General features: G+C 38.9%; 2 non-coding genes and 152 pseudogenes across 2 annotated transcripts; all 154 read left to right on the forward strand.

Annotated features, from left to right (window-relative positions):
- Positions 1-24572: 24572 nt before the first annotated feature.
- LOC149649754 (5S ribosomal RNA) lies at positions 24573-24691 on the forward strand. Its single transcript, XR_016371631.1, has one exon. It is a non-coding gene; the product is annotated as a 5S ribosomal RNA (ribosomal RNA).
- A 137-nt stretch (positions 24692-24828) lies between these two features.
- LOC149649755 (5S ribosomal RNA) lies at positions 24829-24931 on the forward strand (annotated as a pseudogene).
- Positions 24932-25053: 122 nt separating this feature from the next.
- Positions 25054-25172, forward strand: LOC149649756 (5S ribosomal RNA). Its single transcript, XR_016371619.1, has one exon. It is a non-coding gene; the product is annotated as a 5S ribosomal RNA (ribosomal RNA).
- A 137-nt stretch (positions 25173-25309) lies between these two features.
- Positions 25310-25428, forward strand: LOC149649757 (5S ribosomal RNA; annotated as a pseudogene).
- A 137-nt stretch (positions 25429-25565) lies between these two features.
- Positions 25566-25684, forward strand: LOC149649758 (5S ribosomal RNA; annotated as a pseudogene).
- Positions 25685-26267: 583 nt separating this feature from the next.
- Positions 26268-26386, forward strand: LOC149649759 (5S ribosomal RNA; annotated as a pseudogene).
- A 135-nt stretch (positions 26387-26521) lies between these two features.
- Positions 26522-26640, forward strand: LOC149649760 (5S ribosomal RNA; annotated as a pseudogene).
- A 3486-nt stretch (positions 26641-30126) lies between these two features.
- LOC149649761 (5S ribosomal RNA) lies at positions 30127-30245 on the forward strand (annotated as a pseudogene).
- Positions 30246-30368: 123 nt separating this feature from the next.
- LOC149649762 (5S ribosomal RNA) lies at positions 30369-30487 on the forward strand (annotated as a pseudogene).
- A 359-nt stretch (positions 30488-30846) lies between these two features.
- Positions 30847-30949, forward strand: LOC149649763 (5S ribosomal RNA; annotated as a pseudogene).
- A 122-nt stretch (positions 30950-31071) lies between these two features.
- Positions 31072-31190, forward strand: LOC149649764 (5S ribosomal RNA; annotated as a pseudogene).
- Positions 31191-31549: 359 nt separating this feature from the next.
- Positions 31550-31652, forward strand: LOC149649765 (5S ribosomal RNA; annotated as a pseudogene).
- Positions 31653-31774: 122 nt separating this feature from the next.
- Positions 31775-31893, forward strand: LOC149649766 (5S ribosomal RNA; annotated as a pseudogene).
- A 137-nt stretch (positions 31894-32030) lies between these two features.
- Positions 32031-32149, forward strand: LOC149649767 (5S ribosomal RNA; annotated as a pseudogene).
- A 597-nt stretch (positions 32150-32746) lies between these two features.
- LOC149649768 (5S ribosomal RNA) lies at positions 32747-32865 on the forward strand (annotated as a pseudogene).
- A 359-nt stretch (positions 32866-33224) lies between these two features.
- On the forward strand, positions 33225-33327 carry LOC149649769 (5S ribosomal RNA; annotated as a pseudogene).
- Positions 33328-33449: 122 nt separating this feature from the next.
- Positions 33450-33568, forward strand: LOC149649770 (5S ribosomal RNA; annotated as a pseudogene).
- Positions 33569-33705: 137 nt separating this feature from the next.
- LOC149649771 (5S ribosomal RNA) lies at positions 33706-33824 on the forward strand (annotated as a pseudogene).
- A 612-nt stretch (positions 33825-34436) lies between these two features.
- LOC149649772 (5S ribosomal RNA) lies at positions 34437-34539 on the forward strand (annotated as a pseudogene).
- Positions 34540-34661: 122 nt separating this feature from the next.
- Positions 34662-34780, forward strand: LOC149649773 (5S ribosomal RNA; annotated as a pseudogene).
- Positions 34781-39038: 4258 nt separating this feature from the next.
- LOC149649774 (5S ribosomal RNA) lies at positions 39039-39157 on the forward strand (annotated as a pseudogene).
- A 132-nt stretch (positions 39158-39289) lies between these two features.
- Positions 39290-39408, forward strand: LOC149649775 (5S ribosomal RNA; annotated as a pseudogene).
- A 135-nt stretch (positions 39409-39543) lies between these two features.
- On the forward strand, positions 39544-39646 carry LOC149649776 (5S ribosomal RNA; annotated as a pseudogene).
- Positions 39647-39768: 122 nt separating this feature from the next.
- Positions 39769-39887, forward strand: LOC149649777 (5S ribosomal RNA; annotated as a pseudogene).
- Positions 39888-40484: 597 nt separating this feature from the next.
- On the forward strand, positions 40485-40603 carry LOC149649778 (5S ribosomal RNA; annotated as a pseudogene).
- Positions 40604-40965: 362 nt separating this feature from the next.
- On the forward strand, positions 40966-41084 carry LOC149649779 (5S ribosomal RNA; annotated as a pseudogene).
- Positions 41085-41456: 372 nt separating this feature from the next.
- Positions 41457-41559, forward strand: LOC149649780 (5S ribosomal RNA; annotated as a pseudogene).
- A 121-nt stretch (positions 41560-41680) lies between these two features.
- LOC149649781 (5S ribosomal RNA) lies at positions 41681-41799 on the forward strand (annotated as a pseudogene).
- Positions 41800-41934: 135 nt separating this feature from the next.
- On the forward strand, positions 41935-42037 carry LOC149649782 (5S ribosomal RNA; annotated as a pseudogene).
- A 122-nt stretch (positions 42038-42159) lies between these two features.
- On the forward strand, positions 42160-42278 carry LOC149649783 (5S ribosomal RNA; annotated as a pseudogene).
- A 596-nt stretch (positions 42279-42874) lies between these two features.
- LOC149649784 (5S ribosomal RNA) lies at positions 42875-42993 on the forward strand (annotated as a pseudogene).
- A 137-nt stretch (positions 42994-43130) lies between these two features.
- On the forward strand, positions 43131-43233 carry LOC149649785 (5S ribosomal RNA; annotated as a pseudogene).
- Positions 43234-43355: 122 nt separating this feature from the next.
- Positions 43356-43474, forward strand: LOC149649786 (5S ribosomal RNA; annotated as a pseudogene).
- A 135-nt stretch (positions 43475-43609) lies between these two features.
- LOC149649787 (5S ribosomal RNA) lies at positions 43610-43728 on the forward strand (annotated as a pseudogene).
- A 368-nt stretch (positions 43729-44096) lies between these two features.
- Positions 44097-44199, forward strand: LOC149649788 (5S ribosomal RNA; annotated as a pseudogene).
- A 120-nt stretch (positions 44200-44319) lies between these two features.
- Positions 44320-44438, forward strand: LOC149649789 (5S ribosomal RNA; annotated as a pseudogene).
- A 361-nt stretch (positions 44439-44799) lies between these two features.
- Positions 44800-44918, forward strand: LOC149649790 (5S ribosomal RNA; annotated as a pseudogene).
- Positions 44919-45281: 363 nt separating this feature from the next.
- Positions 45282-45400, forward strand: LOC149649791 (5S ribosomal RNA; annotated as a pseudogene).
- A 362-nt stretch (positions 45401-45762) lies between these two features.
- LOC149649792 (5S ribosomal RNA) lies at positions 45763-45877 on the forward strand (annotated as a pseudogene).
- Positions 45878-46494: 617 nt separating this feature from the next.
- LOC149649793 (5S ribosomal RNA) lies at positions 46495-46613 on the forward strand (annotated as a pseudogene).
- Positions 46614-47819: 1206 nt separating this feature from the next.
- LOC149649794 (5S ribosomal RNA) lies at positions 47820-47922 on the forward strand (annotated as a pseudogene).
- Positions 47923-48045: 123 nt separating this feature from the next.
- Positions 48046-48164, forward strand: LOC149649795 (5S ribosomal RNA; annotated as a pseudogene).
- Positions 48165-48301: 137 nt separating this feature from the next.
- On the forward strand, positions 48302-48404 carry LOC149649796 (5S ribosomal RNA; annotated as a pseudogene).
- Positions 48405-48541: 137 nt separating this feature from the next.
- Positions 48542-48660, forward strand: LOC149649797 (5S ribosomal RNA; annotated as a pseudogene).
- Positions 48661-49257: 597 nt separating this feature from the next.
- LOC149649798 (5S ribosomal RNA) lies at positions 49258-49376 on the forward strand (annotated as a pseudogene).
- A 362-nt stretch (positions 49377-49738) lies between these two features.
- Positions 49739-49857, forward strand: LOC149649799 (5S ribosomal RNA; annotated as a pseudogene).
- Positions 49858-49994: 137 nt separating this feature from the next.
- On the forward strand, positions 49995-50097 carry LOC149649800 (5S ribosomal RNA; annotated as a pseudogene).
- A 137-nt stretch (positions 50098-50234) lies between these two features.
- On the forward strand, positions 50235-50353 carry LOC149649801 (5S ribosomal RNA; annotated as a pseudogene).
- Positions 50354-50951: 598 nt separating this feature from the next.
- Positions 50952-51070, forward strand: LOC149649802 (5S ribosomal RNA; annotated as a pseudogene).
- Positions 51071-51432: 362 nt separating this feature from the next.
- Positions 51433-51551, forward strand: LOC149649803 (5S ribosomal RNA; annotated as a pseudogene).
- A 359-nt stretch (positions 51552-51910) lies between these two features.
- LOC149649804 (5S ribosomal RNA) lies at positions 51911-52029 on the forward strand (annotated as a pseudogene).
- Positions 52030-52164: 135 nt separating this feature from the next.
- On the forward strand, positions 52165-52283 carry LOC149649805 (5S ribosomal RNA; annotated as a pseudogene).
- Positions 52284-52651: 368 nt separating this feature from the next.
- On the forward strand, positions 52652-52754 carry LOC149649806 (5S ribosomal RNA; annotated as a pseudogene).
- A 121-nt stretch (positions 52755-52875) lies between these two features.
- On the forward strand, positions 52876-52994 carry LOC149649807 (5S ribosomal RNA; annotated as a pseudogene).
- A 135-nt stretch (positions 52995-53129) lies between these two features.
- LOC149649808 (5S ribosomal RNA) lies at positions 53130-53232 on the forward strand (annotated as a pseudogene).
- A 122-nt stretch (positions 53233-53354) lies between these two features.
- On the forward strand, positions 53355-53473 carry LOC149649809 (5S ribosomal RNA; annotated as a pseudogene).
- Positions 53474-54070: 597 nt separating this feature from the next.
- On the forward strand, positions 54071-54189 carry LOC149649810 (5S ribosomal RNA; annotated as a pseudogene).
- Positions 54190-54324: 135 nt separating this feature from the next.
- On the forward strand, positions 54325-54427 carry LOC149649811 (5S ribosomal RNA; annotated as a pseudogene).
- Positions 54428-54549: 122 nt separating this feature from the next.
- LOC149649812 (5S ribosomal RNA) lies at positions 54550-54668 on the forward strand (annotated as a pseudogene).
- A 134-nt stretch (positions 54669-54802) lies between these two features.
- LOC149649813 (5S ribosomal RNA) lies at positions 54803-54921 on the forward strand (annotated as a pseudogene).
- A 368-nt stretch (positions 54922-55289) lies between these two features.
- Positions 55290-55392, forward strand: LOC149649814 (5S ribosomal RNA; annotated as a pseudogene).
- A 121-nt stretch (positions 55393-55513) lies between these two features.
- LOC149649815 (5S ribosomal RNA) lies at positions 55514-55632 on the forward strand (annotated as a pseudogene).
- Positions 55633-55990: 358 nt separating this feature from the next.
- On the forward strand, positions 55991-56109 carry LOC149649816 (5S ribosomal RNA; annotated as a pseudogene).
- A 135-nt stretch (positions 56110-56244) lies between these two features.
- Positions 56245-56347, forward strand: LOC149649817 (5S ribosomal RNA; annotated as a pseudogene).
- A 122-nt stretch (positions 56348-56469) lies between these two features.
- On the forward strand, positions 56470-56588 carry LOC149649818 (5S ribosomal RNA; annotated as a pseudogene).
- A 137-nt stretch (positions 56589-56725) lies between these two features.
- Positions 56726-56828, forward strand: LOC149649819 (5S ribosomal RNA; annotated as a pseudogene).
- A 137-nt stretch (positions 56829-56965) lies between these two features.
- On the forward strand, positions 56966-57084 carry LOC149649820 (5S ribosomal RNA; annotated as a pseudogene).
- Positions 57085-57682: 598 nt separating this feature from the next.
- LOC149649821 (5S ribosomal RNA) lies at positions 57683-57801 on the forward strand (annotated as a pseudogene).
- Positions 57802-58163: 362 nt separating this feature from the next.
- On the forward strand, positions 58164-58282 carry LOC149649822 (5S ribosomal RNA; annotated as a pseudogene).
- A 359-nt stretch (positions 58283-58641) lies between these two features.
- LOC149649823 (5S ribosomal RNA) lies at positions 58642-58760 on the forward strand (annotated as a pseudogene).
- A 135-nt stretch (positions 58761-58895) lies between these two features.
- LOC149649824 (5S ribosomal RNA) lies at positions 58896-59014 on the forward strand (annotated as a pseudogene).
- A 368-nt stretch (positions 59015-59382) lies between these two features.
- On the forward strand, positions 59383-59485 carry LOC149649825 (5S ribosomal RNA; annotated as a pseudogene).
- A 121-nt stretch (positions 59486-59606) lies between these two features.
- On the forward strand, positions 59607-59725 carry LOC149649826 (5S ribosomal RNA; annotated as a pseudogene).
- A 135-nt stretch (positions 59726-59860) lies between these two features.
- Positions 59861-59963, forward strand: LOC149649827 (5S ribosomal RNA; annotated as a pseudogene).
- A 122-nt stretch (positions 59964-60085) lies between these two features.
- On the forward strand, positions 60086-60204 carry LOC149649828 (5S ribosomal RNA; annotated as a pseudogene).
- Positions 60205-60801: 597 nt separating this feature from the next.
- LOC149649829 (5S ribosomal RNA) lies at positions 60802-60920 on the forward strand (annotated as a pseudogene).
- Positions 60921-61055: 135 nt separating this feature from the next.
- On the forward strand, positions 61056-61158 carry LOC149649830 (5S ribosomal RNA; annotated as a pseudogene).
- Positions 61159-61280: 122 nt separating this feature from the next.
- On the forward strand, positions 61281-61399 carry LOC149649831 (5S ribosomal RNA; annotated as a pseudogene).
- A 134-nt stretch (positions 61400-61533) lies between these two features.
- On the forward strand, positions 61534-61652 carry LOC149649832 (5S ribosomal RNA; annotated as a pseudogene).
- Positions 61653-62244: 592 nt separating this feature from the next.
- LOC149649833 (5S ribosomal RNA) lies at positions 62245-62363 on the forward strand (annotated as a pseudogene).
- Positions 62364-62721: 358 nt separating this feature from the next.
- LOC149649834 (5S ribosomal RNA) lies at positions 62722-62840 on the forward strand (annotated as a pseudogene).
- Positions 62841-62975: 135 nt separating this feature from the next.
- Positions 62976-63078, forward strand: LOC149649835 (5S ribosomal RNA; annotated as a pseudogene).
- Positions 63079-63200: 122 nt separating this feature from the next.
- LOC149649836 (5S ribosomal RNA) lies at positions 63201-63319 on the forward strand (annotated as a pseudogene).
- A 597-nt stretch (positions 63320-63916) lies between these two features.
- LOC149649837 (5S ribosomal RNA) lies at positions 63917-64019 on the forward strand (annotated as a pseudogene).
- Positions 64020-64141: 122 nt separating this feature from the next.
- LOC149649838 (5S ribosomal RNA) lies at positions 64142-64260 on the forward strand (annotated as a pseudogene).
- Positions 64261-64857: 597 nt separating this feature from the next.
- On the forward strand, positions 64858-64976 carry LOC149649839 (5S ribosomal RNA; annotated as a pseudogene).
- A 135-nt stretch (positions 64977-65111) lies between these two features.
- LOC149649840 (5S ribosomal RNA) lies at positions 65112-65230 on the forward strand (annotated as a pseudogene).
- A 368-nt stretch (positions 65231-65598) lies between these two features.
- On the forward strand, positions 65599-65701 carry LOC149649841 (5S ribosomal RNA; annotated as a pseudogene).
- Positions 65702-65821: 120 nt separating this feature from the next.
- LOC149649842 (5S ribosomal RNA) lies at positions 65822-65940 on the forward strand (annotated as a pseudogene).
- A 362-nt stretch (positions 65941-66302) lies between these two features.
- Positions 66303-66421, forward strand: LOC149649843 (5S ribosomal RNA; annotated as a pseudogene).
- Positions 66422-66782: 361 nt separating this feature from the next.
- LOC149649844 (5S ribosomal RNA) lies at positions 66783-66901 on the forward strand (annotated as a pseudogene).
- A 363-nt stretch (positions 66902-67264) lies between these two features.
- On the forward strand, positions 67265-67383 carry LOC149649845 (5S ribosomal RNA; annotated as a pseudogene).
- A 137-nt stretch (positions 67384-67520) lies between these two features.
- LOC149649846 (5S ribosomal RNA) lies at positions 67521-67639 on the forward strand (annotated as a pseudogene).
- Positions 67640-68000: 361 nt separating this feature from the next.
- On the forward strand, positions 68001-68119 carry LOC149649847 (5S ribosomal RNA; annotated as a pseudogene).
- A 136-nt stretch (positions 68120-68255) lies between these two features.
- LOC149649848 (5S ribosomal RNA) lies at positions 68256-68358 on the forward strand (annotated as a pseudogene).
- Positions 68359-68479: 121 nt separating this feature from the next.
- On the forward strand, positions 68480-68598 carry LOC149649849 (5S ribosomal RNA; annotated as a pseudogene).
- A 358-nt stretch (positions 68599-68956) lies between these two features.
- Positions 68957-69075, forward strand: LOC149649850 (5S ribosomal RNA; annotated as a pseudogene).
- Positions 69076-69210: 135 nt separating this feature from the next.
- Positions 69211-69313, forward strand: LOC149649851 (5S ribosomal RNA; annotated as a pseudogene).
- Positions 69314-69435: 122 nt separating this feature from the next.
- On the forward strand, positions 69436-69554 carry LOC149649852 (5S ribosomal RNA; annotated as a pseudogene).
- Positions 69555-70151: 597 nt separating this feature from the next.
- Positions 70152-70254, forward strand: LOC149649853 (5S ribosomal RNA; annotated as a pseudogene).
- Positions 70255-70376: 122 nt separating this feature from the next.
- On the forward strand, positions 70377-70495 carry LOC149649854 (5S ribosomal RNA; annotated as a pseudogene).
- Positions 70496-71092: 597 nt separating this feature from the next.
- Positions 71093-71211, forward strand: LOC149649855 (5S ribosomal RNA; annotated as a pseudogene).
- Positions 71212-71346: 135 nt separating this feature from the next.
- LOC149649856 (5S ribosomal RNA) lies at positions 71347-71465 on the forward strand (annotated as a pseudogene).
- Positions 71466-71833: 368 nt separating this feature from the next.
- On the forward strand, positions 71834-71936 carry LOC149649857 (5S ribosomal RNA; annotated as a pseudogene).
- A 120-nt stretch (positions 71937-72056) lies between these two features.
- On the forward strand, positions 72057-72175 carry LOC149649858 (5S ribosomal RNA; annotated as a pseudogene).
- A 362-nt stretch (positions 72176-72537) lies between these two features.
- Positions 72538-72656, forward strand: LOC149649859 (5S ribosomal RNA; annotated as a pseudogene).
- Positions 72657-73017: 361 nt separating this feature from the next.
- LOC149649860 (5S ribosomal RNA) lies at positions 73018-73136 on the forward strand (annotated as a pseudogene).
- A 363-nt stretch (positions 73137-73499) lies between these two features.
- On the forward strand, positions 73500-73618 carry LOC149649861 (5S ribosomal RNA; annotated as a pseudogene).
- A 137-nt stretch (positions 73619-73755) lies between these two features.
- On the forward strand, positions 73756-73874 carry LOC149649862 (5S ribosomal RNA; annotated as a pseudogene).
- Positions 73875-74235: 361 nt separating this feature from the next.
- LOC149649863 (5S ribosomal RNA) lies at positions 74236-74354 on the forward strand (annotated as a pseudogene).
- A 362-nt stretch (positions 74355-74716) lies between these two features.
- LOC149649864 (5S ribosomal RNA) lies at positions 74717-74835 on the forward strand (annotated as a pseudogene).
- Positions 74836-75196: 361 nt separating this feature from the next.
- LOC149649865 (5S ribosomal RNA) lies at positions 75197-75315 on the forward strand (annotated as a pseudogene).
- A 137-nt stretch (positions 75316-75452) lies between these two features.
- On the forward strand, positions 75453-75555 carry LOC149649866 (5S ribosomal RNA; annotated as a pseudogene).
- A 123-nt stretch (positions 75556-75678) lies between these two features.
- On the forward strand, positions 75679-75797 carry LOC149649867 (5S ribosomal RNA; annotated as a pseudogene).
- A 137-nt stretch (positions 75798-75934) lies between these two features.
- On the forward strand, positions 75935-76037 carry LOC149649868 (5S ribosomal RNA; annotated as a pseudogene).
- A 3977-nt stretch (positions 76038-80014) lies between these two features.
- On the forward strand, positions 80015-80133 carry LOC149649869 (5S ribosomal RNA; annotated as a pseudogene).
- Positions 80134-80495: 362 nt separating this feature from the next.
- LOC149649870 (5S ribosomal RNA) lies at positions 80496-80614 on the forward strand (annotated as a pseudogene).
- A 361-nt stretch (positions 80615-80975) lies between these two features.
- LOC149649871 (5S ribosomal RNA) lies at positions 80976-81094 on the forward strand (annotated as a pseudogene).
- Positions 81095-81455: 361 nt separating this feature from the next.
- Positions 81456-81558, forward strand: LOC149649872 (5S ribosomal RNA; annotated as a pseudogene).
- A 603-nt stretch (positions 81559-82161) lies between these two features.
- LOC149649873 (5S ribosomal RNA) lies at positions 82162-82280 on the forward strand (annotated as a pseudogene).
- Positions 82281-82641: 361 nt separating this feature from the next.
- LOC149649874 (5S ribosomal RNA) lies at positions 82642-82760 on the forward strand (annotated as a pseudogene).
- A 362-nt stretch (positions 82761-83122) lies between these two features.
- LOC149649875 (5S ribosomal RNA) lies at positions 83123-83241 on the forward strand (annotated as a pseudogene).
- Positions 83242-83378: 137 nt separating this feature from the next.
- On the forward strand, positions 83379-83481 carry LOC149649876 (5S ribosomal RNA; annotated as a pseudogene).
- A 123-nt stretch (positions 83482-83604) lies between these two features.
- LOC149649877 (5S ribosomal RNA) lies at positions 83605-83723 on the forward strand (annotated as a pseudogene).
- A 363-nt stretch (positions 83724-84086) lies between these two features.
- LOC149649878 (5S ribosomal RNA) lies at positions 84087-84205 on the forward strand (annotated as a pseudogene).
- A 586-nt stretch (positions 84206-84791) lies between these two features.
- LOC149649879 (5S ribosomal RNA) lies at positions 84792-84910 on the forward strand (annotated as a pseudogene).
- Positions 84911-85047: 137 nt separating this feature from the next.
- On the forward strand, positions 85048-85150 carry LOC149649880 (5S ribosomal RNA; annotated as a pseudogene).
- A 123-nt stretch (positions 85151-85273) lies between these two features.
- LOC149649881 (5S ribosomal RNA) lies at positions 85274-85392 on the forward strand (annotated as a pseudogene).
- Positions 85393-85755: 363 nt separating this feature from the next.
- On the forward strand, positions 85756-85874 carry LOC149649882 (5S ribosomal RNA; annotated as a pseudogene).
- A 586-nt stretch (positions 85875-86460) lies between these two features.
- Positions 86461-86579, forward strand: LOC149649883 (5S ribosomal RNA; annotated as a pseudogene).
- A 137-nt stretch (positions 86580-86716) lies between these two features.
- On the forward strand, positions 86717-86819 carry LOC149649884 (5S ribosomal RNA; annotated as a pseudogene).
- Positions 86820-86942: 123 nt separating this feature from the next.
- LOC149649885 (5S ribosomal RNA) lies at positions 86943-87061 on the forward strand (annotated as a pseudogene).
- A 361-nt stretch (positions 87062-87422) lies between these two features.
- LOC149649886 (5S ribosomal RNA) lies at positions 87423-87541 on the forward strand (annotated as a pseudogene).
- A 362-nt stretch (positions 87542-87903) lies between these two features.
- LOC149649887 (5S ribosomal RNA) lies at positions 87904-88022 on the forward strand (annotated as a pseudogene).
- Positions 88023-88383: 361 nt separating this feature from the next.
- Positions 88384-88502, forward strand: LOC149649888 (5S ribosomal RNA; annotated as a pseudogene).
- A 361-nt stretch (positions 88503-88863) lies between these two features.
- LOC149649889 (5S ribosomal RNA) lies at positions 88864-88982 on the forward strand (annotated as a pseudogene).
- Positions 88983-89119: 137 nt separating this feature from the next.
- Positions 89120-89237, forward strand: LOC149649890 (5S ribosomal RNA; annotated as a pseudogene).
- A 362-nt stretch (positions 89238-89599) lies between these two features.
- LOC149649891 (5S ribosomal RNA) lies at positions 89600-89718 on the forward strand (annotated as a pseudogene).
- Positions 89719-90079: 361 nt separating this feature from the next.
- Positions 90080-90198, forward strand: LOC149649892 (5S ribosomal RNA; annotated as a pseudogene).
- A 361-nt stretch (positions 90199-90559) lies between these two features.
- Positions 90560-90678, forward strand: LOC149649893 (5S ribosomal RNA; annotated as a pseudogene).
- Positions 90679-92825: 2147 nt separating this feature from the next.
- On the forward strand, positions 92826-92944 carry LOC149649894 (5S ribosomal RNA; annotated as a pseudogene).
- A 137-nt stretch (positions 92945-93081) lies between these two features.
- Positions 93082-93200, forward strand: LOC149649895 (5S ribosomal RNA; annotated as a pseudogene).
- A 136-nt stretch (positions 93201-93336) lies between these two features.
- LOC149649896 (5S ribosomal RNA) lies at positions 93337-93439 on the forward strand (annotated as a pseudogene).
- Positions 93440-93562: 123 nt separating this feature from the next.
- LOC149649897 (5S ribosomal RNA) lies at positions 93563-93681 on the forward strand (annotated as a pseudogene).
- Positions 93682-94042: 361 nt separating this feature from the next.
- Positions 94043-94161, forward strand: LOC149649898 (5S ribosomal RNA; annotated as a pseudogene).
- A 361-nt stretch (positions 94162-94522) lies between these two features.
- LOC149649899 (5S ribosomal RNA) lies at positions 94523-94641 on the forward strand (annotated as a pseudogene).
- A 362-nt stretch (positions 94642-95003) lies between these two features.
- On the forward strand, positions 95004-95122 carry LOC149649900 (5S ribosomal RNA; annotated as a pseudogene).
- A 362-nt stretch (positions 95123-95484) lies between these two features.
- Positions 95485-95603, forward strand: LOC149649901 (5S ribosomal RNA; annotated as a pseudogene).
- Positions 95604-95965: 362 nt separating this feature from the next.
- LOC149649902 (5S ribosomal RNA) lies at positions 95966-96084 on the forward strand (annotated as a pseudogene).
- A 362-nt stretch (positions 96085-96446) lies between these two features.
- LOC149649903 (5S ribosomal RNA) lies at positions 96447-96565 on the forward strand (annotated as a pseudogene).
- Positions 96566-96926: 361 nt separating this feature from the next.
- Positions 96927-97045, forward strand: LOC149649904 (5S ribosomal RNA; annotated as a pseudogene).
- A 137-nt stretch (positions 97046-97182) lies between these two features.
- Positions 97183-97285, forward strand: LOC149649905 (5S ribosomal RNA; annotated as a pseudogene).
- Positions 97286-97407: 122 nt separating this feature from the next.
- Positions 97408-97526, forward strand: LOC149649906 (5S ribosomal RNA; annotated as a pseudogene).
- A 362-nt stretch (positions 97527-97888) lies between these two features.
- Positions 97889-98007, forward strand: LOC149649907 (5S ribosomal RNA; annotated as a pseudogene).
- Positions 98008-136047: the final 38040 nt, after the last annotated feature.

Genomic DNA, 136047 nt, shown 5'->3' on the forward strand with positions numbered 1-136047 from the left:
CCCAAAAATTAAATGCTCGTCAGGTATTGTGTTAAAACCTTGACATTTTACGTCACATCTGAGACCTCACAACACCGCTCCCGGATGGACTCGAACCACCAACCTAATGGTTAACAGCCGAACGCGCTAACCATTGCGCCACGGAAGCCCAAAAGTTAAATGCTCGTCAGGTATTGTGTAAAAACCTTGACTTTTTACGTCACATCTGAGACCTCACAACACCTTTCCCGGATGGGCTCGAACCACCAACCTATTGGTAAACAGCCGAACGCGCTAACCATTGCGCCACGGAAGCCCAAAAATTAAATGGTCGTCAGGTATTGTGGAAAACTTTGGCTTTCTACGTTACATTCGAGATCCCACAACATCGCTCCCGGGTGGGCTTGAACTACCAACCTTTCGGTTAACAGCCGAACGCGCTAAATATTGCGCCACGGAAGCCCAAAGATTAAATGGTCGTCAGGTATTGTGGAAAAACTTTGGCTTTCTACGTTACATTTGAGATCCCACAACACCGCTCCCGGGTGGGCTCGAACCACCAACCTATTGGTTAACAGCCGAACGCGCTAACCATTGAGCCACGGAAGCTCAGAAATTAAATGGTTGTCAGGTATTGTGTAAAATCCTTGACTTTTTACGTCACATCTGAGACCTCACAACACCGCTCCCGGATGGGCTCGAACCACCAACCTATTGGTTAACAGCCGAACGCGCTAACCATTGCGCCACGGAAGCCCAAAAGTTAAATGCTCGTCAGGTATTGTGTAAAAACCTTGACTTTTTACGTCACATCTGAGACCTCACAACACCGCTCCCGGATGGGCTCGAACCACCAACCTATTGGTTAACAGCTGAACGCGCTAACCATTGCGCCACGGAAGCCCAAAAATTAAATGCTCGTCAGGTATTGTGTTAAAACCTTGACTTTTTACGTCACATCTGAGACCTCACAACACCGCTCCCGGATGGACTCGAACCACCAACCTATTGGTTAACAGCCGAACGCGCTAACCATTGCGCCACGGAAGCCCAAAAGTTAAATGCTCGTCAGGTATTGTGTAAAAACCTTGACTTTTTACGTCACATCTGAGACCTCACAACACCGCTCCCAGATGGGCTCGAACCACCAACCTATTGGTTAACAGCTGAACGCGCTAACCATTGCGCCACGGAAGCCCAAAAGTTAAATGCTCGTCAGGTATTGTGTAAAAACCTTGACTTTTTACGTCACATCTGAGACCTCACAACACCGCTCCCGGATGGACTCGAACCACCAACCTAATGGTTAACAGCCGAACGCGCTAACCATTGCGCCACGGAAGCCCAAAAGTTAAATGCTCGTCAGGTATTGTGTAAAAACCTTGACTTTTTACGTCACATCTGAGACCTCACAACACCTTTCCCGGATGGGCTCGAACCAACAACCTATTGGTAAACAGCCGAACGCGCTAACCATTGCGCCACAGAAGCCCAAAAATTAAATGGTCGTCAGGTATTGTGGAAAACTTTGGCTTTCTACGTTACATTCGAGATCCCACAACACCGCTCCCGGGTGGGCTTGAACTACCAACCTTTCGGTTAACAGCCGAACGCGCTAAATATTGCGCCACGGAAGCCCAAAGATTAAATGGTCGTCAGGTATTGTGGAAAAACTTTGGCTTTCTACGTTACATTTGAGATCCCACAACACCGCTCCCGGGTGGGCTCGAACCACCAACCTATTGGTTAACAGCCGAACGCGCTAACCATTGAGCCACGGAAGCTCAGAAATTAAATGGTTGTCAGGTATTGTGTAAAAACCTTGACTTTTTACGTCACATCTGAGACCTCACAACACCGCTCCCGGATGGGCTCGAACCACCAACCTATTGGTTAACAGCCGAACGCGCTAACCATTGCGCCACGGAAGCCCAAAAGTTAAATGCTCGTCAGGTATTGTGTAAAAACCTTGACTTTTTACGTCACATCTGAGACCTCACAACACCGCTCCCGGATGGGCTCGAACCACCAACCTATTGGTTAACAGCCGAACGCGCTAACCAATGCGCCACGGAAGCCCAAAAGCTAAATGCTCGTCAGGTATTGTGCAAAAACCATGACTTTTTACGTCACATCTGAGACCTCACAACACCGCTCCCGGATGGGCTCGAACCACCAACCTATTGGTTAACAGCCGAACGCGCTAACCATTGCGCCACGGAAGCCCAAAAGTTAAATGCTCGTCAGGTATTGTGTAAAAACCTTGACTTTTTACGTCTCATCTGAGACCTCACAACACCGCTCCCGGATGGGCTCGAACCACCAACCTATTGGTTAACAGCCGAACGCGCTTACCATTGCGCCACGGAAGCCCAAAAGTTAAATGCTCGTCAGGAATTGTGTAAAAACCTTGACTTTTTACGTCACATCTGAGACCTCACAACACCGCTCCCGGATGGGGTCGAACCACCAACCTACTGGTTAACAGCCGAACGCGCTAACCATTGCGCCACGGAAGCCCAAAAATTAAATGGTCGTCATTTATTGTGCAAAAACTTTGGCTTTCTACGTTACATTTGAGATCCCACAACACCGCTCCCGGATGGGCTCGAACCACCAACCTATTGGTTAACAGCCGAACGCGCTAACCATTGCGCCACGGAAGCCCAAAAGTTAAATGCTCGTCAGGTATTGTGTAAAAACCTTGACTTTTTACGTCACATCTGAGACCTCACAACACCGCTCCCGGATGGGCTCGAACCACCAACCTATTGGTTAACAGCCGAACGCGCTAATCATTGCGCCACGGAAGCCCAAAAGCTAAATGCTCGTCAGGTATTGTGCAAAAAACTTGACTTTTTACGTCACATCTGAGAACTCACAACACCGCTCCCGGATGGGCTCGAACCACCAACCTATTGGTTAACAGCCGAACGCGCTAACCATTGCGCCACGGAAGCCCAAAAGTTAAATACTCGTCAGGTATTGTGTAAAAACCTTGACTTCTTACGTCACATCTGAGACCTCACAACACCGCTCCCGGATGGGCTCGAACCACCAACCTATTGGTTAACAGCCGAACGCGCTAACCATTGCGCCACGGAAGCCCAAAAGTTAAATACTCGTCAGGTATTGTGTAAAAACCTTGACTTCTTACGTCACATCTGAGACCTCACAACACCTTTCCCGGATGGGCTCGAACCACCAACCTATTGGTAAACAGCCGAACGCGCTAACCATTGCGCCACAGAAGCCCAAAAATTAAATGGTCGTCAGGTATTGTGGAAAACTTTGGCTTTCTACGTTACATTCGAGATCCCACAACACCGCTCCCGGGTGGGCTTGAACTACCAACCTTTCGGTTAACAGCCGAACGCGCTAAATATTGCGCCACGGAAGCCCAAAGATTAAATGGTCGTCAGGTATTGTGGAAAAACTTTGGCTTTCTACGTTACATTTGAGATCCCACAACACCGCTCCCGGGTGGGCTCGAACCACCAACCTATTGGTTAACAGCCGAACGCGCTAACCATTGAGCCACGGAAGCTCAGAAATTAAATGGTTGTCAGGTATTGTGTAAAAACCTTGACTTTTTACGTCACATCTGAGACCTCACAACACCGCTCCCGGATGGGCTCGAACCACCAACCTATTGGTTAACAGCCGAACGCGCTAACCATTGCGCCACGGAAGCCCAAAAGTTAAATGCTCGTCAGGTATTGTGTAAAAACCTTGACTTTTTACGTCACATCTGAGACCTCACAATACCGCTCCCGGATGGGCTCGAACCACCAACCTATTGGTTAACAGCCGAACGCGCTAACCAATGCGCCACGGAAGCCCAAAAGCTAAATGCTCGTCAGGTATTGTGCAAAAACCATGACTTTTTACGTCACATCTGAGACCTCACAACACCGCTCCCGGATGGGCTCGAACCACCAACCTATTGGTTAACAGCCGAACGCGCTAACCATTGCGCCACGGAAGCCCAAAAGTTAAATGCTCGTCAGGTATTGTGTAAAAACCTTGACTTTTTACGTCTCATCTGAGACCTCACAACACCGCTCCCGAATGGGCTCGAACCACCAACCTATTGGTTAACAGCCGAACGCGCTTACCATTGCGCCACGGAAGCCCAAAAGTTAAATGCTCGTCAGGAATTGTGTAAAAACCTTGACTTTTTACGTCACATCTGAGACCTCACAACACCGCTCCCGGATGGGGTCGAACCACCAACCTACTGGTTAACAGCCGAACGCGCTAACCATTGCGCCACGGAAGCCCAAAAGTTAAATGCTCGTCAGGTATTGTGTAAAAACCTTGACTTTTTACGTCACATCTGAGACCTCACAACACCGCTCCCGGATGGGCTCGAACCACCAACCTATTGGTTAACAGCCGAGCGCGCTAACCATTGCGCCACGGAAGCCCAAAAGCTAAATGCTCGTCAGGTATTGTGCAAAAAACTTGACTTTTGACGTCACATCTCAGAACTCACAACACCGCTCCCGGATGGGCTCGAACCACCAACCTATTGGTTAACAGCCGAACGCGCTAACCATTGCGCCACGGAAGCCCAAAAGTTAAATACTCGTCAGGTATTGTGTAAAAACCTTGACTTCTTACGTCACATCTGAGACCTCACAACACCGCTCCCGGATGGGCTCGAACCACCAACCTATTGGTTAACAGCCGAACGCGCTAACCATTGCGCCACGGAAGCCCAAAAGTTAAATGCTCGTCAGGTATTGTGTAAAAACCTTGACTTCTTACGTCACATCTGAGACCTCACAACACCTTTCCCGGATGGGCTCGAACCACCAACCTATTGGTAAACAGCCGAACGCGCTAACCATTGCGCCACAGAAGCCCAAAAATTAAATGGTCGTCAGGTATTGTGGAAAACTTTGGCTTTCTACGTTACATTCGAGATCCCACAACACCGCTCCCGGGGGGGCTTGAACTACCAACCTTTCGGTTAACAGCCGAACGCGCTAAATAATGCGCCACGGAAGCCCAAAGATTAAATGGTCGTCAGGTATTGTGGAAAAACTTTGGCTTTCTACGTTACATTTGAGATCCCACAACACCGCTCCCGGGTGGGCTCGAACCACCAACCTATTGGTTAACAGCCGAACGCGCTAACCATTGAGCCACGGAAGCTCAGAAATTAAATGGTTGTCAGGTATTGTGTAAAAACCTTGACTTTTTACGTCACATCTGAGACCTCACAACACCGCTCCCGGATGGGCTCGAACCACCAACCTATTGGTTAACAGCCGAACGCGCTAACCATTGCGCCACGGAAGCCCAAAAGTTAAATGCTCGTCAGGTATTGTGTAAAAACCTTGACTTTTTACGTCACATCTGAGACCTCACAACACCGCTCCCGGATGGGCTCGAACCACCAACCTATTGGTTAACAGCCGAACGCGCTAACCAATGCGCCACGGAAGCCCAAAAGCTAAATGCTCGTCAGGTATTGTGCAAAAACCATGACTTTTTACGTCACATCTGAGACCTCACAACACCGCTCCCGGATGGGCTCGAACCACCAACCTATTGGTTAACAGCCGAACGCGCTAACCATTGCGCCACGGAAGCCCAAAAGTTAAATGCTCGTCAGGTATTGTGTAAAAACCTTGACTTTTTACGTCTCATCTGAGACCTCACAACACCGCTCCCGGATGGGCTCGAACCACCAACCTATTGGTTAACAGCCGAACGCGCTTACCATTGCGCCACGGAAGCCCAAAAGTTAAATGCTCGTCAGGAATTGTGTAAAAACCTTGACTTTTTACGTCACATCTGAGACCTCACAACACCGCTCCCGGATGGGGTCGAACCACCAACCTACTGGTTAACAGCCGAACGCGCTAACCATGGCGCCACGGAAGCCCAAAAATTAAATGGTCGTCATTTATTGTGCAAAAACTTTGGCTTTCTACGTTACATTTGAGATCCCACAACACCGCTCCCGGATGGGCTCGAACCACCAACCTATTGGTTAACAGCCGAACGCGCTAACCATTGTGCCACGGAAGCCCAAAAGTTAAATGCTCGTCAGGTATTGTGTAAAAACCTTGACTTTTTACGTCACATCTGAGACCTCACAACACCGCTCCCGGATGGGCTCGAACCACCAACCTATTGGTTAACAGCCGAACGCGCTAACCATTGCGCCACGGAAGCCCAAAATCTAAATGCTCGTCAGGTATTGTGCAAAAAACTTGAATTTTACGTCACATCTGAGAACTCACAACACCGCTCCCGGATGGGCTCGAACCACCAACCTATTGGTTAACAGCCGAACGCGCTAACCATTGCGCCACGGAAGCCCAAAAATTAAATGGTCGTCAGGTATTGTGGAAAAACTTTGGCTTTCTACGTTACATTTGAGATCACACAACACCGCTCCCGGGTGGGCTCGAACCACCAACCTATTGGTTAACAGCTGAACGCGCTAACCATTGAGCCACGGAAGATCAGAAATTAAATGGTTGTCACGTATTGTGGAAAAGTTTTGACTTTTAACGCTACATCTGAGACCCCACAACACCTCTTCCGTGTGGGCTCGAACCACCAACCTTTCGATTAAGAGCTGGACGCGCTAATTACTGCGCCACGGAAGCCCAAAAACTAGATGTTCGTCAGGTATTGTGGAAAAACTCTGACATTTTACGTAACATCTGAGACGTCACAACACCGCTCCCGGATGGGCTCGAACCACCAACCTTTCGGTTAACAGCCGAACGCGCTAGCCATTGCGCCAAGGACGCCCAAAAATTAAATGGTTGTCAGGTATTGTTGAAAAGTTACGACTTTTCACGCTACATCTGAGACCCCACAAATCCTCTCTCGTTTGGGCTCGAACCACCAACCTTTCGGTTAACAGCTGAACGCACTAACCATTGCGCCACGGAAGCCCAAAAATTAAATGGTCGTCAGGTATTGTAGAAAAACTCCGACATTTTACGTTACATCTGAGACGTCACAACACTTCTCCCGGATGGGCTCGAACCACCAACCTATTGGTTAATAGCCGAACGCGCTAACCATTGCGCCACTGAAGCGAAAAAATTAAATATTCGTCAGGTATTGAGGTAAAACTTTGACTTTTTAGTTCACATCTGAGGCCTCACAACACCGCTCCCGGATGGGCTCGAACCACCAACCTTTCGGTTAACAGCCGAACGCGCTAACCATTGCGCCACGGACGCCCAAAAAAAATGGTCGTCAGGTATTGCGGAAAAACTTTGGCTATTTACGTTACATTTGAGATCCAAAAACATCGCTCCCGGGTGGGCTCGAACCACCAAGCTATTGGTTAACAGCCGAACGCGCTAACCATTGAGCCACGAAAGCTCAGAAATTAAATGGTTGTCAGGTATTGTTGAAAAGTTACGACTTTTCACGCTACATCTGAGACCCCACAAAACCTCTCTCGTTTGGGCTCGAACCACCAACCTTTCGGTTAACAGCTGAACGCGCTGACCATTGCGCCACTGAAGCCCAAAAATTAAATGTTCGTCAGGTATTGTGGAAAAACTCTGACATTTTACGTTACATCTGAGACGTCACAACGCTTCTCCCGGATGGGCTCGAACCACCAACCTATGGGTTAATAGCCGAACGCGCTAACCATTGAGCCACAGAAGCTCAGAACTTAAATGGTTGTTAGGTTTTGTGGATAAGTTATGACTTTTTACGTTACATCTGAGACCCTACAACACCTCTCCCAGGTGGGCTCGAACCACCACCCTTTCGGTTAACAGCCGAACGCGCTAACCATTGCGCCAAGGAAGCCCAAAAATTAAATGGTAGTCAGGTATTGTGGAAAAACTTTGGTTTTCTACGTTACATTTGAGATCCCACAACACCGCTCCCGGGTGGGCTCGAACCACCAACCTTTCGATTAACAGCTGGACGCGCTAATTATTGCGCCACGGAAGCCCAAAAATTAAATGTTCGTCAGGTATTGTGGAAAAACTCTGACATTTTACGTAACATCTGAGACGTCACAACACCGCTCCCGGATGGGCTCGAACCACCAACCTTTCGGTTAACAGCCGAACGCGCTAACCATTGTGCCACGGACGCCCAAAAAAAAATGGTCGTCAGGTATTGTGGAAAATCTTTGGCTTTTTACGTTACATTAGAGATCCCACAACACCGCTCCCGGGTGGGCTCGAACCACCAACCTTTCGGTTAACAGCCGAACGCGCTAACCATTGCGCAACGGAAGCCCAAATATTAAATGGTCGTCAGGTATTGAGGTAAAACTTTGACTTTTTACTTCACATCTGAGACCTCACAACACCGCTCCCGGCTGGGCCAGAACCACCAACCTTTCGGTTAACAGCCGAACGCGCTAACCATTGCGCAACGGACGCCCAAAAATTAAATGGTCGTCAGGTATTATGGAAAAAGTTTGACTTTTCACGCTACATCTGAGACCACACAACACCGCTCCCGGATGGGCTCGAACCACCAACCTTTCGATTAACAGCCGAACGCGCTAACATTGAGCCACGGAAGCCCAAAAATTAAATGTTCGTCAGGACAATAAATAAAAATGTACCTCGATTTTTAATAACATTTTCAAAATCGACGTTTCACGGCCAAAAAAGCATATTTTGAGTATTTCTTCACTATTTACAAATATATTCACTGAAACCATTATTTTTATACTTTTTGCTTTAATTCAAGCAAATGTAACGATATTCAATCAAAAAACTGTTAAAATTAAATTTTTCAATAAGAAATCGTTGTCACGGATTTTGTATCTTGAAGAAGAAAAACATGCGATTTTTTCGGTACTTTTTTGAATGAATTTTTTTCTGGAGAAATTTTTGACCGAATTCTGCTTAATTCCCTATAAAACACTCATTAAAAGTGATTTCATCTCGATTGAACAATAAATAAAAATGTACCTCGATTTTTAATAACATTTTCAAAATCGACGTAACTCGGCCTAAGAAAAACATTTTGAGTATTTGTTCACTGTTTTCAAATATAACCACTGAAACCATTATTTTTGTAATTTTTGCGTTAATTCAAGCAAATGTAACGATATTCATCCAACAAACTGTTAAAATTCAATTTTAAACAAGAAATCGTTGTCAAGGATTTTGTATCTTGAAGAAAAAAAACATGCGATTTTTTCGGTACACTTTTGAATGCATTTTTTTCTGGAGAAATGTTTGACCAAATTCAGCTTAATTCCCTATAAAACACTCATTGAAAGGGATTTCATCTCGATTGAACAATAATTAAAAATTTACCTCGATTTTTAATAACATTTTCAAAATCGACGTTTCACGGCCAAAGAAGCATACTTTGAGTATTTCTTCACTATTTTCAAATATGTTCACTGAAAGCATTATTTTTATACTTTTTGCTTTAATTCAAGCAAATGTAACGATATTCAATCAAAAAACTGTTAAAATTAAATTTTTCAATAAGAAATCGTTGTCACGGATTTTTTATCTTGAAGAAGAAAAACATGCGATTTTTTCGGAACTTTTTTGAATGCATTTTTTTTCTGGAGAAATTTTTGACCGAATTCAGCTTAATTCCCTATAAAACACTCATTAAAAGTGATTTCATCTCGATTGAACAATAAATAAAAATGTACCTCGATTTTTAATAACATTTTCAAATCGACGTTTCACGGCCAAAGAAGCATACTTTGAGTATTTCTTCACAATTTTGAAATATTTTCATTGAAACCATTATTTTTATACTTTTTGCTTTAATTCAAGCAATGTAACGATATTCATTCAAAAAACTGTTAAAATTCAATTTTCAATAAGAAATCGTATTCACGGATTTTGTGTCTTGAAGAAGAAAAACCTGCTATTTTTTCGGTACTTTTTTGAATGCATTTTTTCTGGAGAAATTTTTGACCGAATTCAGCTTAATTCCCTATAAAACACTCATTAAAAGTGATTTCATCTCGATTGAACAATAAATAAAAATGTACCTCGATTTTTAATAACATTTTCAAAATCGACGTAACTCGGCCTAAGAAAAACATTTTGAGTATTTGTTCACTGTTTTCAAATATAACCACTGAAACCATTATTTTTGTAATTTTTGCGTTAATTCAAGCAAATGTAACGATATTCATTCAACAAACTGTTAAAATTCAATTTTAAACAAGAAATCGTTGTCAAGGATTTTGTATCTTGAAGAAAAAAAACATGCGATTTTTTCGGTACACTTTTGAATGCATTTTTTTCTGGAGAAATGTTTGACCGAATTCAGCTTAATTCCCTATAAAACACTCATTAAAAGTGATTTCATCTCGATTGAACAATAATTAAAAATGTACCTCGATTTTTAATAACATTTTAAAAATCGACGTTTCACCGCCAACGAAGGACATTTTGAGTATTTCTTCACTATTTACAAATATATTCACTGAAACCATTATTTTTATACTTTTTGCTTTAATTCAAGCAAATGTAACGATATTCAATCAAAAAACTGTTAAAATTAAATTTTTCAATAAGAAATCGTTGTCACGGATTTAAAATGTTATTAAAAATCGAGGTACATTTTTATTTATTGTTCAATCGAGATGAAATCACTTTTAATGAGTGTTTTATAGGGAATTAAGCTGAATTCGGTCAAAAATTTCTCCAGAAAAAAAAGCATTCAAAAAAGTACCGAAAAAGTCGCAGGTTTTTCTTCTTCAAGACACAAAATCCGTGAATACGATTTCTTATTGAAAATTGAATTTTAACAGTTTTTTGAATGAATATCGTTACATTGCTTGAATTAAAGCAAAAAGTATAAAAATAATGGTTTCAGTGGTAATATTTGAAAATAGTGAAGAAATACTCAAAATATGCTTCTTTGGCCGTGAAACGTCGATTTTGAAAATGTTATTAAAAATCGATGTACATTTTTATTTATTGTCCTGACGAACATTTTATTTTTGGGCTTCCGTGGCTCAATGTTAGCGCGTTCGGCTGTTAATCGAAAGGTTGGTGGTTCGAGCCCATCCGGGAGCGGTGTTGTGAGGTCTCAGATGTAGCGTGAAAAGTCAAACTTTTTCCATAATACCTGACGACCATCTAATTTTTGGGCGTCCGTGGCGCAATGGTTAGCGCGTTCGGCTTTTAACCGAAAGGTTGGTGGTTCGAGCCCAGCCGGGAGCGGTGTTGTGAGGTCTCAGATGTGAAGTAAAAAGTAAAGTTTTACCTCAATACCTGACGACCATTTAATATTTGGGCTTCCGTTGCGCAATGGTTAGCGCGTTCGGCTGTTAACCGAAAGGTTGGTGGTTCGAGCCCACCCGGGAGCGGTGTTGTGGGATCTCTAATGTAACGTAAAAAGCCAAAGATTTTCCACAATACCTGACGACCATTTTTTTTGGGCGTCCGTGGCGCAATGGTTAGCGCGTTCGGCTGTTAACCGAAAGGTTGGTGGTTCGAGCCCATCCGGGAGCGGTGTTGTGACGTCTCAGATGTTACGTAAAATGTCAGAGTTTTTCCACAATACCTGACGAACATTTAATTTTTGGGCTTCCGTGGCGCAATAATTAGCGCGTCCAGCTGTTAATCGAAAGGTTGGTGGTTCGAGCCCACCCGGGAGCGGTGTTGTAGGATCTCAAATGTAACGTAGAAAACCAAAGTTTTTCCACAATACCTGACTACCATTTAATTTTTGGGCTTCCTTGGCGCAATGGTTAGCGCGTTCGGCTGTTAACCGAAAGGGTGGTGGTTCGAGCCCACCTGGGAAAGGTGTTGTAGGGTCTCAGATGTAACGTAAAAAGTCATAACTTATCCACAAAACCTAACAACCATTTAATTTCTGAGCTTCTGTGGCTCAATGGTTAGCGCGTTCGGCTATTAACCCATAGGTTGGTGGTTCGAGCCTATCCGGGAGAAGCGTTGTGACGTCTCAGATGTAACGTAAAATGTCAGAGTTTTTCCACAATACCTGACGAACATTTAATTTTTGGGCTTCAGTGGCGCAATGGTCAGCGCGTTCAGCTGTTAACCGAAAGGTTGGTGTTTCGAGCCCAAACGAGAGAGGTTTTGTGGGGTCTCAGATGTAGCGTGAAAAGTCGTAACTTTTCAACAATACCTGACAACCATTTAATTTCTGAGCTTCCGTGGCTCAATGGTTAGCGCGTTCGGCTGTTAACCAATAGGTTGGTGGTTCGAGCCCACCCGGGAGCGGCGTTTTTGGATCTCAAATGTAACGTAAATAGCCAAAGTTTTTCCACAATACCTGACGACTATTTAATTTTTGGGCGTCCGTGGCACAATGGTTAGCGCGTTCGGCTGTTAACCGAAAGGTTGGTGGTTCGAGCCCAGCCGGGAGCGGTGTTGTGAGTTCTCAGATGTGAAGTAAAAAGTAAAGTTTTACCTCAATACCTGACGACCATTTAATATTTGGGCTTCCGTTGCGCAATGGTTAGCGCGTTCGGCTGTTAACCGAAAGGTTGGTGGTTCGAGCCCACCCGGGAGCGGTGTTGTGGGATCTCTAATGTAACGTAAAAAGCCAAAGATTTTCCACAATACCTGACGACCATTTAATTTTTGGGCTTCCGTGGCGCAATGGTTAGCGCGTTCGGCTGTTAACCGAAAGGTTGGTTGTTCGAGCCCACCCGGAAGAGGTGATGTGGGGTCTCAGATGTAGCGTAAAAAGTCAAAACTTTTCCACAATACGTGACAACCATTTAATTTCTGAGCTTCAGTGGCGCAATGGTCAGCGCGTTCAGCTGTTAACCGAAAGGTTGGTGGTTCGAGCCCTCCCAGGAGCGGTGTTGTGACGTCTCAGATGTAACGTAAAATGTCAGAGTTTTTCCACAATACCTGACGAGCATTTAATTTTTGGGCTTCCGTGGCGCAATGGTTAGCGCGTTCAGCTGTTAATCGAAAGGTTGGTGGTTCGAGCCCACCCGGGAGAGGTGTTGTGAGGTCTCAGATGTAGCGTGAAAAGTCAAACTTTTTCCATAATACGTGATAACCATTTATTTTCTGATCTTTCGTGGCTCAATGGTTAGCGCGTTCGGCTGTTAACCAATAGGTTGGTGGTTCTAGCCCATCCGGGAGCGGTGTTGTGATGTCTCAGATGTAACGTAAAATGTCAGAGTTTTTCCGCAATACCTGACGAACACTTAATTTTTGGGCTTCCGTGGCGCAATGGTTAGCGCGTTCAGCTGTTAATCGAAAGGTTGGTGGTTTGAGCCCACCCGGAAGAGGTGATGTGGGGTCTCAGATGTAGCGTAAAAAGTCAAAACTTTTCCACAATACGTGACAACCATTGAATTTCTGAGCTTCAGTGGCGCAATGGTCAGCGCGTTCAGCTGTTAACCGAAAGGTTGGTGGTTCGAGCCCTCCCAGGAGCGGTGTTGTGACGTCTCAGATGTAACGTAAAATGTCAGAGTTTTTCCACAATACCTGACGAGCATTTAATTTTTGGGCTTCCGTGGCGCAATGGTTAGCGCGTTCAGCTGTTAATCGAAAGGTTGGTGGTTCGAGCCCACCCGGGAGAGGTGTTGTGAGGTCTCAGATGTAGCGTGAAAAGTCAAACTTTTTCCATAATACGTGATAACCATTTATTTTCTGATCTTTCGTGGCTCAATGGTTAGCGCGTTCGGCTGTAAACCAATAGCTTGGTGGTTCGAGCCCACCCAGGAGCGGTGTTTTTGGATCTCAAATGTAACGGAAATAGCCAAAGTTTTTCCGCAATACCTGACGACCATTTTTTTTTGGGCGTCCGTGGCGCAATGGTTAGCGCGATCGGCAGTTAACCGAAAGGTTGGTGGTTCGAGCCCATCCGGGAGCGGTGTTGTGAGGCCTCAGATGTGAAGTAAAAAGTCAAAGTTTTACCTCAATACCTGACGAAAATTTAATTTTTGGGCTTCAGTGGCGCAATGGTTAGCGCGTTCGGCTATTAACCAATAGGTTGGTGGTTCGAGCCCATCCGGGAGAAGTGTTGTGACGTCTCAGATGTAACGTAAAATGTCGGAGTTTTTCCACAATACCTGACGAACATTTAATTTTTGGGCTTCAGTGGCGCAATGGTCAGCGCGTTCAGCTGTTAACCGAAAGGTTGGTGGTTCGAGCCCAAACGAGAGAGGTTTTGTGGGGTCTCAGATGTAGCGTGAAAAGTCGTAACTTTTCAACAATACCTGACAACCATTTAATTTCTGAGCTTCCGTGGCTCAATGGTTAGCGCGTTCGGCTGTTAACCAGTAGGTTGGAGGTTATAGCCCATCCGGGAGCGGTGTTGTGATGTCTCAGATGTAACGTAAAATGTCAGAGTTTTTCCACAATACCTGACGAACATTTAATTTTTGGGCTTCCGTGGCGCAATGGTTAGCGCGTTCAGCTGTTAATCGAAAGGTTGGTGGTTCAAGCCCACCCGGGAGAGGTGTTGTGAGGTCTCAGATGTAGCGAGAAAAGTCAAACTTTTTCCAAAATACGTGATAACCATTTATTTTCTGATCTTTCGTGGCTCAATGGTTAGCGCGTTCGGCTGTTAACCAATAGGTTGGTGGTTCTAGCCCATCCGGGAGCGGTGTTGTGATGTCTCAGATGTAACGTAAAATGTCAGAGTTTTTCCACAATACCTGACGAACACTTAATTTTTGGGCTTCCGTGGCGCAATGGTTAGCGCGTTCAGCTGTTAATCGAAAGGTTGGTGGTTTGAGCCCACCCGGAAGAGGTGATGTGGGGTCTCAGATGTAGCGTAAAAAGTCAAAACTTTTCCACAATACGTGACAACTATTTAATTTCTGAGCTTCAGTGGCGCAATGGTCAGCGCGTTCAGCAGTTAACCGAAAGGTTGATGGTTCGAGCCCTCCCGGGAGCGGTGTTGTGACGTCTCAGATGTAACGTAAAATGTCAGAGTTTTTCCACAATACCTGACGAGCATTTAATTTTTGCGCTTCCGTGGCGCAATGGTTAGCGCGTTCAGCTGTTAATCGAAAGGTTGGTGGTTCGAGCCCACCCGGGAGAGGTGTTGTGAGGTCTCAGATGTAGCGTGAAAAGTCAAACTTTTTCCATAATACGTGATAACCATTAATTTTCTGATCTTTCGTGGCTCAATGGTTAGCGCGTTCGGCTGTTAACCAATAGCTTGGTGGTTCGAGCCCACCCGGAGCGGTGTTTTTGGATCTCAAATGTAACGTAAATAGCCAAAGTTTTTCTACAATACCTGACGACCATTTAATTTTTGGGCTTCCGTGGCGCAATGGTTAGTGCGTTCAGCTGTTAACCGAAAGGTTGGTGGTTCGAGCCCAAACGAGAGAGGATTTGGGGGGTCTCAGATGTAGCGTGAAAAGTCGTAACTTTTCAGCAATACCTGACAACCATTTAATTTTTGGGCGTCCGTGGCGCAATGGCTAGCGCGTTCGGCTGTTAACCGAAAGGTTGGTGGTTCGAGCCCATCCGGGAGCGGTGTTGTGACGTCTCAGATGTTACGTAAAATGTCAGAGTTTTTCCACAATACCTGACGAACATTTAATTTTTGGGCTTCCGTGGCGCAGTAATTAGCGCGTGCAGCTCTTAATCGAAAGGTTGGTGGTTCGAGCCCACACGGAAGAGGTGTTGTGGTGTCTCAGATGTAGCGTTAAAAGTCAAAACTTTTCCACAATACGTGACAACCATTTAATTTCTGATCTTCCGTGGCTCAATGGTTAGCGCGTTCGGCTGTTAACCAGTAGGTTGGTGGTTCGAGCCCACCCGGGAGCGGTGTTTTTGGATCTCAATTGTAACGTAAATAGCCAAAGTTTTTCCAAAATACCTGACGACCATTTAATTTTTGGGCGTCCGTGGCGAATGGTATTGTGCAAAAAACTTGACTTTTTACGTCACATCTGAGACCTCACAACACCGCTCCCGGATGGGCTCGAACCACCAACCTTTCGATTAACAGCTGAACGCGCTAACCATTGCGCCACGGAAGCCCAAAAGTTAAATGTTCGTCAGGTGTTGTGGAAAAACTCTGACATTTTACGTTACATCTGAGACGTCACAACACCGCTCCCGGGAGGGCTCGAACCACCAACCTTTCGGTTAACAGCTGAACGCGCTGACCATTGCGCCACTGAAGCCCAAAAATTAAATTTTCGTCAGGTATTGAGGTAAAACCTTGACTTTTTACTTCATATCTGAGACCTCACAACACCGCTCCCGGATGGGCTCGAACCACCAACCTTTCGGCTAACAGCCGAACGCGCTAACCATTTGCCATGGACGCCCAAAAATTAAATGGTAGTCAGGTATTGTGGAAAAACTTTGGTTTTCTACGTTACATTTGAGATCCCACAACACCGCTCCCGGGTGGGCTCGAACCACCAACCTTTCGATTAACAGCTGGACGCGCTAATTATTGCGCCACGGAAGCCCAAAAATTAAATGTTCGTCAGGTATTGTGGAAAAACTCTGACATTTTACGTAACATCTGAGACGTCACAACACCGCTCCCGGATGGGCTCGAACCACCAACCTTTCGGTTAACAGCCGAACGCCCTAACCATTGCGCCACGGACGCCCAAAAAAAAATGGTCGTCAGGTATTGAGGTAAAACTTTGACTTTTTACTTCACATCTGAGACCTCACAACACCGCTCCCGGCTGGGCTCGAACCACCAACCTTTCGGTTAACAGCCGAACGCGCTAACCATTGCGCCACGGACGCCCAAAAATTAAATGGTCGTCAGGTATTATGGAAAAAGTTTGACTTTTCACGCTACATCTGAGACCTCACAACACCGCTCCCGGATGGGCTCGAACCACCAACCTTTCGATTAACAGCCGAACGCGCTAACATTGAGCCACGGAAGCCCAAAAATTAAATGTTCGTCAGGACAATAAATAAAAATGTACCTCGATTTTTAATAACATTTTCAAAATCGACGTTTCACGGCCAAAGAAGCATATTTTGAGTATTTCTTCACTATTTTCAAATATAACCACTGAAACCATTATTTTTATACTTTTTGCTTTAATTCAAGCAATGTAACGATATTCATTCAAAAAACTGTTAAAATTCAATTTTCAATAAGAAATCGTATTCACGGATTTTGTGTCTTGAAGAAGAAAAACCTGCGATTTTTTCGGTACTTTTTTGAATGCATTTTTTTCTGGAGAAATTTTTGACCGAATTCAGCTTAATTCCCTATAAAACACTCATTAAAAGTGATTTCATCTCGATTGAACAATAATTAAAAATGTACCTCGATTTTTAATAACATTTTAAAAATCGACGTTTCACCGCCAACGAAGCATATTTTGAGTATTTCTTCACTATTTACAAATATATTCACTGAAACCATTATTTTTATACTTTTTGCTTTAATTCAAGCAAATGTAACTATATTCAATCAAAAAACTGTTAAAATTAAATTTTTCAATAAGAAATCGTTGTCACGGATTTAAAATGTTATTAAAAATCGAGGTACATTTTTATTTATTGTTCAATCGAGATGAAATCACTTTTAATGAGTGTTTTATAGGGAATTAAGCTGAATTCGGTCAAAAATTTCTCCAGAAAAAAATGCATTCAAAAAAGTACCGAAAAATCGCAGGTTTTTCTTCTTTAAGACACAAAATCCGCGAATACGATTTCTTATTGAAAATTGAATTTTAACAGTTTTTTGAATGAATATCGTTACATTGCTTGAATTAAAGCAAAAAGTATAAAAATAATGGTTTCAGTGGTTATATTTGAAAATAGTGAACAAATACTCAAAATATGCTTCTTTGGACGTGAAACGTCGATTTTGAAAATGTTATTAAAAATCGAGGTACATTTTTATTTATTGTTCAATCGAGATGAAATCACTTTTAATGAGTGTTTTATAGGGAATTAAGCTGAATTCGGTCAAAACTTTCTCCTGAACAAAATGCATTCAAAAAAGTACCGAAAAAATCGCATGTTTTTCTTCTTCAAGATACAAAATCCGTGACAACGATTTCTTATTGAAAAATTTAATTTTAACAGTTTTTTGATTGAATATCGTTACATTTGCTTGAATTAAAGCAAAAAGTATAAAAATAATGCTTTCAGTGAACATATTTGAAAATAGTGAAGAAATACTCAAAGTATGCTTCTTTGGCCGTGAAACATCGATTTTGAAAATGTTATTAAAAATCGAGGTAAATTTTTAATTATTGTTCAATCGAGATGAAATCCCTTTCAATGAGTGTTTTATAGGAAATTAAGCTGAATTCGGTCAAACATTTCTCCAGAAAAAAATGCATTCAAAAGTGTACCGAAAAAATCGCATGTTTTTTTCTTCAAGATACAAAATCCGTGACAACGATTTCTTATTTAAAATTGAATTTTAACACTTTGTTGAATGAATATCGTTACATTTGCTTGAATTAACGCAAAAATTACAAAAATAATGGTTTCAGTGGTTATATTTGAAAACAGTGAACAAATACTCAAAATGTTTTTCTTAGGCCGAGTTACGTCGATTTTGAAAATGTTATTAAAAATCGAGGTACATTTTTATTTATTGTTCAATCGAGATGAAATCACTTTTAATGACTGTTTTATAGGGAATTAAGCAGAATTCGGTCAAAAATTTCTCCAGAAAAAAATTCATTCAAAAAAGTACCGAAAAAATCGCAGGTTTTTCTTCTTCAAGACACAAAATCCGTGAATACGATTTCTTATTGAAAATTGAATTTTAACAGTTTTTTGAATGAATATCGTTACATTGCTTGAATTAAAGCAAAAAGTATAAAATTAATGGTTTCAATGAATATATTTGAAAATAGTGAAGAAATACTCAAAGTATGCTTCTTTGGCCGTGAAACGTCGATTTTGAAAATGTTATTAAAAATCGTGGTAAATTTTTAATTATTGTTCAATCGAGATGAAATCACTTTCAGTGAGTGTTTTATAAGAAATTAAGCTGAATTCGGTCAAAAATTTCTCCAGAAAAAAATGCATTCAAAAAAGTACCGAAAAAATCGCATGTTTTTCTTCTTCAAGATACAAAATCCGTGACAACGATTTCTTATTTAAAATTGAATTTTAACAGTTTGTTGAATGAATATCGTTACATTTGCTTGAATTAACGCAAAAATTACAAAAATAATGGTTTCAGTGGTTATATTTGAAAACAGTGAACAAATACTCAAAATGTTTTTCTTAGGCCGAGTTACGTCGATTTTGAAAATGTTATTAAAAATCGAGGTACATTTTTATTTATTGTTCAATCGAGATGAAATCACTTTTAATGAGTGTTTTATAGGGAATTAAGCTGAATTCGGTCAAAAATTTCTCCAGAAAAAAATTCATTCAAAAAAGTACCGAAAAAATCGCAGGTTTTTCTTCTTCAAGACACAAAATCCGTGAATACGATTTCTTTTTGAAAATTGAATTTTAACAGTTTTTTGAATGAATATCGTTACATTGCTTGAATTAAAGCAAAAAGTATAAAAATAATGGTTTCAATGAATATATTTCAAAATAGTGAAGAAATACTCAAAGTATGCTTCTTTGGCCGTGAAACGTCGATTTTGAAAATGTTATTAAAAATCGAGGTAAATTTTTAATTATTGTTCAATCGAGATGAAATCACTTTCAATGAGTGTTGTATAGGGAATTAAGCTGAATTCGGTCAAACATTTCTCCAGAAAAAATGCATTCAAAAGTGTACCGAAAAATCGCATGTTTTTCTTCTTCAAGATACAAAATCCGTGAAAACGATTTTTTATTGAAAAATTGAATTTTAACAGTTTTTTGAATGAATATCGTTACATTTGCTTGAATTAAAGAAAAAAGTATAAAAATAATGGTTTCAGTGGTTATATTTGAAAATAGTGAAGAAATACTCAAAATATGCTTCTTTGGCCGTGAAACGTCGATTTTGAAAATGTTATTAAAAATCGAGGTACATTTTTATTTATTGTTCAATCGAGATGAAATCACTTTTAATGAGTGTTTTATAGGGAATTAAGCTGAATTCGGTCAAACATTTCTCCAGAAAAAATGCATTCAAAAGTGTACCGAAAAATCGCATGTTTTTCTTCTTCAAGATACAAAATCCGTGAAAACGAATTCTTATTGAAAAATTGAATTTTAACAGTTTTTTGAATGAATATCGTTACATTTGCTTGAATTAACGCAAAAATTACAAAAATAATGGTTTCAGTGGTTATATTTGAAAACAGTGAACAAATACTCAAAATGTTTTTCTTAGGCCGAGTTACGTCGATTTTGAAAATGTTATTAAAAATCGAGGTACATTTTTATTTATTGTTCAATCGAGATGAAATCACTTTTAATGACTGTTTTATAGGGAATTAAGCAGAATTCGGTCAAAAATTTCTCCAGAAAAAAATTCATTCAAAAAAGTACCGAAAAAATCGCAGGTTTTTCTTCTTCAAGACACAAAATCCGTGAATACGATTTCTTATTGAAAATTGAATTTTAACAGTTTTTTGAATGAATATCGTTACATTGCTTGAATTAAAGCAAAAAGTATAAAATTAATGGTTTCAATGAATATATTTGAAAATAGTGAAGAAATACTCAAAGTATGCTTCTTTGGCCGTGAAACGTCGATTTTGAAAATGTTATTAAAAATCGTGGTAAATTTTTAATTATTGTTCAATCGAGATGAAATCACTTTCAGTGAGTGTTTTATAAGAAATTAAGCTGAATTCGGTCAAAAGTTTCTCCAGAAAAAAATGCATTCAAAAGTGTACCGAAAAAATCGCATGTTTTTTTCTTCAAGATACAAAATCCGTGACAACGATTTCTTATTTAAAATTGAATTTTAACACTTTGTTGAATGAATATCGTTACATTTGCTTGAATTAACGCAAAAATTACAAAAATAATGGTTTCAGTGGTTATATTTGAAAACAGTGAACAAATACTCAAAATGTTTTTCTTAGGCCGAGTTACGTCGATTTTGAAAATGTTATTAAAAATCGAGGTACATTTTTATTTATTGTTCAATCGAGATGAAATCACTTTTAATGACTGTTTTATAGGGAATTAAGCAGAATTCGGTCAAAAATTTCTCCAGAAAAAAATTCATTCAAAAAAGTACCGAAAAAATCGCAGGTTTTTCTTCTTCAAGACACAAAATCCGTGAATACGATTTCTTATTGAAAATTGAATTTTAACAGTTTTTTGAATGAATATCGTTACATTGCTTGAATTAAAGCAAAAAGTATAAAATTAATGGTTTCAATGAATATATTTGAAAATAGTGAAGAAATACTCAAAGTATGCTTCTTTGGCCGTGAAACGTCGATTTTGAAAATGTTATTAAAAATCGAGGTAAATTTTTAATTATTGTTCAATCGAGATGAAATCACTTTCAATGAGTGTTTTATAGGGAATTAAGCTGAATTCGGTCAAACATTTCTCCAGAAAAAATGCATTCAAAAGTGTACCGAAAAAATCGCATGTTTTTCTTCTTCAAGATACAAAATCCGTGACCACGATTTCTTATTGAAAAATTGAATTTTAACAGTTTTTTGAATGAATATCGTTACATTTGCTTGAATTAAAGAAAAAAGTATAAAAATAATGGTTTCAGTGGTTATATTTGAAAATAGTGAAGAAATACTCAAAATATGCTTCTTTGGCCGTGAAACGTCGATTTTGAAAATGTTATTAAAAATCGAGGTACATTTTTATTTATTGTTCAATCGAGATGAAATCACTTTTAATGAGTGTTTTATAGGGAAATAAGCTGAGTTCGGTCAAAAATTTCTCCAGAAAAAATGCATTCAAAAGTGTACCGAAAAAATCGCATGTTTTTCTTCTTCAAGATAAAAAATCCGTGACAACGATTTCTTATTGAAAAATTTAATTTTAACAGTTTTTTGATTGAATATCGTTACATTTGCTTGAATTAAAGCAAAAAGTATAAAAATAATGGTTTCAGTGAATATATTTGTAAATTGTCAAGAAATACTCAAAATATGCATCGTTGGCGGTGAAACGTCGATTTTTAAAATGTTATTAAAAATCGAGGTAAATTTTTAATTATTGTTCAATCGAGATGAAATCACTTTCAATGAGTGTTTTATAGGAAATTTAGCTGAATTCTGTCAAACATTTCTCCAGAAAAAAATGCATTCAAAAGTGTACCGAAAAAATCGCATGTTTTTCTTCAAGATACAAAATCCGTGACAACGATTTCTTATTTAAAATTGAATTTTAACACTTTGTTGAATGAATATCGTTACATTTGCTTGAATTAACGCAAAAATTACAAAAATAATGGTTTCAGTGGTTATATTTGAAAACAGTGAACAAATACTCAAAATGTTTTTCTTAGGCCGAGTTACGTCGATTTTGAAAATGTTATTAAAAATCGAGGTACATTTTTATTTATTGTTCAATCGAGATGAAATCACTTTTAATGAGTGTTTTATAGGGAATTAAGCTGAATTCGGTCAAAAATTTCTCCAGAAAAAAATTCATTCAAAAAAGTACCGAAAAAATCGCAGGTTTTTCTTCTTCAAGACACAAAATCCGTGAATTCGATTTCTTATTGAAAATTGAAATTTAACAGTTTTTTGAATGAATATCGTTACATTGCTTGAATTAAAGCAAAAAGTATAAAAATAATGGTTTCAATGAATATATTTCAAAATAGTGAAGAAATACTCAAAGTATGCTTCTTTGGCCGTGAAACGTCGATTTTGAAAATGTTATTAAAAATCGAGGTAAATTTTTAATTATTGTTCAATCGAGATGAAATCACTTTCAATGAGTGTTTTATAGGGAATTAAGCTGAATTCGGTCAAACATTTCTCCAGAAAAAATGCATTCAAAAGTGTACCGAAAAAATCGCATGTTTTTCTTCTTCAAGATACAAAATCCGTGACCACGATTTCTTATTGAAAAATTGAATTTTAACACTTTGTTGAATGAATATCGTTACATTTGCTTGAATTAAAGAAAAAAGTATAAAAATATTGGTTTCAGTGGTTATATTTGAAAATAGTGAAAAAATTCTCAAAATGTGCTTCTCTGGCCGAGAAACGTCGATTTTGAAAATGTTATTAAAACTCGAGGTACATTTTTATTTATTGTTCAATCGAGATGAAATCACTTTTAATTAGTGTTTCATAGGGAATTAAGCTGAATTCGATCAAAAATTTGTCCAGAAAAAAATTCATTAAAAAGTGTACCGAAAAAATCGCATGTTTTTTTTCTTCAAGATACAAAATCCGTGACAACGATTTCTTATTGGAAATTGAATTTTAACAGTTTTTGTATGAATATCGTTATATTTTCTTGAATTAAAGCAAAAAGTACAAAAATAATGGTTTCAATGGTTATATTTTAAAATAGTGAAAAAATTCTCAAAATGTTTTTCTCTGGCCGAGAAACGTCGATTTTGAAAATGTTATTAAAAATCGAGGTACATTTTTATTTATTGATCAATCGAAATGAAATCACTTTTAATAAGTATTTTATAGGTAATTTATTTGAATTCGGTCAAACATTTGTCCAGAAAAAAATGCATTAAAAAGTGTACCGAAAAAATCGCATGTTTTTTTTCTTCAAGATACAAAATCCGTGACAACTATTTCTTATTGGAAATTGAATTTTAACAGTTTTTTGAATGAATATCGTTATATTTGCTTGAATTAAAGCAAAAAGTACAAAAATAATGGTTTCAATGGTTATATTTTAAAATAGTGAAAAAATTCTCAAAATGTTTTTCTCTGGTCGAGAAACGTCGATTTTGAAAATGTTATTAAAAATCGAGGTTCATTTTTATTTATTGATCAATCGAAATGAAATCACTTTTAATGAGTATTTTATTGGTAATTAATTTGACTTCCGTCAAACATTTGTCCAGAAAAAAATGCATTAAAAAGTGTACCGAAAAAATCGCATGTTTTTTTTCTTCAAGATACAAAATCCGTGACAACGATTTCTTATTGAAAATTGAATTTGAACAGTTTTTTGAATGAATATCGTTACATTTGCTTGAATTAAAGCAAAAAGTACAAAAATAGTGGTTTCAGTGGTTATATTTTAAAAAAGTGAAAAAATTCTCAAAATGTGCTTCTCTGGCCGAGAAACGTCGATTTTGAAAATGTTATTAAAAATCGAGGTTCATTTTTATTTATTGATCAATCCAGATGAAATCACTTTTAATGAGTATTTTATAGGTAATAAAGCTGAATTCGGTCAAAAATTTGTCCAGGAAAAAATTCCTTAAATAGTGTACTGAAAAAATCGCATGTTTTTTTCTTCAAGATACAAAATCCGTGACAACGATTTCTTATTGGAAATTGAATTTTAACAGTTTTTTGGATGAGTATCGTTATATTTGCTTGAATTAAAGCAAAAAGTACAAAAAAAATGGTTTCAGTGGTTATATTTGAAAATAGTGAAAAAATTCTCAAAATGTGCTTCTCTGGCCGAGAAACGTCGATTTTGAAAATTTTATTAAAAATCGAGGTTCATTTTTATTTATTGATCAATCGAGATGAAATCACTTTTAATGAGTATTGTTATGGATGGATATGAAAAAAGCAAACATGTTTTCTTTTTGTTATTGTTTTAGAAAGATGGTTAATTTGTCTCACTTAATTTAAATTCGAATTATTAACTAGCACTTTCGGCAACGGCCATATCACGCTGAAAACACCGGTTCTAGTCCGATCACCGAAGTTAAGCAGCGTCGAGCGCAGTCAGTACTTGGGAGGGAGACCACTTAGGAACACTGCGTGCCGTTGGCTTTTTCACTTTTTTTTCCTCTTTTAAATTTTAATAGATATGTAAAAAGCAAACAGGTTTTCTTTTTGTTATTGTTTTAAAATGATGAAGGTTAATTTGTCTCACTTAATGTAAATTCGAATTATTAACTAGCACTCTCGGCAACGGCCATATCACGCTGAAAACACCGGTTCACGTCCGATCACCGAAGATAAGCAGCGTCGAGCGCATACAGTACTTGGGAATACTGCGTGCCGTTGGCTTTTTCACTTTTGTTTCCTCTTTTAAATTCCAATAGATATGAAAAAAGCAAACATATCTTCTTTTTGTTATTGTTTTATAAAGATGAAGGTTAATTAAATTCAAATTATTAAATAGCACTCTCGGCAACGGCCATATCACGCTGAAAACACCGGTTCTCGTCCGATCACCGAAGTTAAGCAGCGTCGAGCGCAGTCAGTACTTGGGAGGCAGACCACTTGGGAACAGTGCGTGCCGTTGGCTTTTTCACTTTTTTTTCCTCTTTTAAATTCCAATAGATATGAAAAAAGCAAACTTATTTTCTTTTTGTTACTGTTTTAAAAAGATGAAGGTTAATTTGTCTCACTTAATTTAAATTCGAATTATTAACTAGCATTCTCGGCAACGGCCATATCGCGCTGAAAACACCGGTTCTAGTCCTATCACCGAAGTTAAGAAGCGTCGAGCGCAGTCAGTACTTGGGAGGGAGACCACTTAGGAACACTGCGTGCCGTTGGCTTTTTCACTTTTTTTTCCTCTTTTAAATTCCAATAGATATGAAAAAAGCAAACTTATTTTCTTTTTGTTATTGTTTTAAAAAGATGAAGGTTAATTTGTCTCACTTAATTTAAATTCGAATTATTAACTAGCACTCTCGCCAACGGCCATATCGCGCTGAAAACACCGGTTCTACTCCTATCACCGAAGTTAAGAACCGTCGAGCGCAGTCAGTACTTGGGAGGGAGACCACTTAGGAACACTGCGTGCCGTTGGTTTTTCACTTTTTTTCCACTTTTAAATTCCAATAGATATGAAAAAAGCAAACATATCTTCTTTTTGTTATTGTTTTATAAAGATGAAGGTTAATTAAATTCGAATTATTATCTAGCACTCTCGGCAACGGCCATATCACGCTGAGAACACCGGTTCTCGTCCGATCGCCAACGTTAGCAGCGTCGAGCGCAGTCAGTACTTGGGAATGCTGCGTGCCGTTGGCTTTTTCACTTTTGTTTCCTCTTTTAAATTCCACCCGATATGAAAAAAGCAAACATATCTTCTTTTTGTTATTGTTTTATAAAGATGAAGGTTAATTTGTCTCACTTAATTTAAATTCGAATTTTTTAACTAGCACTCTCGGCAACGGCCATATCACGCTGAGAACACCGGTTCTCGTCCGATCGCCGACGTTAGCAGCGTCGAGCGCAGTCAGTACTTGGGAATACTGCGTGCCGTTGGTTTTTTACTTTTGTTTCCTCTTTTAAATTCCACCCGATATGAAAAAAGCAAACATATCTTCTTTTTGTTACTGTTTTATAAAGATGAAAGTTGATTTAATTCAAATTATTAACTAGCACTCTCGGCAACGGCCATAACACGCTGAGTACACCGGTTCTCGTCCGATCACCGAAGTTAAGCAGCGTCGAGCGCAGTCAGTACTTGGGAGGGAGACCACTTAGGAACACTGCGTGCCGTTGGGTTTTTCACTTTTTTTTCCTCTTTTAAATTTTAAAAGATATGAAAAAAGCAAACATGTTTTTTTTGTTATTGTTTTAAAATTATGAAGGTTAATTTGTCTCACTTAATTTAAATTCGAATTATTAACTAGCACTCTCGGCAACGGCCATATCACGCTGAAAACACCGGTTTTCGTCCTATTACCGAAGTTCAGCAGCGTCGAGTGCAGTCAGTACTTGGGAGGGAGACCACTTAGGAACACTGCGTGCCGTTGGCTTTTTCACTTTTTTTCCTCTTTTAAATTTTAATAGATATAAAAAAAAGCAAACATGTTTCATGTTATTGTTTTAAAATGATGAAGGTTAATTTGTCTCACTTAATTTAAATTCGAATTATTAACTAGCACTCTCCGCAACGACCATATCACGCTGAAAACACCAGTTTTCGTCCGATCACCGAAGTTAAGCAGCGTCGAGCGCATACAGTACTTGGGAATACTGCGTTCCGTTGGTTTTTCACTTTTGTTTCCTCTTTTAAATTCCACCCGATATGAAAGAAGCAAACATATCTTCTTTTTGTTATTGTTTTATAAAGATGAAAGTTAATTAAATTCAAATTATTAACTACCCAGGTAGCAAATTAACGTTGATTTAAAGTAGATTTTTGGTGCCAATGTTTTGAAAACGTTTCACGTGTACTTCACACGTAAGAAAAACGTTTATTTTTGGTACATAAGTTACCTCAAGATGTTTAGAATTTTCTTAACGTCAATAACACGTTTTTACAAAGTGATAATTAAAGCGTTTATTTCAGGTCTACATGTTGCGTTTGCAACGCGTTTGGGAATGGTGTTCAATTGGCCGTTAGTTTAGCGTTATTACTGTATGTTTCGGAAACGTTGTTATCACGTTTATAGAAAGTGATAACTAAAGCGTTTATTTCAAGTCTATATGTTTCGTTTGCAACACGTTTGGGAATGGTTTTCAATTGGCCGTTAGTTTAGCGTTATTACTGTATGTTTCGGAACCGTTGTTATCACGTTCATAGAAAGTGATAACTAAAGCGTTTATTTCAGGTCTACATGTTACGTTTGCAACACGTTTGAGAATAGTGTTCAATTGGCTGTTAGTTTAGCGTGATTACTGTTTTATGTTTCGGCAACGTTGTTATCACGTTTATAGAAAGTGATAACTAAAGCGTTTATTTCAAGTCTACATGTTTCGTTTGCAACACGTTTGGGAATGGTGTTCAATTGACCGTTAGTTTAGCGTTATTACTGTATGTTTTGGCAACGGTGTTTAAACGTTTATACAAGAGCGTTTATTTCAGGACTATATATTACGTTCGTAACACGTTTGAGAATAGTGTTCAATTGACCGTTAGTTTAGCGTTATTACTGTATATTTGGGCAACGTTGTTAAAACGATTATACAAAGTGATAACTAATACGTTTATTTTAGGTTAAAATCACGTTTCGAAATGGTGATAAGTGGACTGTTAGTTTTGCGTTTTGATTTAAGTTTCGAGAAAGTTGTAAATACATTTATACAAAACCTTTATATTCAAGTCTTTATAAGAAGTTCGTTCACAACACGTGTGAAAATGGTTTTAAATGACCCTTAATTTTGCATTATTACTGTACGTTTCGGAAACGTTGATATTTCGTACATGTCTTGCGTCACAAAAATCTATAATCAATCGTTATCACCTCTCCGAGTTTCGATGACGTCACGGAGGTATTTTGCTGGACGTGTAAAATACCACATACACATCAGTCAGTTCTTATTGGCTTCAAACACCACCTTGAGCTGGTCTTTCGTCTATACCGCATAGACACCAATCTGCAACATTAGCTTGTCGTTAGGGTTAAAATGTACGAGGCGAGCGTCTATGGTTACGAGAAACGTCTAGCCCCCGATGGCAGGGCTTTCGCCAGAGGTTCACGCAATTGCATTTTTTCTTATCAGCCTATCTAGGAATCAATCTCCTTATATACCCTAAATTTACAAAAATTCTTAAAAAGGTGTTCACTAGAAGTCTAACATTAAAAATAGCTATGTTTAAAATGATTTTGGGAATAAAGTTTCTTAAATCGACTTAACTATAATTAAGGTAAAATAGTGACAATTAAAATAATTTATATTATTCATATAACCCTAATTATTTAAGAAAAACCTCTTTCATTAGAAAGACATCCATCAAATATATATAGAACGAGTAATGAAGTTGGAACTGTACGCATTTCATAGTTAATATGAAGCGAGTAATTAAGACGTTTTCCCATTGAAATACTAATCATGGGAACTCTATTCAAAGTTAGTAAGGGACTTATGACATTGTTGAGAAGTCGATTTAGGATAGAGACGGTTGGTTTTTCATAATCAACAACAAAAGCCCTAGTAGGAATTAGAGCTTATTTAAAAAACTGTTGACATGTAATGCATAGGCCTGAGCTATAAAGTTTTATAATTATAAGAAGTTTTCAGTTTCTACTCCTCGGTTAATACTCCCTTATTGCTTTTTTCCCTTGTATTGGCGTGAATAGAACTCTTACAAAACTGTAGTTTTTTCGTTTTTGCTAAATATAAAATGAAAATATGGTAAATATGTTTCGGAATTACGATTCTTTTAGTAGTTGTATAGCTATAAAGCTATGTTTCGTTTCAAAACTACAAGAAAATCGTTTAATTTTAATATTTCAAAAGCCTTGTTATCTTTTGATTTAGCTATACTAAATTTATACATAACAACTGAAAACTAGGCTTTGTATTAGTCCTGTCATTGCTGTGATATTGGTTCGAATTGCATATATAAATGAAAATGGCGAAGCTAATACTGGCAATGTTTTGGTTCCACTTTGAGAACACGAGTTAAATAATTACACATATGCTATTAACTAGTTACCCACGTTCAACTAACTTATTGCACACGTTCAATTAACTTATTATAAACGTTTAATTAAACAAATTTACACGTTCAATTAACTTATTTCACACGTTCAATTATTGTCTTTAACATTTTTAATTAACGTGTTTATCACACGTAAAATTAAACTATTTCACACGTTCAATTATTGTCTTTAACATTTTTAATTAACGTGTTTATCACACGTAAAATTAAACTATTTCGCTTGCTCATATATCTGATTAGACGCCTCAATTAACGACTTTGACACTTGAAATGGCTTATTAAACGCGTTCAATTTATTTAAAACACAGGTTCAATTAACTTATTAAACACGTGTAATTTACTTATTAAACTTGTGTAATTTACTTATTAAACACGTGTAATTTTCTTATTAAACACGTGTAATTTTCTTATTAAACACGTGTAATTTTCTTATTAAACACGTGTAATTTACTTATTAAACACGTGTAATTTACTTATTAAACACCTGTAATTTACTTATTAAACACGTTAAACCAACGTTATACACAGGTTCAACTAACTTATAAAACACATTAAACAAACTTTTGAGACACGTTAGATTAACTTATTACACACGTTCAAATAACCCGAAAAATAAACCTAATTGGAACCGTTTAACGCACGATTTATCCACGTTAACCTACTTTATAATATACGTTTTTAAAACGAGAAATAGACGAGATTTCTCATGTATTTGCGACAAAATAAACACGTGTGTAAACACCGTGTTTCAAGGTGACATGATCACCGTTTTAAAAACGATAATACACACGTTTATTCAATGCTACGTTTAAACGTTGTGTCAACGTGAATTTGCTACCTGGGTAGCACTCTCGGCAACGGCCATATCACGCTGAATACACCGGTTCTCGTCCGATAACCGAAGTTAAGCAGCGTCGTGCGCAGTCAGTACTTGGGATGGAGACCACTTAGGAACACTGCGTGCCGTTGGCGTTTTCACTTTTTTTTCCTCTTTTAAATTTTAATAGATATGAAAAAAGCAAACATATCTTCTTTTTTGTTATTATTTTATAAAGATGAAAGTTAATTAAATTCAAATTATTAACTAGCACTCTCGGCAACGGCCATATCACGCTGAATACACCGGTTCTCGTCCGATAACCGAAGTTAAGCAGCGTCGAGCGCAGTCAGTACTTGGGAGGGAGACCACTTAGGAACACTGCGTGCCGTTGATTTCTTCACTTTTTTTTCCTCTTATAAATTTTAATAGATATGAAAAAAGCAAACATGTTTTTTTTGTTATTGTTTTAAAATGATGAAGGTTAATTTGTCTCACTTAATTTAAATTCGAATTATTAACAAGCACTCTCGGCAACGGCCATATCACGCTGAAAACACCAGTTTTCGTCCGATCACCGAAGTTAAGCAGCGTCGAGCGCATACAGTACTTGGGAATACTGCGTTCCGTTGGTTTTTCACTTTTGTTTCCTCTTTTAAATTCCACCCGATATGAAAGAAGCAAACATATCTTCTTTTTGTTATTGTTTTATAAAGATGAAAGTTAATTAAATTCAAATTATTAACTAGCACTCTCGGCAACGGCCATATCACGCTGAATACACCGGTTCTCGTCCGATAACCGAAGTTAAGCAGCGTCGAGCGCAGTCAGTACTTGGGAACACTGCATGCCGTTGGCTTTTTCACTTTTGTTTCCTCTTTTAAATTCCACCCGATATGAAAAAAGCAAACATATCTTCTTTTTGTTATTGTTTTATAAAGATGAAAGTTAATTAAATTAAAATTATTAACCAGCCGTCTCGGCAACGGCCATATCACGCTGAAAACACCGGTTCTCGTCCGATAACCGATGTTAAGCAGCGTCGAGCACAGTCAGTACTTGGGAGGAAGACCACTTAGGAACACTGCGTGCCGTTGATTTCTTCACTTTTTTTTCCTCTTATAAATTTTAATAGATATGAAAAAAGCAAACATGTTTTTTTTGTTATTGTTTTAAAATGATGAAGGTTAATTTGTCTCACTTAATTTAAATTCGAATTATTAACAAGCACTCTCGGCAACGGCCATATCACGCTGAAAACACCAGTTTTCGTCCGATCACCGAAGTTAAGCAGCGTCGAGCGCATACAGTACTTGGGAATACTGCGTTCCGTTGGTTTTTCACTTTTGTTTCCTCTTTTAAATTCCACCCGATATGAAAGAAGCAAACATATCTTCTTTTTGTTATTGTTTTATAAAGATGAAAGTTAATTAAATTCAAATTATTAACTAGCACTCTCGGCAACGGCCATATCACGCTGAATACACCGGTTCTCGTCCGATAACCGAAGTTAAGCAGCGTCGAGTGCAGTCAGTACTTGGGAACACTGCATGCCGTTGGCTTTTTCACTTTTGTTTCCTTTTTTAAATTCCACCCGATATGAAAAAAGCAAACATATCTTCTTTTTGTTATTGTTTTATAAAGATGAAAGTTAATTAAATTAAAATTATTAACCAGCACTCTCGGCAACGGCCATATCACGCTGAATACACCGGTTCTCGTCCGATAACCGATGTTAAGCAGCGTCGAGCACAGTCACTACTTGGGAGGGAGACCACTTAGGAACACTGCGTGCCGTTGGCTTTTTCACTTTTTTTTCCTCTTTTAAATTTTAATAGATATGAAAAAAGCAAACATGTTTTCATTTTGTTATTGTTTTAAAATGATGAAGGTTAATTTGTCTCACTTAATTTAAATTCGAATTATTAACTAGCACTCTCGGCAACGACCATATCACGCTGAATACAGCGGTTCTCGTCCGATAACCGATGTTAAGCAGCGTCGAGCGCAGTCAGTACTTGGGAGGGAGACCACTTAGGAACACTGCGTGCCGTTGGCTTTTTCACTTTTTTTTCCTCTTTTAAATTTTAATAGATATAAAAAAAAGCAAACATGTTTTTTGTTATTGTTTTAAAATGATGAAGGTTAATTTGTCTCACTTAATTTAAATTCGAATTATTAACTAGCACTCTCGGCAACGGCCATATCACGCTGAGAACACCGGTTCTCGTCCGATCGCCGACGTTAGCAGCGTCCAGCGCAGTCAGTACTTGGGAATACTGCGTGCCGTTGGCTTTTTCACTTTTGTTTCCTCTTTTAAATTCCACCCGATATGAAAAAAGCAAACATATTTTCTTTTTGTTATTGTTTTAAAAAGATGAAGGTTAATTTGTCTCACTTAATTTAAATTCGAATTATTATCTAGCACTCTCGGCAACGGCCATATCACGCTGAGAACACCGGTTCTCGTCCGATCGCCGACGTTAGCAGCGTCGAGCGCAGTCAGTACTTGGGAATACTGCAAGCCGTTGGCTTTTTCACTTTTGTTTCCTCTTTTAAATTCCACCCGATATGAAAAAAGCAAACATATCTTCTTTTTGTTATTGTTTTATAAAGATGAAAGTTAATTAAATTAAAATTATTAACCAGCCGTCTCGGCAACGGCCATATCACGCTGAAAACACCGGTTCTCGTCCGATAACCGATGTTAAGCAGCGTCGAGCACAGTCAGTACTTGGGAGGAAGACCACTTAGGAACACTGCGTGCCGTTGATTTCTTCACTTTTTTTTCCTCTTATAAATTTTAATAGATATGAAAAAAGCAAACATGTTTTTTTTGTTATTGTTTTAAAATGATGAAGGTTAATTTGTCTCACTTAATTTAAATTCGAATTATTAACAAGCACTCTCGGCAACGGCCATATCACGCTGAAAACACCAGTTTTCGTCCGATCACCGAAGTTAAGCAGCGTCGAGCGCATACAGTACTTGGGAATACTGCGTTCCGTTGGTTTTTCACTTTTGTTTCCTCTTTTAAATTCCACCCGATATGAAAGAAGCAAACATATCTTCTTTTTGTTATTGTTTTATAAAGATGAAAGTTAATTAAATTCAAATTATTAACTAGCACTCTCGGCAACGGCCATATCACGCTGAATACACCGGTTCTCGTCCGATAACCGAAGTTAAGCAGCGTCGAGTGCAGTCAGTACTTGGGAACACTGCATGCCGTTGGCTTTTTCACTTTTGTTTCCTTTTTTAAATTCCACCCGATATGAAAAAAGCAAACATATCTTCTTTTTGTTATTGTTTTATAAAGATGAAAGTTAATTAAATTAAAATTATTAACCAGCACTCTCGGCAACGGCCATATCACGCTGAATACACCGGTTCTCGTCCGATAACCGATGTTAAGCAGCGTCGAGCACAGTCACTACTTGGGAGGGAGACCACTTAGGAACACTGCGTGCCGTTGGCTTTTTCACTTTTTTTTCCTCTTTTAAATTTTAATAGATATGAAAAAAGCAAACATGTTTTCATTTTGTTATTGTTTTAAAATGATGAAGGTTAATTTGTCTCACTTAATTTAAATTCGAATTATTAACTAGCACTCTCGGCAACGACCATATCACGCTGAATACAGCGGTTCTCGTCCGATAACCGATGTTAAGCAGCGTCGAGCGCAGTCAGTACTTGGGAGGGAGACCACTTAGGAACACTGCGTGCCGTTGGCTTTTTCACTTTTTTTTCCTCTTTTAAATTTTAATAGATATAAAAAAAAGCAAACATGTTTTTTGTTATTGTTTTAAAATGATGAAGGTTAATTTGTCTCACTTAATTTAAATTCGAATTATTAACTAGCACTCTCGGCAACGGCCATATCACGCTGAGAACACCGGTTCTCGTCCGATCGCCGACGTTAGCAGCGTCCAGCGCAGTCAGTACTTGGGAATACTGCGTGCCGTTGGCTTTTTCACTTTTGTTTCCTCTTTTAAATTCCACCCGATATGAAAAAAGCAAACATATTTTCTTTTTGTTATTGTTTTAAAAAGATGAAGGTTAATTTGTCTCACTTAATTTAAATTCGAATTATTATCTAGCACTCTCGGCAACGGCCATATCACGCTGAGAACACCGGTTCTCGTCCGATCGCCGACGTTAGCAGCGTCGAGCGCAGTCAGTACTTGGGAATACTGCAAGCCGTTGGCTTTTTCACTTTTGTTTCCTCTTTTAAATTCAACCCGATATGAAAAAAGCAAACTTATTTTCTTTTTGTTATTGTTTTAAAAAGATGATGGTTAATTTGTCTCACTTAATTTAAATTCGAATTATTACCTAGCACTCTCGGCAACGGCCATATCACGCTGAATACACCGGTTCTCGTCCGATAACCGAAGTTAAGCAGCGTCGAGCGCATACAGTACTTGGGAATACTGCGTGCCGTTGGCTTTTTCACTTTTGTTTCCTCTTTCAAATTCCACCAAATATGAAAAAAGCAAACATATCTTCTTTTTGTTATTGTTTTATAAAGATGAAAGTTAATTAAATTAAAATTATTAACTAGCACTCTCGGCAACGGCCATATCACGCTGGATACACCGGTTCTCGTCCGATAACCGAAGTTTAGCAGCGTCGAGCGCAGTCACTACTTGGGAGAGAGACCACTTAGGAACACTGCGTGCCGTTGGCTTTTTCACTTTTTCTTTCCTCTTTTAAATTTTAATAGATATGAAACAAGATGACCCAGTCATATAGTTTTTACCGCCTTCTAGTGACAAGAATTAGTATTACTATATGCATTATAAGATGACCCCAGCTAATTTAGCATTTCGGTTTTTTTTTTTCATTGTTTGTAAAATAGCATTCCTATTATGAATAAAATCAATCTAGTAATAAACTACAGTAACTTACTCATTAGGTTCATTTTAAACTTAACCTACAGAACTTTATCTTAATTAAATTACAGAATAATATTTTTTAAACTAGGGTCGGTACTGGTAAATGTGAACGATTCTATTTTTAGCCATATCGTAGTATACGATAGGCTCTTAGTTTGACCCGAGCCGTCGTAGTAGTAGTAGTAGTGGCCGGGGTTGTCGCTTCGTTATCGTCAGATTTTAGCTTAAAAGGAACTTTATATAACCACAACCCACCCATAGGGGTTACTGGGCTCGGTTAGAGATTTAATTTTAATTAAAATTTTTTCAGATCAGACCCGGGAATCGAACCCGGGTCGCTTGGGCAATAGGCAGACATTCTACTACCTGAACCATAGAGACTTGATAGAAAGACCGAGTTTTTTATTATTTATTCTTATCTCTAAAATGTCGGGGTGATGTGGGGTGGGGTACCTCTTAATCTGTGGGGTCGGAAACTTTTGAATTTTTATATGTGGGGTCGGATACTTATGAATTTGTATGTTTGGGGTTTTTATATTTATTTTCTTTTTATGTATGTGCTAATTAAATAGATAACGATTTTCCCCGTTTCCTACCGCTCCTCATGTGTTTCGTTCTCGTTCGGTAGCTATCGTCATCTATGTTATGTTTGACTGGAACGTTTTGGCGGTTAATTCAAATGTGGGTTTAGATAGAGCTAACATAGTGTTAAATGAGCGTTATGCGTTTGATCATTTTAGCATTGCTAAAGGTAATTCGAGGGGATAATCACTAAAATGCGTAATCACTATAACTAAACTTTCCCTTTCAAAAGTCCTTGTTAGAAATTTATAAGATGCGATAAGTTTGCATCGGCATAAGTCTATGTTGTAAACTCATCGAGGGGATTACCACTAAAAACCATCTGTTCTTCGATTCGCCGGAATATTAGAATTACAGCATAAGTAAATTTATACGGTTATAATTTAATCACTGTTTAGAGTAGGGAATCGAGGGGCTATTCACTCTGATTTTATGCACGGTAAATCATTTAAGCATTGAAAAAGATAGCGCTATTCACTCATTAGGGTAAGGTATAGAGGGGTTATCCACTCATTAGTGTAGGGTATAGAGGGGCTATTCACTCGTACGATATGGCTACTATTACGAGCCCTTGGGCCGTCTTGTTTCTTTAACATTTTGTAGCTAATTTTTGGGCGGCTTAAATTCCTTTTAAAAGGGCTCTATTTGTAGATTGAATATTGAGGATTACGATAAAAATGGTATGAACATTGTAGGAATACGTGGATGAAAGATACGAACCTATATACACACCAACTCGGACTAATCAACTTAAGTTGATGCCAATTTTAGGTGTTGCTTAATACAATACCATCGGGGAATAAGCTCTAGGAAGAGTTAAAATAATCCCACGATAACAAACCTTTAATCGTTAGATAGATCACGTTTTTCACTATAAAATTGATATTAATATCTGTGGTTTCGATTCGGAATTCGATTTTAGAGTTGGAAAAAACCAGGTAAAAATTCAATTGTTTCAAGGTTAATTAGAATCCTTTTTAAGCTATTTTACTAAAAAATAAAAGTAAAAGTTATAATATTAACTTTAAAATACATCATTGACCCAAAAAAGACTCAAATTTCGCGCCATTAGTAAGTTTATCAATTTAGCGGTAAGAGGGCGGTAGCTACGACTACTTATTGGGCGGGAAAGCGAGAAAATGAGACAGCTGTTATGCGAGGTATCGAAATAAATAGGACTTCTCAACAAATTATTGAACATTTTGACTCGGGTATTGTTTTTAATTATATTATCCTATTATCACTTATCACATCTGCGTAAACTTTAATCTAGGTGCATGGATTTAGGCCCTACGTAATGGTAGCTCCTTCAGGGTTGCCACGGAATTTTCAGAACCAAATTCCCTGACCTTTTTCTCAGATTTTCCCTGACCTTTTAGGCCGAAAAAGTGAATGTTTACTGCACGTTTCAAGTGGTTATAATTAAATAAACTCTCAACATTAAATTTTCCCATGTATTTGTTGCACCAATACAAATAAGAAACATTTTAACTATAAATAACAGTCTAAGAGAGCATTTACTTTACAAAAACAATTCTAGACATTTTTAAGGATTAATCTAGAGTTTTCTGTGTTGAGAGAGCATGAGGAGAAACTTTCATTACTCTTTCAATAAAGACTTATTCCCAGAAGTTTTACCCACTAAAATCAAATTCCCTGACTTTTCCCTGACCTTTTCGGCCCATTTTTAAATTCCCTGACTTTTCCAGATTTTCCAGGATTTCCAGGTACTGTGGCAACCCTGTCCTTTCCTAGGGCCTTTTCTATTCCTCCCATTTGATTATCATTGTTGTTCACATTTGGGTCCAGTGTTCATTCACTACCTCCTTCAGTATTTAGGGTCAGGGTGTTTACATTTACCAGCGATTGTTCACAATTGGGGTCCTCCGAGGGGATTGGGAAATAGGATATTGTGCAAAATTTAAGAGAGTTAAAAAGCTGAAAACAGCGAATTGTGTATAAAGAATCATATTTCATATCCTGAAAGTTTCTGGTGTCTAACGTTAGCTCCACGGAAGTTATTCAAAGATTTGCAAAAAGTGTCCATAATTACCAGTACCAACCCTATAGTAACTTCCTCAATCGGTTAGTTTTAAACTTAACTAAACTACATCATTATTTGTAAAGTTATCATAAACTATAGTATCATGATAATATTAATTAAATTAAAGTATAATATTAATTAAATTAAAGTATAATATTAATTAAATTAAAGTATAATATTAATTAAATTAAAGTATAATATTAATTAAATTAAAGCAAATTCCTCAATTAACTTACTTGAAACATCATTATTTATAATTATCATTAATCTCACTCGTGAATTTATATTTATTTTAATCTTAATTAAATTACAGAATAATATATATTGAACTATTGTAACTTCCTCAATTTTAATTAAATTAAAGTATAATATTAATTAAATTAAAGTATAATATTTATTAAATTAAAGTATAATATTAATTAATCTACAGTGAATTCCTCAATTAACTTACTTGAAACATCATTATCTACCATTATGATCATTAATCTCACTCGTGAATATATATTTATTTTAATCTTAATTAAATTACAGAATAATATATATTGAACTATTGTAACTTCCTCAATCGGTTAATTTTAAACATCATTATTTATAAAGTTATCATTAATCTCACTTGTAAACGTGGACTGCTCGCTTAACTAAGTAGAGTAGCAGACGAGTTTTCAAGAGACGATATCATTGGTTAACTCATGGTGAACTTTGCCTGCTAATTCGTTTCTCTCTACATTCAAGACTGATAAGGTTTTAGGAAAAGAACTCTAAGCTTCAGACGTGACTTTGAGGCCGACTTAACGTCATATTAACGTGGTAGTGGGCGATTATTTAATTTCTCTCTCTTAGCGCGAAACGCCGCAAACGCGCCTAGACTCGAGATGGATTTCTATCCCAGCTTATATCTCATGAAAGCAAAGGTTTATATAAGCATTCTGTGGCGCAGTTCTAGCGTACCGGGTTTCCGAACCGTAGCGTTGACGTTGGAGCGTTCGAGTCCCGTTGGGGATTTGGAAATTTACGAAATAAAATAATATGAAGCTTAGCTACCCTAGGTCCATCTGTTAGCGTTTTAGAGCATTATTTATGAATTATGAATAAATTTGAATAAATTAACGCGAAAAGGCGGGGTTAAGACGCCCAACCAGCCGTAACATAGGATATAATGGGGGAAAAAAGGGGGTAATATAGGGGGGAAAGGCACTAAAAAAAGGGGGAAATGGGGGGAAAAGAGGGGGGAAAGGGGGAAAAAGTGGGGGTGAAAGGGGTAAAAGTGGGGGTAGTAAATCTTCGGTATAAATGCATTAGTTTTTAGCCATCAATAGATGGCGCTAAAAACTAAAAAGCACACATGTTTTCATTTTGTTATTGTTTTAAAATGATGGTTAATTTGTCTCACTTAATTTAAATTCGAATTATTAACTAGCACTCTCGGCAACGACCATATCACGCTGAATACACCGGTTCTCGTCCGATCACCGAAGTTAAGCAGCGTCGAGCGCAGTCAGTACTTGGGAGGGAGACCACTTAGGAACTCTGCGTGCCGTTGGCATTTTCACTTTTTTTTCATCTTTTAAATTTTAATAGATATGAAAAAAGCAAACATGTTTTTTTTGTTATTGTTTTAAAATGATGGTTAATTTGTCTCACTTAATTTAATTTCGAATTATTAACTAGCACTCTCGGCAACGACCATATCACGCTGAATACACCGGTTCTCGTCCGTTCACCGAAGTTAAGCAGCGTCGAGCGCAGTCAGTACTTGGGAGGGAGACCACTTAGGAACACTGCGTGCCGTTGGCTTTATTACTTTTTTTTCCTCTTTTAAATTTTAATAGATATGAAAAAAGCAAACATGTTTTTTTTGTTATTGTTTTAAAAAGATGAAGGTCAAATTGTCTCACTTAATTTAAATTCGAATTATTATCTAGCACTCTAGGCAACGGCCATATCACGCTGAAAACATCGGTTCTCGTCCGATCACCGAAGTTAAGCAGCGTCGAGCGCATACAGTACTTGGGAATACTGCGTGCCGTTGGCTTTTTCACTTTTGTTTCCTCTTTCAAATTCCACCACATATGAAAAAAGCAAACATATCTTGTTTTTGTTATTGTTTTATAAAGATGTAAGTTAATTTAACTCAAATTATTAACTAGCACTCTCGGCAAAGCCCATAACACGCTGAATACACCGGTTCTCGTCCGATCACCGAAGTTAAGCAGCGTCGAGCGCCGTGAGTACTTGGGAGGGAGACCACTTAGGAACACTGCGTGCCGTTGGCTTTTTCGTTTTTTTTTCCTCTTTTAAATTTTAATAGATATGAAAAAAGCAAACATGTTTTCATTTTGTTATTGTTTTAAAATGATGGTTAATTTGTCTCACTTAATTTAAATTCGAATTATTAACTAGCACTCTCGGCAACGACCATATCACGCTGAATACACCGGTTCTCGTCCGATCACCGAAGTTAAGCAGCGTCGAGCGCAGTCAGTACTTAAGAATACTGCAAGCCGTTGGCTTTTTCACTTTTGTTTCCTCTTTTAAATTCAACCCGATATGAAAAAAGCAAACATATCCTCTTTTTGTTATTGTTTTATAAAGATGAAGGTTAATTTGTCTCACTTAATTTAAATTCGAATTTTTAACAAGCACTCTCGGCAACGGCCATATCACGCTGAGAACACCGGTTCTCGTCCGATCGCCGACGTTAGCAGCGTCGAGCGCAGTCAGTACTTGGGAATATTGCATGCCGTTGGTTTTTCACTTTTGTTTCCTCTTTTAAATTCCACCCGATTTGAAAAAAGCACACATATCTTCATTTTGTTATTGTTTTATAAAGATGAAAATGAATTAAATTCAAATTATTAACTAGCACTCTCGGCAACGGCCATATCACGCTGAATACACCGGTTCTCGTCCGATAACCGAAGTTAAGCAGCGTCGAGCGCGGTCACTACTTGGGAGGGAGACCACTTAGGAACAATGCGTGCCGTTGGCTTTTTCACTTTTTTTTCCTCTTTTAAATTCCAATAGATTTGAAAAAAGCAAACTTATTTTCTTTTTGTTATTGTTTTAAAAAGATGATGGTTAATTTGTCTCACTTAATTTAAATTCGAATTATTACCTAGCACTCTCGGCAACGGCCATATCACGCTGAATACACCGGTTCTCGTCCGATAAACGAAGTTAAGCAGCGTCGAGCGCATACAGTACTTGGGAATACTGCGTGCCGTTGGCTTTTTCACTTTTGTTTCCTCTATCAAATTCCACCAAATATGAAAAAAGCAAACATATCTTCTTTTTGTTATTGTTTTATAAAGATGAAAGTTAATTAAATTAAAGTTATTAACTAGCACTCTCGGCAACGGCCATATCACGCTGAATACACAGGTTCTCGTCCGATAACCGAAGTTAAGCAGCGTCGAGCGCAGTCACTACTTGGGAGGGAGACCACTTAGGAACACTGCGTGCCGTTGGCTTTTTCACTTTTTTTTTCCTCTTTTAAATTTTAATAGATATGAAAAAAGCAAACATGTTTTCATTTTGTTATTGTTTTAAAATGATGGTTAATTTGTCTCACTTAATTTAAATTCGAATTATTAACTAGCACTCTCGGCAACGACCATATCACGCTGAGAACACCGGTTCTCGTCCGACCGCCGACGTTAGCAGCGTCGAGCGCAGTCAGTACTTGGGAATACTGCGTACCGTTGGCTCTTTCACTTTTGTTTCCTCTTTTAATTCCACCCGATATGAAAAAAGCAAACATATCTTCTTTTTGTTTTTGTTTTATAAAGATGAAGGTTAATTTGTCTCACTTAATTTTAATTCAATTATTAACTAGCACTCTCGACAACGGTCATATCACACTGAAAACACCGGTTCTCGTCCGATCACCGAAGTTAAGCAGCGTCGAGCGCATACAGTACTTGGGAATACTGCGTGCCGTTGGTTTTTCCCTTTTGTTTCCTCTTTTAAATTCCACCCGATATGAAAAAAGCAAACATATCTTCTTTTTGTTATTGTTTTATAAAGATGAAAATTAATTAAATTCAAATTATTAACTAGCACTCTCGGCAACGGCCATATCACGCTGAATACACCGGTTCTCGTACGATAACCGAAGTTAAGCAGCGTCGAGCGCAGTCAGTACTTGGGAGGGAGACCACTTAGGAACACTGCGTGCCGTTGGCTTTTTCACTTTTTTTTCCTCTTTTAAATTTTAATAGATATGAAAAAAGCAAACATGTTTTTTTTGTTATTGTTTTAAAAAGATGAAGGTCAAATTGTCTCACTTAATTTAAATTCGAGTTATTATCTAGCACTCTAGGCAACGGCCATATCACGCTGAAAACATCGGTTCTCGTCCGATCACCGAAGTTAAGCAGCGTCGAGCGCATACAGTACTTGGGAATACTGCGTGCCGTTGGTTTTTTCACTTTTGTTTCCTCTTTCAAATTCCACCACATATGAAAAAAGCAAACATATCTTGTTTTTGTTATTGTTTTATAAAGATGTAAGTTAATTTAATTCAAATTATTAACTAGCACTCTCGGCAAAGCCCATAACACGCTGAATACACCGGTTCTCGTCCGATCACCGAAGTTAAGCAGCGTCGAGCGCCGTCAGTACTTGGGAGGGAGACCACTTAGGAACACTGCGTGCCGTTGGCTGTTTCGTTTTTTTTTCCTCTTTTAAATTTTAATAGATATGAAAAAAGCAAACATGTTTTCATTTTGTTATTGTTTTAAAATGATGGTTAATTTGTCTCACTTAATTTAAATCGAATTATTAACTAGCACTCTCGGCAACGACCATATCACGCTGAATACACCGATTCTCGTCCGATCACCGAAGTTAAGCAGCGTCGAGCGCAGTCAGTACTTGGGAATACTGCAAGCCGTTGGCTTTTTCACTTTTGTTTCCTCTTTTAAATTCAACCCGATATGAAAAAAGCAAACATATCCTCTTTTTGTTATTGTTTTATAAAGATGAAGGTTAATTTGTCTCACTTAATTTAAATTCGAATTTTTAACAAGCACTCTCGGCAACGGCCATATCACGCTGAGAACACCGGTTCTCGTCCGATCGCCGACGTTAGCAGCGTCGAGCGCAGTCAGTACTTGGGAATATTGCATGCCGTTGGTTTTTCACTTTTGTTTCCTCTTTTAAATTCCACCCGATTTGAAAAAAGCACACATATCTTCATTTTGTTATTGTTTTATAAAGATGAAAATTAATTAAATTCAAATTATTAACTAGCACTCTCGGCAACGGCCATATCACGCTGAATACACCGGTTCTCGTCCGATAACCGAAGTTAAGCAGCGTCGAGCGCAGTCACTACTTGGGAGGGAGACCACTTAGGAACAATGCGTGCCGTTGGCTTTTTCACTTTTTTTTCCTCTTTTAAATTCCAATAGATTTGAAAAAAGCAAACTTATTTTCTTTTTGTTATTGTTTTAAAAAGATGATGGTTAATTTGTCTCACTTAATTTAAATTCGAATTATTACCTAGCACTCTCGGCAACGGCCATATCACGCTGAATACACCGGTTCTCGTCCGATAACCGAAGTTAAGCAGCGTCGAGCGCATACAGTACTTGGGAATACTGCGTGCCGTTGGCTTTTTCACTTATGTTTCCTCTTTCAAATTCCACCAAATATGAAAAAGGCAAACATATCTTCTTTTTGTTATTGTTTTATAAAGATGAAAGTTAATTAAATTAAAGTTATTAACTAGCACTCTCGGCAACGGCCATATCACGCTGAATACACCGGTTCTCGTCCGATAACCGAAGTTAAGCAGCGTCGAGCGCAGTCACTATTTGGGAGGGAGACCACTTAGGAACACTGCGTGCCGTTGGCTTTTTCACTTTTTTTTTCCTCTTTTAAATTTTAATAGATATGAAAAAAGCAAACATGTTTTCATTTTGTTATTGTTTTAAAATGATGGTTAATTTGTCTCACTTAATTTAAATTCGAATTATTAACTAGCACTCTCGGCAACGACCATATCACGCTGAATACACCGGTTCTCGTCCGATCACCGAAGTTAAGCAGCGTCGAGCGCAGTCAGTACTTGGTAGGGAGACCACTTAGCAACACTGCGTGCCGTTGGCTTTTTCACTTTTTTTTCCTCTTTTAAATTTTAATAGATATGAAAAAAGCAATCATATTTTTTTTTATTATTTTAAAATGATGGTTAATTTGTCTCACTTAATTTAAATTCGAATTATTTACTAGCACTCTCGGCAACGACCATATCACGCTGAGAACACCGGTTCTCGTCCGACCGCCGACGTTAGCAGCGTCGAGCGCAGTCAGTACTTGGGAATACTGCGTACCGTTGGCTCTTTCACTTTTGTTTCCTCTTTTAATTCCACCCGATATGAAAAAAGCAAACATATCTTCTTTTTGTTATTGTTTTATAAAGATGAAGGTTAATTTGTCTCACTTAATTTAAATTCGAATTATTAACTAGCACTCTCGACAACGGTCATATCACACTGAAAACACCGGTTCTCGTCCGATCACCGAAGTTAAGCAGCGTCGAGCGCATACAGTACTTGGGAATACTGCGTGCCGTTGGTTTTTCCCTTTTGTTTCCTCTTTTAAATTCCACCCGATATGAAAAAAGCAAACATATCTTCTTTTTTTATTGTTTTATAAAGATGAAAATTAATTAAATTCAAATTATTAACTAGCACTCTCGGCAACGGCCATATCACGCTGAATACACCGGTTCTCGTACGATAACCGAAGTTAAGCAGCGTCGAGCGCAGTCAGTACTTGGGAGGGCGACCACTTAGGAACACTGCGTGCCGCTAGCTTTTTCACTTTTTTTCCTCTTTTAATTTCCAATAGATATGAAAAAAGCAAATATATTTTCTTTTTGTTATTGTTTTAAAAAGATGAAGGTTAATTTGTCTCACTTAATTTAAATTCGAATTATTATCTAGCACTCTCGGCAACGGCCATATCACGCTGAATACACCGGTTCTCGTCCGATAACCGAAGTTAAGCAGCGTCGAGCGCATACAGCACTTGGGAATACTGCGTGCCGTTTGCTTTTTCACTTTTGTTTCCTCTTTTAAATTCCACCAGATATGAAAAAAGCAAACGTTTTTTCTTTTTGTTATAGTTTTATAAAGATGAAAGTTAATTAAATTAAAATTATTAACTAACACTCTCGGCAACGGCCATATCACGCTGAATACACCGGTTCTCGTCCGATAACCGAAGTTAAGCAGCGTCGAGCGCAGTCACTACTTGGGAGGGAGACCACTTAGGAACACTGCGTGCCGTTGGCTTTTTCACTTTTTTTTCCTCTTTTAAATTTTAATAGATATGAAAAAAGCAAACATGTTTTCTTTTTGTTATGGTTTTAAAATGATGAAGGTTAATTTGTCTCACTTAATCTAAATTCGAATTATTAACTAGCACTCTCGGCAACGGCCATATCACGCTGAAAACACAAGTTCACGTCCGATCACCGAAGTTAAGCAGCGTCGAGCGCATACAGTACTTGGGAATACTGCGTGCCGTTGGCTTTTTCACTTTTGTTTCCTCTTTCAAATTCCACCAGATATGAAAAAAGCAAACATATCTTCTTTTTTGTTATTGTTTTATAATGATGAAAGTTAATTAAATTCAAATTATTAACTAGCACTCTCGGCAACGGCCATATGAAGCTGAATACTCCGGTTCTCGTACGATAACCGAAGTTAAGCAGCGTCGAGCGCAGTCAGTACTTGGGAGGGCGACCACTTAAGAACACTGCGTGCCGCTAGCTTTTTCACTTTTTTTTCCTCTTTTAATTTCCAATAGATATGAAAAAAGCAAATATATTTTCTTTTTGTTATTGTTTTAAAAAGATGAAGGTTAATTTGTCTCACTTAATTTAAATTCGAATTATTATCTAGCACTCTCGGCAACGGCCATATCACGCTGAATACACCGGTTCTCGTCCGATAACCGAAGTTAAGCAGCGTCGAGCGCATACAGCACTTGGGAATACTGCGTGCCGTTTGCTTTTTCACTTTTGTTTCCTCTTTTAAATTCCACCAGATATGAAAAAAGCAAACATATCTTCTTTTTGGTATTGTTTTATAAAGATGAAGGTTAATTAAATTCAAATTATTAACTAGCACTCTAGGTAACGGCCATATCACGCTGAATACACCGGTTCTCGTCCGATAACCGAAGTTAAGCAGCGTCGAGCGCTTAACTTGGGAGGGCGACCACTTAGGAACACTGCGTGCCGTTAACTTTTTCACTTTTTTTCCTCTTTTAAATTCCAATAGATATGAAAAAAGCAAACATATTTTCTTTTTGTTATTGTTTGAAAAAGATGAAGGTTAATTTGTCTCACTTAATTTAAATTCGAATTATTATCTAGCACTCTCGGCAACGGCCATATCACGCCGAGAACACCGGTTCTCGTCCGATCGCCGACGTTAGCAGCGTCGAGCGCAGTCAGTACTTGGGAATACTGCGTGCCGTTTGCTTTTTTCACTTTAGTTTCCTCTTTCAAATTCCACCAGATATGAAAAAAGCAAACAAATCTTCTTTTAGTTATTGTTTTATAAAGATGAAAGTTAATTAAATTCAAATTATTAACTACCACTCTCGGCAACGGCCATATCACGCTGAATACACCGATTCTCGTCCGATAACCGAAGTTAAACAGCGTCGAGGGCAGTCACGACTTGGGAGGGAGACCACTTAGGAACACTGCGTGCCGTTGGCTTTTTCATTTTTTTTTCCTCTTTTAAATTTTAATAGATATGTAAAAAGCAAACAGGTTTTCTTTTTGTTATTGTTTTAAAATGATGAAGGTTAATTTGTCTCACTTAATTTAAATTCGAATTATTAACTAGCACTCTCGGCAACGGCCATATCACGCTGAAAACACTGGTTCACGTCCGATCACCGAAGTTAAGCAGCGTCGAGCGCAGATAGTACTTGGGAGGGCGACCACTTAGGAACACTGCGTGCCGCTAGCTTTTTCACTTTTTTTTCCTCTTTTAAATTCCAATAGATATGAAAAAAGCAAATATATTTTCTTTTTGTTATTGTTTTAAAAAGATGAAGGTTAATTTGTCTCACTTTATTTAAATTCGAATTATTATCTAGCACTCTCGGCAACGGCCATATCACGCTGAGAACACCGGTTCTCGTCCGACCGCCGACGTTAGCAGCGTCGAGCGCAGTCAGTACTTGGGAATACTGCGTGCCGTTGGCTTTTTCACTTTTGTTTCCTCTTTTAAATTCCACCCGATATGAAAAAAGCAAACGTATTTTCTTTTTGTTATAGTTTTATAAAGATGAAAGTTAATTAAATTAAAATTATTAACTAACACTCTCGGCAACGGCCATATCACGCTGAATACACCGGTTCTCGTCCGATAACCGAAGTTAAGCAGCGTCGAGCGCAGTCACTACTTGGGAGGGAGACCACTTAAGCTAGATTCCCACTCGACCGAAAAAACCCGGCGGAAATCACACAGCCAACGGTAGAAATTTTAACTTACGCCGGCGTCCGGCGGTAGACCGTTCACACTACGACTGAATTTTCAGTTTGGCGGTAGATATTTTTGGGTCACGTGACAGATTTCAGTTGTTTCCGCAACATCTATTTCACACTCTGAATTGCTATCTTTGTCCCCTTGTCGCTTAATTCGTAAAATAAGGGATATTTTCTAACCTCCTCAGTAAAGTCTTCCTTATTAACATCTTATCTCTTTTTACTTTCGTAAGTTTAATTTTTCTTTCTTGGTGGTATGTTTCCAATAAGCCTGGTCAACCACAAAAAAATGGCGGCTATCAATCGATCTTGCGTGTGCGTGCGCTCTTGAAATTTATGACGTTGTCAGTGGGATAATTTCATTGGCTGAGACACCGGCGTAACGCCGAACACGACCGAAAAAATAGAACACAACTTACGCCCGACAGAACGGTAATTCCGTCGGACTCGGCGTAAAGATTTTTCGGTCGAACCCCTTTCTGCCGGGTTTCCGTCGTGTTTTCCGTCGAGTGGGAATCTAGCTTTAGGAACACTGCGTGCCGTTGGCTTTTTCACTTTTTTTTCCTCTTTTAAATTTTAATAGATATGAAAAAAGCAAACATGTTTTCTTTTTGTTATGGTTTTAAAATGATGAAGGTTAATTTGTCTCACTTAATCTAAATTCGAATTATTAACTAGCACTCTCGGCAACGGCCATATCACGCTGAAAACACCGGTTCACGTCCGATCACCGAAGTTAAGCAGCGTCGAGCGCATACAGTACTTGGGAATACTGCGTGCCGTTGGCTTTTTCACTTTTGTTTCCTCTTTCAAATTCCACCAGATATGAAAAAAGCAAACATATCTTCTTTTTTGTTATTGTTTTATAATGATGAAAGTTAATTAAATTCAAATTATTAACTAGCACTCTCGGCAACGGCCATATCAAGCTGAATACTCCGGTTCTCGTCCGATAACCGAAGTTAAGCAGCGTCGAGCGCAGTCACTACTTGGGAGGGAGACCACTTAGGAACACTGCGTGCCGTTGGCTTTTTCACTTTTTTTTCCTCTTTTAAATTTTAATAGATATGTAAAAAGCAAACAGGTTTTCTTTTTGTTATTGTTTTAAAATGATGAAGGTTAATTTGTCTCACTTAATTTAAATTCGAATTATTAACTAGCACTCTCGGCAACGGCCATATCACGCTGAAAACACTGGTTCACGTCCGATCACCGAAGTTAAGCAGCGTCGAGCGCATACAGTACTTGGGAATACTGCGTGCCGTTGGCTTTTTCACTTTTGTCTCCTCTTTCAAATTTCACCAGATATGAAAAAAGCAAACATATCTTGTTTTTGTTATTGTTTTATAAAGATGAAGGTTAATTTGTCTCACTTAATTTAAATTCGAATTATTAACTAGCACTCTCGGAAAAGCCCATAACACGCTGAATACACCGGTTCTCGTCCGATCACCGAAGTTAAGCAGCGTCGAGCGCCGTCAGTACTTGGGAGGGAGACCACTTAGGAACACTGCGTGCCGTTGGCTTTTTCGTTTTTTTTTCCTCTTTTAAATTTTAATAGATATGAAAAAAGCAAACATGTTTTCATTTTGTTATTGTTTTAAAATGATGGTTAATTTGTCTCACTTAATTTAAATTCGAATTATTAACTAGCACTCTCGGCAACGACCATATCACGCTGAATACACCGGTTCTCGTCCGATCACCGAAGTTAAGCAGCGTCGAGCGCAGTCAGTACTTGGGAATACTGCAAGCCGTTGGCTTTTTCACTTTTGTTTCCTCTTTTAAATTCAACCCGATATGAAAAAAGCAAACATATCCTCTTTTTGTTATTGTTTTATAAAGATGAAGGTTAATTTGTCTCACTTAATTTAAATTCGAATTTTTAACAAGCACTCTCGGCAACGGCCATATCACGCTGAGAACACCGGTTCTCGTCCGATCGCCGACGTTAGCAGCGTCGAGCGCAGTCAGTACTTGGGAATATTGCATGCCGTTGGTTTTTCACTTTTGTTTCCTCTTTTAAATTCCACCCGATATGAAAAAAGCACACATATCTTTATTTTGTTATTATTTTATAAAGATGAAAATTAATTAAATTCAAATTATTAACTAGCACTCTCGGCAACGGCCATATCACGCTGAATACACCGGTTCTCGTCCGATAACCGAAGTTAAGCAGCGTCGAGCGCAGTCACTACTTGGGAGGGAGACCACTTAGGAACAATGCGTGCCGTTGGCTTTTTCACTTTTTTTTCCTCTTTTAAATTCCAATAGATTTGAAAAAAGCAAACTTATTTTCTTTTTGTTATTGTTTTAAAAAGATGATGGTTAATTTGTCTCACTTAATTTAAATTCGAATTATTACCTAGCACTCTCGGCAACGGCCATATCACGCTGAATACACCGGTTCTCGTCCGATAAACGAAGTTAAGCAGCGTCGAGCGCATACAGTACTTGGGAATACTGCGTGCCGTTGGCTTTTTCACTTTTGTTTCCTCTTTCAAATTCCACCAAATATGAAAAAAGCAAACATATATTCTTTTTGTTATTGTTTTATAAAGATGAAAGTTAATTAAATTAAAGTTATTAACTAGCACTCTCGGCAACGGCCATATCAAGCTGAATACTCCGGTTCTCGTCCGATAACCGAAGTTAAGCAGCGTCGAGCGCAGTCACTACTTGGGAGGGAGACCACTTAGGAACACTGCGTGCCGTTGGCTTTTTCACTTTTTTTTCCTCTTTTAGATTTTAATAGATATGTAAAAAGCAAACAGGTTTTCTTTTTGTTATTGTTTTAAAATGATGAAGGTTAATTTGTCTCACTTAATTTAAATTCGAATTATTAACTAGCACTCTCGGCAACGGCCATATCACGCTGAAAACACTGGTTCACGTCCGATCACCGAAGTTAAGCAGCGTCGAGCGCATACAGTACTTGGGAATACTGCGTGCCGTTGGCTTTTTCACTTTTGTCTCCTCTTTCAAATTTCACCAGATATGAAAAAAGCAAACATATCTTGTTTTTGTTATTGTTTTATAAAGATGAAGGTTAATTTGTCTCACTTAATTTAAATTCGAATTATTAACTAGCACTCTCGGCAAAGCCCATAACACGCTGAATACACCGGTTCTCGTCCGATCACCGAAGTTAAGCAGCGTCGAGCGCCGTCAGTACTTGGGAGGGAGACCACTTAGGAACACTGCGTGCCGTTGGCTTTTTCGTTTTTTTTTTCCTCTTTTAAATTTTAATAGATATGAAAAAAGCAAACATGTTTTCATTTTGTTATTGTTTTAAAATGATGGTTAATTTGTCTCACTTAATTTAAATTCGAATTATTAACTAGCACTCTCGGCAACGACCATATCACGCTGAATACACCGGTTCTCGTCCGATCACCGAAGTTAAGCAGCGTCGAGCGCAGTCAGTACTTGGGAATACTGCAAGCCGTTGGCTTTTTCACTTTTGTTTCCTCTTTTAAATTCAACCCGATATGAAAAAAGCAAACATATCCTCTTTTTGTTATTGTTTTATAAAGATGAAGGTTAATTTGTCTCACTTAATTTAAATTCGAATTTTTAACAAGCACTCTCGGCAACGGCCATATCACGCTGAGAACACCGGTTCTCGTCCGATCGCCGACGTTAGCAGCGTCGAGCGCAGTCAGTACTTGGGAATATTGCATGCCGTTGGTTTTTCACTTTTGTTTCCTCTTTTAAATTCCACCCGATATGAAAAAAGCACACATATCTTTATTTTGTTATTGTTTTATAAAGATGAAAATTAATTAAATTCAAATTATTAACTAGCACTCTCGGCAACGGCCATATCACGCTGAATACACCGGTTCTCGTCCGATAACCGAAGTTAAGCAGCGTCGAGCGCAGTCACTACTTGGGAGGGAGACCACTTAGGAACAATGCGTGCCGTTGGCTTTTTCACTTTTTTTTCCTCTTTTAAATTCCAATAGATTTGAAAAAAGCAAACTTATTTTCTTTTTGTTATTGTTTTAAAAAGATGATGGTTAATTTGTCTCACTTAATTTAAATTCGAATTATTACCTAGCACTCTCGGCAACGGCCATATCACGCTGAATACACCGGTTCTCGTCCGATAAACGAAGTTAAGCAGCGTCGAGCGCATACAGTACTTGGGAATACTGCGTGCCGTTGGCTTTTTCACTTTTGTTTCCTCTTTCAAATTCCACCAAATATGAAAAAAGCAAACATATCTTCTTTTTGTTATTGTTTTATAAAGATGAAAGTTAATTAAATTAAAGTTATTAACTAGCACTCTCGGCAACGGCCATATCACGCTGAATACACCGGTTCTCGTCCGATAACCGAAGTTAAGCAGCGTCGAGCGCAGTCACTACTTGGGAGGGAGACCACTTAGGAACACTGCGTGCCGTTGGCTTTTTCACTTTTTTTTCCTCTTTTAAATTTTAATAGATATGAAAAAAGCAAACATGTTTTCATTTTGTTATTGTTTTAAAATGATGGTTAATTTGTCTCACTTAATTTAAATTCGAATTATTACCTAGCACTCTCGGCAACGGCCATATCACTCTGAATACACCGGTTCTCGTCCGATAAACGAAGTTAAGCAGCGTCGAGCGCATACAGTACTTGGGAATACTGCGTGCCGTTGGCTTTTTCACTTTTGTTTCCTCTTTCAAATTCCACCAAATATGAAAAAAGCAAACATATCTTCTTTTTGTTATTGTTTTATAAAGATGAAAGTTAATTAAATTAAAGTTATTAACTAGCACTCTCGGCAACGGCCATATCACGCTGAATACACCGGTTCTCGTCCGATAACCGAAGTTAAGCAGCGTCGAGCGCAGTCACTACTTGGGAGGGAGACCACTTAGGAACACTGCGTGCCGTTGGCTTTTTCACTTTTTTTTTCCTCTTTTAAATTTTAATAGATATGAAAAAAGCAAACATGTTTTCATTTTGTTATTGTTTTAAAATGATGGTTAATTTGTCTCACTTAATTTAAATTCGAATTATTAACTAGCACTCTCGGCAACGACCATATCACGCTGAATACACCGGTTCTCGTCCGATCACCGAAGTTAAGCAGCGTCGAGCGCAGTCAGTACTTGGTAGGGAGACCACTTAGCAACACTGCGTGCCGTTGGCTTTTTCACTTTTTTTTCCTCTTTTAAATTTTAATAGATATGAAAAAAGCAATCATATTTTTTTTTATTATTTTAAAATGATGGTTAATTTGTCTCACTTAATTTAAATTCGAATTATTAACTAGCACTCTCGGCAACGACCATATCACGCTGAGAACACCGGTTCTCGTCCGACCGCCGACGTTAGCAGCGTCGAGCGCAGTCAGTACTTGGGAATACTGCGTACCGTTGGCTCTTTCACTTTTGTTTCCTCTTTTAATTCCACCCGATATGAAAAAAGCAAACATATCTTCTTTTTGTTATTGTTTTATAAAGATGAAGGTTAATTTGTCTCACTTAATTTAAATTCGAATTATTAACTAGCACTCTCGACAACGGTCATATCACACTGAAAACACCGGTTCTCGTCCGATCACCGAAGTTAAGCAGCGTCGAGCGCATACAGTACTTGGGAATACTGCGTGCCGTTGGTTTTTCCCTTTTGTTTCCTCTTTTAAATTCCACCCGATATGAAAAAAGCAAACATATCTTCTTTTTGTTATTGTTTTATAAAGATGAAAATTAATTAAATTCAAATTATTAACTAGCACTCTCGGCAACGGCCATATCACGCTGAATACACCGGTTCTCGTACGATAACCGAAGTTAAGCAGCGTCGAGCGCAGTCAGTACTTGGGAGGGAGACCACTTAGGAACACTGCGTGCCGTTGGCTTTTTCACTTTTTTTTCCTCTTTTAAATTTTAATAGATATGAAAAAAGCAAACATGTTTTTTTTGTTATTGTTTTAAAAAGATGAAGGTCAAATTGTCTCACTTAATTTAATTTCGAATTATTATCTAGCACTCTAGGCAACGGCCATATCACGCTGAAAACATCGGTTCTCGTCCGATCACCGAAGTTAAGCAGCGTCGAGCGCATACAGTACTTGGGAATACTGCGTGCCGTTGGCTTTTTCACTTTTGTTTCCTCTTTCAAATTCCACCACATATGAAAAAAGCAAACATATCTTGTTTTTGTTATTGTTTTATAAAGATGTAAGTTAATTTAATTCAAATTATTAACTAGCACTCTCGGCAAAGCCCATAACACGCTGAATACACCGGTTCTCGTCCGATCACCGAAGTTAAGCAGCGTCGAGCGCCGTCAGTACTTGGGAGGGAGACCACATAGGAACACTGCGTGCCGTTGGCTTTTTCGTTTTTTTTTCCTCTTTTAAATTTTAATAGATATGAAAAAAGCAAACATGTTTTCATTTTGTTATTGTTTTAAAATGATGGTTAATTTGTCTCACTTAATTTAAATTCGTATTATTAACTAGCACTCTCGGCAACGACCATATCACGCTGAATACACCGATTCTCGTCCGATCACCGAAGTTAAGCAGCGTCGAGCGCAGTCAGTACTTGGGAATACAGCAAGCCGTTGGCTTTTTCACTTTTGTTTCCTCTTTTAAATTCAACCCGATATGAAAAAAGCAAACATATCCTCTTTTTGTTATTGTTTTATAAAGATGAAGGTTAATTTGTCTCACTTAATTTAAATTCGAATTTTTAACAAGCACTCTCGGCAACGGCCATATCACGCTGAGAACACCGGTTCTCGTCCGATCGCCGACGTTAGCAGCGTCGAGCGCAGTCAGTACTTGGGAATATTGCATGCCGTTGGTTTTTCACTTTTGTTTCCTCTTTTAAATTCCACCCGATTTGAAAAAAGCACACATATCTTCATTTTGTTATTGTTTTATAAAGATGAAAATTAATTAAATTCAAATTATTAACTAGCACTCTCGGCAACGGCCATATCACGCTGAATACACCGGTTCTCGTCCGATAACCGAAGTTAAGCAGCGTCGAGCGCAGTCACTACTTGGGAGGGAGACCACTTAGGAACACTGCGTGCCGTTGGCTTTTTCACTTTTTTTTCCTCTTTTAAATTTTAATAGATATGAAAAAAGCAAACATGTTTTTTTTGTTATTGTTTTAAAAAGATGAAGGTCAAATTGTCTCACTTAATTTAAATTCGAATTATTACCTAGCACTCTCGGCAACGGCCATATCACGCTGAATACACCGGTTCTCGTCCGATAACCGAAGTTAAGCAGCGTCGAGCGCATACAGTACTTGGGAATACTGCGTGCCGTTGGCTTTTTCACTTTTGTTTCCTCTTTCAAATTCCACCAAATATGAAAAAAGCAAACATATCTTCTTTTTGTTATTGTTTTATAAAGATGAAAGTTAATTAAATTAAAGTTATTAACTAGCACTCTCGGCAACGGCCATATCACGCTGAATACACCGGTTCTCGTCCGATCACCGAAGTTAAGCAGCGTCGAGCGCCGTCAGTACTTGGGAGGGAGACCACTTAGGAACACTGCGTGCCGTTGGCTTTTTCGTTTTTTTTTCCTCTTTTAAATTTTAATAGATATGAAAAAAGCAAACATGTTTTCATTTTGTTATTGTTTTAAAATGATGGTTAATTTGTCTCACTTAATTTAAATTCGAATTATTAACTAGCACTCTCGGCAACGACCATATCACGCTGAATACACCGGTTCTCGTCCGATCACCGAAGTTAAGCAGCGTCGAGCGCAGTCAGTACTTGGTAGGGAGACCACTTAGCAACACTGCGTGCCGTTGGCTTTTTCACTTTTTTTTCCTCTTTTAAATTTTAATAGATATGAAAAAAGCAATCATATTTTTTTTTATTATTTTAAAATGATGGTTAATTTGTCTCACTTAATTTAAATTCGAATTATTAACTAGCACTCTCGGCAACGACCATATCACGCTGAGAACACCGGTTCTCGTCCGACCGCCGACGTTAGCAGCGTCGAGCGCAGTCAGTACTTGGGAATACTGCGTACCGTTGGCTCTTTCACTTTTGTTTCCTCTTTTAATTCCACCCGATATGAAAAAAGCAAACATATCTTCTTTTTGTTATTGTTTTATAAAGATGAAGGTTAATTTGTCTCACTTAATTTAAATTCGAATTATTAACTAGCACTCTCGACAACGGTCATATCACACTGAAAACACCGGTTCTCGTCCGATCACCGAAGTTAAGCAGCGTCGAGCGCATACAGTACTTGGGAATACTGCGTGCCGTTGGTTTTTCCCTTTTGTTTCCTCTTTTAAATTCCACCCGATATGAAAAAAGCAAACATATCTTCTTTTTGTTATTGTTTTATAAAGATGAAAATTAATTAAATTCAAATTATTAACTAGCACTCTCGGCAACGGCCATATCACGCTGAATACACCGGTTCTCGTACGATAACCGAAGTTAAGCAGCGTCGAGCGCAGTCAGTACTTGGGAGGGAGACCACTTAGGAACACTGCGTGCCGTTGGCTTTTTCACTTTTTTTTCCTCTTTTAAATTTTAATAGATATGAAAAAAGCAAACATGTTTTTTTTGTTATTGTTTTAAAAAGATGAAGGTTAATTTGTCTCACTTAATTTAAATTCGAATTTTTAACAAGCACTCTCGGCAACGGCCATATCACGCTGAGAACACCGGTTCTCGTCCGATCGCCGACGTTAGCAGCGTCGAGCGCAGTCAGTACTTGGGAATATTGCATGCCGTTGGTTTTTCACTTTTGTTTCCTCTTTTAAATTCCACCCGATTTGAAAAAAGCACACATATCTTCATTTTGTTATTGTTTTATAAAGATGAAAATTAATTAAATTCAAATTATTAACTAGCACTCTCGGCAACGGCCATATCACGCTGAATACACCGGTTCTCGTCCGATAACCGAAGTTAAGCAGCGTCGAGCGCAGTCACTACTTGGGAGGGAGACCACTTAGGAACACTGCGTGCCGTTGGCTTTTTCACTTTTTTTTCCTCTTTTAAATTTTAATAGATATGAAAAAAGCAAACATGTTTTTTTTGTTATTGTTTTAAAAAGATGAAGGTCAAATTGTCTCACTTAATTTAAATTCGAATTATTACCTAGCACTCTCGGCAACGGCCATATCACGCTGAATACACCGGTTCTCGTCCGATAACCGAAGTTAAGCAGCGTCGAGCGCATACAGTACTTGGGAATACTGCGTGCCGTTGGCTTTTTCACTTTTGTTTCCTCTTTCAAATTCCACCAAATATGAAAAAAGCAAACATATATTCTTTTTGTTATTGTTTTATAAAGATGAAAGTTAATTAAATTAAAGTTATTAACTAGCACTCTCGGCAACGGCCATATCAAGCTGAATACTCCGGTTCTCGTCCGATAACCGAAGTTAAGCAGCGTCGAGCGCAGTCACTACTTGGGAGGGAGACCACTTAGGAACACTGCGTGCCGTTGGCTTTTTCACTTTTTTTTCCTCTTTTAGATTTTAATAGATATGTAAAAAGCAAACAGGTTTTCTTTTTGTTATTGTTTTAAAATGATGAAGGTTAATTTGTCTCACTTAATTTAAATTCGAATTATTAACTAGCACTCTCGGCAACGGCCATATCACGCTGAAAACACTGGTTCACGTCCGATCACCGAAGTTAAGCAGCGTCGAGCGCATACAGTACTTGGGAATACTGCGTGCCGTTGGCTTTTTCACTTTTGTCTCCTCTTTCAAATTTCACCAGATATGAAAAAAGCAAACATATCTTGTTTTTGTTATTGTTTTATAAAGATGAAGGTTAATTTGTCTCACTTAATTTAAATTCGAATTATTAACTAGCACTCTCGGCAAAGCCCATAACACGCTGAATACACCGGTTCTCGTCCGATCACCGAAGTTAAGCAGCGTCGAGCGCCGTCAGTACTTGGGAGGGAGACCACTTAGGAACACTGCGTGCCGTTGGCTTTTTCGTTTTTTTTTTCCTCTTTTAAATTTTAATAGATATGAAAAAAGCAAACATGTTTTCATTTTGTTATTGTTTTAAAATGATGGTTAATTTGTCTCACTTAATTTAAATTCGAATTATTAACTAGCACTCTCGGCAACGACCATATCACGCTGAATACACCGGTTCTCGTCCGATCACCGAAGTTAAGCAGCGTCGAGCGCAGTCAGTACTTGGGAATACTGCAAGCCGTTGGCTTTTTCACTTTTGTTTCCTCTTTTAAATTCAACCCGATATGAAAAAAGCAAACATATCCTCTTTTTGTTATTGTTTTATAAAGATGAAGGTTAATTTGTCTCACTTAATTTAAATTCGAATTTTTAACAAGCACTCTCGGCAACGGCCATATCACGCTGAGAACACCGGTTCTCGTCCGATCGCCGACGTTAGCAGCGTCGAGCGCAGTCAGTACTTGGGAATATTGCATGCCGTTGGTTTTTCACTTTTGTTTCCTCTTTTAAATTCCACCCGATATGAAAAAAGCACACATATCTTTATTTTGTTATTGTTTTATAAAGATGAAAATTAATTAAATTCAAATTATTAACTAGCACTCTCGGCAACGGCCATATCACGCTGAATACACCGGTTCTCGTCCGATAACCGAAGTTAAGCAGCGTCGAGCGCAGTCACTACTTGGGAGGGAGACCACTTAGGAACAATGCGTGCCGTTGGCTTTTTCACTTTTTTTTCCTCTTTTAAATTCCAATAGATTTGAAAAAAGCAAACTTATTTTCTTTTTGTTATTGTTTTAAAAAGATGATGGTTAATTTGTCTCACTTAATTTAAATTCGAATTATTACCTAGCACTCTCGGCAACGGCCATATCACGCTGAATACACCGGTTCTCGTCCGATAAACGAAGTTAAGCAGCGTCGAGCGCATACAGTACTTGGGAATACTGCGTGCCGTTGGCTTTTTCACTTTTGTTTCCTCTTTCAAATTCCACCAAATATGAAAAAAGCAAACATATCTTCTTTTTGTTATTGTTTTATAAAGATGAAAGTTAATTAAATTAAAGTTATTAACTAGCACTCTCGGCAACGGCCATATCACGCTGAATACACCGGTTCTCGTCCGATAACCGAAGTTAAGCAGCGTCGAGCGCAGTCACTACTTGGGAGGGAGACCACTTAGGAACACTGCGTGCCGTTGGCTTTTTCACTTTTTTTTCCTCTTTTAAATTTTAATAGATATGAAAAAAGCAAACATGTTTTCATTTTGTTATTGTTTTAAAATGATGGTTAATTTGTCTCACTTAATTTAAATTCGAATTATTACCTAGCACTCTCGGCAACGGCCATATCACTCTGAATACACCGGTTCTCGTCCGATAAACGAAGTTAAGCAGCGTCGAGCGCATACAGTACTTGGGAATACTGCGTGCCGTTGGCTTTTTCACTTTTGTTTCCTCTTTCAAATTCCACCAAATATGAAAAAAGCAAACATATCTTCTTTTTGTTATTGTTTTATAAAGATGAAAGTTAATTAAATTAAAGTTATTAACTAGCACTCTCGGCAACGGCCATATCACGCTGAATACACCGGTTCTCGTCCGATAACCGAAGTTAAGCAGCGTCGAGCGCAGTCACTACTTGGGAGGGAGACCACTTAGGAACACTGCGTGCCGTTGGCTTTTTCACTTTTTTTTTCCTCTTTTAAATTTTAATAGATATGAAAAAAGCAAACATGTTTTCATTTTGTTATTGTTTTAAAATGATGGTTAATTTGTCTCACTTAATTTAAATTCGAATTATTAACTAGCACTCTCGGCAACGACCATATCACGCTGAATACACCGGTTCTCGTCCGATCACCGAAGTTAAGCAGCGTCGAGCGCAGTCAGTACTTGGTAGGGAGACCACTTAGCAACACTGCGTGCCGTTGGCTTTTTCACTTTTTTTTCCTCTTTTAAATTTTAATAGATATGAAAAAAGCAATCATATTTTTTTTTATTATTTTAAAATGATGGTTAATTTGTCTCACTTAATTTAAATTCGAATTATTAACTAGCACTCTCGGCAACGACCATATCACGCTGAGAACACCGGTTCTCGTCCGACCGCCGACGTTAGCAGCGTCGAGCGCAGTCAGTACTTGGGAATACTGCGTACCGTTGGCTCTTTCACTTTTGTTTCCTCTTTTAATTCCACCCGATATGAAAAAAGCAAACATATCTTCTTTTTGTTATTGTTTTATAAAGATGAAGGTTAATTTGTCTCACTTAATTTAAATTCGAATTATTAACTAGCACTCTCGACAACGGTCATATCACACTGAAAACACCGGTTCTCGTCCGATCACCGAAGTTAAGCAGCGTCGAGCGCATACAGTACTTGGGAATACTGCGTGCCGTTGGTTTTTCCCTTTTGTTTCCTCTTTTAAATTCCACCCGATATGAAAAAAGCAAACATATCTTCTTTTTGTTATTGTTTTATAAAGATGAAAATTAATTAAATTCAAATTATTAACTAGCACTCTCGGCAACGGCCATATCACGCTGAATACACCGGTTCTCGTACGATAACCGAAGTTAAGCAGCGTCGAGCGCAGTCAGTACTTGGGAGGGAGACCACTTAGGAACACTGCGTGCCGTTGGCTTTTTCACTTTTTTTTCCTCTTTTAAATTTTAATAGATATGAAAAAAGCAAACATGTTTTTTTTGTTATTGTTTTAAAAAGATGAAGGTCAAATTGTCTCACTTAATTTAATTTCGAATTATTATCTAGCACTCTAGGCAACGGCCATATCACGCTGAAAACATCGGTTCTCGTCCGATCACCGAAGTTAAGCAGCGTCGAGCGCATACAGTACTTGGGAATACTGCGTGCCGTTGGCTTTTTCACTTTTGTTTCCTCTTTCAAATTCCACCACATATGAAAAAAGCAAACATATCTTGTTTTTGTTATTGTTTTATAAAGATGTAAGTTAATTTAATTCAAATTATTAACTAGCACTCTCGGCAAAGCCCATAACACGCTGAATACACCGGTTCTCGTCCGATCACCGAAGTTAAGCAGCGTCGAGCGCCGTCAGTACTTGGGAGGGAGACCACATAGGAACACTGCGTGCCGTTGGCTTTTTCGTTTTTTTTTCCTCTTTTAAATTTTAATAGATATGAAAAAAGCAAACATGTTTTCATTTTGTTATTGTTTTAAAATGATGGTTAATTTGTCTCACTTAATTTAAATTCGTATTATTAACTAGCACTCTCGGCAACGACCATATCACGCTGAATACACCGATTCTCGTCCGATCACCGAAGTTAAGCAGCGTCGAGCGCAGTCAGTACTTGGGAATACAGCAAGCCGTTGGCTTTTTCACTTTTGTTTCCTCTTTTAAATTCAACCCGATATGAAAAAAGCAAACATATCCTCTTTTTGTTATTGTTTTATAAAGATGAAGGTTAATTTGTCTCACTTAATTTAAATTCGAATTTTTAACAAGCACTCTCGGCAACGGCCATATCACGCTGAGAACACCGGTTCTCGTCCGATCGCCGACGTTAGCAGCGTCGAGCGCAGTCAGTACTTGGGAATATTGCATGCCGTTGGTTTTTCACTTTTGTTTCCTCTTTTAAATTCCACCCGATTTGAAAAAAGCACACATATCTTCATTTTGTTATTGTTTTATAAAGATGAAAATTAATTAAATTCAAATTATTAACTAGCACTCTCGGCAACGGCCATATCACGCTGAATACACCGGTTCTCGTCCGATAACCGAAGTTAAGCAGCGTCGAGCGCAGTCACTACTTGGGAGGGAGACCACTTAGGAACACTGCGTGCCGTTGGCTTTTTCACTTTTTTTTCCTCTTTTAAATTTTAATAGATATGAAAAAAGCAAACATGTTTTTTTTGTTATTGTTTTAAAAAGATGAAGGTCAAATTGTCTCACTTAATTTAAATTCGAATTATTACCTAGCACTCTCGGCAACGGCCATATCACGCTGAATACACCGGTTCTCGTCCGATAACCGAAGTTAAGCAGCGTCGAGCGCATACAGTACTTGGGAATACTGCGTGCCGTTGGCTTTTTCACTTTTGTTTCCTCTTTCAAATTCCACCAAATATGAAAAAAGCAAACATATCTTCTTTTTGTTATTGTTTTATAAAGATGAAAGTTAATTAAATTAAAGTTATTAACTAGCACTCTCGGCAACGGCCATATCACGCTGAATACACCGGTTCTCGTCCGATCACCGAAGTTAAGCAGCGTCGAGCGCCGTCAGTACTTGGGAGGGAGACCACTTAGGAACACTGCGTGCCGTTGGCTTTTTCGTTTTTTTTTCCTCTTTTAAATTTTAATAGATATGAAAAAAGCAAACATGTTTTCATTTTGTTATTGTTTTAAAATGATGGTTAATTTGTCTCACTTAATTTAAATTCGAATTATTAACTAGCACTCTCGGCAACGACCATATCACGCTGAATACACCGGTTCTCGTCCGATCACCGAAGTTAAGCAGCGTCGAGCGCAGTCAGTACTTGGTAGGGAGACCACTTAGCAACACTGCGTGCCGTTGGCTTTTTCACTTTTTTTTCCTCTTTTAAATTTTAATAGATATGAAAAAAGCAATCATATTTTTTTTTATTATTTTAAAATGATGGTTAATTTGTCTCACTTAATTTAAATTCGAATTATTAACTAGCACTCTCGGCAACGACCATATCACGCTGAGAACACCGGTTCTCGTCCGACCGCCGACGTTAGCAGCGTCGAGCGCAGTCAGTACTTGGGAATACTGCGTACCGTTGGCTCTTTCACTTTTGTTTCCTCTTTTAATTCCACCCGATATGAAAAAAGCAAACATATCTTCTTTTTGTTATTGTTTTATAAAGATGAAGGTTAATTTGTCTCACTTAATTTAAATTCGAATTATTAACTAGCACTCTCGACAACGGTCATATCACACTGAAAACACCGGTTCTCGTCCGATCACCGAAGTTAAGCAGCGTCGAGCGCATACAGTACTTGGGAATACTGCGTGCCGTTGGGTTTTCCCTTTTGTTTCCTCTTTTAAATTCCACCCGATATGAAAAAAGCAAACATATCTTCTTTTTGTTATTGTTTTATAAAGATGAAAATTAATTAAATTCAAATTATTAACTAGCACTCTCGGCAACGGCCATATCACGCTGAATACACCGGTTCTCGTACGATAACCGAAGTTAAGCAGCGTCGAGCGCAGTCAGTACTTGGGAGGGAGACCACTTAGGAACACTGCGTGCCGTTGGCTTTTTCACTTTTTTTTCCTCTTTTAAATTTTAATAGATATGAAAAAAGCAAACATGTTTTTTTTGTTATTGTTTTAAAAAGATGAAGGTTAATTTGTCTCACTTAATTTAAATTCGAATTTTTAACAAGCACTCTCGGCAACGGCCATATCACGCTGAGAACACCGGTTCTCGTCCGATCGCCGACGTTAGCAGCGTCGAGCGCAGTCAGTACTTGGGAATATTGCATGCCGTTGGTTTTTCACTTTTGTTTCCTCTTTTAAATTCCACCCGATTTGAAAAAAGCACACATATCTTCATTTTGTTATTGTTTTATAAAGATGAAAATTAATTAAATTCAAATTATTAACTAGCACTCTCGGCAACGGCCATATCACGCTGAATACACCGGTTCTCGTCCGATAACCGAAGTTAAGCAGCGTCGAGCGCAGTCACTACTTGGGAGGGAGACCACTTAGGAACACTGCGTGCCGTTGGCTTTTTCACTTTTTTTTCCTCTTTTAAATTTTAATAGATATGAAAAAAGCAAACATGTTTTTTTTGTTATTGTTTTAAAAAGATGAAGGTCAAATTGTCTCACTTAATTTAAATTCGAATTATTACCTAGCACTCTCGGCAACGGCCATATCACGCTGAATACACCGGTTCTCGTCCGATAACCGAAGTTAAGCAGCGTCGAGCGCATACAGTACTTGGGAATACTGCGTGCCGTTGGCTTTTTCACTTTTGTTTCCTCTTTCAAATTCCACCAAATATGAAAAAAGCAAACATATCTTCTTTTTGTTATTGTTTTATAAAGATGAAAGTTAATTAAATTAAAGTTATTAACTAGCACTCTCGGCAACGGCCATATCACGCTGAATACACCGGTTCTCGTCCGATCACCGAAGTTAAGCAGCGTCGAGCGCCGTCAGTACTTGGGAGGGAGACCACTTAGGAACACTGCGTGCCGTTGGCTTTTTCGTTTTTTTTTCCTCTTTTAAATTTTAATAGATATGAAAAAAGCAAACATGTTTTCATTTTGTTATTGTTTTAAAATGATGGTTAATTTGTCTCACTTAATTTAAATTCGAATTATTAACTAGCACTCTCGGCAACGACCATATCACGCTGAATACACCGATTCTCGTCCGATCACCGAAGTTAAGCAGCGTCGAGCGCAGTCAGTACTTGGGAATACTGCAAGCCGTTGGCTTTTTCACTTTTGTTTCCTCTTTTAAATTCAACCCGATATGAAAAAAGCAAACATATCCTCTTTTTGTTATTGTTTTATAAAGATGAAGGTTAATTTGTCTCACTTAATTTAAATTCGAATTTTTAACAAGCACTCTCGGCAACGGCCATATCACGCTGAGAACACCGGTTCTCGTCCGATCGCCGACGTTAGCAGCGTCGAGCGCAGTCAGTACTTGGGAATATTGCATGCCGTTGGTTTTTCACTTTTGTTTCCTCTTTTAAATTCCACCCGATTTGAAAAAAGCACACATATCTTCATTTTGTTATTGTTTTATAAAGATGAAAATTAATTAAATTCAAATTATTAACTAGCACTCTCGGCAACGGCCATATCACGCTGAATACACCGGTTCTCGTCCGATAACCGAAGTTAAGCAGCGTCGAGCGCATACAGTACTTGGGAATACTGCGTGCCGTTGGCTTTTTCACTTTTGTTTCCTCTTTCAAATTCCACCAAATATGAAAAAAGCAAACATATCTTCTTTTTGTTATTGTTTTATAAAGATGAAAGTTAATTAAATTAAAGTTATTAACTAGCACTCTCGGCAACGGCCATATCACGCTGAATACACCGGTTCTCGTCCGATCACCGAAGTTAAGCAGCGTCGAGCGCCGTCAGTACTTGGGAGGGAGACCACTTAGGAACACTGCGTGCCGTTGGCTTTTTCGTTTTTTTTTCCTCTTTTAAATTTTAATAGATATGAAAAAAGCAAACATGTTTTCATTTTGTTATTGTTTTAAAATGATGGTTAATTTGTCTCACTTAATTTAAATTCGAATTATTAACTAGCACTCTCGGCAACGACCATATCACGCTGAATACACCGATTCTCGTCCGATCACCGAAGTTAAGCAGCGTCGAGCGCAGTCAGTACTTGGGAATACTGCAAGCCGTTGGCTTTTTCACTTTTGTTTCCTCTTTTAAATTCAACCCGATATGAAAAAAGCAAACATATCCTCTTTTTGTTATTGTTTTATAAAGATGAAGGTTAATTTGTCTCACTTAATTTAAATTCGAATTTTTAACAAGCACTCTCGGCAACGGCCATATCACGCTGAGAACACCGGTTCTCGTCCGATCGCCGACGTTAGCAGCGTCGAGCGCAGTCAGTACTTGGGAATATTGCATGCCGTTGGTTTTTCACTTTTGTTTCCTCTTTTAAATTCCACCCGATTTGAAAAAAGCACACATATCTTCATTTTGTTATTGTTTTATAAAGATGAAAATTAATTAAATTCAAATTATTAACTAGCACTCTCGGCAACGGCCATATCACGCTGAATACACCGGTTCTCGTCCGATAACCGAAGTTAAGCAGCGTCGAGCGCAGTCACTACTTGGGAGGGAGACCACTTAGGAACACTTCGTGCCGTTGGCTTTTTCACTTTTTTTTTCCTCTTTTAAATTTTAATAGATATGAAAAAAGCAAACATGTTTTCATTTTGTTATTGTTTTAAAATGATGGTTAATTTGTCTCACTTAATTTAAATTCGAATTATTAACTAGCACTCTCGGCAACGACCATATCACGCTGAATACACCGGTTCTCGTCCGATCACCGAAGTTAAGCAGCGTCGAGCGCAGTCAGTACTTGGTAGGGAGACCACTTAGCAACACTGCGTGCCGTTGGCTTTTTCACTTTTTTTTCCTCTTTTAAATTTTAATAGATATGAAAAAAGCAATCATATTTTTTTTTATTATTTTAAAATGATGGTTAATTTGTCTCACTTAATTTAAATTCGAATTATTAACTAGCACTCTCGGCAACGACCATATCACGCTGAGAACACCGGTTCTCGTCCGACCGCCGACGTTAGCAGCGTCGAGCGCAGTCAGTACTTGGGAATACTGCGTACCGTTGGCTCTTTCACTTTTGTTTCCTCTTTTAATTCCACCCGATATGAAAAAAGCAAACATATCTTCTTTTTGTTATTGTTTTATAAAGATGAAGGTTAATTTGTCTCACTTAATTTAAATTCGAATTATTAACTAGCACTCTCGACAACGGTCATATCACACTGAAAACACCGGTTCTCGTCCGATCACCGAAGTTAAGCAGCGTCGAGCGCATACAGTACTTGGGAATACTGCGTGCCGTTGGTTTTTCCCTTTTGTTTCCTCTTTTAAATTCCACCCGATATGAAAAAAGCAAACATATCTTCTTTTTTTATTGTTTTATAAAGATGAAAATTAATTAAATTCAAATTATTAACTAGCACTCTCGGCAACGGCCATATCACGCTGAATACACCGGTTCTCGTACGATAACCGAAGTTAAGCAGCGTCGAGCGCAGTCAGTACTTGGGAGGGCGACCACTTAGGAACACTGCGTGCCGCTAGCTTTTTCACTTTTTTTTCCTCTTTTAATTTCCAATAGATATGAAAAAAGCAAATATATTTTCTTTTTGTTATTGTTTTAAAAAGATGAAGGTTAATTTGTCTCACTTAATTTAAATTCGAATTATTATCTAGCACTCTCGGCAGTGGCCATATCACGCTGAATACACCGGTTCTCGTCCGATAACCGAAGTTAAGCAGCGTCGAGCGCATACAGCACTTGGGAATACTGCGTGCCGTTTGCTTTTTCACTTTTGTTTCCTCTTTTAAATTCCACCAGATATGAAAAAAGCAAACATATCTTCTTTTTGGTATTGTTTTATAAAGATGAAGGTTAATTAAATTCAAATTATTAACTAGCACCCTCGGTAACGGCCATATCACGCTGAATACACCGGTTCTCGTCCGATAACCGAAGTTAAGCAGCGTCGAGCGCAGTCAGTACTTGGGAGGGCGACCACTTAGGAACACTGCGTGCCGTTAACTTTTTCACTTTTTTTCCTCTTTTAAATTCCAATAGATATGAAAAAAGCAAACATATTTTCTTTTTGTTATTGTTTGAAAAAGATGAAGGTTAATTTGTCTCACTTAATTTAAATTCGAATTATTATCTAGCACTCTCGGCAACGGCCATATCACGCCGAGAACACCGGTTCTCGTCCGATCGCCGACGTTAGCAGCGTCGAGCGCAGTCAGTACTTGGGAATACTGCGTGCCGTTTGCTTTTTTCACTTTAGTTTCCTCTTTCAAATTCCACCAGATATGAAAAAAGCAAACAAATCTTCTTTTAGTTATTGTTTTATAAAGATGAAAGTTAATTAAATTCAAATTATTAACTACCACTCTCGGCAACGGCCATATCACGCTGAATACACCGATTCTCGTCCGATAACCGAAGTTAAACAGCGTCGAGGGCAGTCATTACTTGGGAGGGAGACCACTTAGGAACACTGCGTGCCGTTGGCTTTTTCATTTTTTTTTCCTCTTTTAAATTTTAATAGATATGTAAAAAGCAAACAGGTTTTCTTTTTGTTATTGTTTTAAAATGATGAAGGTTAATTTGTCTCACTTAATTTAAATCCGAATTATTAAATAGCACTCTCGGCAACGGCCATATCACGCTGAAAACACCGGTTCACGTCCGATCACCGAAGTTAAGCACCGTCGAGCGCATACAGTACTTGGGTATACTGCGTGCCGTTTGTTTTTTCACTTTTGTTTCCTCTTTTAAATTCCACCAGATATAAAAAAAGCAAACATATCTTCTTTTTTGTTATTGTTTTATAAAGATGAAAGTTAATTAAATTCAAATTATTAACTAGCACTCTCGGCAGCGGCCATATCAAGCTGAATACTCCGGTTCTCGTCCGATAACCGAAGTTAAGCAGCGTCGAGCGCAGTCACGACTTGGGAGGGAGACCACTTAGGAACACTGCGTGCCGTTGGCTTTTTCACTTTTTTTTCCTCTTTTAAATTTTAATAGATATGTAAAAAGCAAACAGGTTTTCTTTTTGTTATTGTTTTAAAATGATGAAGGTTAATTTGTCTCACTTAATTTAAATTCGAATTATTAACTAGCACTCTCGGCAACGGCCATATCACGCTGAAAACAATGGTTCACGTCCGATCACCGAAGTTAAGCAGCGTCGAGCGCAGATAGTACTTGGGAGGGCGACCACTTAGGAACACTGCGTGCCGCTACGTTTTTCACTTTTTTTTCCTCTTTTAAATTCCAATAGATATGAAAAAAGCAAATATATTTTCTTTTTGTTATTGTTTTAAAAAGATGAAGGTTAATTTGTCTCACTTTATTTAAATTCGAATTATTATCTAGCACTCTCGGCAACGGCCATATCACGCTGAGAACACCGGTTCTCGTCCGACCGCCGACGTTAGCAGCGTCGAGCGCAGTCAGTACTTGGGAATACTGCGTGCCGTTTTCTTTTTCACTTTTGTTTCCTCTTTTAAATTCCACCCGATATGAAAAAAGCAAACGTATTTTCTTTTTGTTATAGTTTTATAAAGATGAAAGTTAATTAAATTAAAATTATTAACTAACACTCTCGGCAACGGCCATATCACGCTGAATACACCGGTTCTCGTCCGATAACCGAAGTTAAGCAGCGTCGAGCGCAGTCAGTACTTGGGAGGGCGACCACTTAGGAACACTGCGTACCGTTGGCTTTTTCACTTTTTTTCCTCTTTTAAATTTTAATAGATATGAAAAAAGCAAACACGTTTTCTTTTTGTTATTGTTTTAAAATGATGAAGGTAAATTTGTCTCACTTAATTTAAATTCGAATTATTAACTAGCACTCTCGGCAACGGCCATATCACGCTGAAAACACCGGTTCACGTCCGATCACCGAAGTTAAGCAGCGTCGAGCGCATACAGTACTTGGGAATACTGCGTGCCGTTGGTTTTTCCCTTTTGTTTCCTCTTTTAAATTCCACCCGATATGAAAAAAGCAAACATATCTTCTTTTTGTTATTGTTTTATAAAGATGAAAATTAATTAAATTCAAATTATTAACTAGCACTCTCGGCAACGGCCATATCACGCTGAATACACCGGTTCTCGTACGATAACCGAAGTTAAGCAGCGTCGAGCGCAGTCAGTACTTGGGAGGGAGACCACTTAGGAACACTGCGTGCCGTTGGCTTTTTCACTTTTTTTTCCTCTTTTAAATTTTAATAGATATGAAAAAAGCAAACATGTTTTTTTTGTTATTGTTTTAAAAAGATGAAGGTTAATTTGTCTCACTTAATTTAAATTCGAATTTTTAACAAGCACTCTCGGCAACGGCCATATCACGCTGAGAACACCGGTTCTCGTCCGATCGCCGACGTTAGCAGCGTCGAGCGCAGTCAGTACTTGGGAATATTGCATGCCGTTGGTTTTTCACTTTTGTTTCCTCTTTTAAATTCCACCCGATTTGAAAAAAGCACACATATCTTCATTTTGTTATTGTTTTATAAAGATGAAAATTAATTAAATTCAAATTATTAACTAGCACTCTCGGCAACGGCCATATCACGCTGAATACACCGGTTCTCGTCCGATAACCGAAGTTAAGCAGCGTCGAGCGCAGTCACTACTTGGGAGGGAGACCACTTAGGAACACTGCGTGCCGTTGGCTTTTTCACTTTTTTTTCCTCTTTTAAATTTTAATAGATATGAAAAAAGCAAACATGTTTTTTTTGTTATTGTTTTAAAAAGATGAAGGTCAAATTGTCTCACTTAATTTAAATTCGAATTATTACCTAGCACTCTCGGCAACGGCCATATCACGCTGAATACACCGGTTCTCGTCCGATAACCGAAGTTAAGCAGCGTCGAGCGCATACAGTACTTGGGAATACTGCGTGCCGTTGGCTTTTTCACTTTTGTTTCCTCTTTCAAATTCCACCAAATATGAAAAAAGCAAACATATCTTCTTTTTGTTATTGTTTTATAAAGATGAAAGTTAATTAAATTAAAGTTATTAACTAGCACTCTCGGCAACGGCCATATCACGCTGAATACACCGGTTCTCGTCCGATCACCGAAGTTAAGCAGCGTCGAGCGCCGTCAGTACTTGGGAGGGAGACCACTTAGGAACACTGCGTGCCGTTGGCTTTTTCGTTTTTTTTTCCTCTTTTAAATTTTAATAGATATGAAAAAAGCAAACATGTTTTCATTTTGTTATTGTTTTAAAATGATGGTTAATTTGTCTCACTTAATTTAAATTCGAATTATTAACTAGCACTCTCGGCAACGACCATATCACGCTGAATACACCGATTCTCGTCCGATCACCGAAGTTAAGCAGCGTCGAGCGCAGTCAGTACTTGGGAATACTGCAAGCCGTTGGCTTTTTCACTTTTGTTTCCTCTTTTAAATTCAACCCGATATGAAAAAAGCAAACATATCCTCTTTTTGTTATTGTTTTATAAAGATGAAGGTTAATTTGTCTCACTTAATTTAAATTCGAATTTTTAACAAGCACTCTCGGCAACGGCCATATCACGCTGAGAACACCGGTTCTCGTCCGATCGCCGACGTTAGCAGCGTCGAGCGCAGTCAGTACTTGGGAATATTGCATGCCGTTGGTTTTTCACTTTTGTTTCCTCTTTTAAATTCCACCCGATTTGAAAAAAGCACACATATCTTCATTTTGTTATTGTTTTATAAAGATGAAAATTAATTAAATTCAAATTATTAACTAGCACTCTCGGCAACGGCCATATCACGCTGAATACACCGGTTCTCGTCCGATAACCGAAGTTAAGCAGCGTCGAGCGCATACAGTACTTGGGAATACTGCGTGCCGTTGGCTTTTTCACTTTTGTTTCCTCTTTCAAATTCCACCAAATATGAAAAAAGCAAACATATCTTCTTTTTGTTATTGTTTTATAAAGATGAAAGTTAATTAAATTAAAGTTATTAACTAGCACTCTCGGCAACGGCCATATCACGCTGAATACACCGGTTCTCGTCCGATCACCGAAGTTAAGCAGCGTCGAGCGCCGTCAGTACTTGGGAGGGAGACCACTTAGGAACACTGCGTGCCGTTGGCTTTTTCGTTTTTTTTTCCTCTTTTAAATTTTAATAGATATGAAAAAAGCAAACATGTTTTCATTTTGTTATTGTTTTAAAATGATGGTTAATTTGTCTCACTTAATTTAAATTCGAATTATTAACTAGCACTCTCGGCAACGACCATATCACGCTGAATACACCGATTCTCGTCCGATCACCGAAGTTAAGCAGCGTCGAGCGCAGTCAGTACTTGGGAATACTGCAAGCCGTTGGCTTTTTCACTTTTGTTTCCTCTTTTAAATTCAACCCGATATGAAAAAAGCAAACATATCCTCTTTTTGTTATTGTTTTATAAAGATGAAGGTTAATTTGTCTCACTTAATTTAAATTCGAATTTTTAACAAGCACTCTCGGCAACGGCCATATCACGCTGAGAACACCGGTTCTCGTCCGATCGCCGACGTTAGCAGCGTCGAGCGCAGTCAGTACTTGGGAATATTGCATGCCGTTGGTTTTTCACTTTTGTTTCCTCTTTTAAATTCCACCCGATTTGAAAAAAGCACACATATCTTCATTTTGTTATTGTTTTATAAAGATGAAAATTAATTAAATTCAAATTATTAACTAGCACTCTCGGCAACGGCCATATCACGCTGAATACACCGGTTCTCGTCCGATAACCGAAGTTAAGCAGCGTCGAGCGCAGTCACTACTTGGGAGGGAGACCACTTAGGAACACTTCGTGCCGTTGGCTTTTTCACTTTTTTTTTCCTCTTTTAAATTTTAATAGATATGAAAAAAGCAAACATGTTTTCATTTTGTTATTGTTTTAAAATGATGGTTAATTTGTCTCACTTAATTTAAATTCGAATTATTAACTAGCACTCTCGGCAACGACCATATCACGCTGAATACACCGGTTCTCGTCCGATCACCGAAGTTAAGCAGCGTCGAGCGCAGTCAGTACTTGGTAGGGAGACCACTTAGCAACACTGCGTGCCGTTGGCTTTTTCACTTTTTTTTCCTCTTTTAAATTTTAATAGATATGAAAAAAGCAATCATATTTTTTTTTATTATTTTAAAATGATGGTTAATTTGTCTCACTTAATTTAAATTCGAATTATTAACTAGCACTCTCGGCAACGACCATATCACGCTGAGAACACCGGTTCTCGTCCGACCGCCGACGTTAGCAGCGTCGAGCGCAGTCAGTACTTGGGAATACTGCGTACCGTTGGCTCTTTCACTTTTGTTTCCTCTTTTAATTCCACCCGATATGAAAAAAGCAAACATATCTTCTTTTTGTTATTGTTTTATAAAGATGAAGGTTAATTTGTCTCACTTAATTTAAATTCGAATTATTAACTAGCACTCTCGACAACGGTCATATCACACTGAAAACACCGGTTCTCGTCCGATCACCGAAGTTAAGCAGCGTCGAGCGCATACAGTACTTGGGAATACTGCGTGCCGTTGGTTTTTCCCTTTTGTTTCCTCTTTTAAATTCCACCCGATATGAAAAAAGCAAACATATCTTCTTTTTTTATTGTTTTATAAAGATGAAAATTAATTAAATTCAAATTATTAACTAGCACTCTCGGCAACGGCCATATCACGCTGAATACACCGGTTCTCGTACGATAACCGAAGTTAAGCAGCGTCGAGCGCAGTCAGTACTTGGGAGGGCGACCACTTAGGAACACTGCGTGCCGCTAGCTTTTTCACTTTTTTTTCCTCTTTTAATTTCCAATAGATATGAAAAAAGCAAATATATTTTCTTTTTGTTATTGTTTTAAAAAGATGAAGGTTAATTTGTCTCACTTAATTTAAATTCGAATTATTATCTAGCACTCTCGGCAGTGGCCATATCACGCTGAATACACCGGTTCTCGTCCGATAACCGAAGTTAAGCAGCGTCGAGCGCATACAGCACTTGGGAATACTGCGTGCCGTTTGCTTTTTCACTTTTGTTTCCTCTTTTAAATTCCACCAGATATGAAAAAAGCAAACATATCTTCTTTTTGGTATTGTTTTATAAAGATGAAGGTTAATTAAATTCAAATTATTAACTAGCACCCTCGGTAACGGCCATATCACGCTGAATACACCGGTTCTCGTCCGATAACCGAAGTTAAGCAGCGTCGAGCGCAGTCAGTACTTGGGAGGGCGACCACTTAGGAACACTGCGTGCCGTTAACTTTTTCACTTTTTTTCCTCTTTTAAATTCCAATAGATATGAAAAAAGCAAACATATTTTCTTTTTGTTATTGTTTGAAAAAGATGAAGGTTAATTTGTCTCACTTAATTTAAATTCGAATTATTATCTAGCACTCTCGGCAACGGCCATATCACGCCGAGAACACCGGTTCTCGTCCGATCGCCGACGTTAGCAGCGTCGAGCGCAGTCAGTACTTGGGAATACTGCGTGCCGTTTGCTTTTTTCACTTTAGTTTCCTCTTTCAAATTCCACCAGATATGAAAAAAGCAAACAAATCTTCTTTTAGTTATTGTTTTATAAAGATGAAAGTTAATTAAATTCAAATTATTAACTACCACTCTCGGCAACGGCCATATCACGCTGAATACACCGATTCTCGTCCGATAACCGAAGTTAAACAGCGTCGAGGGCAGTCATTACTTGGGAGGGAGACCACTTAGGAACACTGCGTGCCGTTGGCTTTTTCATTTTTTTTTCCTCTTTTAAATTTTAATAGATATGTAAAAAGCAAACAGGTTTTCTTTTTGTTATTGTTTTAAAATGATGAAGGTTAATTTGTCTCACTTAATTTAAATCCGAATTATTAAATAGCACTCTCGGCAACGGCCATATCACGCTGAAAACACCGGTTCACGTCCGATCACCGAAGTTAAGCACCGTCGAGCGCATACAGTACTTGGGTATACTGCGTGCCGTTTGTTTTTTCACTTTTGTTTCCTCTTTTAAATTCCACCAGATATAAAAAAAGCAAACATATCTTCTTTTTTGTTATTGTTTTATAAAGATGAAAGTTAATTAAATTCAAATTATTAACTAGCACTCTCGGCAGCGGCCATATCAAGCTGAATACTCCGGTTCTCGTCCGATAACCGAAGTTAAGCAGCGTCGAGCGCAGTCACGACTTGGGAGGGAGACCACTTAGGAACACTGCGTGCCGTTGGCTTTTTCACTTTTTTTTCCTCTTTTAAATTTTAATAGATATGTAAAAAGCAAACAGGTTTTCTTTTTGTTATTGTTTTAAAATGATGAAGGTTAATTTGTCTCACTTAATTTAAATTCGAATTATTAACTAGCACTCTCGGCAACGGCCATATCACGCTGAAAACAATGGTTCACGTCCGATCACCGAAGTTAAGCAGCGTCGAGCGCAGATAGTACTTGGGAGGGCGACCACTTAGGAACACTGCGTGCCGCTACGTTTTTCACTTTTTTTTCCTCTTTTAAATTCCAATAGATATGAAAAAAGCAAATATATTTTCTTTTTGTTATTGTTTTAAAAAGATGAAGGTTAATTTGTCTCACTTTATTTAAATTCGAATTATTATCTAGCACTCTCGGCAACGGCCATATCACGCTGAGAACACCGGTTCTCGTCCGACCGCCGACGTTAGCAGCGTCGAGCGCAGTCAGTACTTGGGAATACTGCGTGCCGTTGGCTTTTTCACTTTTGTTTCCTCTTTTAAATTCCACCCGATATGAAAAAAGCAAACGTATTTTCTTTTTGTTATAGTTTTATAAAGATGAAAGTTAATTAAATTAAAATTATTAACTAACACTCTCGGCAACGGCCATATCACGCTGAATACACCGGTTCTCGTCCGATAACCGAAGTTAAGCAGCGTCGAGCGCAGTCAGTACTTGGGAGGGCGACCACTTAGGAACACTGCGTACCGTTGGCTTTTTCACTTTTTTTCCTCTTTTAAATTTTAATAGATATGAAAAAAGCAAACACGTTTTCTTTTTGTTATTGTTTTAAAATGATGAAGGTAAATTTGTCTCACTTAATTTAAATTCGAATTATTAACTAGCACTCTCGGCAACGGCCATATCACGCTGAAAACACCGGTTCACGTCCGATCACCGAAGTTAAGCAGCGTCGAGCGCATACAGTACTTGGGTATACTGCGTGCCGTTTGCTTTTTCACTTTTGTTTCCTCTTTTAAATTCCACCAGATATGAAAAAAGCAAACATATCTTCTTTTTTGTTATTGTTTTATAAAGATGAAAGTTAATTAAATTCAAATTATTAACTAGCACTCTCGGCAACGGCCATATCAAGCTGAATACTCCGGTTCTCGTCCGATAACCGAAGTTAAGCAGCGTCGAGCGCAGTCACTACTTGGGAGGGAGACCACTTAGGAACACTGCGTGCCGTTGGCTTTTTCACTTTTTTTTCCTCTTTTAAATTTTAATAGATATGTAAAAAGCAAACAGGTTTTCTTTTTGTTATTGTTTGAAAAAGATGAAGGTTAATTTGTCTCACTTAATTTAAATTCGAATTATTATCTAGCACTCTCGGCAACGGCCATATCACGCTGAGAACACCGGTTCTCGTCCGATCGCCGACGTTAGCAGCGTCGAGCGCAGTCAGTACTTGGGAATACTGCGTGCCGTTGGCTTTTTCACTTTTGTTTCCTCTTTCAAATTCCACCAGATATGAAAAAAGCAAACATATCTTCTTTTTGTTATTGTTTTATAAAGATGAAAGTTAATTAAATTCAAATTATTAACTAACACTCTCGGCAACGGCGATATCACTCTGAATACACCGGTTCTCGTCCGATAACCGAAGTTAAGCAGCGTCGAGCGCAGTCACTACTTGGGAGGGAGACCACTTAGGAACACTGCGTGCCGTTGGCTTTTTCACTTTTTTTTCCTCTTTTAAATTTTAATAGATATGAAAAAAGCAAACATGTTTTCTTTTTGTTATGGTTTTAAAATGATGAAGGTTAATTTGTCTCACTTAATCTAAATTCGAATTATTAACTAGCACTCTCGGCAACGGCCATATCACGCTGAAAACACCGGTTCACGTCCGATCACCGAAGTTAAGCAGCGTCGAGCGCATACAGTACTTGGGAATACTGCGTGCCGTTGGCTTTTTCACTTTTGTTTCCTCTTTCAAATGCCACCAGATATGAAAAAAGCAAACATATCTTCTTTTTTGTTATTGTTTTATAATGATGAAAGTTAATTAAATTCAAATTATTAACTAGCACTCTCGGCAACGGCCATATCAAGCTGAATACTCCGGTTCTCGTCCGATAACCGAAGTTAAGCAGCGTCGAGCACAGTCACTACTTGGGAGGGAGACCACTTAGGAACACTGCGTGCCGTTGGCTTTTTCACTTTTTTTTCCTCTTTTAAATTTTAATAGATATGTAAAAAGCAAACAGGTTTTCTTTTTGTTAATGTTTTAAAATGATGAAGGTTAATTTGTCTCACTTAATTTAAATTCGAATTATTAACTAGCACTCTCGGCAACGGCCATATCACGCTGAAAACACTGGTTCACGTCCGATCACCGAAGTTAAGCAGCGTCGAGCGCATACAGTACTTGGGAATACTGCGTGCCGTTGGCTTTTTCACTTTTGTCTCCTCTTTCAAATTTCACCAGATATGAAAAAAGCAAACATATCTTCTTTTTGTTATTGTTTTATAAAGATGAAAGTTAATTATATTCAAATTATTAACTAGCACTCTCGGCAGCGGCTGTTGTTGTTTGACGCAAGAACGACTCTGGGTTTAACTGGTTATAAACTCTTTATTAATTTAATTAAAACATTAATATTAATATCCGGGAACAATACACTGAACTGACTTTGAGAACTGACCAACGTTATCGGAATGTTATCCGGTTATATAGTTAAGGCATCGCGATAAAAAATAAAGATTATTAGAATGACCGCGATGCATAAAAAACACAAGTGTAGAAAATATAATCTGGATATAGATAAAAAACAACCGGTATTATCTCTAATTTACAACAGTCCCTCTTAATATCGGTGGTTTCAATCTTCTATCCAGGGGGTGGTCATTTAATTATTTCCAGTCCAAGGGCTTTGACGCAGAGGAGATGCTTCGGACGGAACAGGCTCTTTGTACAGATGTCAGCTGGCATTTCCTCTGTTGGTAGATACCGGACGGCTATATGTCCCTCTTCTTCCAGGTCGCTGGTCCATTTCTTTTCTCTGGCAATGATCGACTTGTCGAACCGGGTTGACTTTATGATTTCTTCGAGGGATTCTGTTAATCCTTCCGGGACGACCATATATTTTTCCTCCTCGAGTTCGCCATTAAGATAGGCCGTGACGACATCCATTTGGTTGACTTCCAAACCGATTTCCACAGCAAGGGCCATGAGCAGTCTTATGGAGCTGGATCTAATGACGGGTGCGAACGTCTCTTGGTAGTCGATCCCTGGTCTCTGGGCAAAACCTTTCGCTACGAGCCTGGCTTTCCTTTTCTCTACTTCTCCGCTGGGTAAGTACTTCGTTCGGAAGACTAGGCGATTTCCAAGGACCTTCTGGTTTTCCGGACAGTCAACGATGTCCCAGGTTTCGCACTTGATAAGCGAAACGAACTCTTCCGTTACTGCTTTCCTCCAATCGTTTGCGTACGGAGAAGCCAGGGCTTGCTTCATGGACAAAGGTTCTGATAAGATGGCTAGGTTTGCTGACTCATCGGGCAGGGTTTCTTGCTCGTCAGTAGCCTCTTCAGTAGACTCTTCTGAGACGCTCGGAATCATGTTGAATGATTTCTTCGGTCGTCCGGGTACTCCAGTTCTTATTTTCTTCGGTCTTCCAGGACCTTTCTTCAGAACGAGGGTTTCTGAGGGTTCTTCGAAGACGTCCTCGTTTTCCTGGTCATTATATTCTTCCGGGGTTTCATCTTTGAACTCCTTTTTGACTTCTTTGAATTCTTCTCTGCCAGACGGTTTTGCAGCGTGTGTAGTGGCCGGGACTTCGATTTCGCCTTTAGCTTTGCTTCCGTATTTCAGGTTGACTTCTGGAGTGACGAAATAATCATATCCGCCTTGTTTATTTAATTCTCCCAGGAACTTGACATTTCGACTTCGGTAAATTTGCTTCTCGGACAGAACCCATAGTCGATAGGCCTTCGAGACTTGAGAATAGCCGATGAAAACGCATTCTTTGCTCCTGGTTGCAAACTTCCCCTTCCTTTTATTTTCGTCCAACAGCAAAGCTTTGTCGCCGAAAATCTTCAAATGTTGCAGGGATGGCTTCTTTCCGGTCCATCTGGTAAATGGTACTTCTCCATTTACGCTTCGGGAAGGACAACGGTTTCGAATGTAATTAGCAGTGGCCATCGCTTCTGCCCAGAATGATGGTGGAAGTTGCGCTTGTATCATCATACATCGGGCCATATCCAGGAGTGTTCTGATCTTTCTTTCAGCAATGCCATTCTGTTCCGGGGTGTATGGTACGGTGAGTCTTCTTTTTATCCCAGAGTTTTTCAGGAATCTGTCGAATTCATTGTTGCAGTATTCGGTTCCGTTGTCGGACTGCAAGGTCTTGATTTTTCTCCCGGTTTCCACTTCAGCTCGAGGCTTGAATTCTTTGAAGGCTTTCAACACTTCGCTCTTGTGTTTTAAAAAGCTGACTTCACTCCACCGGGAATAATCATCAGTGAAAACGACGATGTACTTGGCTCCACTCATCGACGTTACTCTCATCGGGCCGCATACGTCAGAGTGTACTATTTCCAGGACATGCGAGGTTCGGCTATCTTCCGTTTTCGGGAACGGCTCCTTCGATTGCTTTCCTTTGATACAGATTTGGCAGATTCCCAGGCTCCCATCTTTTTCAATGTTGAGTCCCGTAGCCAAATTCTTCCGGGCCATTTCCTTTAAACTTCTCTCGTTCAAGTGACCGAGTAGGAAATGCCAGTTCTCCAGGTTGCTTCTAGGCTTTATTTCCGCTTGCACTGCATGGACCGTTTCTTCAGCCTTTCTCAGGAAATAAAGGTCTCCAACTCTGTCAGCAACTGCAAACACTTCTCCGGTTGCCGTTTTAATCCAGGCCTTTGACTTCTTGAATGTGACCTCATGTCCTTTGTCTGTCATCTTGGCAATGGATAGGAGATTTGTTCTTAAATCCGGGACATGAAGGGCTCGTTCCAGGCGAAGAATTCGATTGTCGCTGCCATTCGTTGCGTGTACTTTTACTTCGCCAACACCTCGTATCTTCGTTGGATCTGCAGTGGCCAGGTTTAAAGATTTCGTGGTCTCTTCGTAATCATTGAAGCAGTCTCTGCTGGAAGTCATATGCGAGGTGGCTCCGCTGTCCAGGCACCAGGAATCGTGATCAGCCTTCAGGTGCAATGCGAATTCTTCCTCGGCCAAATTTTCTGCCAGTACATGATGGGCGTTTTCCTTCTTTCTGGTTTTTCTTTCTGAACCATTGTCTCTGTCGGGGCAATCGGCTACCTTGTGGCCGGGTTTCCTGCATCTATGACACTTGTACTTGAAGGTCGTGCTTCCTTGTCCACGTAAGCCTCTTCCTCTACCCCTTTCTGCAGTTTTCCGGGAAAAGTGGTTACTGCCCATCATCGCATTCTGCACGGGTTCGTCTTCCCTTGAGTTCTTGGCGTCCGATTCCTCCAGGATCTTTATTTTCAAGGCTTCCGGATCAGGTAACGTATCCCTGGACTCTATTGCGCACCGGAAGTTCTCGAACGATTCTGGTAGACTGTATAACAACATAATGGCCAGTAGGTCGTCGTTTACAGCTACTCCCATGTCAGCCAACTTGCCTACTGCGTCGAAGAATTCTCGGACGTGATCCCGGACATCTTCTCCCTCCTTCATTTTCTTGAGGGTCAGTTTCTTCAGCAGCGTGGCTTTCCGGGCAGGTCCACTGGACTGGTAGATGGATTCGAGCTTCTGCCATAGTTCCCGTGAGGTCGTGCAATTCTTTACTTGCTTCAACTCCGACGGCCTGATCGACAAGATTAGGTCCGCTCTTGCTTTTCGATCATTACTGTCCCAGGTAGCGACCGCCTGGGCGTTTCCTTCCGTTCCCCGCACCGGAGTTGGCCTCGTTGAAGTTCCATCTACGTACTCCCAGAGGTCGTTCTTTTGAAGCAGGGCTTCCACTTGCATTTTCCAGGTATCATAATTATCTTTAGTTAACGTCTCGAATCGTCCCAGGTGATTTCCGGCCATTCTACGTTTGACTCCGCACCTTAAAGGATAATCTTCCCGGCGTTGAACTTCTTATGACTTCTAAACCTCTGCGCAGTGGAAGCGTGCTGGGCCCATAACCTGTTGTTGTTTGACACAAGAACGACTCTGGGTTTAACTGGTTATAAACTCTTTATTAATTTAATTAAAACATTAATATTAATATCCGGGAACAATACACTGAACTGACTTTGAGAACTGACCAACGTTATCGGAATGTTATCCGTTTATATAGTTAAGGCATCGCGATAAAAAATAAAGATTACAAGAATGACCGCGATGCATAAAAAACACAAGTGTAGAAAATATAATCTGGATATAGATAAAAAACAACCGGTATTATCTCTAATTTACAACAGCGGCCATATCACGCTGAATACACCGGTTCTCGTCCGATAACCGAAGTTAACCAGCGTCGAGCGCAGTCAGTACTTGGGAGGGCGACCACTTAGGAACACTGCGTGCCGTTGGCTTTTTCACTTTTTTTTCCTCTTTTAAATTTTAATAGATATGAAAAAAGCAAACACGTTTTCTATTTGTTATTGTTTTAAAATGATGAAGGTTAATTTGTCTCACTTAATTTAAATTCGAATTATTAACTAGCACTCTCGGCAACTTCCATATCACACTGAAAACACCGGTTCACGTCCGATCACCGAAGTAAAGCAGCGTCGAGCGCATACAGTACTTGGGAATACTGCGTGCCGTTTGCTTTTTCACTTTTGTTTCCTCTTTTAAATTCCACCAGATATGAAAAAAGCAAACATATCTTCATTTTGTTATTGTTTTATAAAGAAGAAAGTTAATTAAATTCAAATTATTAACTAGCATTCTCGGCAACGGCCATATCACTCTGAATACGCCGGTTCTCGTCCGATAACCGAAGTTAAGCAGCGTCGAGCGCAGTCATTACTTGGGAGTGATACCACTTAGGAACACTGCGTGCCGTTGGCTTTTTCACTTTTTTTTCCTCTTTTAAATTTTAATAGATATGAAAAAAGCAAATATGTTTTCTTTTTGTTATTGTTTTAAAATGATGAAGGTTAATTTGTCTCACTTAATTTAAATTCGAATTATTAACTAGCACTCTCGGCAACGGCCATATCACGATGAAAACACCGGTTCACTTCCGATCACCGAAGTTATGCAGCGTCGAGCGCATACAGTACTTGGGAATACTGCGTGCCGTTTGTTTTTTCACTTTTGTTTCCTCTTTTAAATTCCACCAGATATAAAAAAGCAAACATATCTTCTTTTTGTTATTGTTTTATAAAGATGAAGGTTAATTAAATTCAAATTATTAACTAGCAGTCTCGGCAACGGCCATATCACGCTGAATTCACCGGTTCTCGTCCGATAACCAAAGTTAAGCAGCGTCGAGCGCAGTCAGTACTTTGGAGGGCGACAACTTAGGAACACTGCGTGCCGTTAGCTTTTTCACTTTTTTTTCCTCTTTTAAATTCCAATAGATATGAAAAAAGCAAACATATTTTCTTTTTGTTATTGTTTGAAAAAGATGAAGGTTAATTTGTCTCACTTAATTTAAATTCGAATTATTATCTAGCACTCTCGGCAACGGCCATATCACGCTGAGAACACCGGTTCTCGTCCGATCGCCGACGTTAGCAGCGTCGAGCGCAGTCAGTACTTGGGAATACTGCGTGCCGTTTGCTTTTTCACTTTTGTTTCCTCTTTCAAATTCCACCAGATATGAAAAAAGCAAACATATCTTCTTTTTGTTATTGTTTTATAAAGAAGAAAGTTAATTAAATTCAAATTATTAACTAGCATTCTCGGCAACGGCCATATCACGCTGAAAACACCGGTTCACGTCCGATCACCGAAGTTAAGCAGCGTCGAGCGCATACAGTACTTGGGAATACTGCGTGCCGTTGGCTTTTTCACTTTTGTTTCCTATTTCAAATTCCACCAGATATGAAAAAAGCAAACATATCTTCTTTTTTGTTATTGTTTTATAATGATGAAAGTTAATTAAATTCAAATTATTAACTAGCACTCTCGGCAACGGCAATGTCACGCTGAATACCACGGTTCTCGTCCGATAACCGAAGTTGAGCAGCGTCGAGCGCAGTCCCTTCTTGCGAGGGAGACCACTTAGGAACACTGCGTGCCGTTGGCTTTTTCACTTTTTTTCCTCTTTTAAATTTTAATAGATATGAAAAAAGCAAACATGTTTTCTTTTTGTTATTGTTTTAAAATGATGAAGGTTAATTTGTCTCACTTAATTTAAATTCGAATTATTAACTAGCACTCTCGGCAACGGCCATATCACGCTGAAAACACCGGTTCACGTCCGATCACCGAAGTTAAGCAGCGTCGAGCGCATACAGTACTTGGGAATACTGCGTGCCGTTTGTTTTTTCACTTTTGTTTCCTCTTTTAAATTCCACCAGATATGAAAAAAGCAAACATATCTTCTTTTTGTTATTGTTTTATAAAGATGAAGGTTAATTAAATTCAAATTATTAACTAGCACTGTCGGCAACGGCCATATCACGCTGAATACACCGGTTCTCGTCCGATAACCAAAGTTAAGCAGCGTCGAGCGCAGTCAGTACTTGGGAGGGCGACCACTTAGGAACACTGCGTGCCGTTAGCTTTTTCACTTTTTTTTCCTCTTTTAAATTCCAATAGATATGAAAAAAGCAAACATATTTTCTTTTTGTTATTGTTTGAAAAAGATGAAGGTTAATTTGTCTCACTTAATTTAAATTCGAATTATTATCTAGCACTCTCTGCAACGGCCATATCACGCTGAGAACACCGGTTCTCGTCCGATCGCCGACGTTAGCAGCGTCGAGCGCAGTCAGTACTTGGGAATACTGCGTGCCGTTTGCTTTTTCACTTTTGTTTCCTCTTTCAAATTCCACCAGATATGAAAAAAGCAAACATATCTTCTTTTTGTTATTGTTTTATAAAGATGAAGGTTAATTAAATTCAAATTATTAACTAGCACTCTCGGCAACGGCCATATCAAGCTGAATTCACCGGTTCTCGTCTGATAACCGAAGTTAAGCAGCGTCGAGCGCAGTCACTACTTGGGAGGGAGACCACTTAGGAACACTGCGTGCCGTTGGCTTTTTCACTTTTTTTTCCTCTTTTAAATTTTAATAGATATGAAAAAAGCAAACATGTTTTCTTTTTGTTATTGTTTTAAAATGATGAAGGTTAATTTGTCTCACTTAATTTAAATTCGAATTATTAACTAGCACTCTCGGCAACGGCCATATCACGCTGAAAACACCGGTTCACGTCCGATCACCGAAGTTAAGCAGCGTCGAGCGCATACAGTACTTGGGAATACTGCGTGCCGTTTGTTTTTTCACTTTTGTTTCCTCTTTTAAATTCCACCAGATATGAAAAAAGCAAACATATCTTCTTTTTGTTATTGTTTTATAAAGATGAAGGTTAATTAAATTCAAATTATTAACTAGCACTCTCGGCAACGGCCATATCACGCTGAATTCAGCGGTTCTCGTCCGATAACCGAAGTTAAGCAGCGTCGAGCGCAGTCATTACTTGGGAGGGAGACCACTTAGGAACACTGCGTGCCGTTGGCTTTTTCACTTTATTTTCCTCTTTTAAATTTTAATAGATATGTAAAAAGCAAACAGGTTTTCTTTTTGTTATTGTTTTAAAATGATGAAGGTTAATTTTTCTCACTTAATTTAAATTCGAATTATTAACTAGCACTCTCGGCAACGGCCATATCACGCTGAAAACACCGGTTCACGTCCGATCACCGAAGTTAAGCAGCGTCGAGCGCATACAGTACTTGGGAATACTGCGTGCCGTTGGCTTTTTCACTTTTGTTTCCTCTTTCAAATTCCACCAGATATGAAAAAAACAAACATATCTTCTTTTTTGTTATTGTTTTATAATGATGAAAGTTAATTAAATTCAAATTATTAACTAGCACTCTCGGCAACGGCAATGTCACGCTGAATACCCCGGTTCTCGTCCGATAACCGAAGTTAAGCAGCGTCGAGCGCAGTCATTACTTGGGAGGGAGACCGCTTAGGAACACTGCGTGCCGTTGGCTTTTTCACTTTTTTTTCCTCTTTTAAATTTTAATAGATATGAAAAAAGCAAACATGTTTTCTTTTTGTTAATGTTTTAAAATGATGAAGGTTAATTTGTCTCACTTAATTGAAATTCGAATTATTAACTAGCACTCTCGGCAACGGCCATATCACGCTGAAAACACCGGTTCACGTCCGATCACCGAAGTTAAGCAGCGTCGAGCGCATACAGTACTTGGGAATACTGCGTGCCGTTTGTTTTTTCACTTTTGTTTCCTCTTTTAAATTCCACCAGATATGAAAAAAACAAACATATCTTCTTTTTTGTTATTGTTTTATAATGATGAAAGTTAATTAAATTCAAATTATTAACTAGCACTCTCGGCAACGGCCATATCACGCTGAATACACCGGTTCTCGTCCGATAACCAAAGTTAAGCAGCGTCGAGCGCAGTCAGTACTTGGGAGGGCGACCACTTAGGAACACTGCGTGCCGTTAGCTTTTTCACTTTTTTTTCCTCTTTTAAATTCCAATAGATATGAAAAAAGCAAACATATTTTCTTTTTGTTATTGTTTGAAAAAGATGAAGGTTAATTTGTCTCACTTAATTTAAATTCGAATTATTATCTAGCACTCTCTGCAACGGCCATATCACGCTGAGAACACCGGTTCTCGTCCGATCGCCGACGTTAGCAGCGTCGAGCGCAGTCAGTACTTGGGAATACTGCGTGCCGTTTGCTTTTTCACTTTTGTTTCCTCTTTCAAATTCCACCATATATGAAAAAAGCAAACATATCTTCTTTTTGTTATTGTTTTATAAAGATGAAGGTTAATTAAATTCAAATTATTAACTAGCACTCTCGGCAACGGCCATATCACGCTGAAAACACCGGTTCACGTCCGATCACCGAAGTTAAGCAGCGTCGAGCGCATACAGTACTTGGGAATACTGCGTGCCGTTTGTTTTTTCACTTTTGTTTCCTCTTTTAAATTCCACCAGATATGAAAAAAGCAAACATATCTTCTTTTTGTTATTGTTTTATAAAGATGAAGGTTAATTAAATTCAAATTATTAACTAGCACTCTCGGCAACGGCCATATCACGCTGAATTCACCGGTTCTCGTCCGATAACCGAAGTTAAGCAGCGTCGAGCGCAGTCATTACTTGGGAGGGAGTACACTTAGGAACACTGCGTGCCGTTGGCTTTTTCACTTTATTTTCCTCTTTTAAATTTTAATAGATATGTAAAAAGCAAACAGGTTTTCTTTTTGTTATTGTTTTAAAATGATGAAGGTTAATTTTTCTCACTTAATTTAAATTCGAATTATTAACTAGCACTCTCGGCAACGGCCATATCACGCTGAAAACACCGGTTCACGTCCGATCACCGAAGTTAAGCAGCGTCGAGCGCATACAGTACTTGGGAATACTGCGTGCCGTTGGCTTTTTCACTTTTGTTTCCTCTTTCAAATTCCACCAGATATGAAAAAAACAAACATATCTTCTTTTTTGTTATTGTTTTATAATGATGAAAGTTAATTAAATTCAAATTATTAACTAGCACTCTCGGCAACGGCAATGTCACGCTGAATACCCCGGTTCTCGTCCGATAACCGAAGTTAAGCAGCGTCGAGCGCAGTCATTACTTGGGAGGGAGACCGCTTAGGAACACTGCGTGCCGTTGGCTTTTTCACTTTTTTTTCCTCTTTTAAATTTTAATAGATATGAAAAAAGCAAACATGTTTTCTTTTTGTTAATGTTTTAAAATGATGAAGGTTAATTTGTCTCACCAAATTGAAATTCGAATTATTAACTAGCACTCTCGGCAACGGCCATATCACGCTGAAAACACCGGTTCACGTCCGATCACCGAAGTTAAGCAGCGTCGAGCGCATACAGTACTTGGGAATACTGCGTGCCGTTTGTTTTTTCACTTTTGTTTCCTCTTTTAAATTCCACCAGATATGAAAAAAACAAACATATCTTCTTTTTTGTTATTGTTTTATAATGATGAAAGTTAATTAAATTCAAATTATTAACTAGCACTCTCGGCAACGGCCATATCACGCTGAATACACCGGTTCTCGTCCGATAACCAAAGTTAAGCAGCGTCGAGCGCAGTCAGTACTTGGGAGGGCGACCACTTAGGAACACTGCGTGCCGTTAGCTTTTTCACTTTTTTTTCCTCTTTTAAATTCCAATAGATATGAAAAAAGCAAACGTATTTTCTTTTTGTTATTGTTTGAAAAAGATGAAGGTTAATTTGTCTCACTTAATTTAAATTCGAATTATTATCTAGCACTCTCTGCAACGGCCATATCACGCTGAGAACACCGGTTCTCGTCCGATCGCCGACGTTAGCAGCGTCGAGCGCAGTCAGTACTTGGGAATACTGCGTGCCGTTTGCTTTTTCACTTTTGTTTCCTCTTTCAAATTCCACCATATATGAAAAAAGCAAACATATCTTCTTTTTGTTATTGTTTTATAAAGATGAAGGTTAATTAAATTCAAATTATTAACTAGCACTCTCGGCAACGGCCATATCACGCTGAAAACACCGGTTCACGTCCGATCACCGAAGTTAAGCAGCGTCGAGCGCATACAGTACTTGGGAATACTGCGTGCCGTTTGTTTTTTCACTTTTGTTTCCTCTTTTAAATTCCACCAGATATGAAAAAAGCAAACATATCTTCTTTTTGTTATTGTTTTATAAAGATGAAGGTTAATTAAATTCAAATTATTAACTAGCACTCTCGGCAACGGCCATATCACGCTGAATTCACCGGTTCTCGTCCGATAACCGAAGTTAAGCAGCGTCGAGCGCAGTCATTACTTGGGAGGGAGACCACTTAGGAACACTGCGTGCCGTTGGCTTTTTCACTTTATTTTCCTCTTTTAAATTTTAATAGATATGTAAAAAGCAAACAGGTTTTCTTTTTGTTATTGTTTTAAAATGATGAAGGTTAATTTTTCTCACTTAATTTAAATTCGAATTATTAACTAGCACTCTCGGCAACGGCCATATCACGCTGAAAACACCGGTTCACGTCCGATCACCGAAGTTAAGCAGCGTCGAGCGCATACAGTACTTGGGAATACTGCGTGCCGTTGGCTTTTTCACTTTTGTTTCCTCTTTCAAATTCCACCAGATATGAAAAAAACAAACATATCTTCTTTTTTGTTATTGTTTTATAATGATGAAAGTTAATTAAATTCAAATTATTAACTAGCACTCTCGGCAACGGCAATGTCACGCTGAATACCCCGGTTCTCGTCCGATAACCGAAGTTAAGCAGCGTCGAGCGCAGTCCCTTCTTGCGAGGGAGACCACTTAGGAACACTGCGTGCCGTTGGCTTTTTCACTTTTTTTCCTCTTTTAAATTTTAATAGATATGAAAAAAGCAAACATGTTTTCTTTTTGTTATTGTTTTAAAATGATGAAGGTTAATTTGTCTCACTTAATTTAAAGTCGAATTATTAACTAGCACTCTCGGCAACGGCCATATCACGATGAAAACACCGGTTCACTTCCGATAACCGAAGTTATGCAGCGTCGAGCGCATACAGTACTTGGGAATACTGCGTGCCGTTTGTTTTTTCACTTTTGTTTCCTCTTTTAAATTCCACCAGATATGAAAAAAGCAAACATATCTTCTTTTTGTTATTGTTTTATAAAGATGAAGGTTAATTAAATTCAAATTATTAACTAGCACTCTCGGCAACGGCCATATCACGCTGAATTCACCGGTTCTCGTCCCATAACCGAAGTTAAGCAGCGTCGAGCGCAGTCATTACTTGGGAGGGAGACCGCTTAGGAACACTGCGTGCCGTTGGCTTTTTCACTTTTTTTTCCTCTTTTAAATTTTAATAGATATGAAAAAAGCAAACATGTTTTCTTTTTGTTAATGTTTTAAAATGATGAAGGTTAATTTGTCTCACTTAATTGAAATTCGAATTATTAACTAGCACTCTCGGCAACGGCCATATCACGCTGAAAACACCGGTTCACGTCCGATCACCGAAGTTAAGCAGCGTCGAGCGCATACAGTACTTGGGAATACTGCGTGCCGTTTGTTTTTTCACTTTTGTTTCCTCTTTTAAATTCCACCAGATATGAAAAAAGCAAACATATCTTCTTTTTGTTATTGTTTTATAAAGATGAAGGTTAATTAAATTCAAATTATTAACTAGCACTGTCGGCAACGGCCATATCACGCTGAATACACCGGTTGTCGTCCGATAACCAAAGTTAAGCAGCGTCGAGCGCAGTCAGTACTTGGGAGGGCGACCACTTAGGAACACTGCGTGCCGTTAGCTTTTTCACTTTTTTTTCCTCTTTTAAATTCCAATAGATATGAAAAAAGCAAACATATTTTCTTTTTGTTATTGTTTGAAAAAGATGAAGGTTAATTTGTCTCACTTAATTTAAATTCGAATTATTATCTAGCACTCTCTGCAACGGCCATATCACGCTGAGAACACCGGTTCTCGTCCGATCGCCGACGTTAGCAGCGTCGAGCGCAGTCAGTACTTGGGAATACTGCGTGCCGTTTGCTTTTTCACTTTTGTTTCCTCTTTCAAATTCCACCATATATGAAAAAAGCAAACATATCTTCTTTTTGTTATTGTTTTATAAAGATGAAGGTTAATTAAATTCAAATTATTAACTAGCACTGTCGGCAACGGCCATATCACGCTGAATACACCGGTTCTCGTCCGATAACCAAAGTTAAGCAGCGTCGAGCGCAGTCAGTACTTGGGAGGGCGACCACTTAGGAACACTGCGTGCCGTTAGCTTTTTCACTTTTTTTTCCTCTTTTAAATTCCAATAGATATGAAAAAAGCAAACATATTTTCTTTTTGTTATTGTTTGAAAAAGATGAAGGTTAATTTGTCTCACTTAATTTAAATTCGAATTATTATCTAGCACTCTCTGCAACGGCCATATCACGCTGAGAAAACCGGTTCTCGTCCGATCGCCGACGTTAGCAGCGTCGAGCGCAGTCAGTACTTGGGAATACTGCGTGCCGTTTGCTTTTTCACTTTTGTTTCCTCTTTCAAATTCCACCAGATATGAAAAAAGCAAACATATCTTCTTTTTGTTATTGTTTTATAAAGATGAAGGTTAATTAAATTCAAATTATTAACTAGCACTCTCGGCAACGGCCATATCAAGCTGAATTCACCGGTTCTCGTGCGATAACCGAAGTTAAGCAGCGTCGAGCGCAGTCACTACTTGGGAGGGAGACCACTTAGGAACACTGCGTGCCGTTGGCTTTTTCACTTTTTTTTCCTCTTTTAAATTTTAATAGATATGAAAAAAGCAAACATGTTTTCTTTTTGTTATTGTTTTAAAATGATGAAGGTTAATTTGTCTCACTTAATTTAAATTCGAATTATTAACTAGCACTCTCGGCAACGGCCATATCACGCTGAAAACACCGGTTCTCGTCCGATCGCCGACGTTAGCAGCGTCGAGCGCAGTCACTACTTGGGAGGGAGACCACTTAGGAACACTGCGTGCCGTTGGCTTTTTCACTTTTTTTTCCTCTTTTAAATTTTAATAGATATGAAAAAAGCAAACATGTTTTCTTTTTGTTAATGTTTTAAAATGATGAAGGTTAATTTGTCTCACTTAATTGAAATTCGAATTATTAACTAGCACTCTCGGCAACGGCCATATCACGCTGAAAACACCGGTTAACGTCCGATCACCGAAGTTAAGCAGCGTCGAGCGCATACAGTACTTGGGAATACTGCGTGCCGTTTGTTTTTTCACTTTTGTTTCCTCTTTTAAATTCCACCAGATATGAAAAAAGCAAACATATCTTCTTTTTGTTATTGTTTTATAAAGATGAAGGTTAATTAAATTCAAATTATTAACTAGCACTGTCGGCAACGGCCATATCACGCTGAATACACCGGTTCTCGTCCGATAACCAAAGTTAAGCAGCGTCGAGCGCAGTCAGTACTTGGGAGGGCGACCACTTAGGAACACTGCGTGCCGTTAGCTTTTTCACTTTTTTTTCCTCTTTTAAATTCCAATAGATATGAAAAAAGCAAACATATTTTCTTTTTGTTATTGTTTGAAAAAGATGAAGGTTAATTTGTCTCACTTAATTTAAATTCGAATTATTATCTAGCACTCTCTGCAACGGCCATATCACGCTGAGAACACCGGTTCTCGTCCGATCGCCGACGTTAGCAGCGTCGAGCGCAGTCAGTACTTGGGAATACTGCGTGCCGTTTGCTTTTTCACTTTTGTTTCCTCTTTCAAATTCCACCATATATGAAAAAAGCAAACATATCTTCTTTTTGTTATTGTTTTATAAAGATGAAGGTTAATTAAATTCAAATTATTAACTAGCACTGTCGGCAACGGCCATATCACGCTGAATACACCGGTTCTCGTCCGATAACCAAAGTTAAGCAGCGTCGAGCACAGTCAGTACTTGGGAGGGCGACCACTTAGGAACACTGCGTGCCGTTAGCTTTTTCACTTTTTTTTCCTCTTTTAAATTCCAATAGATATGAAAAAAGCAAACATATTTTCTTTTTGTTATTGTTTGAAAAAGATGAAGGTTAATTTGTCTCACTTAATTTAAATTCGAATTATTATCTAGCACTCTCTGCAACGGCCATATCACGCTGAGAACACCGGTTCACGTCCGATCGCCGACGTTAGCAGCGTCGAGCGCAGTCAGTACTTGGGAATACTGCGTGCCGTTTGCTTTTTCACTTTTGTTTCCTCTTTCAAATTCCACCAGATATGAAAAAAGCAAACATATCTTCTTTTTGTTATTGTTTTATAAAGATGAAGGTTAATTAAATTCAAATTATTAACTAGCACTCTCGGCAACGGCCATGTCACGCTGAATACACCGATTCTCGTCCGATAACCGAAGTTAAGCAGCGTCGAGCGCAGTCAGTATTTGGGAGGGAGACCACTTAGGAACACTGCGTGCCGTTGGCTTTTTCACTTTTTTTTCCTCTTTTAAATTTTAATAGATATGAAAAAAGCAAACACGTTTTCTTTTTGTTATTGTTTTAAAATGATGAAGGTTAATTTGTCTCACTTAATTTAAATTCGAATTATTAACTAGCACTCTCGGCAACGGCCATATCACGCTGAAAACACCGGTTCTCGTCCGATCGCCGACGTTAGCAGCGTCGAGCGCAGTCAGTACTTGGGAATACAGCGTGCCGTTTGCTTTTTCACTTTTGTTTCCTCTTTCAAATTCCATCAGATATGAAACAAGTTGGGAAAACCAAAATATTACCTCTCCGTGTCGAGAAGATTATATAACCTTAAGTATCCAATGAAAACGTCGACCTTTTTGCCCTCATCCTTTCCCGCGCTTTGCGCTTCCGCATTTCATCCTTACTCTCAACATTATCTTCCTCCATTTTACATACAAAAATCAAATACTCACAAAAAGAAGTGGCAAAAACCTGCTGGCTCTTTACAACCACTTAATTTGACTTAATATCCAATTTCCAACAACAATAATATACCGGTAGTTTAATTGACAACCTACTAGCATAGAAATTCTCATTAAGAATGACTCCCGCGAATAAAAAAGGGCAATTTTCAACTGGGTGGGCGTTATCTCATTAGATTTGAAAAATATCATTTGTCTTTTTTAACAATGCCTAACCGTTTGGATTTTTTTAAAGCAATCTTAGCACCAAAAAATATTTTTTGATACAAAATAAATGTTTTATATTCTTATTAAGAATAAAACAAGAGGATAAAAAAGGTCTGTCCTCTCGTAATTTTTTAAGCTTTTATCATGATTACTCTATACAACAGTAACAAGGAGTGTAAACCCATTAGTGGAAGCAGTATTTTTTTCCCAAAACAATCTCGCTTATGTTTATCCTCTCTAGACTTCGCTAAAAACGTATTACTCCTACATAAAATATTAATAGACAGGAAAGGATTCATACCATTAAAGGAGCGCAATATTATCCATATTTTCATTTCATATAAAGAGAAAAGAAATTATTATGTTTCTGAGAGGAGCTTCCCATTTTTAGTGTTGTTTTGAAAAAATATATCGCAATGCACGGGCCTTGATAGATATAGGAGGCAATGAATGAAATATATCACAATGCACGTGCCTTGATAGATATAGGAGGCAATGAAGGAAATATATCACAATGCACGGGCCTTGATAGATATGAGGCAATGAAGGAAATATATCGCATGCACGGGCCTTGGTAGATATAGGAGGCAATGATAATCTCTCTCTTTGCACGAGAGGTTTATCTTTAATATTTAAATAAATATAATTATTTTTAATTATTTTAATCTTCAATAATTAACATTAATAATAATTAAATCGTTTAAAATAAAGTTATACCTATTATCTTCTCAAACTTTGCTAATATTGACGTTTAAAGTGAAGGGTACCCCTCTTGGCCGCTTTTTTCAAATTTGGGGTATATATACGATTCGTTTCCATTATAATAGTAAGGAAAAAGCGCAATTGCGAAAACCTTTGGTGGCGATCCCACCTTAGGGAGGCTAGACGTTTCTCGTAACCCTAGCTGATCGCCGCGTATATCCTAAAACAAAACGATGATAATGGAGTAGAAGCCAATGATACAGATTGGTGTCTATGTGGAATAGACGGAAGACCAGTGGAAGGTGGTGTTAGAAGCCAGTGTAAGTGCAGACTGGTGTCAATGTAATATTGACAAAGAACAGAAGATGGTGGTGTTGGAAGCCAGAAAAGTACCAGACTGGTGTTCATGTGGGATGGACGAAGACCAAACATGGTGGTGTGAGAACTCAAGTATAGAGTAGCCAACGGAGAGAAATACAATTTTCCAAATTTCTGTGAACTGTCAATGCGGTCCGGAAATTGGGAATACGTTTGCTCCGATACGCAAACTGCGAACGCGGTCACGTGAGTGTAACAACAGACAGACACACAGACACACAGACACACAGACAGACACACAGACACACAGACAGACACACAGACACGGCCGTTACAGAACCTCTCCTGGACTACGTCACACGGAGAGGTAAAAAGCAAACATATCTTCTTTTTTGTTATTGTTTTATAAAGATGAAAGTTAATTAAATTCAAATTATTAACTAGCACTCTCGGCAACGGCCATATCACGCTGAATACACCGTTTCTCGTCCGATAACCGAAGTTAAGCAGCGTCGAGCGCAGTCAGTGCTTGGGAGGGCGACCACTTAGGAACACTGCGTGCCGTAAGCTTTTTCACTTTTTTTTCCTCTTTTAAATTCCAATAGATATGAAAAAAGCAAACATATTTTCTTTTTGTTATTGTTTTAAAATGATGAAGGTTAATTTGTCTCACTTAATTTAAATTCGAATTATTAACTAGCACTCTCGGCAACGGCCATATCACGCTGTATACACCGATTCTCGTCAGAATACCGAAGTTAAGCAGCGTCGAGCGCAGTCATTACTTGGGAGGGAGACCACTTAGGAACACTGCGTGCCGTTGGCTTTTCCACTTTTTTTCCTCTTTTAAATTTTACTAGATATGAAAAAAGCAAACACGTTTTCTTTTTGTTATTGTTTTAAAATGATGAAGGTTAATTTGTCTCACTTAATTTAAATTCGAATTATTAACTAGCACTCTCGGCAACGGCCATATCACGCTGAAAACACCGGTTCACGTCCGATCACCGAAGTTAAGCAGCGTCGAGCGCATACAGTACTTGGGAATACTGCGTGCCGTTGGCTTTTTCACTTTTGTTTCCTCTTTCAAATTCCACCAGATATGAAAAAAGCAAACATATCTTCTTTTTTGTTATGGTTTTATAAAGATGAAAGTTAATTAAATTCAAATTATTAACTAGCACTCTCGGCAACGGCCATATAACGCTGAATACACCGGTTCTCGTCCGATAACCGAAGTTAAGCAGCGTCGAGCGCAGTCACTACTTGGGAGGGAGACCACTTAGGAACACTGCGTGCCGTTGGCTTTTTCACTTTTTTTTCCTCTTGTAAATTTTAATAGATATGAAAAAAGCAAACATGTTTTCTTTTTGTTATTGTTTTAAAATGATGAAGGTTAATTTGTCTCACTTAATTTAAATTCGAATTATTAACTAGCACTCTCGGCAACGGCCATATCACGCTGAAAACACCGGTTCAAGTCCGATCACTGAAGTTAAGCAGCGTCGAGCGCATACAGTACTTGGGAATACTGCGTGCCGTTGGCTTTTTCACTTTTGTTTCCTCTTTCAAATTCCACCAGATATGAAAAAGCAAACATATCTTCTTTTTGTTATTGTTTTATAAAGATGAAAGTTAATTAAATTCAAATTATTAACTAGCACTCTCGGCAACGGCCATATCACGCTGAATACACCGGTTCTCGTCAGATAACCGAAGTTAAGCAGCGTCGAGCGCAGTCAGTACTTGGGAGGGCGACCACTTAGGAACACTGCGTGCCGTTAGCTTTTTCACTTTTTTTTCCTCTTTTAAATTCCAATAGATATGAAAAAAGCAAACATATTTTCTTTTTGTTATTGTTTGAAAAAGATGAAGGTTAATTTGTCTCACTTAATTTAAATTCGAATTATTATCTAGCACTCTCGGCAACGGCCATATCACGCTGAGAACACCGGTTCTCGTCCGATCGCCGACGTTAGCAGCGTCGAGCGCAGTCAGTACTAGGGAATACTGCGTGCCGTTTGCTTTTTCACTTTTGTTTCCTCTTTCAAATTCCACCAGATATGAAAAAAGCAAACATATCTTCTTTTTGTTATTGTTTTATAAAGATGAAAGTTAATAAAATTCAAATTATTAACTAGCACTCTCGGCAACGGCCATATCACGCTGAATACACCGATTCTCGTCCGATAACCGAAGTTAAGCAGCGTCGAGCGCGGTCATTACTTGGGAGGGAGACCACTTAGGAACACTGCGTGCCGTTGGCTTTTTCACTTTTTTTTCCTCTTTTAAATTTTAATAGATATGAAAAAAGCAAACACGTTTTCTTTTTGTTATTGTTTTAAAATGATGAAGGTTAATTTGTCTCAATTAATTTAAATTCGAATTATTAACTAGCACTCTCGGCAACGGCCATATCACACTGAAAACACCGGTTCACGTCCGATCACCGAAGTAAAGCAGCGTCGAGCGCATACAGTACTTGGGAATACTGCGTGCCGTTTGCTTTTTCACTTTTGTTTCCTCTTTTAAATTCCACCAGATATGAAAAAAGCAAACATATCTTCTTTTTGTTATTGTTTTATAAAGATGATGGTTAATTAAATTCAAATTATTAACTAGCACTCTCGGCAACGGCCATATCACGCTGAATACACCGGTTCTCGTCAGATAACCGAAGTTAAGCAGCGTCGAGCGCAGTCACTACTTGGGAGGGAGGCCACTTAGGAACACTGCGTGCCGTTGGCTTTTTCACTTTTTTTTCCTCTTTTAAATTTTAATAGATATGAAAAAAGCAAACATGTTTTCTTTTTGTTATTGTTTTAAAATGATGAAGGTTAATTTGTCTCACTTAATTTAAATTCGAATTATTATCTAGCACTCTCGGCAACGGCCATATCACGCTGAGAACACCGGTTCTCGTCCGATCGCCGACGTTAGCAGCGTCGAGCGCAGTCAGTACTTGGGAATACTGCGTGCCGTTTGCTTTTTTCACTTTAGTTTCCTCTTTCAAATTCCACCAGATATGAAAAAAGCAAACAAATCTTCTTTTAGTTATTGTTTTATAAAGATGAAAGTTAAATTAATTCAAATTATTAACTAGCACTCTCGGCAACGGCCATGTTACGCTGAATACACCGATTCTCGTCCGATAACCGAAGTTAAGCAGCGTCGAGCGCAGTCAGTACTTGGGAGGGCGACCACTTAGGAACACTGCGTGCTGTTAGCTTTTTCACTTTTTTTTTCTCTTTTAAATTCCAATAGATATGAAAAAAGCAAACATATTTTCTTTTTGTTATTGTTTGAAAAAGATGAAGGTTAATTTGTCTCACTTAATTTAAATTCGAATTATTATCTAGCACTCTCGGCAACGGCCATATCACGCTGAGAACACCGGTTCTCGTCCGATCGCCGACGTTAGCAGCGTCGAGCGCAGTCAGTACTTGGGAATACTGCGTGCCGTTTGCTTTTTTCACTTTAGTTTCCTCTTTCAAATTCCACCAGATATGAAAAAAGCAAACAAATCTTCTTTTAGTTATTGTTTTATAAAGATGAAAGTTAAATAAATTCAATTTATTAACTAGCACTCTCGGCAACGGCCATGTCACGCTGAATACACCGATTCTCGTCCGATAACCGAAGTTAAGCAGCGTCGAGCGCAGTCAGTATTTGGGAGGGAGACCACTTAGGAACACTGCGTGCCGTTGGCTTTTTCACTTTTTTTTCCTCTTTTAAATTTTAATAGATATGAAAAAAGCAAACACGTTTTCTTTTTGTTATTGTTTTAACATGATGAAGGTTAATTTGTCTCACTTAATTTAAATTCGAATTATTAACTAGCACTCTCGGCAACGGCCATATCACGCTGAAAACACCGGTTCTCGTCCGATCGCCGACGTTAGCAGCGTCGAGCGCAGTCAGTACTTGGGAATACTGCGTGCCGTTTGCTTTTTTCACTTTAGTTTCCTCTTTCAAATTCCACCAGATATGAAAAAAGCAAACAAATCTTCTTTTAGTTATTGTTTTATAAAGATGAAAGTTAATTAAATTCAAATTATTAACTGGCACTCTCGGCAACGGCCATATCACGCTAAATACACCGGTTCTCGTCCCATAACCGAAGTTAAGCAGCGTCGAGCGCAGTCAGTACTTGGGAGGGCGACCACTTAGGAACACTTCGTGCCGTTAGCTTTTTCACTTTTTTTCCTCTTTTAAATTCCAATAGATATGAAAAAAGCAAACATATTTTCTTTTTGTTATTGTTTGAAAAAGATGAAGGTTAATTTGTCTCACTTAATTTAAATTCGAATTATTATCTAGCACTCTCGGCAACGGCCATATCACGCTGAGAACACCGGATCTCGTCCGATCGCCGACGTAAGCAGCGTCGAGCGCAGTCAGTACTTGGGAATACTGCGTGACGTTTGCTTTTTTCACTTTTGTTTCCTATTTCAAATTCCACCAGATATGAAAAAAGCAAACAAATCTTCTTTTAGTTATTGTTTTATAAAGATGAAAGTTAATTAAATTCAAATTATTAACTAGCACTCTCGGCAACGGCCATATCACGCTGAATACACCGGTTCTCGTCAGATAACCGAAGTTAAGCAGCGTCGAGCGCAGTCACTACTTGGGAGGGAGACCACTTAGGAACACTGCGTGCCGTTGGCTTTTTCACTTTTTTTTCCTCTTTTAAATTTTAATAGATATGAAAAAAGCAAACATGTTTTCTTTTTGTTATTGTTTTAAAATGATGAAGGTTAATTTGTCTCACTTAATTTAAATTCGAATTATTAACTAGCACTCTCGGTAACGGCCATATCACGCTGAAAACACCGGTTCACGTCCGATCACCGAAGTTAAGCAGCGTCGAGCGCATACAGTACTTGGGAATACTGCGTGCCGTTTGTTTTTTCACTTTTGTTTCCTCTTTTAAATTCCACCAGATATGAATAAAGCAAACATATCTTCTTTTTGTTATTGTTTTTTAAAGATGAAGGTTAATTAAATTCAAATTATTAACTAGCACTCTCGGCAACGGCCATATCACGCTGAATACACCGATTCTCGTCCGATAACCGAAGTTAAGCAGCGTCGAGCGCAGTCATTACTTGGGAGGGAGACCACTTAGGAACACTGCGTGCCGTTGGCTTTTTCACTTTTTTTCCTCTTTTAAATTTTAATAGATATGAAAAAAGCAAACACGTTTTCCTTTTGTTATTGTTTTAAAATGATGAAGGTTAATTTGTCTCACTTAATTTAAATCCGAATTATTAACTAGCACTCTCGGCAACGGCCATATCACGCTGAAAACACCTGTTCACGTCCGATAACCGAAGTTAAGCAGCGTCGAGCGCATACAGTACTTGGGAATACTGCGTGCCGTTGGCTTTTTCACTTTTGTTTCCTCTTTCAAATTCCACCAGATATGAAAAAAGCAAACATATCTTCTTTTTTGTTATTGTTTTATAGTGATGAAAGTTAATTAAATTCAAATTATTAACTAGCAGTCTCGGCAACGGCCATATCACGCTGAATACACCGGTTCTCGTTCGATAACCGAAGTTAAGCAGCGTCGAGCGCAGTCAGTACTTGGGAGAGAGACCACTTAGGAACACTGCGTGCCGTTGACTTTTTCACTTTTTTTTCCTCTTTTAAATTTTAATAGATATGAAAAAAGCAAACATGTTTTCGTTTTGTTATTGTTTTAAAATGATGAAGGTTAATTTGTCTCACTTAATTTAAATTCGAATTATTAACTAGCACTCTCGGCAACGGCCATATCACGCTGAATACACCGGTTCACGTCCGATCACCGAAGTTAAGCAATACGTGAACAAACAAACCCCTCCATAGAAAATGCATTAGACTATACTTTGCAGGCTCGTAACTCTGTTTCTACTGGAGATACGGAGATGTCCTTTGAGTATGTTATAGACCAATTTGTCCCCCATCTAGCCATACTAAGAATTAGGGCTACGACAAACAGTAGTCGAGTAATTAAGCTAATCGTAAACAAACAAACCCCTCCATAGGAAATACATTAGACTAAATTCTGGAGGCTCGTAACTCTGGTTCTACCAGAGATACGGGGATGAATATAATGTGACCTTGACACAAATGTTCGGATAATTATAAAGGTCTTTGCATGTTCCAAGCAAAAAAAAAAACTTCGCGGTTTCGAACCTGTGGCCTTCCGAGAGTGAGTCGGATGCGATAACCGCTACACTAAAGATATGTTATTATTTTTAATCGAAAGAACAGGGTCAAGTAATTAAGCAATACGTGAACAACCAAACCCCTCCATAGAAAATGCATTAGACTATACTTTGCAGGCCCATAACTCTGTGTCTACTAGAGATACCGGGATGTCCTTAGGATATGTTATAGTCCAATTTGTCCTTCATCTAACCATACTAAAAACTTTGGGCTACGACAAACAGGGGCCGAGTACTTAAGCAAAACGTAAAGAAACAAACCCCCTCCATAGGAAATGAGTTAGACTATAATTTGCAGGCTCGTAACTCTGTTTCTACTGGAGATACGAGGATGTCCTTAGGATATGTTATAGTCCAAATTGTCCCCCATCTAACCATACTAAAAACTTTGGGCTACGACAAACAGGGGCCGAGTACTTAGGTTAAACGTAAACAAACAACCCCTCCATAGGAAATGCATTAGACTATACTTTGCAGGCTCGTAACTCTATTTCTACTGGAGATACGGGGATGTCCTTTGAGTATGGTTTAGTCCAATTTGTCCCCCATCTAACCATACTAAAAACATTGAGCTACGACAAACAGGGGCCGAGTAATTAAGCTAAACGTAAACAAACAACCCGTTCATAGGAAATGCATTAGACTATACTTTGCAGGCCCATAACTCTGTGTCTACTACAGATACGGGGATGTCCTTAGGATATGTTAAAGTCCAAATTGTCCCCCATCTAACCATACTAAAAACATTGAGCTACGACAAACAGGGGCCGCGATATTAAGCAAAATGTTCGTCAACTTTGGTATCGTCTCACTTATTTTATTATGTTACTTATGATTTTTGCACTAAACTTTGGAGGCTCATAACTCTTGTTCTACAAGAGATACTGGGATCTCCATTGGATATGTTATAGTACTCTTTGCTCCCCATACAAGGATACTTTTTTCTTGAGGCTACCTCAATATCGTCGTCAACTTATTTTTTGTCTCACTTATTGTTAGAAGGTTACTTTTGATTTTTGAAAATAAACTTTGCAGGCTCGTAACTCTGTTTCTACTGGAGATACGGGGATGTCCTTTGAGTATGTTATAGACCAATTTGTCCCTCATCTAGCCATACTAAGAATTAGGGCTAGGACAAACAGTAGTCGAGTAATTAAGCTAATCGTAAACAAACAAACCCCTCCATAGGAAATACATTAGACTAAATTCTGGAGGCTCGTAACTCTGGTTCTACCAGAGATACGGGATGTAAATAATGTGACCTTGACACAAATGTTCGGATAATTATTGTTGTATAATGTAAAAAACTATGTTAGTTAAAAAACTATTAATCTACTGGCATAAGATAAAACAAGAGTGAAACCGAGTCTTCCTTATCGGTAGATATATTTCAAGGAAGCACTTCTCTTAAGATCAGCTACCATGTAACAACGCTTACTTTTTATCGTGACAAATAAATCTTTTATTATGCACAAACGTTTATTAAAATAATCAAATAGAAAACTACAACATGGTGTCAGAAGTGGGGTAATTTTTATAATTCAGGCCCAACCACCCACTCGCGTATCGTTACAAATATGATGGCCTCCTTCAAAAGTCCGGAACCTTTTACACCTGGGAACAGTCCAGCGGAAGCCTTGGAGGCTTACAAGGAACGCTTCAAAATTTACGCCATTGCCTCAAAACTTAACAAGGAAGAGCATGAACTGCAACTTAATGTATTTCTACACGTCATCGGTACGGAGGGACTACGGATTTACAAAACACTCTCGTTTACATCCACCATCGGCAATCGTACGCTACAAAACGTCTATGATGCCTTCGACGCCTATTATAAACCATATAAAAACGTAACCTATTCTCGGTACAAGTTCTTTACAACGAAACAAGAGTCAGGCGAACCATTTGATGTCTACCTGACGAAAATCAAAACTCTCGCAGCCCAAAGTGATCTGGACAAACCCAACCTGACGGACTCGCTGGTAGCCACCCAGATTGCGATAGGAACGACCAATGCCGAGGTTCGAAAACAACTACTAAAACTAGAACCACTCTCGCTGGGCCAAGCTATAGCCATAGCCCAAGCTGAGGAAACGTCCATGCAGCAGGCCCAAGTAATCAATCCAACAAAATCCATAATCACCTCCTCATACGGACAGCCAGAGCAGGAATATTCTATGGTACATGAAGTGAATAGCCTCACTAACGTCCAACACTGGCGCGACCGCCAATCTACAAGCCAATATCATGCACAACGGGGTCGGCCAAGGACTCGCAACAACAATTACCACCAAATCGCTCCAGACAGGAACAACTTCCGCCCAGCCTCGCAATTTCGATCCGCTGTGCCGCCACGACGTCGACCAAGCCAGAATTCTACATCTTCAGACCCAACCTGCACACGATGCGGTCTGCGACACCTATCACAACAATGTCCCGCAATGGGATCCACATGTCGGGCTTGCGGAGGACCGAACCACTGGTCAACGGTTTGCCGTGCCATCAATGAACTTAATGCTTATCTACCAATTTCCCGTACCACTGACGAAGAACACGGACACAACATCCGACGTGTAGACGAAATAATGTATGACGACAACCACACAATCCAAAATGACGAATTCTTGTACTTATCTTCTCTGACACTACACGCAACATTTGCAAATCTGGAAGATGACCATCTCTGGCGGGCACAACTCATGGTGGCGAATACACCGACCACCTTCAAAATCGATACGGGCTCCCAAGTCAACGTTATTCCGGAAGCACTGTACTCTCGGCTACATCCACGGCCCGCCATGTTAACCCCAAGACACATAATCAAAGCATATTCTGGGCATGCTGTCGAAGTTCTGGGTATGACTCAACTCATCTGCTCCTCAAACCTCGCCTCCATACCGCTCGACTTCTATATAACGCCAAAGGATCAAACTCCCATCATTGGAGCGAGTGCATCTCGAAAACTCGGCCTAATCACAAGATTACCACACAATGAACATAGCGCAATTCCCCCATTCATGGCACTCCAACCTGCCGTTGGTATTAGGACTCCACCGCAAGCAACCGCGTCCCTACATTCTTGCACAGTGCCACCTGATGTTGCGACTAGCACGCCACAAGAAATAATGAAGAGATTCCCTGATGTTTTTGACACGGTAGGAAAACTCCCGGGACAACATCACATGAAACTTCGCCCGGATGCGATCCCAACAAGAACACCAGCCCGCAAAATCCCGATCCAACTGATTCCACGGGTTCAAGCCGAAATACAACGCATGGTCGCTGCTCAGGTCATAGTTCCTGTCACCGAACACACAGAATGGCTTCATCCAATGGTAGTGGTTCCCAAACCAGGCAATGACATCCGCATTTGTTTGGATCCGCGCAATTTGAACAAGGCACTATTAAGAGAACACTATCCCATGCCAACATCCCAACAAATCTTCTCTGAGTTATCTGACGCCCAAGTTTTCACCGCATTGGATGCCAAATCGGCCTTTTGGCAAATCGAACTTACACCAGAGAGCTCTCGAATGTGCGCATTTGCAACGCCATTTGGAAATTTCCGATTCAAGCGTCTACCCTACGGGATATCCACTGCTTCTGAATACTGCCAAAGGATAATGAATTCTATATTTGGCGATATACCTCGAACACGAATTGCCACAGACGACTTCCTTATACACGGTTCAAACGAAGCAGAACACAAGAAAATCCTATATACAGTATTGGAACGGGCGCAAAGAAAAGGACTGATGTTTAATTCCAAAAAGATCCAACTAGCCGTTACCCGCATCAAATATCTCGGTCATATCATATCTCCCAAGGGCGTCGAAACTGATCCGGAGAAGGTTGGAGCGATCAGAGAACTACCACCACCAGCGGACAAACCGGCACTACTAAGATTTCTGGGCATGGTTAACTTCATGGCAAAATTTATTTCTGGATATTCCGAACGAACTGCTCCCCTACGGCCTCTTCTCAAGCAAGACACAGTATTTCGATGGGATGAAACCCACCAAGACGCTTGTGACGACTTGAAACAAGCCATCACTTCAGCGCCAGTGTTAACATTTTACAATCCCAAACTACATAACACTGTATCCGTCGACGCTAGTCAACATGGAATTGGTGCCGTACTTCTGCAGCAAGGCAAACCTATTGAATACGCGTCGATGACCTTTACATCCGCACAAACGCGCTACACTCAAATTGAAAAGGAGCTGCTCGCCATATTATATGCATGCGAACACTTTCATTATTATGTGGCAGCCGCCCCACTAACAGTGCAGACAGACCACAAGCCGCTGCTTGCCATTATCCGGAAGCCGTTCCATCTTCTCTCTCCGAGGCTCCAGCGCCTAACATTGCGGTTGGCGCGGTATGACCCGACATTAATTTATGTTCCTGGTACCAAGCTTTTCATCGCTGACGCCCTCTCGAGAGTACCACAACCCAACTGCACAATGACAACGGACTTTTTGGAAGGTCCCGCTGCAACAATATATACTCTGACCACTCTTTCCGATGACCGACTCCGCAAGTTCCAACACGCAACAAATCAAGATCCTGACCTGCAACAGATTCAAAGCTACGTGGAAAATGGCTGGCCCTTGCATCACAAGTCAATCCGTCTTCCTGGCGTAAGGGCATTCTGGGCACTACAGGAGGAAATACACTCACAGAACGGACTCCTATACAGAGGCGATCGTCTGTTGGTTCCGGCAATATTACAAGGAGACACTATGAAGCAGATACACGCCATACATCAAGGTGTTACAGCTTGTCTCGCAAAAGCCAAAATGAATGTATACTGGCCGACAATGACTGCCGACATTACCAGATTTATAGCAAATTGCCCCGTTTGCAAGGAAAGAGAACGCGCAAACACTGCGATGCCTTTACATCCCTTGACAATTCCACCACATCCATGGCACACGGTCTCGTCTGATCTGTTCAAATTCCGCTCTAAAAACTATATTCTTCTGATTGACCACTTTTCGAAATATGTAGAAGCCCAAGAATTGACAACTACGAATGCTGAAGCTGTCATCAAGTTCCTAACACCAAATTTTGCCCGCCATGGCATTCCAAGACGTTTTCAGTCGGACAATGGACCACCCTACTCCTCATACATGTTTACGAAATTTCTCGAAAAATGGGGCGTGGAACAAATCACATCGAGTCCTTATCACCCGCAAAGTAATGGATTACCAGAGCGCATGGTCCAAACGCTAAAGAGCTACCTAGCTAAATCGCAACCTGAAGGCAAAGACCTCAATCAAATCTTGCTAGAATACCGGACGACTCCATTGGAAAATCTTCTCACACCTGCAGAAATGCTAATGGGGAGAAAACTTCGTAGTCCCATCACAATGAATGACGCATCACTCAACCCGAATTTTCCGACACAAGAAATCATATCTGGACTAAAACACAGACAGTTCACCATGCAAAGACATGATGACACAAAACCGCATAGAAATCTACGTCCACTCGAGATAGGGGAGAAAGTCTGGTACTTCGTGGGAACACGTTCTTAGAAACCAGCAATAATACTCCAAAAAGCTACCTCCCCAGATTCCTACATCATAGAAACGGAACAAAATCAAATTTTCCGGCGATCAAGAATTCACCTTCGCCCTCAAATTCAACGAAAACCCGACAATCAAAAACCCGACAATCAAAATAAGCCAGAAATTCCGAGAAGGATTAACGCACAAAGATTTCAAAACAACTCATGTGCTAACCTCCTTGAAGAAGCTTTCAACAAAACCCCTAAAGTGGCTCATTATGCGTACAAACCTGTCGCTGTGACAGAGACGACGTCTCCGAGATCTTCCAGTGCATTGACAGATCACTCCCAGCGATCATCTATCCTACCTAATCTTCCTGATATCCATGAATTAGATGCTAACCACCCTTTAGAATCACACATCGTGATCCCATCAAGACAATCCCTGCAAGAGACGTCAACACGTGATGAAACCGGGCCAAGGATGATCCCACAACAAACTGCTCTAATAAAATCTCGACCACCAACCGTACCACCTTTCCCACAAACAATTGTCAAGACACCCACTTCATCGTATGGACGACCATTGAAAACCCCGGCGTGGTTCTCACCTGCATAGACCGTATAAAAAAAAAAAAAAAGCTTGTTGTATAATGTAAAAAACTATGTTAGTTAAAAAATTGGCATAAGATAAAACAAGAGTGAAACCGAGTCTTCCTTATCGGTAGATATATTTCAAGGAAGCACTTCTCTTAAGATCAGCTACCATGTAACAACGCGTACTTTTTATCGTGACAAATAAATCTTTTATTAAGCACAAACTTTTATTAAGATAATGAAATAGAAAACTACAACAATTATAAAAAAAAAACTTCGCGGTTTCGAACCTGTGGCCTTCCGGGAGTGAGGCGGATGCGATAACCGCAACACTAAAGATATGTTATTATTTTAAATCGAAAGAACAGGGTCAAGTAATTAAGCAATACGTGAACAAACAAACCCCTCCATAGAAAATGCATTAGACTATACTTTGCAGGCTCGTACCTCTGTTTCTACTGTAGATACGGGGATGTCCTTTGAGTATGTTATAGTCCAATTTTTCCCCCATCTAACCATACTAAAAACATTGAGCTACGACAAACAGGGGCCGAGTAATTAAGCTAAACGTAAACAAACAACCCGTCCATAGGAAATGCATTAGACTATACTTTGCAGGCCCATTACTCTGTGTCTACTAGAGATACGGGGATGTCCTTAGGATATGTTATAGTCCAATTTGTCCCCCATCTAACCATACTAAAAACTTTGGGCTACGTCAAACAGGGGCCGAGTAATTAAGCTAAACGTAAACAAACAACCCCTCCATAGGAAATGCATTAGACTATACTTTGCAGGCTCGTAACTCTGTTTCTACTGGAGATACGGGGATGTCCTTTGAGTATGTTTTAGTCCAATTTGTCCCCCATCTAACTATACTAAAAACATTGAGCTACGACAAACAGGGGCCGAGATATTAAGCAAAATGTTCGTCAACTTTGGTATCGTCTCACTTATTTTTATTATGTTACTTATGATTTTTGCACTAAACTTTAGAAGCTCATAACTCTTGTTCTACAAGAGATACTGGGATCTCCTTTGGATATGTTATAGTACTCTTTGCTCCCCATACAACGATACTTTAAACTTGAGGCTACCTGAATATCGTCGTCAACTTATTTTTTGTCTCACTTATTGTTAGAAGGTTACTTTTGATTTTTGAAAATAAACTTTGCAGGCTCGTAACTCTGTTTCTACTGGAGATACGGGGATGTCCTTTGAGTATGTTATAGACCAATTTGTCGCCCATCTAGCCATACTAAGAATTAGGGCTACGACAAACAGTAGTCGAGTAATTAAGCTAATCGTAAACAAACAAACTAGAGAGCTGCAACTCCGTGGAAGAACTCCGAAACCCGCTGGGTTCCGCGTTTAAGCGATTGGAACTCCAGGAGTTGGAAATGTTTTTCTAAGATAAAATTGGAGTTGGGTGGCAGTGGAAGTTTTCGTGTGCGGAGTTGGGAGGCACTGGGAATATTGATATTTATAATTGCGGAGTTGGGAGGCAATGGAAAATTATCTTAAAACATGGAAATCTACGGAGTTGGAAAACTTAAGTCTGCCAAGTGGCAGGGCTCCAATTTAAAAGCGGACCTTAGCGTTATTTGTCTTTTGAAGCTTCGTACGAAATTCTATTTTCACCCTTAACCCCACGTGACACGCCCCCTCAGTGAGTCTCTCACACAATGGGGCCGCGGGCGCTTTCCTTTTCTCTTAAACCCATTGACAAGAGTCTCCTTTCTAGCTTTGAGGCATATTAACAACTTATAACAGAATGAACTCTAGTGTTAGTATTTCTTGATTCGTGAAGTTTGTGGACTTGTCCTTTAAAATAGCATTTGCGAAGCGAATCAGTCCGATTTTAATTAAGTAGCTAATTTAAGAAACTAAGCGTAAAATATGACTGAACGACAACGCGTAGCGCCTTTTTCCCCAAATCTTAAGTTTTATTTAAAGTCTAGAAGAATTGTATGAGTAAATATTATTCCTCATTTGAAAATCCTAATTTATAAGCACTCGTGATATCAATCTCAGGCCAAGTTTGAAAGAAAACTAATGAGCTACACGTTTTACTTGAACTTTCTATTTTTCCAATTCTAAAGAGTAAAGAAATCTTCCAAAGACTAGAAACTAGAAAGGTTTTAATGGACGAAGTTAGAAGGAGTTGGGAGGAGTTTAAGAAATTTTAATTTTCATGGAAGGAGTTGGGAGGAGTTTTACATTTCACTTGGCGGAGTTCTGCGGAGTTGAAACTTTTGATTATGGCATTGGGAGGAATTGGAGTCATTGTTGTGTATCGCCTTGGAGTTGGAAGGAGTTGGAGGTTAATATTTTCATTTTGCAGCTCTCTAAAACAAACCCCTCCATAGGAAATACATTAGACTAAATTCTGGAGGCTCGTAACTCTGGTTCTACCAGAGATACGGGGATGTAAATAATGTGACCTTGACACAAATGTTCGGATAATTATAAAGGTCTTTGCATGTTCCAAGCAAAAAAAAAAACTTCGCGGTTTCGAACCTGTGGCCTTCCGGGAGTGAGGCGGATGCGATAACCGCTACACTAAAGATATGTTATTATTTTTAATCGAAGGAACAGGGTCAAGTAATTAAGCAATACGTGAACAAATAAACCCCTCCATAGAAAATGCATTAGACTATACTTTGCAGGCTCGTAACTCTGTTTCTACTGGAGATACGGGGATGTCCTTTGAGTATGTTATAGACCAATTTGTCCCCCATCTAGCCATACTAAGAATTAGGGCTACGACAAACAGCAGTCGAGTAATTAAGCTAATCGTAAACAAACAAACCCCTCCATAGGAAATACATTAGACTAAATTCTGGAGGCTCGTAACTCTGGTTCTACCAGAGATACGGGGATGTAAATAATGTGACCTTGACACAAATGTTCGGATAATTATACAGGTCTTTGCATGTTCCAAGCAAAAAAAAAAAACTTCGCGGTTTCGAACCTGTGGCCTTCCGGGAGTGAGGCGGATGCGATAACCGCTACACTAAAGATATGTTATTATTTTTAATCGAAGAAACAGGGTCAAGTAATTAAGCAATACGTGAACAAACAAACCCCTCCATAGAAAATGCATTAGACTATACTTTGCAGGCTCGTAACTCTGTTTCTACCAGAGATACGGGGATGTCCTTTGAGTATGTTATAGACCAATTTGTCCAACATCTAGCCATACTAAGAATTAGGGCTACGACAAACAGTAGTCGAGTAATTAAGCTAATCGTAAACAAACAAACCCCTCCATAGGAAATACATTAGACTAAATTCTGGAGGCTCATAACTCTGGTTCTACCAGAAATACGGGGATGTAAATAATGTGACCTTGACACAAATGTTCGGATAATTATAAAGGTCTTTGCATGTTCCAAGCAAAAAAAAAAACTTCGCGGTTTCGAACCTGTGGCCTTCCGGGAGTGAGGCGGATGCGATAACCGCTTCACTAAAGATATGTTATTATTTTTAATCGAAAGAACAGGGTCAAGTAATTAAGCAATACGTGAACAAACAAACCCCTCCATAGAAAATGCATTAGACTATACTTTGCAGGCTCGTAACTCTGTTTCTACTGGAGATACGGGGATGTCCTTTGAGTATGTTATAGTCCAATTTGTCCCCCATCTAACCATACTAAAAACATTGAGCTACGACAAACAGGGGCCGAGTAATTAAGCTAAACGTAAACAAACATGCCGTCCATAGGAAATGCATTAGACTATACTTTGCAGGCCCATACCTCTGTGTCTACTAGAGATACGGAGATGTCCCTAGGATATGTTATAGTCCAAATTGTCCCCCATCTAACCATACTAAAAACATTGAGCTACGACAAACAGGGGCCGCGATATTAAGCAAAATGTTCGTCAACTTTGGTACCGTCTCACTTATTTTATTATGTTACTTATGATTTTTGCACTAAACTTTGGAGGCTCATAACTCTTGTTCTACAAGAGATACTGGGATCTCCTTTGGATATGTTATAGTACTCTTTGCTCCCCATACAAGGATACTTTAAACTTGAGGCTACCTCAATATCGTCGTCAACTTATTTTTTGTCTCACTTATTGTTAGAAGGTTACTTTTGATTTTTGAAAAAAAATTTTGCAGGCTCGTAACTCTGTTTCTACTGGAGATACGGGGATGTCCTTTGAGTATGTTATAGACCAATTTGTCCCCCATCTAGCCATACTAAGAATTAGGGCTACGACAAACAGTAGTCGAGTAATTAAGCTAATCGTAAACAAACAAACCCCTCCATAGGAAATACATTAGACTAAATTCTGGAGGCTCGTAACTCTGGTTCTACCAGAGATATGGGGATGTAAATAATGTGACCTTGACACAAATGTTCGGATAATTATAAAGGTCTTTGCATGTTCCAAGCAAAAAAAAAAACTTCGCGGTTTCGAACCTGTGGCCTTCCGGGAGTGAGGCGGATGCGATAACCGCTACACTAAAGATATGTTATTATTTTTAATCGAAAGAACAGGGTCAAGTAATTAACCAATACGTGAACAAACAAACCCCTCCATAGAAAATGCATTAGACTATACTTTGCAGGCCCATAACTCTGTGTCTACTGGAGATACGGGGATGTCCTTTGAGTACGTTATAGTCCAATTTGTCCCCCATCTAACCATACTAAAAACATTGAGCTACGACAAACAGGGGCCGAGTAATTAAGCTAAACGTAAACAAACAACCCGTCCATAGGAAATGCATTAGACTATACTTTGCAGGCCCATAACTCTGTGTCTACTAGAGATACGGGGATGTCCTTAGGATATGTTAAAGTCCAAATTGTCCTTCATCTAACCATACTAAAAACATTGAGCTACGACAAACAGGGGCCGAGATATTAAGCAAAATGTTCGTCAACTTTGGTATCGTCTCACTTATTTTATTATGTTACTTATGATTTTTGCACTAAAATTAGGAGGCTCATAACTCTTGTTCTACAAGAGATACTGGGATCTCCTTTGGATATGTTATAGTACTCTTTGCTCCCCATACAAGGATACTTTAAACTTGAGGCTACCTCAATATCGTCGTCAACTTATTTTTTGTCTCACTTATTGTTAGAAGGTTACTTTTGATTTTTGAAAAAAAATTTTGCAGGCTCGTAACTCTGTTTCTACTGGAGATACGGGGATGTCCTTTGAGTATGTTATAGACCAATTTGTCCCCCATCTAGCCATACTAAGAATTAGGGCTACGACAAACAGTAGTCGAGTAATTAAGCTAATCGTAAACAAACAAACCCCTCCATAGGAAATACATTAGACTAAATTCTGGAGGCTCGTAACTCTGGTTCTACCAGAGATATGGGGATGTAAATAATGTGACCTTGACACAAATGTTCGGATAATTATAAAGGTCTTTGCATGTTCCAAGCAAAAAAAAAAACTTCGCGGTTTCGAACCTGTGGCCTTCCGGGAGTGAGGCGGATGCGATAACCGCTACACTAAAGATATGTTATTATTTTTAATCGAAAGAACAGGGTCAAGTAATTAAGCAATACGTGAACAAACAAACCCCTCCATAGAAAATGCATTAGACTATACTTTGCAGGCCCATAACTCTGTGTCTACTAGAGATACCGGGATGTCCTTAGGATATGTTATAGTCCAATTTGTCCTTCATCTAACCATTTTAAAAACTTTGGGCTACGACAAACAGGGGCCGAGTAATTAAGCTAAACGTAAACAAACAACCCCTCCATAGGAAATGCATTAGGCTATACTTTTCCGGCTCGTAACTCTGTTTCTACTGGAGATACGGGGATGTCCTTTGAGTATGGTATTGTCCAATTTGTCCCCCATCTAACCATACTAAAATATTTGGGTTACGACAAACAGGGGCCGAGTACTTAAGCAAAACGTAAAGAAACCAACCCCCTCCATAGGAAATGAGTTAGACTATACTTTGCAGGCTCGTAACTCTGTTTCTACTGGAGATACGAGGATGTCCTTAGGATATGTTATAGTCCAAATTGTCCCCCATCTAACCATACTAAAAATGTTGGGCTACGACAAACAGGGGCCGAGTAATTAAGTTAAACGTAAACAAACAACCCCTCCATAGGAAATGCATTAGACTATACTTTGCAGGCTCGTAACTCTGTTTCTACTGGAGGTACGGGGATGTCCTTTGAGTATGTTTTAGTCCAATTTGTCCGTCATCTAACCATTTTAAAAACATTGAGCTAGGACAAACAGGGGCCTAGATATTAAGCAAAATGTTCGTCAACTTTGGTATCGTCTCACTTATTTTAATTATGTTACTTATGATTTTTGCACTAAACTTTGGAGGCTCATAACTCTTGTTCTACAAGAGATACTGGGATCTCCCTTGGATATGTTATAGTACTCTTTGCTCCCCATACAAGGATACTTTAAACTTGAGGCTACCTCAATATCGTCGTCAACTTATTTTTTGTCTCACTTATTGTTAGAAGGTTACTTTTGATTTTTGAAAATAAACTTTGCAGGCTCGTAACTCTGTTTCTACTGAAGATACGGGGATGTCCTTTGAGTATGTTATAGACCAATTTGTCCAACATCTAGCCATACTAAGAATTAGGGCTACGACAAACAGAAGTCGCGTAATTAAGCTAATCGTAAACCAACAAACCCCTCCATAGGAAATACATTAGACTAAATTCTGGAGGCTCGTAACTCTGGTTCTACCAGAGATACGGGGATGTAAATAATGTGACCTTGACACAAATGTTCGGATAATTATAAAGGTCTTTGCATGTTCAAAGCAAAAAAAAAACTTCGCGGTTTCGAACCTGTGGCCTTCCGGGAGTGAGGCGGATGCGATAACCGCTACACTAAAGATATGTTATTTTTTTTAATCGAAAGAATAGGGTCAAGTAATTAAGCAATACGTGAACAAACAAACCCCTCCATAGAAAATGCATTAGACTATAATTTGCAGGCTCGTAACTCTGTTTCTACTGGAGATACGGGGATGTCCTTTGAGTATGTTATAGACCAATTTGTCCCCCATCTAGCCATACTAAGAATTAGGGCTACGACAAACAGTAGTCGAGTAATTAAGCTAATCGTAAACAAACAAACCCCTCCATAGGAAATACATTAGACTAAATTCTAGAGGCTCGTAACTCTGGTTCTACCAGAGATACGGGGATGTAAATAATGTGACCTAGACACAAATGTTCGGATAATTATAAAAAAAAAACTTCGCGGTTTCGAACCTGTGGCCTTCCGGGAGTGAGGTGGATGCGATAACCGCTACACTAAAGATATGTTATTATTTTTAATCGAAAGAACAGGGTCAAGTAATTAAGCAATACGTGAACAAACAAACCCCTCCATAGAAAATGCATTAGACTATAGTTTGCAGGCTCGTAACTCTGTTTCTACTGGAGATACGGGGATGTCCTTTGAGTATGTTATAGTTCAATTTGTCCCCCATCTAACCATACTAAAAACATTGAGCTACGACAAACAGGGGCCGAGTAATTAAGCTAAACGTAAACAAACAACCCGTCCATAGCAAATGCATTAGACTATACTTTGCAGGCCCATAACTCTGTCTCTACTAGAGATACGGGGATGTCCTTAGGATATGATATATTCCAAATTGTCCCCCATCTAACCATACTAAAAACATTGAGCTACGACAAACAGGGGCCGAGATATTAAGCAAAATGTTCGTCAACTTTGGTATCGTCTCACTTATTTTTATTATGTTACTTATGATTTTTGTACTAAACTTTGGAGGCTCATAACTCTTGTTCTACAAGAGATACTGGGATCTCCTTTGGATATGTTATAGTACGCTTTGCTCCCCATACAAGGATATTTTAAACTTGAGGCTACCGCAAAATCGTCGTCAACTTACTTTTTGTCTCACTTATTGTTAGAAGGCTACTTTTGATTTTTGAAAATAAACTTTGCAAGCTCGTAACTCTGTTTTTACTGGAGATACGGGGATGTCCTTTGAGTATGTTATAGACCAATTTGTCCCCCATCTAGCCATACTAAGAATTAGGGCTACGACAAACAGCAGTCGAGTAATTAAGCTAGTCGTAAACAAACAAACCCCTCCATAGGAAATGCATTAGACTATACTTTGCGGGCCCATTACTCTGTGTCTACTAGAGATACGGGGATGTCCTTAGGATATGTTATAGTCCAATTTGTCCCCCATCTAACCATACTAAAAACTTTGGGCTACGACAAACAGGGGTCGAGTAATTAAGCTAAACGTAAACAAACAACCCCTCCATAGGAAATGCATTAGACTATACTTTAGAGGCTCGTAACTCTGTTTCTACTGGAGATACGGGGATGTCCTTTGAGTATGTTATAGACCAATTTGTCCCCCATCTAGCCATACTAAGAATTAGGGCTACGACAAACAGCAGTCGAGTAATTAAGCTAGTCGTAAACAAACAAACCCCTCCATAGGAAATACATTAGACTAAATTCTGGAGGCTCGTAACTCTGGTTCTACCAGAGATACGGGGATGTAAATAATGTGACCTTGACACAAATGTTCGGATAATTATAAAGATCTTTGCATGTTCCAATAAAAAAAAAACTTCGCGGTTTCGAACCTGTGGCCTTCCGGGAGCGAGGCGGATGCGATAACCGCTACACCAAAGATATGTTATTATTTTTAATCGAAAGAACAGGGTCAAGTAATTAAGCAATACGTGAACAAACAAACCCCTCCATAGAAAATGCATTAGACTATACTTTGCAGGCTCGTAACTCTGTTTCTACTGGAGATACGGGGATGTCCTTTGAGTATGTTATAGTCCAATTTGTCCCCCATCTAACCATACTAAAAACATTGAGCTACGACAAACAAGGGCCGAGATATTAAGCAAAATGTTCGTCAGCTTTGGTATCGTCTCACTTATTTTTATTATGTTACTTATGATTTTTGCACTAAACTTTGGAGGCTCATAACTCTTGTTCTACAAGAGATACTGGGATCTCCTTTGGATATGTTATAGTACTCTTTGCTCCCCATACAAGGATACTTTAAACTTGAGGCTACCTCAATATCGTCGTCAACTTATTTTTTGTCTCACTTATTGTTAGAAGGTTACTTTTGATTTTTGAAAATAAACTTTGCAGGCTCGTTACTCTGTTTCTACTGGAGATACGGGGATGTCCTTTGAGTATGTTATAGACCAATTTGTCCCCCATCTAGCCATAATAAGAATTAGGGCTACGACAAACAGTAGTCGAGTAATTAAGCTAATCATAAACAAACAAACCCCTTCATAGGAAATACATTAGACTAAATTCTGGAGGCTCGTAACTCTGGTTCTACCAGAGATACGGGGATGTAAATAATGTGACCTTGACACAAATGTTCGGATAATTATAAAGGTCTTTGCATGTTCCAAGCAAAAAAACAAAACTTCGCGGTTTCGAACCTGTGGCCTTCCGGGAGTGAGGCGGATGCGATAACCGCTACACTAAAGATATGTTATTATTTTTAATCGAAAGAACAGGGTCAAGTAATTAAGCAATACGTTAACAAACAAACCCCTCCATAGAAAATGCATTAGACTATATTTTGCAGGCCCATAACTCTGTGTCTACTAAAGATATCGGAATGTCCTTAGGATATGTTATAGTCCAATTTGTCCCAAATCTAACCATACTAAAAACATTGAGCTACGACAAACAGGGGCCTAGTAATTAAGCTAAACGTAAACAAACAACCCCTCCATAGGAAATGCATTAGACTATACTTTGCGGGCCCATTACTCTGTGTCTACTAGAGATACGGGGATGTCCTTAGGATATGTTATAGTCCAATTTGTCCCCCATCTAACCATACTAAAAACTTTGGGCTACGACAAACAGGGGTCGAGTAATTAAGCTAAACGTAAACAAACAACCCCTCCATAGGAAATGCATTAGACTATACTTTAGAGGCTCGTAACTCTGTTTCTACTGGAGATACGGGGATGTCCTTTGAGTATGTTATAGACCAATTTGTCCCCCATCTAGCCATACTAAGAATTAGGGCTACGACAAACAGTAGTCGAGTAATTAAGCTAATCGTAAACAAACAAACCCCTCCATAGGAAATATATTAGACTAAATTCTGGAGGCTCGTAACTCTGGTTCTACCAGAGATGCGGGGATGTAAATAATGTGACCTTGACACAAATGTTCGGATAATTATAAAGGTCTTTGCATGTTCCAAACAAAAAAAAAACTTCGCGGCTTCGAACCTGTGGCCTTCCGGGAGTGAGGCGGATGCGATAACCGCTACACCAAAGATATGTTATTATTTTTAATCGAAAGAACAGGGTCAAGTAATTAAGCAATACGTGAACAAACAAACCCCTCCATAGAAAATGCATTAGACTATACTTTGCAGGCTCGTAACTCTGTTTCTACTGGAGATACGAGGATGTCCTTTGAGTATGTTATAGTCCAATTTGTCCCCCATCTAACCATACTAAAAACATTGAGCTACGACAAACAAGGGCCGAGATATTAAGCAAAATGTTCGTCAGCTTTGGTATCGTCTCACTTATTTTTATTATGTTACTTATGATTTTTGCACTAAACTTTGGAGGCTCATAACTCTTGTTCTACAAGAGATACTGGGATCTCCTTTGGATATGTTATATTACTCTTTGCTCCCCATACAAGGATACTTTAAACTTGAGGCTACCTCAATATCGTCGTCAACTTATTTTTTGTCTCACTTATTGTTAGAAGGTTACTTTTGATTTTTGAAAATAAACTTTGCAGGCTCGTAACTCTGTTTCTACTGGAGATACGGGGATGTCCTTTGAGTATGTTATAGACCAATTTGTCCCCCATCTAGCCATAATAAGAATTAGGGCTACGACAAACAGTAGTCGAGTAATTAAGCTAATCATAAACAAACAAACCCCTTCATAGGAAATACATTAGACTAAATTCTGGAGGCTCGTAACTCTGGTTCTACCAGAGATACGGGGATGTAAATAATGTGACCTTGACACAAATGTTCGGATAATTATAAAGGTCTTTGCATGTTCCAAGCAAAAAAAAAACTTCGCGGTTTCGAACCTGTGGCCTTCCGGGAGTGAGGCGGATGCGATAACCGCTACACTAAAGATATGTTATTATTTTTAATCGAAAGAACAGGGTCAAGTAATTAAGCAATACGTGAACAAACAAACCCCTCCATAGAAAATGCATTAGACTATACTTTGCAGGCCCATAACTCTGTGTCTACTAGAGATACCGGGATGTCCGTAGGATATGTTATAGTCCAATTTGTCCTTCATCTAATCATTTTAAAAACTTTGGGCTACGACAAACAGGGGCCGAGTAATTAAGCTAAACGTAAACAAACAACCCCTCCATAGGAAATGCATTAGACTATACTTTTCCGGCTCGTAACTCTGTTTCTACTGGAGATACGGGGATGTCCTTTGAGTATGGTATTGTCCAATTTGTCCCCCATCTAACCATACTAAAAATGTTGGGCTACGACAAACAGGGGCCGAGTAATTAAGATAAACGTAAACAAACAACCCCTCCATAGGAAATGCATTAGACTATACTTTGCAGGCTCGTAACTCTGTTTCTACTGGAGGTACGGGGATGTCCTTTGAGTATGATTTAGTCCAATTTGTCCGTCATCTAACCATACTAAAAACATTGAGCTACGACAAACAGTAGTCGAGTAATTAAGCTAATCGTAAACAAACAAACCCCTCCATAGGAAATACATTAGACTAAATTCTGGAGGCTCGTAACTCTGGTTCTACCAGAGATACGGGGATGTAAATAATGTGACCTTGACACAAATGTTCGGATAATTATAAAGGTCTTTGCATGTTCCAAACAAAAAAAAAAAACTTCGCGGCTTCGAACCTGTGGCCTTCCGGGAGTGAGGCGGATGCGATAACCGCTACACTAAAGATATGTTATTATTTTTAATCGAAGGAACAGGGTCAAGTAATTAAGCAATACGTGAACAAACAAACCCCTCCATAGAAAATGCATTAGACTATACTTTGCAGGCTCGTAACTCTGTTTCTACTGGAGATACGGGGATGTCCTTTGAGTATGTTATAGACCAATTTGTCCCCCATCTAGCCATACTAAGAATTAGGGCTACGACAAACAGCAGTCGAGTAATTAAGCTAGTCGTAAACAAACAAACCCCTCCATAGGAAATACATTAGACTAAATTCTGGAGGCTCGTAACTCTGTGTCTACTAAAGATACGGGGATGTCCTTAGGATATGCTATAGTCCAAATTGTCCCCCATCTAACCATACTAAAAACATTGAGCTACGACAAACAAGGGCCGAGATATTAAGCAAAATGTTCGTCAACTTTGGTATCGTCTCACTTATTTTTATTATGTTACTTATGATTTTTGCACTAAACTTTGGAGGCTCATAACTCTTTTTCTACAAGAAATACTGGGATCTCCTTTGGATATGTTATTGTACTCTTTGCTCCCCATTCAAGGATACTTTAAACTTGAGGCTACCTCAATATCGTCGTCAACTTATTTTTTGTCTCACTTATTGTTAGAAGGTTACTTTTGATTTTTTAAAATAAACTTTGCAGGCTCGTAACTCTGGTTCTACCAGAGATACGGGGATGTAAATAATGTGACCATGACACAAATGTTCGGATAATTATAAAGGTATTTGCATGTTCCAAGCAAAAAAAAAAAACTTCGCGGTTTCGAACCTGTGGCCTTCCGGGAGTGAGGCGGATGCGATAACCGCTACACTAAAGATATGTTATTATTTTTAATCGAAAGAACAGGGTCAAGTAATTAAGCAATACGTGAACAAACAAAACCCTCCATAGGAAATGCATTAGACTATGCTTTGCAGGCCCATAACTCTGTGTCTACTAGAGATACCGGCATGTCCTTAGGATATGTTATAGTCCAATTTGTCCTTCATCTAACCATACTAAAAACATTGAGCTACGACAAACAGGGGCCGAGATATTAAGCAAAATGTTCGTCAACTTTGGTATCGTCTCACTTATTTTTATTATGTTACTTATGATTTTTGCACTAAACTTTGGAGGCTCATAACTCTTGTTCTACAAGAGATACTGGGATCTCCTTTGCATATGTTATAGTACTCTTTGCTCCCCATACAAGGATACTTTAAACTTGAGGCTACCTCAATATCGTCGTCAACTTACTTTTTGTCTCACTTATTGTTAGAAGGTTACTTTTGATTTTTGAAAATAAACTTTGCAGGCTCGTAACTCTGTTTCTACTGGAGATACGGGGATGTCCTTTGAGTATGTTATAGACCAATTTGTCCCCCATCTAGCCATACTAAGAATTAGGGCTACGACAAACAGTAGTCGAGTAATTAAGCTAATCGTAAACAAACAAACCCCTCTATAGGAAATACATTAGACTAAATTCTGGAGGCTCGTAACTCTGGTTCTACCAGAGATACGGGGATGTAAATAATGTGACCTTGACACAAATGTTCGGATAATTATAAAAAAAAACTTCGCGGTTTCGAACCTGTGGCCTTCCGGGAGTGAGGCGGATGCGATAACCGCTACACTAAAGATATGTTATTATTTTTAATCGAAAGAACAGGGTCAAGTAATTAAGCAATACGTGAACAAACAAACCCCTCCATAGAAAATGCATTAGACTATACTTTGCAGGCTCGTAACTCTGTTTCTACTGGAGATACGGGGATGTCCTTTGAGTACGTTTTAGTCCAATTTGTCCTTCATGTAACCATAGTAAAAACATTGAGCTACGACAAACAGTAGTCGAGTATTTAAGCTAATCGTAAACAAACAAACCCCTCTATAGGAAATGCATTAGACTATAATTTGCAGGCCCATAACTCTGTGTCTACTAGAGATACGGGGATGTCCTTTGGATATGTTATAGTCCAACTTGTCCCCCATCTAACCATACTAAAAACTTTGGGCTTCGACAAACAGGGGCCGAGTACTTAAGCAAAACGTAACGAAACAAACCCCCTCCATAGGAAATGCATTACACTATACTTTGCAGGCTTGTAACTCTGTTTCTACTGGAGATACGGGGATGTCCTTTGAGTATGTTATAGTCCAATTTGTCCCCCATCTAACCATACTAAAAAATATTGAGCTACGACAAACAGGGGCCGAGTAATTAAGCTAAACGTAAACAAACAACCCGTCCATAGGAAATGCATTAGACTATATTTTGCAGGCCCATAACTCTGTGTCTACTAGAGATACGGGGATGTCCTTAGGAAATGTTATAGTCCAAATTGTCCCCCATCTAACCATACTAAAAACATTGAGCTACGACAAACAAGGGCCGAGATATTAAGCAAAATGTTCGTCAACTTTGGTATCGTCTCACTTATTTTTATTATGTTACTTATGATTTTTGCACTAAACTTTGGAGGCTCATAACTCTTGTTCTACACGAGATACTGGGATCTCCTTTGGATATGTTATAGTACTCTTTGCTCCCCATACAAGGATACTTTAAACTTGAGGCTACCTCAATATCGTCGTCCACTTATTTTTTGTCTCACTTATTGTTAGAAGGTTACTTTTGATTTTTGAAAATAAGCTTTGCAGGCTCGTAACTCTGGTTCTACCAGAGATACGGGGATGTAAATAATGTGACCTTGACACAAATGTTCGGATAATTATAAAGGTCTTTGCATGTTCCAAGGAAAAAAAAAACTTCGCGGTTTCGAACCTGTGGCCTTCCGGGAGTGAGGCGGATGCGATAACCGCTACACTAAAGATATGTTATTATTTTTAATCGAAAGAACAGGGTCAAGTAATTAAGCACTACGTGAACAAACAAACCCCTCCATAGAAAATGCATTAGACTATACTTTGCAGGCTCGTAACTCTGTTTCTACTGTTTCTACTGTAGATAAGGCGATGTCCTTTGAGTATGTTATATTCCAATTTGTCCCCCATCTAACCATACTAAAAACATTGAGCTACGACAAACAGGGGCCGAGTAATTTAGCTAAACGTAAACAAACAACACGTCCATAGGAAATGCATTAGACTATATTTTGCAGGCCCATAACTCTGTGTCTACTAGAGATACGGGGATGTCCTTAGGATATGTTATAGTCCAAATTGTCCTTCATCTAACCATACTAAAAACTTTGGGCTACGACAAACAGGGGCCGAGTACTTAAGCAAAACGTAACGAAACAAACCCCCTCCATAGGAAATGCATTAGACTATAATTTGCAGGCTCGTAACTCTGTTTCTACTGGAGGTACGGGGATGTCCTTTGAGTATGTTATAGTCCAATTTGTCCCCCATCTAACCATACTAAAAATAATGAGCTACGACAAACAGGGGCCGAGTAATTAAGCTAAACGTAAACAAACAACCCGTCCATAGGAAATGCATTAGACTATATTTTGCAGGCCCATAACTCTGTGTCTACTAGAGATACGGGGATGTCCTTAGGAAATGTTATAGTCCAAATTGTCCCACATCTAACCATACTAAAAACATTGAGCTACGACAAACAAGGGCCGAGATATTAAGCAAAATGTTCGTCAACTTTGGTATCGTCTCACTTATTTTTATTATGTTACTTATGATTTTTGCACTAAACTTTGGAGGCTCATAACTCTTGTTCTACAAGAGATACTGGGATCTCCTTTGGATATGTTATAGTACTCTTTGCTCCCCATACAAGGATACTTTAAACTTGAGGCTACCTCAATATCGTCGTCAACTTATTTTTTGTCTCACTTATTGTTAGAAGGTTACTTTTGATTTTTGAAAATAAACTTTGCAGGCTCGTAACTCTGGTTCTACCAGAGATACGGGGATGTAAATAATGTGACCTTGACACAAATGTTCGGATAATTATAAAGGTCTTTGCATGTTCCAAGGAAAAAAAAAACTTCGCGGTTTCGAACCTGTGGCCTTCCGGGAGTGAGGCGGATGCGATAACCGCTACACTAAAGATATGTTATTATTTTTAATCGAAAGAACAGGGTCAAGTAATTAAGCACTACGTGAACAAACAAACCCCTCCATAGAAAATGCATTAGACTATACTTTGCAGGCTCGTAACTCTGTTTCTACTGTTTCTACTGTAGATAAGGCGATGTCCTTTGAGTATGTTATATTCCAATTTGTCCCCCATCTAACCATACTAAAAACATTGAGCTACGACAAACAGGGGCCGAGTAATTAAGCTAAACGTAAACAAACAACACGTCCATAGGAAATGCATTAGACTATATTTTGCAGGCCCATAACTCTGTGTCTACTAGAGATACGGGGATGTCCTTAGGATATGTTATAGTCCAAATTGTCGTTCATCTAACCATACTAAAAACTTTGGGCTACGACAAACAGGGGCCGAGTACTTAAGCAAAACGTAACGAAACAAACCCCCTCCATAGGAAATGCATTAGACTATACTTTGCAGGCTCGTAACTCTGTTTCTACGGGAGATACGGGGATGTCCTATGAGTATGTTATAGTCCAATTTGTCCCCCATCTAACCATACTAAAAATAATGAGCTACGACAAACAGGGGCCGAGTAATTAAGCTAAACGTAAACAAACAACCCGTCCATAGGAAATGCATTAGACTATATTTAGCAGGCCCATAACTCTGTGTCTACTAGAGATACGGGGATGTCCTTAGGAAATGTTATAGTCCAAATTGTCCCCCATCTAACCATACTAAAAACATTGAGCTACGGCAAACAAGGGCCGAGATATTAAGCAAAATGTTCGTCAACTTTGGTATCGTCTCACTTATTTTTATTATGTTACTTATGATTTTTGCACTAAATTTTGGAGGCTCATAACTCTTGTTCTACAAGAGATACTGGGATCTCCTTTGGATAAGTTATAGTACTCTTTGCTCCCCATACAAGGATACTTTAAACTTGAGGCTACCTCAATATCGTCGTCAACTTATTTTTTGTCTCACTTATTGTTAGAAGGTTACTTTTGATTTTTGAAAATAAACTTTGCAGGCTCGTAACTCTGGTTCTACCAGAGATACGGGGATGTAAATAATGTGACCTTGACACAAATGTTCGGATAATTATAAAGGTCTTTGCATGTTCCAAGCAAAAGAAAAAACTTCGCGGTTTCGAACCTGTGGCCTTCCGGGAGTGAGGCGGATGCGATAACCGCTACACTTAAGATATGTTATTATTTTTAATCGAAAGAACAGGGTCAAGTAATTAAGCAATACGTGAACAAACAAACCCCTCCATAGAAAATGCATTAGACTATACTTTGCAGGCTCGTAACTCTGTTTCTACTGTAGATAAGGCGATGTCCTTTGAGTATGTTATATTCCAATTTGTCCCCCATCTAACCATTTTAAAAACATTGAGCTACGACAAACAGGGGCCGAGTAATTAAGCTAAACGTATACAAACAACCCGTCCAAAGGAAATGCATTAGACTATGCTTTGCAGGCCCATAACTCTGTGTCTACTAGAGATACGGGGATGTCCTTAGGATATGTTATAGTCCAAATTGTCCTTCATCTAACCATACTAAAAACTTTGGGCTACGACAAACAGGGGCCGAGTACTTAAGCAAAACGTAACGAAACAAACCCCCTCCATAGGAAATGCATTAGACTATACTTTGCAGGCTCGTAACTCTGTTTCTACTGGAGATACGGGGATGTCCTATGAGTATGTTATAGTCCAATTTGTCCCCCATCTAACCATACTAAAAATAATGAGCTACGACAAACAGGGGCCGAGTAGTTAAGCTAAACGTAAACAAACAACCCGTCCATAGGAAATGCATTAGACTATATTTTGCAGGCCCATAACTCTGTGTCTACTAGAGATACGGGGATGTCCTTAGGAAATGTTATAGTCCAAATTGTCCCCCATCTAACCATACTAAAAACATTGAGCTACGACAAACAAGGGCCGAGATATTAAGCAAAATGTTCGTCAACTTTGGTATCGTCTCACTTATTTTTATTATGTTACTTATGATTTTTGCACTAAACTTTGGAGGCTCATAACTCGCTCCCCATACAAGGATACTTTAAACTTGAGGCTACCTCAATATCGTCGTCAACTTATTTTTTGTCTCACTTATTGTTAGAAGGTTACTTTTGATTTTTGAAAATAAACTTTGCAGGCTCGTAACTCTGGTTCTACCAGAGATACGGGGATGTAAATAATGTGACCTTGACACAAATGTTCGGATAATTATAAAGGTCTTTGCATGTTCCAAGCAAAAGAAAAAACTTCGCGGTTTCGAACCTGTGGCCTTCCGGGAGTGAGGCGGATGCGATAACCGCTACACTAAAGATATGTTATTATTTTTAATCGAAAGAACAGGGTCAAGTAATTAAGCAATACGTGAACAAACAAACCCCTCCATAGAAAATGCATTAGACTATACTTTGCAGGCTCGTAACTCTGTTTCTACTGTAGAAAAGGCGATGTCCTTTGAGTATGTTATATTCCAATTTGTCCCCCATCTAACCATACTAAAAACATTGAGCTACGACAAACAGGGGCCGAGTAATTAAGCTAAACGTATACAAACAACCCGTCCAAAGGAAATGCATTAGACTATGCTTTGCAGGCCCATAACTCTGTGTCTACTAGAGATACGGGGATGTCCTTAGGATATGTTATAGTCCAAATTGTCCTTCATCTAACCATACTAAAAACTTTGGGCTACGACAAACAGGGGCCGAGTACTTAAGCAAAACGTAACGAAACAAACCCCCTCCATAGGAAATGCATTAGACTATACTTTGCAGGCTCGTAACTCTGTTTCTACTGGAGATACGGGGATGTCCTATGAGTATGTTATAGTCCAATTTGTCCCCCATCTAACCATACTAAAAATAATGAGCTACGACAAACAGGGGCCGAGTAGTTAAGCTAAACGTAAACAAACAACCCGTCCATAGGAAATGCATTAGACTATATTTTGCAGGCCCATAACTCTGTGTCTACTAGAGATACGGGGATGTCCTTAGGAAATGTTATAGTCCAAATTGTCCCCCATCTAACCATACTAAAAACATTGAGCTACGACAAACAAGGGCCGAGATATTAAGCAAAATGTTCGTCAACTTTGGTATCGTCTCACTTATTTTTATTATGTTACTTATGATTTTTGCACTAAACTTTGGAGGCTCATAACTCGCTCCCCATACAAGGATACTTTAAACTTGAGGCTACCTCAATATCGTCGTCAACTTATTTTTTGTCTCACTTATTGTTAGAAGGTTACTTTTGATTTTTGAAAATAAACTTTGCAGGCTCGTAACTCTGGTTCTACCAGAGATACGGGGATGTAAATAATGTGACCTTGACACAAATGTTCGGATAATTATAAAGGTCTTTGCATGTTCCAAGCAAAAGAAAAAACTTCGCGGTTTCGAACCTGTGGCCTTCCGGGAGTGAGGCGGATGCGATAACCGCTACACTAAAGATATGTTATTATTTTTAATCGAAAGAACAGGGTCAAGTAATTAAGCAATACGTGAACAAACAAACCCCTCCATAGAAAATGCATTAGACTATACTTTGCAGGCTCGTAACTCTGTTTCTACTGTAGAAAAGGCGATGTCCTTTGAGTATGTTATATTCCAATTTGTCCCCCATCTAACCATACTAAAAACATTGAGCTACGACAAACAGGGGCCGAGTAATTAAGCTAAACGTAAACAAACAACCCGTCCAAAGGAAATGCATTAGACTATGCTTTGCAGGCCCATAACTCTGTGTCTACTAAAGATACGGGGATGTCCTTAGGATATGTTATAGTCCAAATTGTCCTTCATCTAACCATACTAAAAACTTTGGGCTACGACAAACAGGGGCCGAGTACTTAAGCAAAACGTAACGAAACAAACCCCCTCCATAGGAAATGCATTAGACTATACTTTGCAGGCTCGTAACTCTGTTTCTACTGGAGATACGGGGATGTCCTATGAGTATGTTATAGTCCAATTTGTCCCCCATCTAACCATACTAAAAATAATGAGCTACGACAAACAGGGGCCGAGTAATTAAGCTAAACGTAAACAAACAACCCGTCCATAGGAAATGCATTAGACTATATTTTGCAGGCCCATAACTCTGTGTCTACTATAGATACGGGGATGTCCTTAGGAAATGTTATAGTCCAAATTGTCCCCCATCTAACCATACTGAAAACATTGAGCTACGACAAACAAGGGCCGAGATATTAACCAAAATGTTCGTCAACTTTGGTATCGTCTCACTTATTTTTATTATGTTACTTATGATTTTTGCACTAAACTTTGGAGGCTCATAACTCGCTCCCCATACAAGGATACTTTAAACTTGAGGCTACCTCAATATCGTCGTCAACTTATTTTTTGTCTCACTTATTGTTAGAAGGTTACTTTTGATTTTTGAAAATAAACTTTGCAGGCTCGTAACTCTGGTTCTACCAGAGATACGGGGATGTAAATAATGTGACCTTGACACAAATGTTCGGATAATTATAAAGGTCTTTGCATGTTCCAAGCAAAAGAAAAAACTTCGCGGTTTCGAACCTGTGGCCTTCCGGGAGTGAGGCGGATGCGATAACCGCTACACTAAAGATATGTTATTATTTTTAATCGAAAGAACAGGGTCAAGTAATTAAGCAATACGTGAACAAACAAACCCCTCCATAGAAAATGCATTAGACTATACTTTGCAGGCTCGTAACTCTGTTTCTACTGTAGAAAAGGCGATGTCCTTTGAGTATGTTATATTCCAATTTGTCCCCCATCTAACCATACTAAAAACATTGAGCTACGACAAACAGGGGCCGAGTAATTAAGCTAAACGTAAACAAACAACCCGTCCAAAGGAAATGCATTAGACTATGCTTTGCAGGCCCATAACTCTGTGTCTACTAGAGATACGGGGATGTCCTTAGGATATGTTATAGTCCAAATTGTCCTTCATCTAACCATACTAAAAACTTTGGGCTACGACAAACAGGGGCCGAGTACTTAAGCAAAACGTAACGAAACAAACCCCCTCCATAGGAAATGCATTAGACTATACTTTGCAGGCTCGTAACTCTGTTTCTACTGGAGATACGGGGATGTCCTATGAGTATGTTATAGTCCAATTTGTCCCCCATCTAACCATACTAAAATTAATGAGCTACGACAAACAGGGGCCGAGTAATTAAGCTAAACGTAAACAAACAACCCGTCCATAGGAAATGCATTAGACTATATTTTGCAGGCCCATAACTCTGTGTCTACTAGAGATACGGGAATGTCCTTAGGAAATGTTATAGTCCAAATTGTCCCCCATCTAACCATACTAAAAACATTGAGCTACGACAAACAGGGGCCGAGTACTTAAGCAAAACGTAACGAAACAAACCCCCTACATAGGAAATGCATTAGACTATACTTTGCAGGCTCGTAACTCTGTTTCTACTGGAGATACGGGGATGTCCTATGAGTATGTTATAGTCCAATTTGTCCCCCATCTAACCATACTAAAAATAATGAGCTACGACAAACAGGGGCCGAGTAGTTAAGCTAAACGTAAACAAACAACCCGTCCATAGGAAATGCATTAGACTATATTTTGCAGGCCCATAACTCTGTGTCTACTAGAGATACGGGGATGTCCTTAGGAAATGTTATAGTCCAAATTGTCCCCCATCTAACCATACTGAAAACATTGAGCTACGACAAACAAGGGCCGAGATATTAAGCAAAATGTTCGTCAACTTTGGTATCGTCTCACTTATTTTTATTATGTTACTTATGATTTTTGCACTAAACTTTGGAGGCTCATAACTCGCTCCCCATACAAGGATACTTTAAACTTGAGGCTACCTCAATATCGTCGTCAACTTATTTTTTGTCTCACTTATTGTTAGAAGGTTACTTTTGATTTTTGAAAATAAACTTTGCAGGCTCGTAACTCTGGTTCTACCAGAGATACGGGGATGTAAATAATGTGACCTTGACACAAATGTTCGGATAATTATAAAGGTCTTTGCATGTTCCAAGCAAAAGAAAAAACTTCGCGGTTTCGAACCTGTGGCCTTCCGGGAGTGAGGCGGATGCGATAACCGCTACACTAAAGATATGTTATTATTTTTAATCGAAAGAACAGGGTCAAGTAATTAAGCAATACGTGAACAAACAAACCCCTCCATAGAAAATGCATTAGACTATACTTTGCAGGCTCGTAACTCTGTTTCTACTGTAGAAAAGGCGATGTCCTTTGAGTATGTTATATTCCAATTTGTCCCCCATCTAACCATACTAAAAACATTGAGCTACGACAAACAGGGGCCGAGTAATTAAGCTAAACGTAAACAAACAACCCGTCCAAAGGAAATGCATTAGACTATGCTTTGCAGGCCCATAACTCTGTGTCTACTAAAGATACGGGGATGTCCTTAGGATATGTTATAGTCCAAATTGTCCTTCATCTAACCATACTAAAAACTTTGGGCTACGACAAACAGGGGCCGAGTACTTAAGCAAAACGTAACGAAACAAACCCCCTCCATAGGAAATGCATTAGACTATACTTTGCAGGCTCGTAACTCTGTTTCTACTGGAGATACGGGGATGTCCTATGAGTATGTTATAGTCCAATTTGTCCCCCATCTAACCATACTAAAAATAATGAGCTACGACAAACAGGGGCCGAGTAATTAAGCTAAACGTAAACAAACAACCCGTCCATAGGAAATGCATTAGACTATATTTTGCAGGCCCATAACTCTGTGTCTACTAGAGATACGGGGATGTCCTTAGGAAATGTTATAGTCCAAATTGTCCCCCATCTAACCATACTAAAAACATTGAGCTACGACAAACAGGGGCCGAGTACTTAAGCAAAACATAACGAAACAAACCCCCTCCATAGGAAATGCATTAGACTATACTTTGCAGGCTCGTAACTCTGTTTCTACTGGAGATACGGGGATGTCCTATGAGTATGTTATAGTCCAATTTGTCCCCCATCTAACCATACTAAAAATAATGAGCTACGACAAACCGGGGCCGAGTAGTTAAGCTAAACGTAAACAAACAACCCGTCCATAGGAAATGCATTAGACTATATTTTGCAGGCCCATAACTCTGTGTCTACTAGAGATACGGGGATGTCCTTAGGAAATGTTATAGTCCAAATTGTCCCCCATCTAACCATACTAAAAACATTGAGCTACGACAAACAAGGGCCGAGATATTAAGCAAAATGTTCGTCAACTTTGGTATCGTCTCACTTATTTTTATTATGTTACTTATGATTTTTGCACTAAACTTTGGAGGCTCATAACTCGCTCCCCATACAAGGATACTTTAAACTTGAGGCTACCTCAATATCGTCGTCAACTTATTTTTTGTCTCACTTATTGTTAGAAGGTTACTTTTGATTTTTGAAAATAAACTTTGCAGGCTCGTAACTCTGGTTCTACCAGAGATACGGGGATGTAAATAATGTGACCTTGACACAAATGTTCGGATAATTATAAAGGTCTTTGCATGTTCCAAGCAAAAGAAAAAACTTCGCGGTTTCGAACCTGTGGCCTTCCGGGAGTGAGGCGGATGCGATAACCGCTACACTAAAGATATGTTATTATTTTTAATCGAAAGAACAGGGTCAAGTAATTAAGCAATACGTGAACAAACAAACCCCTCCATAGAAAATGCATTAGACTATACTTTGCAGGCTCGTAACTCTGTTTCTACTGTAGATAAGGCGATGTCCTTTGAGTATGTTATATTCCAATTTGTCCCCCATCTAACCATACTAAAAACATTGAGCTACGACAAACAGGGGCCGAGTAATTAAGCTAAACGTATACAAACAACCCGTCCAAAGGAAATGCATTAGACTATGCTTTGCAGGCCCATAACTCTGTGTCTACTAGAGATACGGGGATGTCCTTAGGATATGTTATAGTCCAAATTGTCCTTCATCTAACCATACTAAAAACTTTGGGCTACGACAAACAGGGGCCGAGTACTTAAGCAAAACGTAACGAAACAAACCCCCTCCATAGGAAATGCATTAGACTATACTTTGCAGGCTCGTAACTCTGTTTCTACTGGAGATACGGGGATGTCCTATGAGTATGTTATAGTCCAATTTGTCCCCCATCTAACCATACTAAAAATAATGAGCTACGACAAACAGGGGCCGAGTAATTAAGCTAAACGTAAACAAACAACCCGTCCATAGGAAATGCATTAGACTATATTTTGCAGGCCCATAACTCTGTGTCTACTATAGATACGGGGATGTCCTTAGGAAATGTTATAGTCCAAATTGTCCCCCATCTAACCATACTGAAAACATTGAGCTACGACAAACAAGGGCCGAGATATTAACCAAAATGTTCGTCAACTTTGGTATCGTCTCACTTATTTTTATTATGTTACTTATGATTTTTGCACTAAACTTTGGAGGCTCATAACTCGCTCCCCATACAAGGATACTTTAAACTTGAGGCTACCTCAATATCGTCGTCAACTTATTTTTTGTCTCACTTATTGTTAGAAGGTTACTTTTGATTTTTGAAAATAAACTTTGCAGGCTCGTAACTCTGGTTCTACCAGAGATACGGGGATGTAAATAATGTGACCTTGACACAAATGTTCGGATAATTATAAAGGTCTTTGCATGTTCCAAGCAAAAGAAAAAACTTCGCGGTTTCGAACCTGTGGCCTTCCGGGAGTGAGGCGGATGCGATAACCGCTACACTAAAGATATGTTATTATTTTTAATCGAAAGAACAGGGTCAAGTAATTAAGCAATACGTGAACAAACAAACCCCTCCATAGAAAATGCATTAGACTATACTTTGCAATCTCGTAACTCTGTTTCTACTGTAGAAAAGGCGATGTCCTTTGAGTATGTTATATTCCAATTTGTCCCCCATCTAACCATACTAAAAACATTGAGCTACGACAAACAGGGGCCGAGTAATTAAGCTAAACGTAAACAAACAACCCGTCCAAAGGAAATGCATTAGACTATGCTTTGCAGGCCCATAACTCTGTGTCTACTAAAGATACGGGGATGTCCTTAGGATATGTTATAGTCCAAATTGTCCTTCATCTAACCATACTAAAACCTTTGGGCTACGACAAACAGGGGCCGAGTACTTAAGCAAAACGTAACGAAACAAACCCCCTCCATAGGAAATGCATTAGACTATACTTTGCAGGCTCGTAACTCTGTTTCTACTGGAGATACGGGGATGTCCTATGAGTATGTTATAGTCCAATTTGTCCCCCATCTAACCATACTAAAAATAATGAGCTACGACAAACAGGGGCCGAGTAATTAAGCTAAACGTAAACAAACAACCCGTCCATAGGAAATGCATTAGACTATATTTTGCAGGCCCATAACTCTGTGTCTACTAGAGATACGGGGATGTCCTTAGGAAATGTTATAGTCCAAATTGTCCCCCATCTAACCATACTAAAAACATTGAGCTACGACAAACAGGGGCCGAGTACTTAAGCAAAACGTAACGAAACAAACCCCCTCCATAGGAATTGCATTAGACTATACTTTGCAGGCTCGTAACTCTGTTTCTACTGGAGATACGGGGATGTCCTATGAGTATGTTATAGTCCAATTTGTCCCCCATCTAACCATACTAAAAATAATGAGCTACGACAAACAGGGGCCGAGTAGTTAAGCTAAACGTAAACAAACAACCCGTCCATAGGAAATGCATTAGACTATATTTTGCAGGCCCATAACTCTGTGTCTACTAGAGATACGGGGATGTCCTTAGGAAATGTTATAGTCCAAATTGTCCCCCATCTAACCATACTAAAAACATTGAGCTACGACAAACAAGGGCCGAGATATTAAGCAAAATGTTCGTCAACTTTGGTATCGTCTCACTTATTTTTATTATGTTACTTATGATTTTTGCACTAAACTTTGGAGGCTCATAACTCGCTCCCCATACAAGGATACTTTAAACTTGAGGCTACCTCAATATCGTCGTCAACTTATTTTTTGTCTCACTTATTGTTAGAAGGTTACTTTTGATTTTTGAAAATAAACTTTGCAGGCTCGTAACTCTGGTTCTACCAGAGATACGGGGATGTAAATAATGTGACCTTGACACAAATGTTCGGATAATTATAAAGGTCTTTGCATGTTCCAAGCAAAAGAAAAAACTTCGCGGTTTCGAACCTGTGGCCTTCCGGGAGTGAGGCGGATGCGATAACCGCTACACTAAAGATATGTTATTATTTTTAATCGAAAGAACAGGGTCAAGTAATTAAGCAATACGTGAACAAACAAACCCCTCCATAGAAAATGCATTAGACTATACTTTGCAGGCTCGTAACTCTGTTTCTACTGTAGATAAGGCGATGTCCTTTGAGTATGTTATATTCCAATTTGTCCCCCATCTAACCATACTAAAAACATTGAGCTACGACAAACAGGGGCCGAGTAATTAAGCTAAACGTATACAAACAACCCGTCCAAAGGAAATGCATTAGACTATGCTTTGCAGGCCCATAACTCTGTGTCTACTAGAGATACGGGGATGTCCTTAGGATATGTTATAGTCCAAATTGTCCTTCATCTAACCATACTAAAAACTTTGGGCTACGACAAACAGGGGCCGAGTACTTAAGCAAAACGTAACGAAACAAACCCCCTCCATAGGAAATGCATTAGACTATACTTTGCAGGCTCGTAACTCTGTTTCTACTGGAGATACGGGGATGTCCTATGAGTATGTTATAGTCCAATTTGTCCCCCATCTAAGCATACTAAAAATAATGAGCTACGACAAACAGGGGCCGAGTAATTAAGCTAAACGTAAACAAACAACCCGTCCATAGGAAATGCATTAGACTATATTTTGCAGGCCCATAACTCTGTGTCTACTATAGATACGGGGATGTCCTTAGGAATTGTTATAGTCCAAATTGTCCCCCATCTAACCATACTAAAAACATTGAGCTACGACAAACAAGGGCCGAGATATTAAGCAAAATGTTCGTCAACTTTGGTATCGTCTCACTTATTTTTATTATGTTACTTATGATTTTTGCACTAAACTTTGGAGGCTCATAACTCTTGTTCTACAAGAGATACGGGGATCTCCTTTGGATATGTTATAGTACTCTTTGCTCCCCATACAAGGATACTTTAAACTTGAGGCTACCTCAATATCGTCGTCAACTTATTTTTTGTCTCACTTATTGTTAGAAGGTTACTTTTGATTTATGAAAATAAGCTTTGCAGGCTCGTAACTCTGTTTCTACTGGAGATACGGGGATGTCCTTTGAGTATGTTATAGACCAATTTGTCCCCCATCTAGCCATACTAAGAATTAGGGCTTCGACAAACAGTAGTTGAGTAATTAAGCTAATCGTAAACAAACAAACCCCTCCATAGGAAATACATTAGACTAAATTCTGGAGGCTGGTAACTCTGGTTCTACCAGAGATAGGGGGATGTAAATAATGTGACCTTGACACAAATGTTCGGATAATTATAAAAAAAAACTTCGCGGTTTCGAACCTGTGGCCTTCCGGGAGTGAGGCGGATGCGATAACCGCTACACTAAAGATATGTTATTATTTTTAATCGAAAGAATAGGGTCAAGTAATTAAGCAATACGTGAACAAACAAACCCGTCCATAGAAAACGCATTAGACTATACTTTGCAGGCTCGTAACTCTGTGTCTACTAGAGATACGGGGATGTCCTTAGGATATGATATAGTCCAAATTGTCCCCCATCTAACCATATTAAAAACTTTGGGCTACGACAAACAGGGGCCGAGTAATTAAGCTAAACGTAAACAAACAACCCCTCCATAGGAAATGCATTAGACTATATTTTGCAGGCTCGTAACTCTGTTTCTACTGGAGATACGGGGATGTCCTTAGGAAATGTTATAGTCCAAATTGTCCCCCATCTAACCATACTAAAAACATTGAGCTACGACAAACAAGGGCCGAGATATTAAGCAAAATGTTCGTCAACTTTGGTATCGTCTCACTTATTTTTATTATGTTACTTATGATTTTTGCACTAAACTTTGGAGGCTCATAACTCTTGTTCTACAAGAGATACTGGGATCTCCTTTGGATATGTTATAGTACTCTTTGCTCTTCATACATGGATACTTTAAACTTGAGGCTACCTCAATATCGTCGTCAACTTATTTTTTGTCTCACTTATTGTTAGAAGGTTACTTTTGATTTTTGAAAATAAACTTTGCAGGCTCGTAACTCTGGTTCTACCAGAGATACGGGGATGTAAATAATGTGACCTTGACACAAATGTTCGGATAATTATAAAGGTCTTTGCATGTTCCAAGCAAAAAAAAAACTTCGCGGTTTCGAACCTGTGGCCTTCCGGGAGTGAGGCGGATGCGATAACCGCTATACTAAAGATATGTTATTATTTTTAATCGAAAGAACAGGGTCAAGTAATTAAGCAATACGTGAACAAACAAACCCCTCCATAGAAAATGCATTAGACTATACTTTGCAGGCTCGTAACTCTGTGTCTACTAGAGATACGGGGATGTCCTTAGGATATGATATAGTCCAAATTGTCCCCCATCTAACCATACAAAAAACTTTGGGCTACGACAAACAGGGGCCGAGTAATTAAGCTAAACGTAACGAAACAAACCCCCTCCATAGGAAATGCATTAGACTATACTTTGCAGGCTCGTAACTCTGTTTCTACTGGAGATACGGGGATGTCCTATGAGTATGTTATAGTCCAATTTGTCCCCCATCTAAGCATACTAAAAATAATGAGCTACGACAAACAGGGGCCGAGTAATTAAGCTAAACGTAAACAAACAACCCGTCCATAGGAAATGCATTAGACTATATTTTGCAGGCCCATAACTCTGTGTCTACTATAGATACGGGGATGTCCTTAGGAATTGTTATAGTCCAAATTGTCCCCCATCTAACCATACTAAAAACATTGAGCTACGACAAACAAGGGCCGAGATATTAAGCAAAATGTTCGTCAACTTTGGTATCGTCTCACTTATTTTTATTATGTTACTTATGATTTTTGCACTAAACTTTGGAGGCTCATAACTCTTGTTCTACAAGAGATACGGGGATCTCCTTTGGATATGTTATAGTACTCTTTGCTCCCCATACAAGGATACTTTAAACTTGAGGCTACCTCAATATCGTCGTCAACTTATTTTTTGTCTCACTTATTGTTAGAAGGTTACTTTTGATTTATGAAAATAAGCTTTGCAGGCTCGTAACTCTGTTTCTACTGGAGATACGGGGATGTCCTTTGAGTATGTTATAGACCAATTTGTCCCCCATCTAGCCATACTAAGAATTAGGGCTTCGACAAACAGTAGTTGAGTAATTAAGCTAATCGTAAACAAACAAACCCCTCCATAGGAAATACATTAGACTAAATTCTGGAGGCTGGTAACTCTGGTTCTACCAGAGATAGGGGGATGTAAATAATGTGACCTTGACACAAATGTTCGGATAATTATAAAAAAAAACTTCGCGGTTTCGAACCTGTGGCCTTCCGGGAGTGAGGCGGATGCGATAACCGCTACACTAAAGATATGTTATTATTTTTAATCGAAAGAATAGGGTCAAGTAATTAAGCAATACGTGAACAAACAAACCCGTCCATAGAAAACGCATTAGACTATACTTTGCAGGCTCGTAACTCTGTGTCTACTAGAGATACGGGGATGTCCTTAGGATATGATATAGTCCAAATTGTCCCCCATCTAACCATATTAAAAACTTTGGGCTACGACAAACAGGGGCCGAGTAATTAAGCTAAACGTAAACAAACAACCCCTCCATAGGAAATGCATTAGACTATATTTTGCAGGCTCGTAACTCTGTTTCTACTGGAGATACGGGGATGTCCTTAGGAAATGTTATAGTCCAAATTGTCCCCCATCTAACCATACTAAAAACATTGAGCTACGACAAACAAGGGCCGAGATATTAAGCAAAATGTTCGTCAACTTTGGTATCGTCTCACTTATTTTTATTATGTTACTTATGATTTTTGCACTAAACTTTGGAGGCTCATAACTCTTGTTCTACAAGAGATACTGGGATCTCCTTTGGATATGTTATAGTACTCTTTGCTCTTCATACATGGATACTTTAAACTTGAGGCTACCTCAATATCGTCGTCAACTTATTTTTTGTCTCACTTATTGTTAGAAGGTTACTTTTGATTTTTGAAAATAAACTTTGCAGGCTCGTAACTCTGGTTCTACCAGAGATACGGGGATGTAAATAATGTGACCTTGACACAAATGTTCGGATAATTATAAAGGTCTTTGCATGTTCCAAGCAAAAAAAAAAACTTCGCGGTTTCGAACCTGTGGCCTTCCGGGAGTGAGGCGGATGCGATAACCGCTATACTAAAGATATGTTATTATTTTTAATCGAAAGAACAGGGTCAAGTAATTAAGCAATACGTGAACAAACAAACCCCTCCATAGAAAATGCATTAGACTATACTTTGCAGGCTCGTAACTCTGTGTCTACTAGAGATACGGGGATGTCCTTAGGATATGATATAGTCCAAATTGTCCCCCATCTAACCATACAAAAAACTTTGGGCTACGACAAACAGGGGCCGAGTAATTAAGCTAAACGTAACGAAACTAACCCCCTCCATAGGAAATGCATTAGACTATACTTTGCAGGCTCGTAACTCTGTTTCTACTGGAGATACGGGGATGTCCTATGAGTATGTTATAGTCCAATTTGTCCCCCATCTAACCATACTAAAAATAATGAGCTACGACAAACAGGGGCCGAGTAATTAAGCTAAACGTAAACAAACAACCCGTCCATAGGAAATGCATTAGACTATATTTTGCAGGCCCATAACTCTGTGTCTACTATAGATACGGGGATGTCCTTAGGAAATGTTATAGTCCAAATTGTCCCCATCTAACCATACTAAAAACATTGAGCTACGACAAACAAGGGCCGAGATATTAAGCAAAATGATCGTCAACTTTGGTATCGTCTCACTTATTTTTATTATGTTACTTATGATTTTTGCACTAAACTTTGGAGGCTCATAACTCTTGTTCTACAAGAGATACTGGGATCTCCTTTGGATATGTTATAGTACTCTTTGCTCCCCATACAAGGATACTTTAAACTTGAGGCTACCTCAATATCGTCGTCAACTTATTTTTTGTCTCACTTATTGTTAGAAGGTTACTTTTGATTTATGAAAATAAGCTTTGCAGGCTCGTAACTCTGTTTCTACTGGAGATACGGGGATGTCCTTTGAGTATGTTATAGACCAATTT

This window comes from Phalangium opilio, unplaced genomic scaffold, assembly GCF_054372755.1.
Source record: "Phalangium opilio isolate 3A_F unplaced genomic scaffold, DU_Popi_V2 ptg000087l_1, whole genome shotgun sequence".
Taxonomy (NCBI): Eukaryota; Metazoa; Arthropoda; class Arachnida; order Opiliones; family Phalangiidae; genus Phalangium; species Phalangium opilio.